This window comes from Dryas octopetala, chromosome 6 (genome assembly GCF_963921425.1).
Source record: "Dryas octopetala chromosome 6, drDryOcto1.1, whole genome shotgun sequence".
NCBI classification, from domain to species: Eukaryota; Viridiplantae; Streptophyta; class Magnoliopsida; order Rosales; family Rosaceae; genus Dryas; species Dryas octopetala.
The window spans coordinates 9613688-9756470 of NC_141371.1; the positions used below are offsets into that span (position 1 = coordinate 9613688).

Below are 142783 nucleotides of genomic sequence, written 5' to 3' on the forward strand. Positions count from 1 at the left end.
CTAAACTACCTAATTGGTTTAATCTGCACTAACTAACCATGCATATATATAAATCTCCAATATTTAATTATCATTGCATATTAATCCATGTCATTACATTCACTGACGGATCCAGGATCCACACCTTGGGGGGTCATGGTGTAAATGTGGTGGTGGGCAGTTCACGGGCGACGGCAACAGTGGGCAGGGACGAGCAGCGGCAAATTGTTGTTGGGTGTTGGTTTGGGGTTGGGTATTGAGAATTTTGGGGTTTGGTCATTGGTTTGTTAAAGTCTTAAAGATTCACTTGAGGTTCTGCAATTTGGGGACTAGAAAAATGGGGGGCTCGAGTAGAGGTTCTAATGTGTTTTTTTTATTTTTTATTTTCTAAATCCTGACTCAAAACGGCGGGATACTTAAAAAAAAATATTAAGTATGTCTCAAAACAACGTTGTTTTGGTAGGCAAACTAGAAAAAAAAAAAAAAAAAAAAATTGCAGCAGCAGAAGGCTGCTCACCTGCTCCTGCTCTACTCAAGGGGACAATTCTTCAAGTAGGTGGTGGGCATTTCATCAACTTGGGGTCCTGGGGGGTCGCCGTCTTGAGCTTCGGGGGGTCACCATGTCGACGTCCACAACTTCGGGTGCTTCATGCTTCGGCCTTTGGGGGGTCGCCCGACCCCCTACCAATGAACGTGCGTATGTCCCTGATTACATTACAGGATGTTGCTGCTGTTGCTGCTGCAAAAAAAAAAAAAGTACTTTAATTAGAAATCCAAAATGAGAAAAAAAAAAAATTTAACTCAAACTCCATCAATCGGATACAAAAAATTTTGTTTGGCTAGATTTCCAGTTAAATGTTTTTCAAAAACTGAATTTAAGAGTAATTTATTTATTTATTTAAAAAAGTCAATTAATTTGACCCTAAGTATAATTAATCTAGGCAAAAACATCATGGACTCAACAAAAGTAAGATTGTCTTTGTTGAAGTCATTAAAAAACAAGTGATAGAGATTGATTGTCACAAGATGTGTGCATACTGCATAGTTTTTTGACACAGAGGATGCTAATTGGTGAGATCTTATATATAGGAAGCCTTGGAGATCAATATATGTGAGTTGAAAGAATGTATGGATAACATTTCAACCAAAAAAAAAGATTATATGGATAACATTGAGGCAAGTTTGGTAGTTAAAGATGCTTGACCCAACTTCTTATATATCTTGATCTTTTCTTATATATAAAGAAAAAAAAAAATCACCAGGTTTCCTCTTGATCGAGTTGTTTGACTATGTAAAGTCAAGGCAGAGCTGGGCTGGAACAGGCCCGGGTTCTCGGAACCTAACTGGATAGACTTTTATTGATCCCAGAAGCACTCATTGTTGCTTTTCTTTCTCCTTCCTTTTAGGCCCATCAGCAAGGCTTAATGGGCTTCCTTACAGCAAATCTGAGTGATGGTAGACCAAAACGTGGGCTTCATCCTTTGCTACTTCTTTTTCTAAATTAATTTCATCCTTGCTACTTAACTACAAAATATAATGTAATGGTAATTCCTTTTTTGTTCATTTTCTTGTATCAAACATTTTTGTTTTGATTTATTCATGAAATTAGACTTTTTTTCTTGTCAATAAAGCTTTATAGATGGGAAACGAAAAGCATATAGAACAAAGACAATACAAGACCAACCTTATAAAGGATTCAGTGGAAATGGACCAGACAGGCCCAGCATTATCAACCTCACAAAAAAGGAACAGACCTAAAAACATAACCACTAAACAAAAACAAGCCCAGCTGGCTCTGTTTGGTTACTTTGGTATCCTACTCAATTTTTTTATATTTTTTTTCAAAAATTAAGATTTTTTTTTTAAATGTTAGTTTTCAAAATTAATTTTTAAAATTTGAAAACTTGTTTAGTATGAAATTTGAAAACAATTTTTAAATTTTAAAAATGATGGCAGCTAAGGAAGAAGGAAACATAAAAAACAAAAAATGAGAAAAATAAGGCCTGTTTTAGATTTTTTTTTCTATAAATTATTTTTGAAAATGGTTTGCCAAACATGTTTTCTTAACTAAAATACGTTTTCTTGTTTTTGAAAAAAAAAAATTTTAATAGGATACCACTAAACACAAACAGAACATAGCGTAACGGTCCAAATCAAAACCTCATCCCAGATTACAAAACTCAGCCCAAAATCAGGCCTGCTGAGCAGGCCCAGTCCATATAACTCGACTCGTACAGCATATTCAACTCTCAACCCACTCTCATTACTCCCACCTCATAATTAACTATAGCATTTTCATCACACAAGTCTAGTATTATTGTAAATATATATGATACATTAATTTATTAACTTAATTAGTAAGATTTTATATTCAGCCTCTGTAATATGGAAAAAGCTAACATATATATGGACGCACATAATATGCGAACATGTTTTGATTCTTGAATTTCATTAATTCATTCTTTTTTCATATTAGAATATAAATTTCGAGTCATTCCATGTGTCTGCATCTCATGGAATATCCAGCTCATGTAATGTACTAATATACTACTAAATGATCTCGTAAAAGAATATTGACGATGTTCATTTTTCTGTTAAAATATTAGACAAACCACGTAGCATGATTTTAATATTATATCATAATTTCATAAATGTCATAGAGAAACACAACATGCAGAAGATCGAGTGACTGAAAGGACAGTGAAGTATACTACGTGTTGGGCTCGGGATTGCCCATATATACTTTTCGGAAACACCCAATTAGCAATTTAGCACCCAATTTAAAAAAGATTATTAATAAATCAATAATTTTAGCATTCCCATTAATTTAACAATGTGGTCTAGTACATGGCCCAAAAAAGACAATGTGCAGTGGTAGTACCATATGGTGCTAGACGCCTAGAATACATGCAACAACAACAAAATTAATCTCAGACAAAAACAAAAAACAAATTAATCTTTATAGGAGCTTGTTAGGTTTGGATTACAAATTTACAATTGTAATAGGATTCTTGTCAACTTTGTGGACCTTGAGATGCATCGATATCTGCAACTAAATCTAGTGTCATCTAGAAAGATCCAACAGTACTATAACATGTGGGGAGGGCCCTTCTAATAAGAGATTCCTTATTTAGTGTTAAATGAGAGATCACCCTGTGTGGCCCACACGGGTCATTTTGTGTTAATCCGAACCGTCCATTTTTTACATCTTCATTGATAGATCATCCATGCAAAAAATCAATCAAATCGGAAATTGTTTACCCTTTCGTTTAAGCGGTCAAAGTTTAAAACAAATGGACGAACAACAAATTCCTCTATAAACACCTAAACTTTGACCGCTTAATCGAACGGGTAAACGATTTCCGATTTGGCTGATTTTTTGCAGAGATGATTTATCAATGAAGATATAAAAAATGAACGATTCGGATTAACAAAAAACGACTCGTGTGGGCCCCATAAGGTGATCCCTCATTTAACACTAAATGAGGGATCCCTTATTGGAAGGGCCCTCAACATGTGGGATTGCTTAAACAAAAGTAAGATAACTTGTGGGAATGCTTGCATGCATAATAGTGATTAAAGGGTGCAAGAAAATACCACTAGTTGTTGAAAGGGGGCAAGTTATTCCAAGGATTACATGTTTTAATTTGCTTAATTGACGACTTTTCAAAGATAACTTTGGAGGAGATTTTCCAAAAATCTATACCTATTATATCACTTAAATGAATAAAACTGTTTATAGTATCTCAACTAACTATTTTGTGATCTTTCATAGAGATAAAATGTATATTTGTACTTGTGATCTCTTTAATATATAGGGATAAAACCCATTTCTGTGCGACACATATGTGTGGAATCAAATTATGTACGTGAGTCTAACATCTATTAAAGAGAAATCATACAAAATGGCCGGTAAATTGATATGTATAAATAGCTAGCCTTAGTCTTCTTAAATTAATTAATCATTTAGAAGGAAGACACACTAGAAATATAAAGGACCGTTCGTGTCTCTTATATCATTGACCAACTATAGAGAAGAAAGAGATCTGTCGTAAAGAACACAAACACATGGTTAAAAAACAATATTTGCCTGCAAGCTAGATAATTGTTTTTTAGGTTATATATATATTATAATTATTAGTGTCGTAGCATTGCTATTGTTGTTTTATTTATAATAGCCTCTTAATTAGTGCCTTCTATCGTTTCACATTAAATTAATAATGACTTTTTCTACTCAAAGCTTTACCTAGCTATATGCATGTATAGCATCTCCCGGCCATGTCGCAATCCAATCTCTTTAGAACATAGTGATTAATTGATCTTTACATGATATCTGCACATCTCTTTCTCTAGTGTGTGCATAAGTATTATGGAAATTAATATCAAAATCATTGTTTGCGTAAAGTATTATATATGAACCTCAACAAGAAGATATAGTTTGGCAAGTCCAGATTACTTAATAAAATGTTTAAAGGACTGATCTAGAAGAAGAGGTCAATATTTTTAGCGGCAAAAGATGGAGGAGACAAAGTGAAGATTATACTACCTACTTGTTACTGTTGACGCTTGCTTGCTATCTAGCTATATCGACATGTCTATCACCATTCAGGAGTACCTAACAAATCAGTTGTTGGTAGTCCCTTGGATGTAGAAAGGCCACGTTGTGTTACAAAGACTTGCTTTCACAATTAATTAATCATAGTATTAATTATATGCATACGATATTGTTGCAGTTGTAGAAAGGAACTACATCTATAAATAATTGCAAAATAAAATTTTTATTTTTCTTTGTTACTTGCTGTTTTGGGTTACTAATTGGAAGATTCAAGTAGAGAATTGACAGGTGTCCCAATTAATGTGACGAAAACTAAGAGTTCCTATTTTTGTGAAAGCTAAAAAACTATGCATAAAAATATAAAATTATATTTTTTTTCCAGGGGGATATTGCCCCCATTTTGCATAGGCTAGGTATGCCTATGACTACAACTACTCCAACTCAATTATTATCTAAGAAAATTGTTGCTTTGAATTTTCAAATCTTTGAATGAAGTCAAGCATGTACATATAATTAAACTCTTTAATGAGCTATGACCGGAGTGAAATTTTGTCAAGTTAATGTCTACATGTGCATGACTTCTGCTTATTACTTTATATGAAAGAGAAAAGTAGACATAATGGTCACGTCTCTCTTTTGATTTTCATTTTCAATTAATTATTAGTTTAATCATATTTCTTTTTACTATATTGAGTAAGGTCTTAAGTTCAAATTTCCTTTTTATAGAAAAAAAAAATTATTTTTGAAATTCTAATTAACGCTAATTGTTATTTTTAAGATATGATGTGATGAGATTTATATGTCTAATCCACCAAGTAATTAATTAACCTCAAAGTTGAAGGCATGATTTAAAGTAGGGAGCCCCTCAAAGAGTCCATTGACTTTAATATGTTGGGTCATATTAATTGGTGAGGAGGCAAGAGGACCTAACTTAACTACACACACTTTTTCGATCTTTTCTTTTCTTTTCTTTCTTTTATTGTATCATTGTATGCGTGCCTAATGGGTGGCCTGCCTGGCTCCAAGCACTAGTAATACATAACATAGGTAATGGCCTAATGGGTGGTCCATGCTCTATCTGGCCTCGCTGTGCTATACACAAAATTGGACTCTGGCCAGACCAGCATGGGCAGTGGCCACTTTGAACTTCTAGGTTTGTAGCTACCATCCTTTTGAGCTATATATGCTGCTTATTAGCTCAAAAATCCACTACTAGCTAGTAGTCGGAATTTGGTTCAAGGTTTTGACCTAGAGCAACTAACATAAGTAGTACGTCTTGCCAACCAAATAACAGGTTTTTGGGGAATCAATATAGTATATATACATAGAACTTTTCTTATTGGGAGATTCTATATTGTTTAATCAACCACATGACTAATCGTATAGCATGCATTATCTTAAAATTTAAGAAATAAAACGTAAGTAATCAACTCTAAATGGATCGACATGTTTTGGCAAATTTTGAAGCGTCATTTGAATGGCTAAAACCATTATTCCAATGCCATACAATTTAATGTGAAATTCGGACGTTAAGCTAGAGGTGCTCTTTGTGTTCAGTGTAGAATTGCTTAGGTGAGCAACTAGGTTTGATTGAGCACATGTGCATATGTTAACCAACCGCTTAATTAATTTAACACTCATAGTTGAGCAAAAAATAGTTAGTAATCAAGTTTCAATGTATATTATTAGTTTCAATGTCATTTCTTTAACAAATAATTAATACGAGGTGAGAGTTCAACAACCTACACCATTAGATACCAAATTAAAGGTCTCCTTAATTTGATTGAGGGAGAGATATTAGCTACCCATATATACTAGAAAAGCCAACAATAACATTAAGATTTGATTTTAAATGCTCTTGCATTAACAAAATGTTGTTTAATTACCCATTGGAAAATACATAGATGATATATAAGATGTTCACAAGTGAGATCCTTTGTAATTCTGTGGGCTTATTAGTCACACATCATGAAAAGTATGCTTTTTATGGTGCACTTGAGGTTTCTCCTTTGTAAACCCTACTCATTCCTCCACCTGCTGTACAAGTTAATGATTTCTTTACTTGGTAAAAAAAAGATTCACAACAAAATGGGACTTTTTCTGTAGGGCTAGTCCTACTTTTATATGGTGTCCCTATGAGTCAATCAAACTCCTTTGGAGTGCTTTCACTATTCATCCTGCTTCTCTCCAATCCCATATACCAAATGGAGAGAGGACCAGTTCTGATCTTTGCTTTCAATACAAAGGGCCACACCCGCCCTTATGTGATTTAATTAGGTGAAAGTTTTTAGTTGTGGTCTCCGACCAAATGTACCCAATTGTCCTTGTGAGTTGGAATGACTTTTCTACGGTGCACCATTCCTAACTCTTCCCCAAATTCATATGAAATGAGTGCGAAATGAAGATGGTCGATTATTAAATCTTTTTTTTTTTTAGTTGGAGGAAGAATGGTTGAAATTAAGTGTATTGTGAGTAATTCATCGTCTTTTTAACTGAATTATTCAATATTAATCATTTCAGTTAAACCACTACAATTATTAATATGTAGACTTCTTATACCATAAATGTAATTATTATTCTTAAATATGATTATAATGCATTATAATTTAAAAATGATTTATAACACCATATGATATTACCGTTCCGAATAATCAGCAAGTGCTTTAAATGTCCTGTTATGAGTATAACACAGGTGAGTGGTGAGTGGTGAGTGGTGAGTGAGGGCTGAATCAATGATCATTCAAATCGGAGATGATATGACTGTCGACATTTTTGTCCTCTTTAGAAATGCGGGAAGTATCTGCGTACGGCTGACGTCACCATCCAATCCCATCCTTACACGCAAACCTACCGAATAATCACCTACGTACCATCCCCACACACTCCTCCAAAAACTCCACAATCATCAAAATCCCCCAAATGGTCCGTACACTTTTCCCTTTCACTCTTCACATCTTCTATGATTCTAGCCAACAGTGACCAAGTGAAGCTAATGTACACGGGAGTGACACGGAGAGAAAGGGGAGGGGCAAAAGCGTCATTTTCAAAGGAGAGGAGAGGGGGCAGATGGTCACGTGCGATCACAGGGCGACACGTGTTCAATCATTCTAGCCGACAACGACAAGCTGGGAGATATATCCGAAATTAAAGAAAAAGGCAGTTGCGTTGCGGAGCGACCCAGCTCTCCTTCCCATTCGCTGCTTTCTTGACTTATCATCCACGTGGGCCCCTCCAATTCGTGGAATTACACGCCCCCCCGGAGAGAGGGTTGGGCCGTGGGGCCCAGTTCGCGCGAATCTTCGTTAAAGCTCCCAAAGGCGCCAAAAAGGCAAGTAGGGGAGAGTAGGGTAGGCGTGCTGTTCGTTTGACGCGTGTACAGTGATGTGGGGGGGTTCCTCCGTGGGGACCACCTCGTGTGTCCGCGAAAGCCAAAAAGTCCAACCCCAACCCTCAACCGAATTAAAAAAAAAAAAAAATTAAGATTTTCGAAAAGGTTAGAGAACTAGCACGTGGGATCCACGCGTTTGGGGACTGGGACCCGCTTCTGTGCCTAACTCTTGCATTTAAGTGGCTCTCGGTGACGTGCTGCTCTCTCCACCCGTCGCCTCTTTTTTATTTTTTATTTTTGTCGCTTATTGGAAAAATTGTTTGGGGTGATACGGTAACTCACGCTGTCGTATTGGGAAGGTTATTTGAAACAAACACTATTCATCCGAGGAATACATGTTGTGATGTTCACAAATCTGTAAGACAATGAATATATCACGTATATTTCATAAATATAATGTTAGGTTTATATGCAACTTGATTGTGCACATAAGCCTATGTGGAATCTCAAGCATGACTTAGCACCACAAATTTTTAACTACAATGGATCTTAATGTAGTTAAAATAGTTATTGAAGCGTTTCAACACATTCGTTATAATCATTTGAGCATTCTGGGGCTTTTTAACTCCAACAAGCTCAACATTCTGATGAAAGTAAAATATGAGAATTTATATTCATACCTCGCAATTTACTCTTCATATTCCCTTTCTTTTTTTACTTTTTCTAAAACCAAAAGTTGCCTTTAAACTAAAATTCTCATCACCTTCCATATAACATTTCCACCTAACCTAACCTCACCCCACCACCACAGGCTGCTAGCCACCCTCCTCCTGATTCATATGACGCCACCGCCGCCACCACCCTTCTCAAAAATCAGTGTAGGCCAACTACTAAATTTGATCTTACATAAATAATGTTTCCCATTAATTTAGGTCCAACATAGGATGGGAAAAAAATTCAATAGACACGCTATAAGATTTTATCTCAAAAAACATCAGTATTATTAGTAGTGAATCACCCAACTTATATTGTAAATTTGTGTGTAACATTTTCAATGTGAGATTAATTCTATCCCCACTTTTGAGTTGTATTAAGCCACACAATCACAACATAATTGTTATTTATTAGCTAACTTTACTGGACTGTCACTACTTTAGGGGCATGAAGCCCGATCGGTTGCCATGACTTCATCCTTTGAGGTAGTTGTTGCGACCATTGTGCTTGATTTGGCAATCAAAACTAATCTGTCAATTCCCGGCCGCAATCTTCAATTGAATTTTATAATTTGATAAGTTGAAGAGATCGAAAAGATAAATCTAAGTTTGCAATCCAACATATACATTAAAAAAAAAAAAAAAAAAGGAAATTTTTTTTGGAGAATTCCATGAGGTGCGAAGATGCCTCAACTTGTCAATCCAACTCTTTAATTAGCTTAAAATAATGAAAGGTAAAAAGTGAAAAGCAATAAAATAAATAAAACACAATGATGGAAATCCCTATAGTGATAGTAATTCAATGAACTTGACATGGATGCCATAATTTGAAATGCTTCTTTGATTAGACAAAAGCCGAATACGCACAAGGTATGAAAGGGAAGATTAAGCAATTCTTAATTAAAGAATTAAAACTACAATATACGAAAAATGATAAGTTTCATCAATGTCAACTTTAAATTTTTAAGGATGTTAATAAGACGAACTATTTTTTTTTATATATGCTAGCAATGATCCGCTCACACTGATATATATGTTTGTGAGAGAAAGGGTTGCATGCATTCTTGGAACTTATATATATGTGTGAATTTTTCTTTTTGAATTTTTACTATAATTATTCTTAGAGTCCGTTAATATATAGGTATTGACATCTAATTTTATTAATTAAAACCACCTAAAGCCTCATTATTCATTTGCGGACCAACTACCACAAACTCATTCTTCATTTGCGGACACCACACCACCACTAGATCCCAAAATACCATGCAGACACTACAACACCACCATTAGATCCCAAAATACCATCTGAAAATAGACATAACAAAAACATAACATGCAGACATCTTTCAAAATACCAGCATCAGCGCATCACCAAAAAAAGGAAACTGAAATTGCAAGTCCGCAACTCCAATAAACTGCAGTTAGTAACTACAATTACAAGTCTGCAACTCCAATAAACTGCAGTTTCAGTTCATTTGCAGTTCCAGAAACTGCAGTTTCAGTTCACTTGCAGTTCCAGAAACTGAACTAAAAAAAAAAAAAAATCAAGAACCTACTACTGAAAAGGAAGCTGCAGTTTCAGTTCATTTGCAGTTCCAGAAATTACAGTTTCTGCAGTTTCAGTTCACTTGCAGTTACATAAACTGAACTAAAAAAAAAAAATCAAGAACCTACTACTGATAAGGAAGTTGCAGTTTCAGTTTATTTGCAGTTCAAAAAATTACAGTTTCTGCAGTTTCAGTTCACTTGCAGTTCCAGAAACTGAACTAAACAAAAAAAATCAAGAATCTACTACTGATAAAGAAGGCACGAGAGTGGAGTTGGCTTCCCCAATAACTTTCTAGGCGTTGTTATAGTGAGGAACTTGGCTTGTTCTTCGGCAACGTTGCGACAAGGCCGAGATCAGAGTCAACATCGGGGCTTCGATCGGGTCTTCGATTGGGTCTGGGGGTTGCTGGGCGTTCCGAGCTCATAGAGATGAAAAGGGAAGCTAGAGAGAGGAACTCAGGGGTGGTTTTCTCGTCGCCATTCATGGCAAGATGCATACAAAAGCCGTCGAGGAAAGTTGCAGCGAAGGAGAGCAAGAGAAAACATAGAGAGAGTGCTTGGGAAGAGAGAAAACGTAAAACTAACATTCTAACTAACCCAGCTGGCAAGCGCATCACATGTTGCCTGAAGTGGAGTCACATGCTCAATTACCTGATTCTTAATAGACTAACCTAATTCTTACATTATATAAATAATGGTAGTAGAGGTTACAAACAATAACTAATATGTAGTTTATAGTAATTAATTCTTATTCTTATCTATTAATCGAAGTTTTAAAGGCATCATTTTTTACTTATTAGTTGACAAAGTATAGGTTCTCCTGATTATAATATTATAGCTTCATACAAAGAAGTTTACGTAAGTGCCCCATACAATATTTTCTTTAGCGAAGCAGGATACTACTTATAGGCTTATAGCATAAATTTTGTTTAAAATTAACAAAAATAAAAATTATATTGATGAGGAAAGGATAAAAATTCGGGTCATTTTCATAGGTGGCCAAATCAAAGGTCACAAAGGCCAAATGCCTCAAACGGAAGAAAGTATTCCAGCAGGTTTAGTTTCAAGTTCTCGACTAATTAACTCGGTAATAATAAGCTACTATAAGTGTCACTTGGCTTACAATATTTGTAAATCTTACTCACTCACATTCAACAATCATGTTAACATGATAGTTTTACCAAATATCATTTTATTACATATTATCTGTTTTAATGTGATAGTTAGATGTCATTTTACTACATATTGTTTGTGGAAAAGTATTGAGGCAGTCATCTCAAAAATTTAGTCAATTTCATCGCATGACCAAAAATCAAACCTTCTTTCACCTTCGGATCAAAGGAGAGAGACACAAATGAATAGTGGAGAGGTTGTAGAGGGAGACAAAAATTAAAGATACCACAATGTCACATATGAGAGAGGTCTGATGTTTTTGGTTCTTTTATTTATGAAAAAAAAAAAAAAACTATATTGAAAAGAAAAAAGGGTCTGAATAGAGGCTTTAATAGAGTGGGGTCTTTATTCATAATTACCCTTATTGATTTTACAACAGGACCAACATGAATGTACCCATATAACTTATAAGTGAGTAATTTCCAATTATATGTGAGATAACTTTACTGTTGAAGAAAAACGTACCCAATAATGGTTTGGTTGCGTCTTCATTTGGACTGGTATTCAAAGAATCTATGTACCAGACGACTGAAAGCAGTCTGCTTTTGTAGGTAACTTAGACATGGTCCACCATTGAAAACAACCCGTTTCCCTTTTAAGAGTTGAGAGGTTTATAGCTTAGGTAAGGGAATTAAGGATTTTTTTTTTTTCTTTTCAGTGGCAAACTTTAACTACAAAATGGGTTCAATAATGGACCCTAATTAAATACATTATTTTTACATTTCCTTCTTTGTCACTTTTTCTAGTTATTATAGTTACTTGTTAGAAATAAATGAAATTTATTGTGAACTACTGAATATTCATTCTTAAAACTTAAACTATTAGGTGCAGAGACTCAATAAATATTTATGATTTTTATTAAAAATTTAACTCATTTGTTATGAGCTAATACTCAACAAATAAGACACTTCACACCAATTGGTAATCAAAATAGGAGCCAACGAGTTAAAAGTTAACCATGACAACAAAAAAAAAAAAAAAAGCTATTTTAAACCATAATCATAATATATCCAACATATAATTGCACTTATACAAAACACTTTGAGCAATTTGCATTTTGGGTACGTTGTGCCATAGTTAGGAAATATCTTGATGGTTAAGTTATTTAGAAGTGGATTTGTCATGTAGCTTATAGTTTTAGTAATAGATTATTTAGTCAAAAATCCACGCCGTGAGTTCAGGTCTTATCTTTTCCCTCTCAAACTTTAGACCTCCATTAATAAACCCAAAAATAAGTGGGTCCGCGGATTTCCTATTGATATAGCTATAGTTTCCCATCAACACTCAAATCTTGAGAAGTAGCCCCAAAGTTTTATATCCTTCACAAAATGATGGTGTTTTCAAATGACGAATATTATGTAGAGAGGAGGGAGCTGGAGGGTTCCGAATGGTTTTGATATTGATGATGCTGATGATGCTGATGATGAATTGATGATGATGCAACTGAATTTGTTTCGATGATTGAAACTTCTATGATCATGTGCTTTGTGCTTGTGTTTCCTTGCCTCTTTCTGACACATACAATACATAAGGAATTATTTAAGTATGAAATCCAAAGCTTTTTAAATGTTTTCTTCGTTTGTAGTCATTTTCTAATGAAAAGAAATTTCGATCTCTTAAGGAAGAGACAAGCAGCAAGAGGCAAGAGGCTCATAATAACTATATTGAAATGGATAGACCAAACACAAGGGACCGTACCCACTTACATATTATAATATGTAATCTATTAAGATATATTATTATATATTTGGAGAGAAGGACAGCTAGCTAGCTAGTACTATACACTAAGGTGGCACCGTGGCAGAGAAGTTTCGGATTTGGGTTACTTTTGGGATGTGATATGTGCATGCCACTTGTATGTTAAAGCTAATTAGTAATACCATTTAGGGGACATTTGGTACCGCCATGTACTAGGAATTAAAAGCTAAGTTTATAAATTAACAATAAACTAACAATGATGGTGATTTAGGAATTGCATGCATGTTTCATGATGGCTAATAGTCTAATACCAACAATAAGGTTTGAGTTCAGAGAATCAGATTCTTTGCTTATCTTTCATGTGTTGGTGTGACTGCGGCTGTAAAATTCCTAAAATCCTTAAAAGTTCCAAAATTATTTTTGAATTTGTTTTCTAAATTTTGGCTAATTTTGGGGAGTGGTTGGATCTATGAAGAAGAGAAGATGTTGTGGTTGTTGCATGCAATAGTAAATTAGCAAGAGCGTTACGGTTGGATCGGGCTGACATGCGGAGGTCGATCCGCACATTCGCACGTGTCTTATACTTTTGGATTTGACAAATTCATTTTCTTAATTTTATCGAGAGTTTAATTTTTTGAGAGATTTATTTTTGATTATCATGGTAAATGAGTGATACGTTTTATCTGACCACCTTTTTGTAATACGTGTTATTTATCTAACATAATGATAATGCTAAGCAAAAATAGACTCTTTTTTGAGTTGTTGGATTGATTTGTGTTACAATTAAACTGTTTTTGTTAAGATTAAGGAAGAATTTAGTAGATATATGGTGGGTATACAATATATCCTGTTGCGTAATTTTCTTTAACCCACTGGACTGTTTTGTCTGCAACTTGATTGACTGAGCCTTTTTCCATAGCGTATATGTTGTCATACGTGAAGGACATGACCAATTAGGTAGTACTTCATGAATGAGATAGCTAAGCACACTTTATGTAAGGGGGCTTTTGTTTGAGCAGAGATAGAAAATAAACAATTAATTGGTGTCATGCACTCATGCATGCTGCAGATTCATGGATTTGAAAGTTTGCTATTAGTTATGGCCAAAAAAAAAGTTTGGTATTTATTTTTATGATTCAATCATAGATTCATAGGAATAAGTAGGGAAAAATTAATACCACTCTCATTGATATTGATTTTGGTAGATGACAATTGATCACAAAAAAAAAAAAAAAAAAGCCTGTTACTTTCACTATGCAAAGACCTATATATTTATATATTCATAGCTGCCCACATCACATTGTTTTCCTGATTGTGAACATGAATGCCGATGTTTTTTTCATTAGAAAAAAAAAAAAGAGGAAAGGAAAGGGGGGCTGTCCTATTAACATCAGGAACTTTAAAGTTTGTCGCAGTTCATTCTGATACCGGCCATCATTGTTACAGATGGTGATGGAAAACTTCTTCATGAAATTAAGGCTTGTGAAATCTAAAATAAGGTTTTTTGGTCAGAATAATTAATTAATCAGTTGTTTTCTGTCCTTTCAGGGTGTACTGCCTTCTTATTGAGTGAAAGGCCGGGTAATTAATTATTTAAACTAATTTAATTGCTATTATTTTTGTACCCTTATTATTATTAATAATTTTTTTTATAGGGTTTGTTTGGTCAACTTCATTTACTCTCTTTTGAATATATGCATGCCGCCATTCATTTTTTATTTTTTTTGCTAAACCACCATACGATCATTCTAGTTCATATTGTAACGAATTTTTAATGAGCAATTAAGGAGCCTTTGAAGCTCCCTTAAGAGGCAGTTCAACAAAGAAAGCAGGGATTTTTATTCTATTTTATTTTTTAAAAAGAGAAAAAAAAAGTGGTAAAACAAAATACTTTTACCTCTTATTCAGATAAAAAATAATACCTTTTATTTTATTTTATAAAACGGGTTAATTCCCCATACAATGCTTTTAGAATGTTCAATCATATATATGTATATATGTATAGTATCAAAAATGCTCTAGAACTAACCACTTAGTAAGATAATATGGCGCTAACCAACCATTTAAGCCTATTACACAATGTGATCTTATAATCCAAATTATTCAATTTTTAGATCCTCATTCAAAGATCAACTATGCAAAAAATTAACCAAATTGAAAATTATTAGCTGTTTGATTGTCATCCCAATCATTTCAATGTTTTATCAAAAAAGTGTGTTCATCCATTTTTTTAGTACAATTAGCATACTAATAGTTTGATTAAATGATTTCCGATTTAGTTGATTTTTTATAGGGTTGATTATTGAATGAGGATCTAAAAATTGAATGGTTCGGATTATGAAATCACGTTGTATTGTGGGCCCAAAAAAGGTGGTTAGGGTCGTATTATCTTACTAACTGGTTAGCTTTAGAGGCTCCTTTGTATAGTATATATACATAAATGATCATTCGCTCACCATAGAGCGGGAAATTCCACGCTCACCTAACTATCTAGCTAGCAACCACAGAGCGGGAAGTTTAATGATCGGGACTATCCATTTCTTAGGTCCCTTCTTAAAGGTTGTCCCTGTAAAAAATAGCCAAATCCGTAATTGTTTGGTCATCCAAACTGTGCAGAAAAATATAGTTCGCAAGATAAATGGGTAAATGATGTTGACAGTAATATATTAGCTAAATAATTTCTGATTTGACTAATTTTTTTATAAGAGTGATATTTGAATGTTGCCCTAAAATATGAACAGTTCCGATCATTGAAATTAATCGATGAGTGTTTAGTTGAGTATGAAATTTCTTGCTTTACGGTGAGCGAGTGATCGATCATTACTGCATATATATGCACACTCTTGAGTGAGTTAGTGGTGGGTTGGATAAAATATTTTCTTTTGATACGAAATGACTGAAATATAGAATTGTGGCACTAGTAGAGACTAGGATACAACCAAGATGAAGCCTTCTCCATCTAAACCAAAGTATAAGCGATAGAGAATGAAAATTGAGTGAGTTCATGAGCCACACATCTCTCCAAAAAAAAAAAAAAAAAAAGAACAACTTGATCCACTTAATTTTGAAGTGTTGGGATAAATTTCATCTAATGTTTGAGCGCTTATCGTAAGTGTTTGACACAAGCTAGTGTTCGAATCCACATCAATGTAATTGTTAATTAATTATGTTTGGAAATTACGTCAAAAAGATATATAGGTCATGTGAATGAATTTTTTGTTATAGGTTACTTGTAGAATGTTAGTAGACACATATATACACGAAATTAACACATGCATACAATTAGTTAAAAAAACCTTAAAAGTCCAAAAATATGATTGTAATTGACAATCTATAAGTCTATAACACATAATGCATGTTAGTGATTGGAGCATTCGAACCCTCAAGATAATTTTTTTTTCTTTTCAATTATGAAGCATGCATATATAGAATTTTTTTAACATTAATTAATTTTTATAGGAAAGAATTATGGATTAATAGCCAACTTTTCAAGCTTCCACTACTCATGCATGTATAGGATAATATGTATGTATATGCTCCCATACATATACTTTATATGTGGGGCAAATAATAAAGACAAACACATATTAACTTCATAAGCATTAAAGTTGGTGTTATGGTGGTTGGTCCTGTGTTCCTTACCAATTTAATTGCTTTATCTTCAAACTCTGGAATCCAACCACAAAAAATATCAAAAAGAAAAAATATGATAAAATAGTTAATTATAATATGAAAAAGACAAGCAGATATTTAATATTGAATTGAAGAATAGGACCCTCCACAGTCCACACACCCCTCTTCTTCATCGTCTTCCTTCTCTCACCTTTTTTTATTAAGCCTTGGTGGGAAGGAGACGTTTCCTCGTTTTTCAGCTGTTTGTATGCTTCTGACAAACTTTGAAATAAATTTATTATACACATATAATTTTTGTTAACACAGACCCATTTCCATCTATCCATCTATCTATCTATCTATATCTCTCTCTCTCTCTCTCTCTCTCTCTCTCTCTCTCTCTGAAAAAGTTCTTTGTTTCTCATCAAAGGGGTGCCTTGCTTGGCTGCATCAAATGATTTGAAAAGGGAGCTAGGGTCAAATCAAATCACAAGTTCTCTCCTGTTTTTGATCTATTCGCAGGTACTTCACCCCAAAAAGCCATAAAAGAGATAAGGTAGAAAATTGAAAACTAATTAAGAACAATTATATGTATCTCAGAAGTAAATTTTAATATTTGTTGATGAAGAAAATTGAAAAAAAAAATATATATGGTGGTAATAATAAATGTGTGGATAATGAGGTGAATAAAGATGGGTATCTTTTTCTCAGCCTTTTTAACTCTTTAGTACTCTCCTTTTCTTTTTCCTTTTGAGTGGGGGTGGGTTGCAGAGAGTTGGAGTCTGACAGAGAGGGGCTTTCCTATATTACATGTGAAGGGAAGGGAGTTTAGGAGTGAGTGAATAAAATCATAATATCATCCCATAGCTATAGATAGATATACAGATCATATGCATATATTGACAGGTGGGTGTGTTTGGTGCTTAATTCTCTTTTTATGTATGTATGGCCCTTCTCTCTAGCTAGCTCCCCATGTATTTTAGCTATAACTGTTAATTGGTTGCTCATTTCTCTCTCTCTTTCTTAATTCTCTGTCTTTCTCTCTCCCAAATTTTGATGGGTTTTGTGTCATTGTTAGTGAAATTCTTCTTTCCTTTGCAGTGCAGAGATGATCATGAAGCACGTGCAGACTCATCAGATTTCCATCACACCAGCAGCAGCAACAGCAGCAGGTACCAATATTATTAACTAATACTATAATCAATTCCTTTCATCACTCTCTCTCTCTCTCTTTCTCAATCACTGTACATCTCTCTCTCTCTCTTTCCATATCTCCTTATCTCTATATAAAGCCAACATAGTCCCATATCCTACTCTCTCTCCCTTTCTAGCTTTTTTACTTCTCTAAGCAGTAAAATCTAAGCTGCTTGATATAAGATATGAGGAAAAAACCCAGAAAGTCAATCTTCTTCTAAACTTTGGATTTGACTGTGTCAATCAATTTTCGTCAGTTTTTGCTCATGGGTTTTTTTTCGTTGCTAGCTTTTGATATTAGTTGTTGAATATTCATCTTCCCAAACTTTTTGTAAGAAATTAAGACCATATACAATCAGTCACTCTGAATTTCCTACCTATCCAATCACTTCCTCAATTATTGGACATTGATCACATAATTCAGACAAATAGTTACATATTTGCATGGTAGAAAGAGAGAGAGAGAGAGAGAGAGAGTGGCGTGTTGATGTCGGTGTGTACTGTGTTTGTTTCTATGGAGTGTTGGTGTGTATGATGTGAAGGCTGAAAGGCTTTATACTAACGTAGTCTGTTTTCAGTGAAGTAACCCTCAGACTCAGACTCATCAGCAAATATAATTTCAATTTCTCACAATCGATCCATCGATGGCGACGTATTTTCATGGCAACTCCGAAATCCAATCACCTGACGGCTTACAGACTCTCGTACTCATGAACCCCGGCGGCTACGTCCAATACTCCGACACTCCACCGCCGCAACAACAACCCTCCGCCGCTACCAACCTCATCTTCCTCAACTCCGCCTCCAATTCGTTCACCCATCATCCCACCAACCTCTCCCACGCGCCGCCCTCCCACACCCAACAATTTGTCGGCATCCCCCTGCCGACAGCTGTGTCCGGCCAAGACCCCAACAATTCGCAGTCCATGCATCATCCACACCACGACATCTCCTCCCTGCATGCCTTCATGCCACGCATTCAGACTCAGTACACGCTATGGAACTCGATCGACTCTACGGCGGCGCGTGACACCCCACGCGCCCAGCAGGGCCTATCCCTGAGCCTGTCCTCTCAGCAGCCGGGGTTTGGGTCCTTCCGTGGGGCCGAGCGGGAAGTCCCGTCGTCAGGAGAAGACATACGGGTTTCGAGCGGGTCCACTTCGTCGGCTTCTGGTGTAACCAATGGGGTTTCGGGTATGCAGAGCGTGCTGCTGAGCTCCAAGTACTTGAAGGCTGCGCAGGAGCTTCTGGACGAGGTTGTGAACGTGGGGAATGGGATCAGGACTGAGCTTCCCAAGAAGGGTAATGGGCAGCAGAGCAAAGGGATGGCTGAGTCGTCCATGGCGGCGGCAGCCACCGGAGATGGTTCCTTAGGCGCCACTGAAGCCAGTGGGAATAAGCGTGCTGCAGAGCTAAGCACAGCAGAGAGGCAGGAAATTCAAATGAAGAAGGGAAAGCTCATCACCATGCTTGAAGAGGTATGTATATATAATTGTATATCATGTGTACGTTGTTGGGTAGTTGTTTGTTAATTTGCTCAAGTTTCATGAATATAGGATGTGAAACATGGTTTCGTTTCTCAATTGAATTGGAGTGTGATTTCTTGGGTAAACTTTCTCATCAGATATCACTTTCAATAAGTAAAATTGATAATCTCAAAACATAACATGACATGCTATTTGACAAAGACTTAGATTGAGTTTTTCTACGAACAAAGATGTTGAGAAATCAAATTAATTGACAGAAATGTGCTTCAATGCCTCACATGCTAGGAACAGAGGGCTCCGAGATAATTCAATTCATTTTTGTTTATCTATTTGTTAGGTGGATCAAAGGTATAGACAGTACCACCGGCAGATGCAAATGGTGATTTCATCTTTCGAGCAAGCAGCTGGAATTGGTTCGGCTAGAACATACACTGCTCTTGCACTCCAAACAATCTCCAAGCAATTCAGGTGCTTGAAAGATGCAATCACGAACCAAATTCGAGCTGCAAACAAGAGCTTAGGAGACGAAGACTGCGCCGGAGGCAAGATTGAAGGCTCAAGGCTCAAATATGTGGACCATCAGCTTCGGCAGCAACGAGCTCTCCAACAGTTGGGAATGATCCAGCACAATGCTTGGAGACCCCAGAGAGGATTGCCCGAAAGATCTGTTTCTGTTCTTCGCGCTTGGCTTTTCGAGCACTTCCTCCACCCGTAAGCATTGCCATAATTTTCAGAATCCCATTTGTATTGTTGGGTTCATGTTTCAATGTTGAAGAAATTTCTCACTTTATGCTAAGAATTTGATTGAATTTTTGGTTTCAGTTATCCCAAGGATTCAGACAAGCAAATGCTTGCAAAACAAACTGGGCTTACTAGGAGTCAGGTACTCAAGTCTTCACACTTTTCCCATATCTTTTTTAGAATTTTGGTCAACAAATGATGTGGCAAATAACGCAACATATCAATTAAGATTGGGAAATTTGGGAGTACTGATTTTGGTGTCTCTAACATAACGCATTCTGCATTCGTTGGTGTACTCCCTTGTGGACATTATTGTGTTGATAAGTTTGAGTGTTGATTATGCAGGTTTCGAATTGGTTTATAAATGCTCGAGTTCGGCTGTGGAAGCCAATGGTGGAGGAAATGTACAATGAGGAAATCAAGGAGCAAGAACAGAATGGATCATCTGACAAAATGAGCAAGAGCAATGAGGATTCTGCATCAAAGTCCACAGCTCCTCAACAAGAGAGGAGTCCTGCTACTGAGAATAATCAAACCACAAGTAATTTCAATTCAAAACAAGACAATTCAAATGCTCCACCAGCAATGTCAATGTCCACAGCATCAACATCTCCGACAAACATTGTCCGGAACCAGTCCGGATTCAGCCTCATTGGGTCATCGGAATTGGATGGTATCACACAGGGTAGTCCCAAGAAGCATAGGAACACTGACATTATGCAGTCCCCCAATAATAGTACTACTGTCCCATGTATGAATATGGATGTCAAGACTCAAGAGGTAAACAATCATGAGCAACTTTCTATGAAATTTGGGGATGAGAGGCAGGGCAGAGATGGGTACTCATTCATGGGAAGCCAGACCAACTTCATTGGAAACTTTGGGCAATACCCAATTGCTGAAATTGGCAGGTTTGATGCAGACCAATTCACACCAAGGTTCTCAGGCAATGGGGTCTCTCTCACTCTTGGCCTTCCTCACTGTGAAAACCTCTCCTTATCTGCAGCCCATCATCATCAAAATTTTCTCCCCAACCAAAACATTCAACTGGGGAGAAGACTAGACATTGGAGAAGCAAATGACCAATTTGGTGCAATAAACACTCCAGCTCCCCACTCTTCTGCAGCTGCATTTGAGAGCATTGACATTCAGAACCGAAAGAGGTTCGTAGCACAATTGTTGCCAGACTTTGTGGCCTGATATTGATGCAAATAATGAAGAAGATCGACCTTGAAGAAAGGGTGACATGGATCATAGACGTACATTAATTGTCATGAATTGTGCTTCAGGGGTCTTCTTCTTCCCAATATTTCTTTCTATGCCCTCTAAATAGTAGGGATAATCCACAAGGGATTAATGCATATGGTAGTGTAAAGAAAGAAGAATTTACTTAGTATAGGTATATACTTCTGCATAGAACCATTTCAGATCTTAGACTACAGCTTAGGATTTGAGAGCATATGGTTGAGATTGTATATTATTTTGTAAGTTTTGAAGATGGATAGATGGATTGGTGTAAACTTTAGTTTAATTGGCATGGGTATACCAATATATATTGATATTAAGTAATTGGGAATATGTCAATGTGTACTTCATTTATTTATTTATTTGTCAATAATAGATTTATGGTGATAGGTATCAACTCAACTAAAATAATAAAAACTTGCATGTGGGCATGAGTCCATGACTATTTGGTAAAATGTATATTACGTGCATGCATGTCAACTTAATCAGCAAAATTATACAATGAAAAGGAATATGTGCATACTAATTCAATTCAATTCCTCAGCTTCCAAGAATTAGAGAAACCAAGAAAACGTATGCATATTGATTCGCAATAAATCAATTAAAAGATTTTGTTTCTTTTTCTGAAAACCGAAAAGAATGAATTTACCTTTTCTATGATTTTTTCTAAAGAAATTGCACTTGGTGAGAATAGAACCTACATCATGAAAATTAATATATATATATATATATATATCAAGAATGCTCTAAAACTAACTTGTTAGTAAGTTAATATAAAACTAACTACTATATTGGGCCCACTGCACAATGTAATCTTAAAATCTGCATCGTCTATCTTTTAGGCCCTACTTCAAAGATCATTCCTGTAAAAAAATCTCCAAAATCGGAAGTCATTTAGTCATTTGATTATAAAAACAATTATTTCTATGCTTTTATTGAAAACATTGATCGTCTATTTATTTGATCTGAATTAGATTACTACATAATTTTCAATTTAGTTAATTTTTTGCAATGATGATCTTTGAAGTATGACCTAAATAATTGACGGTTCGGATTATGAGATTAGTTATGTGGTGGTCCCAAAAGCATAGTTAGCTTCGTATTAATTTACTAATCAGTTAGTTTTAGAACACTCCTATATATATGTATGTATTTAGAAGAACAATAAAAACTAATTTGACAATAATGACGTTTATGATGAGGCAACGCCATTAATTGTAGAATCCATCTTTAAGAATTGGAGGACCACTCCGAAATATAATCCAATTGAGATAATTCTAAAAGGATTCCAGAAAAAATAATAATTCACATTATTAGGCCACATTAAAGAAAAATAAAAGAGACTAACATGTTAGGCATACCAATTAAAAACAAGGGTGACCAATGTGTTTATCTTTTTCATTACACGTGATGAGAGAAATGTATCTGATAAGAGAAATAAAAAAAACAATATATATATATACATCGATCCATCGCTTGAAAGTTCTCCACGCCAACATACTGAGAGTAAAACCCTAATCGAAGGCCATATAGCCCAAGAGTCAAAATCCAATAACACATCGAAGGCCATATAGCCCAAGAGTCGAAATCCAATAACACAAACAGATGAGAAACCTAGAACAAAACAAATTAAACAAAAAATTTCTCCAAATTTTTGAGAAAATCCCTATGAAGCGGGAAATTTTTTAAAACAATCTTGGATTAATACAATAGTTTTAACTACTAGATATTTAAATGAATTCAGCCCTTAGATGTATTATCCTTCACTTGTATATGAAATTAAGTCACTTAGGTGAGTATTTATGTTATTTATGATACCCATAATGCCACTTCTATAAAAGAAAAAAGAAGTAAATTTTATTTATGATTAACTATGTGATTAAGAAAAATGAAAGAATCAGGTATACTATTAATTGAAAGGAAATGTTAGAAAATATTGATTACAAAAACTTTTTTTTTTGCTATATTGATTGCAAAAACTTAATTGGTGATTTTCTTCATAACAGTCATATCAAAAGTAGGAGAATTTTTTTAATGTAACCGATACACCGTCATGTGGTGTAACCAATTTAACGTGTAAGGGTATTATTAGATGATATGTTTATATTAGTAGGATATAGTATTAATAACATTCGCTCATATTATAACACATATTCTGATTACACCATATAGTGGTGTATCGATTATACCGAAAAATCTCTCCAAAAGCAGGATGAATAATTTCTAAATAAAAATGTTTGGTAACATAAAAAGTGAATTGATGTTATCTATATGAAATATTAAAATATGTATAAAGATGCCAACACACACAAAAGTTTTATTTATATTTTTTCTCCATAACAACCAATTTGTATACGTAACATCATTTAAAAACCATAGACTTGGAAAGCAAGTCTATTAAAGAATAAGTCTTACAGTATGACAGTGCATATCCCATTCAAATAAGGAAAAGTATAAAATACAGTTAGCAATATTTTAATTTTATGAAATTCTATATTACATTAACAGGAATTGACGTGGCCGGAGACCTCTTAGAGGTCCTCTGCTTATGGAATGTGGGAAAAAGTGTCTTCTAGTTTGAGAAAGAGAGTCTACAAGCATAAGACAAAAAACAAGAATAGCAAATCTATGTGTTGCAAGTCTATTTGGAAGCAATACATTGTTTCTTTAAGATAACATACAATAACCTTAAAAGAACCCATTTGCTTTTCCTTTTGTTCTTTTAAGATTTCTTCTCTGTCAAGGATACCAATATCAATAAGATTTCCTCAAGTTTGTTAGGTGAGTTGCATTGCATAAAAGTTTTTTATGTGTTTTGAGAAGAGCACAAAGTTACACTAATAAACTTCAACTTTGAATTGGTAAATCTATTCCCTCTCATAAATTTCAATCAAATATCCTTCAGATGTGCTTTAGGACCTCATGTGCACCCACCAGAGCATAACACAGCACAACACATTCCACCAGAGCAAAATGAAGAAAGTTCTCACTCATATCTATACTCAAATAAGGTATTCATACTTACAAATCTAAACCGAACCCAGGGGATACATGATCGCTCACCTTGATTTCAGTTACCTGTGACATTAAGAACTCCAACAATTACTATTTTTTACAATTAAAACAGGAGTTTACAATTAAAACAGGAGTTACAGGATCATAAATCACATGGCATATGACATCCTAGAATCAAAATTTACATGGAACAAGTTCAAAATAGGCTCTACTAACTTAAACATGGTGTCTACTTTTCTCCTCAGATTTTTGCAAATGCATTGGTTTAAGGAAAGGGTGTTCAAAAATTTTGGTAGCTTACTAATAACGTTTAAAAAGGTTAATGACTCAACGTGTATTGATCTTGTCATGGTTCACCGCGATAACTGATAGTCTTCTTTTGGCAACCTTGGATCTGTAACACCACAACTCAAATGCTTCAGTCAGGTCAGGATATTGAATATGCTCATTTCCCAACCATTCAGTCAATATTTCTGCCTGCTCTGCTGATGGCAGTGCAAGAATTATGGAAACAAATGTGGATTCCAAGGACTGCAACAGCTCACTATCCATTTTTAGCGTGGGAGCATCATCACCAGTAGTTGTGACAGAATCAATCAGAGGTTTTGTAACCCTCACAAAAGGAAGCCACACCTTCACCATATGAAGCCGTTTTTCAGTTGGCAAAATGACGGTGCCATAACCTATTGCCTCTAGAATCTTTGCCGCCACCTCAATAACCTTGAGCTTTGTCTCAATTAATTCAGCCGTTGGACTCGCTTGCTTTACGACCTTAACTATTTTATCTGATGCATCCATCCAATTGCAGACAAATTCCCTCATAATTTCCAACTTAGTTAATATCTGACATGCCCATGACAAATCTGATAAAAGCGATTGAAATGATTGCATCTTCCCTCCATTAGGAGATAATTCCATTTCACATAACAAAGCTTCTAATAGATTATTAAATCTTTCAAATAGTCTCTTCATACAATCTTTCACCTCCGATTTTATCTCATCATCAACTGTTAAGAGAGGCACATCATCATCTTCAGTTAGCATGTACTCAAGCTGCTCCTGGGCTGAAGTCTTGAGATCATTCATGATTGGAGGAGGGGATGATGTGGCAAATCGGATGGTTGAGAAAAAAATTCCTATGATGGCTGATTGATTGACTGGTTGGAGACGGGCAAGAACTGGCTCTGCTAGCGATCCCATGGGTGGTATGATTTTTAGAATCTCCTCCTCCTCAGATTCTTCCCAGGGGACTGCTTCCAAGTAGTTTACGCAAGCAGTGATGATTTGTGGGCATCCAAGCTTGACAGCCACCTGGAGAATGCCAACGGAATTTTTTACACCATGCCAGATGTCATCAATTGAGCCATCTATTAAGACGTAGAGCAGGCGGAGAACACTGACATGGTAGTCAAAGTCTGTTTCTTGGCAGTAAACCTCAACACAGTTGCGCGAGTCAAGAATCTGACATGTCGGCCAATTTTCAGAGAGGCGGTCAGAAAAATACTTGCTCTTTTCCATGAGTATGTGGGAGTGACAATATAACCTATCATCCCGGCCATCCTGTGTTCGTATCCTCACAACAACATCACTGGTTGATCGGTCCCCAATCCTGCTAGGAGTCCTTGTTTCAGAACCCTGAAAGAAAAGAAACATTAAGGAATAGAAGAATAATAGGATACTGAAAAAGGAAAACAATAAAGCAAAAACGTTTTGAACATATGACATGACATTTCTCGATTTTCTCTATATACCATGTCCTTAATTAACAAACTATTGATGCTCAAAAGAATCAAATGTGTTACTGGACAAACACTGATGGAATTAAATCACAGTTATGTGGTCCAGTTACATTGTCATTGCAGGTATCAAACTCAAAAGGAAGAACAGCAGAGAAAGGAAATCTTACTGCTCTATGTCTCAACTATGGAAACAGAAACTGACATAATAATTAAGATTGGCAAAGAAAAGAAGATTTAGAACATAAAATGAAAAGCTTGGGGAAACTTACAAGAGACTCCATTGAAGCATTACACACTAATGAACATTTCTTGTACACATCATAGCATCTGCCGATAAACATGATTAGCAAAAGTGTTAGCATCAATAGATTGCCATACATACTGGATATTGTACCAATTAGTTCTATTGTTTCCTTTTTGGCTTGGAAATAGTAATAATAATCTACATACATTGACGTAACTGTTGCAAATTGGGTCACAAAATAAATGAAATCACACCTCACGAGAAACATGGAGTGACCAGCAGATTTCTGTTATTCTAAGAAACTTTTTCTACAATGGTCAATCCTTTGCATTATTGATATGTGCAACAAAACAGTCACCACATGTGAGTTCTGGTTACATTTTAACTACATATCGGTACAAACAATAGAAAAGCACTAATAACCAGCTTAAATCTTAACTAGCTGGTGTAAGTACTTTTATCTTTTTTCTCTAACAAAATTGTTAGGAAGAACTTGGGCGCTCTTACCATATAGAAGTATATACTCCCATATCCAAAGTAAGATCTGCAATCTCCTAAGCCAATTATAGTCTAAAAATCAAAATCTCCAAACACATTTAACTAATAAGAAGAAAACAATTAAAGTTTCACCTTAGAACAATCATTTTTTGAGGGATAATCATTGAAGCATAGTTTCATTGCTTGTCCATACAACCAACTTTGTTTCAAAATCAAACATATACAAGCATATAGTCTAAACTAAAGATATACAAGGGGCAAAAACAAGTTAACAGAAAATGAAGACCAGGCACATTCTGAACCTCATTTGTAAAACCCACATTTTTAATCATCTTCTTAGCGCCTCTTTCACCTATTGTTCCCAAAATTCACTTCATTAAAGAGAACTTTTGAGGAAAATAATTAAAGTGATTATATCTTGGTCCAAGAAAAAGAAGATTTTGTACACATAAGAGAGAAATCCCGATACAGTTTTTTGTGGGCAAGAAGAGATTAATGCATAAAGAGTGAAAACCAAAAAAAATCCAAGTTCAGAGTGCAGCCCAAGGGAAAAAGAAAAGTAAATTGCTGATAACCAAAATAAGTAGAAAAAAAAAAAAAAAGATAAATAGTGAGTGATAAAGTACAAATACATAGCCAATATTGCAAGAGAGAAAAATGAAATTGAGGATTTATACCCTCTCTTCTCACCAACTACTTGGTCCCTGGAGGTTTTGATTTCGCATCAGCAAGCAACAGGGTAATGCTCAAGCTCGCTCTGTTTGTCTTGGCCTTGGCTTTCTCTCTCTCTCTCTCTGGAATGGTCAAGTGGGTAATGTGGGTTTGAGGACCAAAACTCTATTACAAAAATGAGGTCCTGGACCGAATTTGCTCAAGCCCAAATGTCCCTCTAAGATAAAAAAGAGTGACATTACCCACATATTGGGTCGGATGAACCGACCAATTTATGACCCAAAAAATAAAAAACCGACCAATCTGAATTCGACGCAAATATTTTTCGACCGAAAAAAATAAATAATTCAACGCAAATATTTGACTATTGAGCAACTCAATGGAAAATTTGACATGTTTAGTAAATGCAAAAATAATTTATCACAAGTTTTCGGTAAACTTAAAATCGAAAAAATTAAACTCTAAGCCCTAAGCAGGTGGATTGACAAAAATAACAAGGAGATCTCTCGATCCGCTTGAGTGAATTGACTTCTACATTGTGTATATTCGCTCTTGGATTGGGCATCTCAAATCATTCAGTAATCATTTTATTATTATCATTTTGATTTATGTATTTATATAAATTGTATTTGTTTATTTATTTGACAACAATTATATGACTAAAGGATTTCATATTTGGCTAATAATTTATAAAGATAATCTTTAAAAAGAGATCTGAACAATTTGAATCATGAGATTATATTGCATGATAAGTCTCATGACGATCCTTACTTTTCTTAAAATAAAAACATCATCGTTAGAGAATTATTTTTAATATATATTTATATTATGTTGTTATTTGCACTCTTTTAAAAATTGGAAGAAATTTTTTAGAGAGTACAAATAGTATATCGATCCCTATTTTTGTTCATACGATTTTGCTCTCTTATTTTAAATCATTTAGTAGTGATATATATGATGACTTCCAAAGTCCACCCTAGAAGAACTTTTCAAAGTTATATTGGTAAAATGCAATGTCTAATAAATTTAAATGAAAACTAGAATTATAAAAAAAATTAATTAATTTTTCAATTTCAATTTAATTCGTTGTCCAAACTATAGTTAGGAATTTCTTTAATTATCAATCATTTATTACGTACGGCCATAATTTATTGGATCAAAACTAATATTTCCACCCTCTCACCCCGGCCTATAATTAAATCCCTGTAAAAGAAATTGCTTGCAGTGCAAATTACAATATGAGATTTATGAATGACAAAATCCAAACTTCCTGCACTTGTAGTTATTATTCTCCAATCCATGCAGGGTGACACTTAATTATAGGCCCAAAAAGAAATTTGCTTTTTCTAATAATTGTCATCACTGTTAATTATTGGTAAGTAGTATTCTTCTATCTTCAGTTCAATATTGAATGTTGATCCTTTGAAAAGTCACATGTTTCCAGAAGCACTTTTCTCATCTGAGCTAGTGTACCATCACATGCAAATCACATCTCATCTGAATAATAGTGGACTTTATTTGAACCCATGACTTGACTCTAAAATTCACTCCACTCTTCTCTTACAACCTGAGCTAGCCAATGGCTGGCTTAATGAAGTTCCTTTAGACCAATGGCTTTAGTTTGTTTGTTTTTTTATGTAGCAATTTGCTTGTCTTGTAATAAGGTGGCTCATAACTCATAAGTTACCCCGATATAGTTTGATTGTGAACATTCTTTCTTTAATTTGGATGGACGGGCCTAATTGGATTCAGTCTGCTCTCGATCATCATATTTTTGTTTGAAAAATTGTACGTTTTATAATATATGAAGCAATTAACATGGTTCTTTATAGTTTTTAAGTTAATAGTGAGAACTAACGTACGGTTTAGATATATGCATCAATAGAGCGTTCCAGATTAGAAAAAGCATAGCAAGACACAAAATCAAACAAAAAACAATGACTTAGAATCACCTTTATTAATAAAAGGGATTCCACAGCCAGCCGAAATTGTTGGCCAAGAATGCTGAAGGCAAGTCAACAAAAAAAAAAAACTAAAATATGAAAGAGCCTGTATATCTCAATAGAAGGAAGCTATATATATATATTTGAACGCTATAAAAATATAATATTGATATTCTCAGGCGATATGGTATAATTTTTTTTTTTTCAACTAAGTTTGAATAATTATGTTATCAGATTGTTAATTAAAATTATAGACAAAATAAATTGCAAAATTATATGTCTACATGTAAAGTTTCTATTAACAGTATGATAATACAAAACATGTTGCTTGATAAAATATGTACAAATTTTTTCTATACGCATGCTACCGGATGCAAGCGCGGATCAATTCTGTCATTAAAAGTTTTGTTTTTTCAGATCAATCGACACACGTTCATGGCTTATAGTGTTTAGGTAGTGTTTAGGTTTTAAATTTCGATTTACACCTTAACGTAAGTAACTATGTTAGAGAAGAGGAAAAAAAAAAAAAATAGTAATCAAAATTGACTGCCAATCGAAGCAAGAAGCTTATGGCAGTGGCCGGATTTATGTACTGATGGCTGATTGATTAGCGCTTAATCCGTAATTTAAAAAATTTCGGACATCCCACCTGAAAATTATATATTTTGTGTGTGTATTTAGCGGTTCTGAATTTTATTGGAAAATAATTAATTATATATTTATGTCGATTGCAATTGAGCAGCCACTATTATATTGGAATATGGATTGACTTGACTTAGTGACGTAGGTAAATGAAAGGCGACCAAATCCAATCGTGTAACTACATCTACATGCATTGACTCAATTTACCAAATAAGAAAAATCAGTTGGTTTCTCATGCTTTGACTGACTAGTATCAAGACGCTTTCTTAACAGTTTTTGGGCATATGCTCTAAATTGTTGGCAGTCAAATTGTTGAATAATAATTAATGAATGTTCATGTATATTCTATTGTTTCGCTTTTCTCTCTCTTTTTTTTGTAATTTTTTTAATAATTCTGTTTAAGCCAACCGAAAGAAGACCAAAAGTAAAAAGGAAATTCATCATTAACCCTTTCCTGAAAATTTTCTATTATTTTCCACCAAATTTATTATTATTATTTATAAAAAAGCTTGTTATTCAATGCCTTAAGTTGGTGGCTTTCATAAGCTAGGAGAGGAATGACATTTTTTTTTTTTTTGCAACGTTTTTGGCTTTTTATTTTAGCTTCAAGCAAACGAAAAGTCCAACATCAATACCGGTTCAGCATTATAGTACAATATTCCTTTAGTTTATAAAGAAATTCCTTTTTCTTTTGCAATAAACGAAACCATAAAAATTTAAAGATGACAAATAAAAAGTGCTATAAACAAAAAAAGACAAATAAATGTGGGAGGTGAGGGTTATTTTCAGTCTATTATGAGAGTACATTTTTGCAAGAAAAAAGCGCATATGCGTATTCCCTCAGTTCATTGTTTGCTAGATCATTTAAAGCAGAATTGTCCTTTTTTACTCGGATGATTGATTTTGAGTCTTTAGGAAGTTTCCTCTTTGTTTTCATGCATGTAATCGCCACACACCATAACATTATCCAGATAGTTATGTTGACCTACCTGCCTCTAAATACAACAAGAATCAAATCTCAAATGATTAAGGGAAATCTAATTAAAAAGGTCCTTGATAAAAAAAATTACTCAAAAAAATATATTAATTATTGCTAATTAATTGAGTACATGCATAAACCATATAGTAATATATTCTCTAGTCGGACTTGCATCATACGATCATTGTATATATATATATATTTTTTTTTTTTTTTTGAGAGAAGAGCATTGTATATTTGTATATATGAGATATTAATAACTCAACAAATTAAGCATATTCAACGGTTGAAATTCTAGGCGTTCATAAGTAATTAAAAGTAACAAGCTAATTTGTAAGTTAATTTAAAAGTGGGATATAATATCTAGCTGGATTGGTTTTTCATATTATTGACTCGAATAAAAAAGGAATGTGTATTGAAAGGGGTCCCAATCCAATTGCTCTAGACAGTAGACACTATTATTCCGTCTTCTTTTTTAATTTTGAGTTAATTTGAGGCCCTTTTGGCCTTTGAGCATTGGCCACGTCCAACTTTCCTGCTTTGAGATCTTTGACCACCGAAGGCTACCTTGGAATAAATTGGATTAGTATTACACATACACGTACTTGGTAATATATATATATATATATATATTTGTCCCATGAAACTGCATGTATGACTTCCAAAAAATTCAAGATCTCTCTCTCACTCACTCTGGTCAATATATTAGCCGCATACTCTTACCACCCACAACCCCAAAACTTCCACCTTCCACACTCAAAACCAATTTCTTCAATATTATTAATTCCATTCCCACATTTCGAGCTTCCTTAGCAGACCCTCCACCAAATTTTTGTCATTTATTAGTCATCATATTCATATCCACCACTTTTTTCATGGATGATATTGAAATCCCTGAATATTTCATCTGCCCAATATCCCTTCAGATCATGCAAGACCCTGTGACAGCCATAACAGGCATCACATACGACCGAGACAGCATCGAGCACTGGCTATTCCAAACGAAGAACACCACCTGCCCTGTCACCAAACAGCCTCTCCCGAAAGACTCCGAATTAACCCCGAACCACACCCTCCGCCGCCTGATCCAGGCATGGTGCACTGACAACGCCTCTCATGGCATTGATCGGATCCCAACCCCAAAACCGCCTCTCGACAAGGCCCAAGTCCTCAAGCTTCTCAAGGACTTTTGGCACCCACAATTCCAATTGAAAATCGTGAAAACATTGGAGCTTCTCGCTACTGAAAACGAAGGGAATCGAAAGTACATGGTGGAAGCCGGTGTCGCCAAGGCCATTTTGTTGTTCGTTGCAACTACGTGTTACCAAAATAATCGAGTGGATGGTCTCGAAGAAGCTCTTACTCTGCTTAACCTCCTTCGGATTCCTCCCCAAGAACTAAATCATCTGTTAATGGAAAACAATCGAATCATCGATTCGCTGACGTGGGTTTTCAGCTGTGAAGCCGAAAACCACACGGCAGTCAACACCCATGCGGTGTTGGTACTGAAATGGATCGCCCAAAATGCCAATTCGAACCTGCTCGAAACCCTAAACCCTGATTTCTTCAAGAGAATTGTAGGGGTTCTGAGAATAAAAGGGCTCACATCACAAGGGACGAACGCAGCGTTGCATGTCATGATGGACACGTGTCCCTGGGGAAGGAACCGACTAAAATGGGTTGAAGTCGGGGCTGTGCACGAGCTCGTTGAGCTCGAACTGGGTGCACCGGAAAAGCGTACTACCGAGCTTGTTTTAGGTGTCTTGTTGCACCTGTGTTCTTGTGCAGATGGGAGGGCTCAGTTTCTGAGTCACAAAGGCGGCGTCTTCGTCGTGTCGAATAGGATTTTGAGGGTTACGCCGGCGGCGGATGATCTAGCCATTATGATTCTTTCCTTGATATGCAAGTATTCGGGAACCAATTTGGTGCTTCAGGAAATGGTGGAGGTTGGGGCTGTGTCCAAGCTTTGTACTTTGCTACAAGTTGATTGTGCTCTGGATTTGAAAGAAAAGGCAAGGAAAATGCTTAGATCGCATTCTGGGGAGTGGAAGAACTGGCATAATTGTCTTGGTGTTTATCTCTACCCCATGTGAAATACAGTCAATAATATTTTTACCATATAATTTAGACAAATTAAATTATTTGTTAAAGAAGGACAATGCAAAGTGTGTCAAATTGAATCCATTTTTTCCAATAATATACGGTACACTTCCGATTGGCTTTCTCACCATAAAATTACAATTCTTTTGTTTAATGTTAACTCATAATAACATTTTATTGTTTTAACTTAAATTATTTATTTAATATCTCTCTAACTTATCTATTTGTAGTAATACATATATTGTTTAGTTAATTTTTTGTCTTTGGGCTTCTGTTATAACGTGGTTAGAGTGAGAGTAGTGGGTTAGTGCTTTAATTTATTTTTTAATTTAAATTTTGTTAAATTATTGGTTTACCATTTTGCCCTTACTTTATTTGATAGATAATGACTATTTTGCACATTTACCATCCAAACTTTGCACCATGTCCGCAAATATCACCTATAAATTTGTTTTTAGCCATTTGTCACCTATACTTTGCAAATGGTGCTAATCTAGCACATGTCGTTACATTACATCCAATTTTCTGTTAAATCATAATTTGTTTTGGCGTTTTTGCACATTTTAGCATGAGTGATGCTGTGAGTAGACGAATTCTACAAGAAATTTGATTATTTATGACTTGAAGCGTGCAAAGTTGGCATGCCTTAAGTACTAATTATGCTTACGCACGAGAATTAAGTCTAAATAATCTATATGAAGAGTCGATGATCCAATTTTAATTTTGTGGTTCGCCTTGGGTCCAAATATTTCATTTTCAGCCTTCACTAGCTTATGGGTTAGAATTTTGGGTATATAATATAATTTTTTAAGGTAAAGTGTGAATACATTAGCATAAGATTATGCTATTGTTGTTTATATATGTTCAGATCAATATATATCTCACATCGAGAAAGTAAAGAGAAAGTAAAGTATTGCATAGTAGTTTATACAATGGGCTTCTTCATCATTGCCCATTAATTTTTAGTTGAATATTTCAATTTCTTCAATTTATAGGCAATTAAATATTAATTTTAACCCAATTACTTTTTTTGTATTTTTGTTGACTGCTGAGTGCTTAGTACTTATTTGTAACCACTTATTTGTAACCACTTGCCATAAATAGAATAAAGCTATGTGAAAATCAGTCTTTGGACCCATGTGGAAATCGTTATAAACATTAATTTGTGGACCTTTTTGGCTAGGTGGAAGTCATTAAAAACATTATCTGTACCCAATCCAAGTGTGAAAATGGAAATTACGTTACTTTCCTACAGAATTGTCCTCACAACTATGGATTTGCTTTCTCCCATATATGTAATGTGCAATTCACATCAAGTATGTCCAATATTCTAATTTAAAGTAAGATAAACAAAATTCTAATTTGAAGGAATTGTATATCCGAAGTGAAAAGCATTATTTTTTGAAAAAGAAATTGCGTTAATGGATGGGCTATTGAGAGATAAGACTAAGTGAGGGATCATGTACAAAGTAGGCGAATGTTATGAGAAGAGAATAACTGATTCACTTTAAGTGTCTTGATGAATTTGCGTTCAGGTTACATATATATGATGGTTATGTCAAAATAATAGTCACTTACATGATTTTTGTTATATATTACTTGTAGAATATATATTAATACATTTGTATACAAGAAATTAATACACACAAATTCAGAAAAAACAAAAATTACCTTACAAAAAAAGGTTGATTGTAATTTTCAGTCAGTAATATGATGTTACTAACTGAAAATTACAAGAGTAGATTATAAAAGGTGAACCAAAATTAATTAAATTCAATGTGTGAAAAACAGGCCGATCTAGTTAGCCCAATTTATTGGAAGATGTGGATTGGGCTAAAGCTTGGCAAGCCTTTTGATAATGTTTTTTTTTGGCCACTTCAGCCTTTTGATAATGTTTAACTTATGAGAGACAATGTATATGGATGAGGAAACGATAAGAGCATGAGCATGGCCGACCCAATAACAATGAAAGTGAGAGTGGGCTAATGGCTATGCATATGCAGTAGATTAGCCCAAACCCAATGTCTAAGGACATCTCAAGAAACGGTTTGAAAAATCAGATGTTAAAAGCTGGGGAACAACATTTTTACATTAATTGTTCGAAGATTCATACAATTCAATAAGTACTTATATTTATTAATTATCATATTTTTCCATCCCTCCTGCAGAATGAAGGTGTTAGATTGGTAGTTTGATAAATATTGTTCACCAAAATTTTTAGTAACTTAAATTTTTGGGATTCAATGATCGTGTAATGAAAAGCCAAATCAGCCAGGAACTGGATATGCATGCTATATCGGAAAGCTTTGTTGTTTCATCCAGCAGAAGTAAAGTTCTGCAACCACAGGAATACAATAACTGTACTACAAGTTGATTTCTTCAAATTATAAGTATAGATCCAGCAATTTGAACTTAGGATATATTCTTTTTTCGAGAAGAAATGTGACTATGAAAATCCCACAAAAGAAATTCTACCATTCCTATTGGGAAAAAGTCTAAAAGAAAATAACTTTAGTTTTTCCTGGTAAAATGAAAGCACTTTACACTTGAGTCCAATTGTACCTTTATTTTAATAGTGCGCAATGAATAATTCTCTCCTTTCATGCAGTAATTTGTTTGATTTTGTCCATATATTCTAGGGTCTTAAAGTTTTATAATTTATTAGTGGCCAAAAACAAAAAAAAGTTTTATAATTTATTAATTGTTGATTTAAATTTGTAATTTGACTAATGCCTTAATTACCCCGCTATATATGCTTTGACCATTTACAATACTATTCGTATTGTGAGACTTACCAGTATTGACTCTTGAACCACAGTTTAATATACCATGTATTGATTTGTTTTGCTAACTTTCTTTTCGTTCAGGTGATCTATTTCTATCATTATTTCTTATTCAATAATTATATTAAGTCATACATTATGCATAAGTTTTTTGGTGAATTTGGGGCGGGGCGGGGATACTATTAATACGTAGAACTTTCATTCATCTGAAAAGTCAACTTCTATACAATACTAGCCAAAGAGGATTTCAATTCGCCATGTGGATGTTATGTGAATTTCAGGTCTTCGAAAAGGCAATTTCTTTTCTTTTGGCCAAAAAAAGAAAAAGAAAAGGCAATTTCTTAACTAAAAGATTAGGCACAAAGTCATATATAGCTAATATTTACAACTTTTTTCTTTTAATGAAATTTACCAACTATATATATAGCTAGTCTTACATTAGCAATTTAATATTACTTTCAGTTTTGTAACACGTGGAGCCAAAGTGGGAGTGGAGCTGTCTAAATGGTTTTTTTGTATGTGGTGCGGACTTGAAAGCCATTCACTTTTTAGTTGAACCAGCAAAATAGGCAAGGAGCATATTTAAAGCGTAGCTGCATTTACATTGATGGAAAAGAATAATGATATAAATCTTAAATTTGTATCTCAAATTTTAATTTTAAATGATGTGGCAATACTTTTTTAATGGAGAAGGATCCGTGGCATCTTATTTTTAACACAAATTTTGACACAATATTTAAATGGAGCTTACTCCATATAAGATTTCAACGATCCGAATTGTCTATTTTTTATTTAAAAAATTGTATGCAAAAATCTTGAGTACGAAGTTTCTTGAACAACTCCTAAACCTAGGCATTGATCGAGTCCGAAATCTAGAACAAGCCCCATAAATAAAACCCGAGCCACGAGCAATGGTCCCTAGACCAAGTACAAGATTCCAAAACGAGATCTCAAAACCTAGGACTTGAGCCCCAATTATGGGCACTTGAACATCGGACCCTAGACCATGACATCATGACTCGACCTCTAACTAAGAAACAAAATCAAACAAGATGTGTTTCTACTTTCTAGCAGTGAGGACGTCATCTTTATATATAGCAAAGTTATATTGTTTGAATAAATCTGGACTACACATTACACATTTAATTAAGAGTCAATCGTATTATTGATATGAATTTATAGTATGCATGGCTTCACTCACACATATATATAGTCCCTTATGCAGTTGATCTCATCGATCAATTACTATGTTAAAATTAGTTATGTGTAATTTTCAAGCACAATTTAATCGGATATTAGATACATAAGATCTAAATTAACAACGATTGTACACTCTAAAATAACCAATTGTGTTAGAAATGAGATCGAAAAATATAAGGAAGAAAATGATAAAAGTTGGTTGCTGATTTAAGTTGGATGCTTTAAGTATTCAAACTTAGCATGTATTAGAGGGAATATGCTATTTGACCCGACCATTCTTTCTCAATTTAATTACATGACATTTATATATTAGACTCTAGAAAGAAAAATAAAAAACTAAGAAATAAAATGGTAAATCCTATCGAATAAATTGTTGCTAGAGAAAAAATAGTTGGGTGGGCAATAAGCATTTCTTGTATTTGAGAGTTTTTTTTTTTCTTTTTTTATTAGGGTATTGGAGAGATTGTATATATAATAGTTATTTTTTTCGATCGTTTTTTTCTTTTTTGCAGATATCAAGTGTTAAACGCTCAGCAATAATGTCAATAATTTAGCCCTCCACCATTTTTTATCCCATTTCATGGGCTTATCTTAATATGGTGTAAAATTCATTGTAGACGTTTGATGATAGGTTTTAACTTTGCAATTTTTGGCCCAAAATAACAGAGTTAAAACCTAACTTAAAATGAAAAAAAAAAAATTTAATCGCTATGGTTAAATTTACAATGCTAATTAATCGCTATGGTTAACTGCATATATATAATTTAACAATTAATTATACAAAATTCCTTATTTTAAATCCTTATTAGAAAGTGTATATATATATGAGGTTTCACCCTGCATGTCATTGTTAATTGAACACAATTTATACTTTTATAGTATCTAGTGCATTGTCTGGTTGAAAGATTCACAAATCATTGGAACTGAAATATGAATTTGTGAAAGAAAATATGTACCCATATATTATAATTTTGGTGAACAAAATTAGTGATTTTAACATTATTAATTTTTATCCAACTAATTATTAATTTAATTGTTTTTTTTTTTTTTTTTTTTGCAATGTTAGCAATGTTTCAAGTTGGAATCTTCTTACTTAAATAAAATATATATTTTATTTTATTTGTCAATACAAAGATGCTCCGAATCAGATCAAAACCATTAAAATTGAGATAATGAGCTTTTCAAAAGGCACTTTTTTTTTTTTTTGGTACAATGGGTCGAAGCCAAAAAAAAAAAAAAAACACAAAAAGGTAGACTTTTCGTAAAGATCATAGCATGCAACTATATACAGCATAACAATAATGCAGATAAACTGTAATGTAATGTATCATCACAATTGGCCCTTTACTTTCTTAGTCGGTGTTAGACCCAAAAATCTTCAAAGAATATAATCTGGCCTACAGATCATATGGAACTTGGGAATCGGACTCAGAATCGAAGTAGATTGAGTCTGCGCTTGTTGTCTAATCTTGAGTTGGTCTTCAACGGTGGGTGGGATACTTGCATAAAATACTTCGATGATCATGTTAGTGTTTGAGTTTGAGTTATCGTCTATTCAGGATATATAGATTGGGTATCTTTCTCAATGACTTTGGTTTCGTATTTCTAGTCAATGATTCTTTGAGAATAAAGTTTACGGAGTGACGCGCAAATAACTCTTTTTATACGTCTTTTATTCCGACATTTTTGTAATGTTACTTGCGTTTCACGCCCACATTCTTTATTTCATTCAATCACAGAGATAAAAACAACTTCATCTTAGGCTTTTCAACAAAATGACTTCACATAACCTGAACCTAATTAAATTACTCCAATTGACTCAGCCTAAATTTCGTTTGACCAATTGGGCTTCAGATTTTAAAACTAAAAATGGGTCAAGGAAAATAAGTTCCCCCACAGTCGGCGATGATTAATTGTGTTGAAAACTTGAAAGTTCAAAGTCTTCTCCCTTGATGTGATCTACGTACTTACTCCCGATTTAAGTGAAATCAAACACTGGATATATACATCTATTTTCTTTATTCATAAGAAAATAAATAAATAAATAAATAAATTCAATTATTCATGTTTGATTGAATACCTTATATGACCGCTGACATATTTGTGGCGGTCGGTTATACGGTTGACTTTCAAGTAAATTCAAGCTCCTAGCTTAGCAAACAACCAGCTCCAAAGAAAATTAAGAAATAAATATATAGATAAATAAATAGGGGTCTGACAAAGTGACAAGTTAAGTTGTACATATACATATATATGATACGACACGATACAGTAAAAAATACAAATACAAATACAAAAAAATTACATTAATCAAAATAATATATATACTTAAACAATAATTTAAATAACAAATAAAACAAAAAACATAACATCATTTTCTTTCTTTTTCTTCTCTTCTTATCTTTCCATTTCAATCAAAACCTCAAATGCAATAGGAATTAAGGTAGAAGGCAGATTTAAACAACTTTTTACATTTAAAATTTGATATGTATTTTCTTTTAAAAAAATTGTGATCAGACCTTTTTTTTTTAAATTTTAAATATTTTCCAAATGTGTTCTCACCATATTTTGATCGTATATTCCTGTCGTATCCAAATGTCAAATTTGTCAAAAGCTAATAAATTATTAAATTCTACAAATGACATATCCATCATGTATATATCAATTGATATTGAAGCCATATCAAGACAGTATTCGATTTTCAAATTTGTATAAGATAATTCAAATTCCAAAATTTTGGGAATAGTACGTTTGGCTTATGACTTAGTACGAGGAATAACACATTTATTGATTAGATATAGCATTCATTTGTTTTTTCCTTGTTATTGGAATTAAGTACTAGCATTATTAGTGAATTTTGGAGTATCCCGTGGAACATATATAGCTGACGAGATGGAAGATTTTACATGAGGCATGCAGTGTGGTGAATCCAAGTTGAACACGGGTGTTGCTGCAAGTGTGCAACACGAGTGCCCACAGCCACATACCACTCGATCTGCATTTGGATAGATGGATAAGTTGCTGACTTGGCTGGCGGCCTTCACGCTATGTGCACACGTTTGCCACTACGTACGTACTACTTCCTCCACTCTCCTGTCACCACTATTAATGTTGTGGATGGCCACTAGTTTTGTTTGTTTCTTTTTTGTTTTTTCGGAAAGTTGTGGATCACCACTCTTAAATAGTAGTATTTTAGGCCACCTCAGACAATTTAATCATGCATACGTGCCTGACATCTACAAGGAAGTCATCATTACTACAATCCAACGTATAACACTGCATTTCGACGGGTTCGATATATCAATTCAATATGGACTTTTCCAAGTACTATGAGTTTGTGTGTGTTGTGTTGAGGAGGTTGGCGTAGTGATCGAGTTATGCATAAAGATGCTTCTTTGGTCATCTATTATATATTAGCTCTCTCTTTTTTTGTCGATATATATATTATGAGAAAGTTTCAAGTAAATATATTTTTATTTAAGAAAAATGAAGGTATTTTATTTTGGGTATATACTTTAATGATCGGAATCATTAACACTCTTAATTTTATATGACGATCTGTGTTTGTAAATACAGTTTAGATCACCAAACAATTATTGATTTGATTAATTTTTTAAATGAACGATTTTTTAAGAAGAGACTTAAAAAATAGATGGTTTTGATTATTAGAGGCTTATTCGCGAAAATTCTCCTGAAACTAATTTTTATTCTCACTTTGTCTCCTTAAAATTAATTCTTCCCACTTTGCCACCCGAACTTTACAAATGACTCACATTAGACAAGTTTTGTCAACTTCATCCATTAGTCCGTTAAAACATCTGACATGACGCCTACGTGGATGAACATTTTGGTAATTTACTAGCCTAAAGATGTGAGTGGGACTAACAACACGCCAAATGGGCGCCAAGTCAGACTTCAGTAAGTCCCATTTGGCATTACTAAAGCACTGAAGTCTGACTTGGTGCCCATTTGGCGTGTTGTACGCAGTCCCACTCACATCTTTAGGCTAGTAAATTACCAAAATGTCCATCCATGTAGGCACCACGTCAGATGTTTTAACGGACTAATGGATGGAGTTGACGAAACTTGTCTAATGAGAGTCATTTGTAAAGTTTATGGGGCAAAGTAGGAAGAATTAACTTTATAAGGATAAAGTGAGAATAAAAGTTAGTTTCAGGGGGTACTTTCGCGAATAAGCCATTATTAAACTACATTGTTAAGTGGTCCTTTAAAAAGGATGTTCTCATTTTTCTAAAAGTGAGGACATTCTCACTTGAAAATTGTCAATGATGATATATATAACCTATTTTCCTTGGTCGAAAATTGCTAGAACATTTATGTTCTTAATGTGATTTCAAGTATAATAATTTTTTTACTAATATATATATATATACTTGTCTGATTTATCTCTTTCAACTTATTGATTCATGAGGTTGGCCTTGAAAAATAAATAAGATGTTAAGAACACCCTTTTAATTCGGTTATTGATAATATTGCAATGAATTCTATGTAAAATAAACAAGGCATTAAGAGCATTATAAGAACAGTCAATAATATAATGTATGAGTTATTTTTTACGTGGGACATGACTACCGCATTTTTGACATAACCATGTAGGGCATGACTCGGAATTTGGGGGGTGGGTGACCCAAGTACTGTCCTATGCTAATCATAATTGTGGATATGTAGCTAGCTAGCAAACACTTGTATATATTAATTAGCAGAACTGTCCTATGCTAATCACAATTGTGGATATGTAGCTAGCTAGCAAACACTTGTATATATTAATTAGCAGAATATAAGAATCCTATAATTGGTGGGGACTGGGGACTTAAAATTAATGTTGCTTGCTGAAACAAATCTAGTTATGTCAAATAATTTAAAGAAATTCTAGCTATTGGCAAAAAAAAGAAAGAAAAAAAAAAAAGAAATTCTAGCCATTGATGTCGGCACAATTGAATATATATAAATTCTAGCTATTGGTATACTCCATAAGATTACGCGTTAGAAAATGTAATTGTTTATATATAATCCAATATGCATATATAATACACAAAACTAATATATGAAGTATTGAATGAGGAGAGAGTAGCCTCGAACTCTTACTATAAATGTTGAGTAAGTATTGTATTACTACAATTATAAAATCTCACAACAGTACAAAAATATTAATTAGAGAAAATTTTTGCTAAAAGACTCCAATTATACCTCATGTCTCTATTCAGGACATGAATTTCACTTTGTGTCAACTGAGAACTGAAACTTTCATTTTGTGTCAATTAAGGACCCTATTTTTTTTTTTTTTTCAGTTTTTATCTCAACTTTAGCTCGACATTGGACCTATCAAACCTTCACCAAATTCAGCAAACTTATACTGGGTTTAAAGCTATGCATCTGCTCTTTACAACCATATAAAGATCACCCAAATTGGACCTCTACAACTCCATATAATCGGCCCCAAAGTAGGGTACCTGAAACTGTCTAATTTTTAAATATTTTCTTAGAGGTCCGATTTGATAGTTTCTGGTACCCTACTTTGGGACCGATTATCTGAAGTTGTAAATATCTAATTTGAGTGATCTTTATATAATTGTAAAGATGAGATGCATAGCTTTAAACTAAGTATAAGTTTGCTGAATTTGGTAGAGGTTTGACGGGTCTAATGTCGGGTCAAAGTTGAGATAAAAACTGAAAAATACAGGGTCCTTAATTGACACAAAATGAAAGTTTCAGCTCTCAGTTAACACAAAGTAAAATTCATGTCCTGAATAGAAATATAGAGTATAGTTGGAGTCCTTTAGCTAAAATTTTCTCTATTAATTAATATACTTTTAACATCTAATTAAACATTTGCAATATATCATATGTAACTTCTTAGTCAATCAAACATTCACACAACTTATACAGAATATATTAATTTTCACCTATAAAATAGATGGATAAGCAGAAGATTCAGCATTATTAAGAATGTCACGTGTTCGGATGAAGAGGATTGTAATTAATGGACAAAATTCTCACATCGGATAAAAATGAGTTTGTCCGAATTTTATAAAAGTGGATAGACAACATTAACAACATTACCAAACATGGCAAGTGTGGAATATGTGACATACTTATTGTATTTGCACCCGTATCTAGTATAATCAAATTAATTGATTAACACTTTAACCTTTGTCATAAATTTTTTGGGAAAATGATTTTTTTTTCTATTATTTTTAAGTTAAGAACTATAATTAACAAAAAAAAGGAATCTAGCCGTTATCAGTTACCTGGCTAATTGGAGCTTTTACCATCTCCAGCAATGAAGGCAAATCATTGTGAACGAAAGTACGAAACCCACCACTAATCAGTAATCACCAACCTCCCTTTGCTGGTTCACTTTGCATAGTGAATTCCACAACATTTTAATTACTTTCCATAAATCAGATAATATTAGTATATACCTCCCGATGACATTGACTTATGCAGCATCACATCACATCCAGCTATCTCATCACCCAAACGATCAAGAGGCCCAAATTTCCTCCACGTGCCAAAATTAAAACCAAAGACTATTGTGCATATTTGTGTTGGTCAAGGGGTTTTAATTGTGGCAAGTGACAACAACCAAAATCAAATGTGGCCTCTGGCCAAAAAAAAAAAAAATTCAAATGTGGCCTAATAGACCCATGGAGCTATAGTGAGTGAAGGCATTAGCAGCAGCCTACACAGTAGAAAGTGCACTTGGGCCATATAACCCATTACCTTTTGTCGGCATCAAATGCAGACAAACAAAGCAGAATTTAAATAGCACGAGTAATAGAAAAGTTAAAAAAGATAAAGAAAAAGAAAAAGAAATTATTGCTATGTTTCTACATAGAGAAAGTCAAAGGGGTGTAATATATGCAATTATGCATGTGCGTTTCAACTTGTGATGCATGCACTTTAATTTTAACCGCAACCCCACCACCCCATGAAGTATGCAATGAATTGAATGACCTGGTAAAGTTCATCAATCTTGAGCCTTTCAATTACTTGGAATTGGAAAAGTCATCCTTTCCCTCTCTACATACTCTCTCTCTACTCTCTCTCAACGCTCATATATTTCCCGTGTTTTGACTTTTTCATTTTGAATATCTCACTTGGTCTTCCCCCATCCTATAAATATAATACTCAACCCCCTCTATCCCCTAAACACTTCTTCAAAGTTCAAACCAATTCTCCTTTCGCTCAACTGCTTCTCAATCCGGCCATTTTCATCACCCAAGCCTTGTCCCTCTTCATTTACACCACTATTTCCCATCTGGGTTTCGAATTTTCGGTCAATTACGTTCAAATGGATCAAGAAATCGATGTTCCTCCCTATTTTCTCTGCCCAATTTCTCTACAAATCATGAAGGATCCAGTCACAATCTCCACGGGGATAACCTACGACCGGGACAGCATCGAGAAGTGGCTATTCTCGAGCAAGAACAACACTTGCCCCGTCACCAAACAAGTGGTTTCCGATTCCGACTTGACCCCAAACCACACTCTCCGCCGGCTGCTCCAAGCCTGGTGCACCATGAACGCCTCCCACGGCGTCGAAAGAATACCAACTCCAAAGCCCCCAATCAGCAAAGTCCAGATTTCTAAGCTCCTCAAAGACGCCGCCAAATCTCCACAATCCCTCTCAAAATGCCTTCGCAGTCTCCGCTCTATTGCGGCGGAGAGTGAAGCCAACAAACGATGCATGGAAGCCGCCGGAGCAGTCGAGTTCTTATCTTCAATCATAGTCAATAACATACATAACAATAACAACAACAACACCAATGAAAATTCCGATGACGGGTTATTCGATTTCACGAGAGTAAGCGAGGAGGCCTTGGGCATTCTCTACAATCTACAAGTCTCTGAGAGTGCACTAAAACATCTTATATGCAAAGAGGGTGAGCTTATAGAGTCCTTGGTAAAGCTCATGCAACATGGCGGCTACGAGTCTCGAGCGTACGCAGTAATGCTATTGAGATCCATGTTTGAGGTGGCCGACCCAATGAAGATGTACAACTTAAGATCCCTAGTCTTCTTCGCAGTGGTTCAAGTCCTGCGCGACCAGATCTCACAGCAGGCCTCCAAGGCCACATTGCAACTGCTCATAAATCTCTGCCCTTGGGGCCGAAACCGGATCAAGGCCGTTGAAGCCGGCGCAGTCCCAGTTCTGATCGAGCTTCTTCTCGATGCTTCCTCCGATAGGAGGACCTATGAGATGACACTGATGGTGCTGGACATGGTTTGTAGCTCAGCAGAGGGCCGAGCTGAGCTGCTGAACCACGGCGCGGGGCTCGCCGTCGTGTCCAAGAAGATAATGAGGGTTTCCAAGTTGGCAAGCGAACGGGCGGTGAGGATTTTGCTTTCGGTTTGTAGGTTTTCGGGGACGGCGAATGTGTTGCAGGAAATGCTGCAGCTGGGTGTTGTGGCAAAGCTTTGCTTGGTGCTTCAGGTGGATAGTGGGAGAAAGACTAAGGAGAAGGCTAGAGAGATCTTGATGTTGCATGCAAGGGTGTGGAGAAACTCTACTTGTATACCAAACAATTTGGTTTCTTTTTATCCATCTTGATGATCGAGCTAGAGAAAGAGTTAAATTAATGTCACTCTCTTTTTTAGTATTTTTTTCCCCATTTTGTGTACATAATTTGATTGGTTGATGATAAAAGATCTTATACAAATAGATATGAATTATTGTAGAAATATTCTCTTATCACACAATTTTGCCTAAATTATATATAATCTTCGAATATGTGAGGATGTATCCAATTTTGTTTCTGCCTAGCTTATTGGGAAATGATCGATAAATTAGTAATAACATCACATTGTCCCGTCTTAAGCATTGAGGGCAAATTTATTAATCTGAAATTGAAGAGAAAATAAATTAGAATGAATGGGGGAGGGAAGGAATTAGAGTGGAAGGAGTTTTCAATTGGTATCTTGCATTAATTTCACATTAATCACGTAAAACTCATCTTGTTATAGAGACTTGTCGCTATTATCAAGTACTACTGGATTGATTACTTAATTTCTCGAGAAGAAGTAATAAAAGGAAGTTAGATTTAACTTTATAAGCTTTTAGGGGCATAGCTTCAATATTTGCGGGAACGTACGCATGAAACATGATATAGGATCAGGTTCCTTTGGAAAGGTCTGATCAAGTTCTTGCAGCGAAGGAGACAAAAAAACAGCAATATATAGATTCAAAGGTCATGAATACCCTTAGGGTATGCCTGAACAAAATTAATGCCTTTCAAACTTTTTTTTTTCTTAAGCCCACAGTTTTAAATTTTTAATTACCAGTTCTGGGTTTGTTGATGCAAATTGATATATTGAGAACTGGTCCAACACAACAGAAGGTCCAGCACCTCCTGAAAAAGAAGGGATTAGGTAATTAAAAAGGAGTTTCTAGCAAGCTAGACTTCCTAAAAAGCCTGCAGCGCGCCAGCAGCCAGAGAAATTTGTCTTCTTCTTGCAAGTGCATTATACAATTATTTTGCCCCTCATTGTGGACTGAATATATACTAATATTATATAGTTTTCTATATTCCTGCAGTGAATTAATGTTATGAGTAATGACCTGCAATTGCAATTTCTAGTAGCTGGGATTATTTATTTATTTATATCAGTTGCACCTTCCTTCCTTGGCAAGACAAAGTACAACTTCTTGTGCTTGACCTCGCATTACGAGAATAAAAAAATTAAACATATTGTTAATTAGTTTTTATGTAATCTCCTTTCAATGGGTCTTGACATCATTAATAATGTCTGAGTCTTGTGACTCGATATAAGTTATGAGTGTAGATAAAGTTAATTTCATATTAAAAATGTGACACCTCAATTTACAATGTATAAGTTGGATCAGATCTTATATATGATTTAATATAATATATAACTTATTTTTTATATTTATTAAATAATTTTATACATTAAATTATGTGAATAAATTTTTGAGTCAAATATGATCAAATTATTTCTCTTATCGAATAAATGGATCATATTATATGATCCATTTATAGGTCTACAAAGTACAAACAAGTGGTATCAAAGCTGACTGAGTTCTATTGAGTCTTACAGGTTTCCTAGCTACCTAAATGGAGGGGACTCAAGAAAGTCCTAGCTAGCACCGAAGCATTTTGAGGTGAAACTTCACACCTAGACATATAGGTCCATGGCTATATTTTCGTGTTCCTGAGTGGTTAAGGGCCATTTTGTTATTGCTATGAAGTAAAATAATTATGACCAAAAGGTGATGTGAAGTAAAGTAACCCCTCACCTACTTATTTTGGGACCTGGATTCTCTGTCAGGCAAAATATACCAGACTGGTACCCAATTTTTAATCTCAGCCCTTGATTCAAGTTTGATGGCTGAGATTTTGCCATATCAAAATCGTCTTTTTTCATAAAATAATAGGCCAAAATAATATTGAAAAGATTTATAAAAAAAAACAAACCACCATCAGCCCACCGCGCCCACCGCACTCACCGCACCACCCACTCCTATGGCTTTCCCAACCACCCTCCTACCATTTTTTTCTCTATCTCTATTCTTTTCTCTCCCTCTGCACTCTCTTTCCTTCTCTCTCTCTTCCCTCCAGATCGGAGTCCCGAAGTCCGACGCAGAGGCAATGGTGCAGGCGGCTAGGGCTTCTTTCTTGTTGAAGTTCACCATCACACCATGCCCACAAAAATTCAGGATGTGATTCAAGAAGGTGAGTATGAGAAGAAGTGAGTTTCAGACTTGGAGGCTTTGCTTACACCACCGTCATCATGCCGAGAGAGTTAAGAGAGAGAAGGGAAGAGGGAAAAAATGGGAGGAGGTGGGGAATTCGGGACTGTGGAGGGTGGTCGAGAGCGCAGGCGAGGAGGGTGGTGCGGTGGGAAAGGAGGGTGGTCCGATGGTGACGTGGAATGGGAGAGGAGGTGGGGAGGGTGGTTGGGAGGAAAGGAGGGGAGGGAGGTGGCCGTGGGGTGGGTCTGGGGCCTCTGGGCAGTGTACTAATGCTTTTCTTTATTTTTTTTACTTTTAAGTTTTTAATATTAATTTGGGGAAAATAAAAGGTTTGGTGATGTGGCAACATCTCAGCTATTGAAGAAAATTGAAGGGGTTGGATTAAAAGCCTGGTATCAGTCTGGTATATTTTGGCTGGCAGAGGATCCTGGTCCTTTATTTTGAACCTTAAAAAAAAACTTATTTTGATTTCAATTTTGAAAATAAGCAACTTTTAATTTTTTTAGTGCCTAATTTTAAACACCCTACTCATCAAAAAAATTTGTCTAAACCCCCACCTATCTAGAAACTCTTTCAAAACCCCCTAAAACTTATAATCCTAAATTACCCTTCTGATGCATGCTGACGCGCGCTGACGCATGCTGACACATGCTGACGTTACTGTAACTGTATTTTGGTGAAACTGTTTTTTTTTTTTTTTTTTGGAATTGAAGTTTTTGCTAAAACTCAATATTTCACTAAAACTAAAATCAACACTGAAATTGAATTTCATTACACTAAAACTGAATTTCAAAAATTCAGTTACACTGAAACTGAATTTCAAGAATTCAATTACACTGAAACTGAATTTTAGAAATTCAGTTACACTAAATTGAAGAATTCAGTTATGAATTCACTTACTGAAACTGAATTAAGTGATGAAACAATTACACCTCGACTAAAATGCAATTACACCTTAATTAAAAAACAATTACACATTTACTAAAACAATTACACTTCACTAAAACAGTTACACCTTTACTGAATTCCGTTTCACTAAAAAGAACACAGCAACCTTATAAAAAAAAAAACAATAACAATACAATAAGGCATTGAGATGAGAGGAGTAGCCAACAATACAACGTCGTCCGATCATCTCACGCGCGACGAGTACACGACAGTCGCCACTGCCTCGATCTGTTTCTACCTGCAAATTTGATTCATCATATTTCAGAACCATAATTTCATTCAAAATTCATTTAAAACTCATGTTTCACGAGCTGAAACTGTTTCATGAGCTGAAACTGTTTCACGAGCTGAAACTGTTTCACGAACTGAAACTGTTTCACGAACTGAAACTGTTTAATCAATAAATGTAGGCTTAAAGTTCCCTATACACAGTTACAACAACACACAATGAGGTTCGATTTGGGGTTTTTTGATTCATCAGCAATTGGTCCAATTCAAACACATAGCATTGAAGAGTACAATGAGGAGAAGAATATTAGTACCTGACTCGACGGAAATGGCTGCCGGAAAAGCCAAATCGCCGGCGAAGAAGCCGCGGCCTTTGTGGCTTCGATCTGCCGCCGTGGCTGATCAGATGGAAAATCCGAGCACACCATCGTGCTCAGGACGTCGAGAGGAAGAAGGCTTGGGTGGTTTGGCATTCCAACTCCGCCGAAAAAGGCAGATCGCCGGCGGAGAAGCCGCGGCCTTTGTGGCATCGATCTGCCGCCGTGGCTGATCGGATGGAGAATCCGAGCATACCATCGTGCTCAGGACGTCGAGAGGAAGAAGACTTGGGTGGTCCGGCATTCTAACTCCGTCGAAAAAGGCAGATCGCCGGCGAGCACCACCGATCGTAGTGGCGGCGATCTGGGCTGTTTGGGCTTGATTCGGGGCGAGTGATGACAGAGGGAGAAAGAGGAGAGAAAGACGAAGCTGATGGTGGTGGTCTTGCTGGCAACCGTTGCCGGACGACACCACACGCGCCGACGACAGCCGCGCGCGGAGGAGAGAGAACAGAGAAGGTGCAGGAATGAGAGAGAGAGAGAGAGAGAGAGAGAGAGAGAGCGTGAGGATGAGGATGAGAGAAATTAAAAAAAAAAAACTGATTTGAATAACAGGGTTATAATAGGAATATTTAAAAAAATGTGGGTCAAACATAAGTGGATGTTAGTTGACCAGGGGATTTTGGGAGAGTTTAAATGACTAATAGGGGGTTTTGAATTATTTTTAATAAGGGTGGAGGTTTTGAAATAACTAAACTCTAATTAGGGGGTTTTGAATAGTTTACATTAATTTTTTTACCAAATACCTTTGGATTGAAATTTTTTAAAATAAGCTACTTATTTTGGCCACATCTTTATGATCTCAAACTAGGCGTAGGTTAGAGACAATATGATACTCAATCAAATTTAGTAATTGGCTTACACTAGTCGATCCGTACTCAACGTATTACTTTTATACGTATAAGTAACCTCCTCCACCTTGTCCACATAGTATACGTAACATGAAACCAAATAGTGAAATACGAGACATATCACATCACGAGTACAAACTTAATTATAGTAATATAGCATTACACATGATATAATGTTGGGGCTAATGTATGCCTGCACTCCTGCCCAAAAGTGCATGGCTCTATTGCGTAAAGGGTCCGGGAATCTATGGCATAAATACGACAACACAATCTGATTAATAAGGCACTTTGCGGGAGTGGCCACATCGATCCGCTTGACATAGTTAATTTAGACGCATAGTTCAAGGGTATAGACATTATTAACCCCTATTTTTATCCCATTAATTAAATCTTTTATTAGACATGGTTTAGTGTGTACACATTTACATTCTTATGAATGAACCAATACATTTCTATTTCTGTCAAAATTTCAAGTACGTTGTTAATTTACTGTACAAAACAACATGGTAATTACATACCCTTGTATGCCATGTTATATGTACTAACCCTAGGGTGATTAAATTGTATACATGTTATATATCACTTCTTAACAATAAATGAAATTCTAAGTGAATTAATAATAAAACACTCTCCCGGGCCAAAAAAATACTCTCTGCAAGCATATACTCTCACTTATTTTTCGGTTATAATGAGATCTGGAGTGTGGACCATAATTCCATGATATATGGAAAAAGTTACCCAAGATTTTTGACTAATATATCATGAGATATACACCTGCATGTCTTGTGGAAATAAGTGGTTGTTTTGTACTTTCTGCTGAGTTGTAAAGCATACATATATATCTGGCCCCAACTCCAAAAAAATAAGAATATCAATAAAAATAAAACACACACATTTATACGTGAGAAAGATATATACGAAGAATTGTGTTGAAATGTGGCCTATTTTTTGAGTTACGACTTACGAGGGAGTAATTAATTATGTATAATGTAATACGGTTATGTTGTATTATCATTTATGTATTATAATATAGATGAACGATATATTTATATTTATAGAATATAATATTAATAATAATTATACTATATAAACATGATACAATTATACAAAATAATTACTTAATAGGTAAGGTTACTACAAATCCCTTCCAATCTTCAGCCCACACCGACACGCGTATAAATACAGCTTGCACATGGTAAGACTACACCTGGCTGGCTGGCCTGTGTATATATCATTCATATATAATATCATCAAAATTCGTCGTCCAATATTTTTACGTGGTTGGATGGACAACCATGCATCACATTCATGTATCTCTCTCTCTCTCTCTCTCTCTCTCTCTCTCTCTCTCTCTCTCTCTCTCTCTCTCTCTCTCTCTCTCTCTCTCTATATATATATATATATATATGTATATTCATCTTTTTTTTTTCCTTGTCATCAAAAGTGCGATATATCCACTCAATTAGTCATACAAATCCCTTAGCAGTCAGCAATTACAACTTATAATTGCATCCATGGAAATAAGTCATACATGATAGCATTGATACCGTACCAGATGAGCAATCTATATATCTAATTAACTACTCGATCTATATATACTAAAGTATTAAGTCCACATGAAATCTAATATTATTATACTAAGCACCATCCCTAGCTTTGACTGTATCATTTAAATTTTTGCCATAAATAAATGAAAACTAAAATTAGTTTATGTTTAGATAAATTAAATATCATCAACAAATTTAATGAATGCAACAGTACTTTTTATTAAAGAGTTTTACTTTTTTTTTTTAGTCCATTAATATATAGGTACTCATTTCTAATTTTATTAACCAAAACTACCTAAAGCCTCATTCTTCCTTTGCGGACCAACTACCACAAACTCATTCTTCATTTGCGGACACCAAAAATATAACATGCAGATATCTTCCAAAAATACCAGCATCAACGCATCACCAAAAAACAGAAACAGAAACTGCAAGTCTGCAACTCCAATAAACTGTAGTTTCAACTCCAATAAACTGGAGTTTATGTTCACTTATAGTTCCAGAAACTGCAGTTTCGGTTCACTTGCAGTTCCAGAAACTGCAGTTTCAGTTCACTTACAGTTTCAGAAACTGAACTAAACAAAAAAAATCAAGAACCTACTACTGATGTAGAGGTTGGGATTTGGGAGGAGTTGAAGATGTGGAAGTTGGGATATGAGAGGAGCTAAAGATGTGGAGGAAGAGAGGAAGGGCTGGGTTTTGGTGGGTTTTGGCGGCAGGGGGCGATGGTAGGGGGCGAAAGCAGGGAGAAAGAGAGAGAGAGAGAGAGAGAGAGAGAGAGAGAGAGAGAGAGAGAGAGAGAGAGAGAGAGAGAGAGGGTGGGTTGGTGGTCAACGCAGGTGGGGGATGAAGTTACTGATGGAGGAAATGAGAGAAAGGAAGAAGAAGAAAAAAAAAAAGAGAAAGGAGAAGGAAAAAAGAAGAAGAAAGAGAAACGGAGGAGAGAGAAGAGAGAATGAGATCAGGGTGGGTAGTGGGAAGTGTGGGTTGAGTGCATTGATAATGTGGAGAGATAAATCAAATGCAGTGACCTAATTCTTAATAAAGTGGCCTAATTGCTACATTTTAATGATCATCGTATTACAGATTAAAAACAATAACTAGTATGTAGCTTAGGGTAATTAATTCTTTTTTTTTTTTTGGGTTCCAAATATAAAGGAGTTTTGCTAGCCACTCTAGTATATATAATGAACCATTGATTGGTGAGTCCACATTGTACGTGGGACAGTAGGACCCACTCTCACATTATACATTGGCCATGCATTAAGCTAAGGCTAACATTTTAATGTGTGGCACGTCAATTAATTACCCTGACACTCGCTCATGTGCACGTAGAGAATTGAGATAGCTAGTATTTTTCATTAACTAATTAAGTAAAGTTATAATTGTGGCAAAAAAAAGTTATTTGAAGGGGAATATATGCTATTCGATCCCCTTCTCCAATGACATTTATTTATTTATTTATATTTCATAGTGTATTTTCATGATCGAAACCGTTCATTTTTTAGATAATTATTTGAAGATCATCTCTGTAAAAAATAAATTAAATCAAAAATCGTTTGATTATGTAATCGTTATCAAATAAACAAAAGGTGAATCAAATTATTACCAAAACCTTCTGTTTATTTGATTACAATTACATAACCAAACGATTTTTGATTTGGTTGATTTTTTACAGAAATGATTTTTATAGTTAAATCTAAAAAAAGAATGATTCCGATTATGAATTTACACTGCGGAATGAGACTAATAAAAGAGAAGGTCGGTGGAGAATGTGGATTGGAAAAGATGTATAACATTCCTCATATATGAATATGCAAACTGTGTAGTACAAGAGTAGTAATCTTTTTATTATTAATGAATAATGATATATGTGATTTGATGAAACTTTGTAGGGCGGCCCTTTATACAAGAGGATTGTCGAGTGGAATTGAAGAGGATTGTCGAGTGGAATTGAAGATGATTGTGGAAGTTAGTTATTCTTGGATCATGGACGTTTCTGGGATCATGTGTTGCACTAAGTTTCATGTAATCTCCCAATTTATAAAATCAATTATTCAAATTAATTAAGCTAACCTTCAATATATTACAATATTATGTTGGGAGCACTCATTCCAATTTCCAAGTTCCAATTAATTACCAATCTAACTTCTGGAAAAATAAATAAAAATTGATTAATCAATCAAGCAAGCTGTTTTCCATAAGTTTTTCAAACCTGAGCATGGTTTTCATGGCTACGCACTTACAAGTTACAACATGTGCTTACCATAAATTTGAAGGTTTCAATTTTCTTTTTCATCCAAATGACAATGATCGATCACTACAAATTGTCATCGTGGAACCACTCAATTAACATAATTATATGATCAAAATGGGCAGAGGCACCACTTGGACTATATCAACCAACCTAGGGTCCTTGATCGATCTTGACCAATTAATTTTCACTATTAAAGGGTTTTGAGACTAATTATACTTGACGGAATTGCAATTAGTAGTTGAGTTTTATGGTAGTAGGAGATACAACTAAACAGTCTAAATTATAGAATCTTCGAGAAAGACCAAGAAAATTCTTGAAGAATTCAGTGAGAGAATTTCTATCATTCATGCTTTTATATCTCTGTTACATTAATAATGAATATGGATCGATACAAAGTCTATACATAAGCCTTAAGCAGCAACCAGAAGCTTCTATAAGCTTCTAGTAGTTAGTTTCTAAATTCTTCACTGATATATTATAGATAACAATTCTAACCTACTCTTTGACAGACTCGATCACCAATATCATACAACAAATTAAACTGTACGGTAGGTTTCAATATGTGTTTTTTGAGTATGAAATTAATTAAGAGGGGATTAGAAGGCAAACCATGGCAGAAATATTATCATCATATCATGCACTAAATATTCTGCCTCAGTTGAAGACCTTACAATGCTTACTTTCTTTTGGCGTCCCATGCCAATTAATATGATTAGAACCAAGAAAAATAATAAAGTATGCAGACTATGCAGTAAAAAATTTCCTGTTGTTTGGATCGCCGGCCCAATTTGCATCAGTGTATGCATGCAAATACATTAAGAGGAATAAGACCAGCAGACTTATACAAAGCACCAACTATTAAGTCTATTATTGTGTATAAACTAATCTGCATTATGCAGTGTCACAAAAATGGATGGATCGAGGAATTGGTGGTTCGCCGGGGTTTTGAATGAAACACGCAGACATTTAATAATTAGTACCACTTTGCAAATGGAATAAACAAAAATTACAATATATATAGATCTGCTTATTTACCCAGGAAATTAAACGAGGTCATTAATAAATAGGAGCATCATATTTATAGATTATTCTCAATTTCCATTCCATTCTCTTCTATACATAATAATTGATTATATTCATATATAGTATACGAAAACAAGAAAATTAAACTAACAATGGACATCACATTTCTTCGATATCCATCATGATGTCCTAGAGAAAGCTTCATCGCATGGCAAATCGAACGGACTCCAACTACCAGCAATCAACAGGTTCGGATCATGAGCTTGATCAGCTGGTACTCCAAGCAGAGGTGTAGCAGCTTGCATTGTATGATGATGATGATGACTAGCCATAGACATTTGAGAAGTTGATGACCACAATGCCTCTTGGCCTGGCAATGGTGGCAACCCAAAATCGCTAATTGCATCATGATCATGACTCAATGCATATTGTACGTGATGATCATGATCATGAGTACTACTTCTTTGTTCTTGATGATGATGATGCTGCTTCTGATTGAATATTGGGTCTAATCCACTGAAGTACATGTGGTCATTGGTGCTACAATTTTCAATGGACAAGTCAGATAGAGTGTGGCATATTCCAAGTGACCCAACAACCCCATTTTCTTCCATCAACTGAATACTAGTACTACTGGTGCCTCCAATAATATTCATGTTTGCTATGCTCGAAAAATCTAAACCCAGGTCGAACTCACTAGGCAATTCTGGCAATTCATCCGACCCAGTTTTGGATTCTGGCTTTTGATTCAAGAAATTTGCATAAACAAGTGCAAGATCAATTCGTGACCCATCTTGGGTCACTGAGGAGCTAGTGGAATTATCTGCACCCAATGATGAATTAATTCCATATGAATTGTGCCCAGTTGTGCCACTATGACCACCCCCATAACCCAAACTCTTAGAATGAATTGCACCTTCTGTAGTGGTGGTGGAGAGCCTTAAGGACTTGCCTCTTCTGTTCTTCCGGCAGCCGCCTCCAACGGGCACGTTCCTGAGGGACCCACCTTTAGTCCAGTACCTCCTGCAGCCCTTGCAGAAGTACCTCGGTTGAGTCAAGCTGTAGTTGTTGTAGTAACAAAACTTGGTGTTGGAACAACCACAGCGGGGGCAATTTGGAGTTATCTGATGATGATGATCATCGTTCGGCTTCCACCCTCTCTCCATTAATGACCCAAATCCGCATAGGCTTCATCAAACCCTAAACCCTCTCTTCCAGAGTTAGAGAGAGAGGGGGGTGAGTTGGGTTACATGTAGTAGTACTAGGTGTGTATAGGCTTTGCTTATATGGGGTCAACTACCACTACCACTACCACAAGCCATATATGCATAGAGACTAGTGTTAGCGTAGAGGTGAAGTAATTAATAAATAGTAATTTGTGGTGGAAATTAGCATGTTGTTGTTTAATTATGGAGGGCGTGCACATGATGAGTGTGTATTGGGCAATTGACTGGGTTTCGGTGCCGTTAAGGACGAATTGAAAACAGTGAGGGTGGTGTGTGTGTGTCACTGCAGCCCCCGTAGGCTGATAGATAGTGTCGGTGTTTGGCGCAAGTAACACAACGGTATCGGTGCCACTGAGGGTGATGAAGGAAGCAAAACCCTCGATATGCTCATTTCAGGTTCCTTTCAGGAGCAGACAGCTGCCTTGCTAGCTACATTTGATTAAAATAATTAAATAACTTCACTACTGAATCCCTCAATATATGAATTCCAATATCCTTGTCATGCTATGTGCTCCATTCCATGCAATTGTAAAGCCCCTCGCCATTGTTCAGACTGGTCAGTTTTTTCTAAATACTGCTATTTATTTTGAAGTTTTGACGGTCACTTTTTCATTGAAGGTAACAAGGAAAACCCCAATTGACTTCTTGATTTAAGTACATGGTTTTCAAGTAACTGGGTGTTTTTGCATCCGTGATCATTCGATCTAGGATGTTTGAGTCTACAGTTTGTCTCATGTCCACCCTTTTACTACTGGACCACTGGTGCGAGTTGGAGTTTTAAGTGTGAAGGCACATTGGTGTTGTCCTCTCATTTGGGATGTAGTTGACGAAGCTTATAGATTTTTCATTATACTCAAAATGGTCGCCAATTAGGCAACTCTTGTATAGTTGTACGCTCAAGAAAACATCTACAATACAACCACTGTATAGCATGCAATCATATTTAATAGTAGAAAATTAATGAGAAATGCTAGTTGCCTTCTCTTTGTGCCTGCTTCTTTCTCTTGTCAATTCCGCAATGCAATTTATTAATTAAAATTATTTATTTTTTAGATCACTCTTTAAAGATCGAAAATCAATCAAATCGAAAAATTTTAGTCAAATAATGTCAATTCCCTTCTTGTCTTCATTCTTTGTAAAAAATTAATCAAGTCAAAATTTTTTAAGTTATCTAATTATTATCAAGTAAATAAACGATATGTGGAGAGGAGAAGAGAAGACATAAAAAAAAAAGGCATAAAGATAAGGCAGCTAGAAAAAGTGAACCCGTCAATATCTAGTGGTCAATCAGCAATGAATGTAAACTAGTCTAGGTTGTACTTGGTATCCCTGGCATCTGTTCGATCTCCACTATATAATCCTAAACACAGTTCTTGTTATTGTTCTCCAGTCCTGATCTTTTGGTATTACAGCACATAAACCAAGAATATAGTTAGAGGGGATCTCTCGGATCTGTAGCTTGTGAATTTTATATATATTAGTCCTTCTGGATATACGATATTGATCATGTATAATTGTGAGAATGTCAATTGGGAAGGCAACCAATACAAAACTTGTCAACCATTTTAGCGACTGCTAAAGCAAATCCTCCTGGATGAGTAACCCACTCCCACAAAAACACAGTGAAGCGCTAAAACCTAAAGATTGGCAAACAAAAAAGAAACAATATTTTTAAACTGAGAGAAAAAAAGGAAAAAAACTATTAAAACAGCAAACAAACTTAAAATCCCCTCCATGATCACTAAAATTTAATTTGTTTTGAAAGGTCTGCCCTAATTATTTTCTAAGGGTAATTCACTAATTCTTATAATGAAAAGTAAAAGGCATTACACACTAAAACGAGTCTCCTTAATCAATAATTCAGATTCACAGTTGTTTGAGAAGAGGTCAATTTCCCATTGACATATAGAAAGCCCAATTCTGCAGAATTAGCAGTAAAGCACTACAAATCCACCAAGTCTTAGAGCCACAAACCCTTAACCCTACAGCACAGCAGTTTGGTAATTGGTAGTCAATTCCCTGAAGACATTCCCAAATAAACCCTAAACGGAATCTTCTTTCGAGAAACTATAATATTGCTGTCAAAATACAACCAACTAAACCAACTAAAAGTGTAGCAGAGCCTTCTTACCCAGAAGAACATGTAAACATACGGCTGGCACACTAAGGGCCAGTTTGATATTGCTGTGAGAAAAAACAGTTGTGAAGTAAAGTCAACTGTAAAGTAAAATAGTTGAGTGTTTGGTAAACTATGTTTTCAAAAGTGTTGTGAGTGCAAAAAAACAGTATTAAAGTATTTGGTAAATGTTAATATAAAAATGTTGTGACTGTGTATAATCAAGGAGTAAAATTTCGTTTTTTAGGGGTATGAAAATTTTAACACCATACCAAATTAATTTCGAAAAATTTCGCCGAAATTTTCTGAAATCCTCGAAATTTCGGCGAAATTTTCGATGTAGAGACCGGAGAGAGAGAGGGGAGGCTGAGACCGGAGGGAAAGAGGCAGAGCCGCCGCCGTCGCTGTCGAAGGAGGGAGAGAAGAGATTCGGGGAGGGAGACAGAGAGGGAGATCGGGAAAGGGGAGGGAGAGGGAGCAGAGAGAAGAGAACATGGAGGAGGAGGGAGTGAGGGACCAGGAGAGAGAAAGAGAAGATGAGAACTGAAGAAGGAAAGAAAAAAAAAAGGAAGAGGTGAGGTCAAACTGGTTAGTCACGGGCAGGGGAGGAAGAACTGAAGAAGGAAAGAAGAAGAAAAAGAAAAAGAAAGAGAGAGGGAGGAGAGAGAAGATAGAGAATGAGTGTGTAGTAGGGGGTAGGCGTGAATCACGGGGGAAAAAGAGGAAAAGGAAAGAAAAACAAGAAGAGAAAAGAAAAAAAAAAAAGGAAAGAAATTTTTTTATTTTTTTATTTTTTTTTAAGGTAGATTGAGATTTGGAGTCTTTAGGCAATTGGAAAAAAAAAAAAAAAAGTTTGAGATTTTATTTGGGGTTTGATTTGGTCATTTTGGTGTTTCGTTTAGTTGTAAACATAAATTATGAAAAAGAAATTTATCCCCTTATCATGAAGTTTCATGTCCTTAATGTTTGGTTTTTCAATTATGATAATTTGTAAAATTGAAATTTTAAGTAAACCGTTGTCGCCACTGCTGCTATCGGATTGGTTCTATTTTAACTCAATTCGGCTTAATTTAACTATCGAAGACCATTTTTAAGTCCCTTTGAGTAAGCTTGCTACTTTCCGTTGCCAGATTGGTGATTTATTCGTGTAATTTTATTATGTAATTATTAATTAGTGAAGTATTTTTTTAACAGTATTGTCTCCGGCGCACATTATATTCATCATATATCACATAAAATCTACTATATTATTGATTTCTTCAATGTTTTTTATCAATGTAGTAGATAATATGTTAAATAAACATATGGCCAAGTTTCATTCAAAATTTCCATATTTTAATAGCAATTTTCGTCGTTTTTGTCCAATTTTATCGAAATCGAAATTTCCGCGAAAATTTCCTCGAAACCGAAATTTTACTTCTTGTGTATAATTACTAAAATGGATATGATTCTGAAAGTGCATTTCACTTATTTGTTTGGTAAAAATAAAATATTTTTTTTACTTGTTTTTGAAATTTTTGACTACAAATTTTTATTAGCATTAATTTTTCTAAGAACAACATTATTAAATAAGTATGCTTATTATTTTTTTAGGTATATTATAATTTTAATCGTATAAATAAAATTAAATAATTAATGATCACAATATAAAATATAACTAACAATGGACATATTTTTTAATTTAAAATAAAAAAATAAAAATTATAGAAATCAATGAGGGTATTATGGGTAAAATAAAATATTCATTGTTGCTGTGAGTCACTGCAGCTTTCAAAAGCACTTAGAAATCTGTTTTCTATTTTTGCTGTGGGGAGTTGAGAATTGTGAGAAAAAGCAGTTTTTTTTTTTACCAAACACCATAACTGCTGTAGGTGATTGAAAATTGTCATCCACAGCAGCTTTTGAGTTCTCCATCACAATCTCAAACGGGGCCTAAGTGTGAGATTCACTATTTTTTGTATTGGTTGCACCAAAAAATTCAAAACAATAGGCATAAATTCAATTTAAATATATAACTATATAAGCTATTTCAACATGGTCCATGAACTTTAAAATATTTCAAATATACACCCAATCTATTATCTAAATTGAAAAATGAATTTCTGTCAATTGATTCGTTAAGAGATCAGTTAAATGACAGCTTGGCTTTTGCTGATCGGGATTACTTAGCGATGTGGCGCTATCTCAGCAAACATTTTTCGCCAAATGAGCGACACAGGTCCACAATTTAATAATAATAGAGAGAAAGAGTTTGTGGGCCCATGTCAGGGGTTAGATGGACCCGTGTCGTTCATTCCCCGCCAAATGAGCGACACGGGTCCACCTAACCCCTGACACAAGTCCACAAACTCATCATCTTTTTCTCGCTCGTTGAACACAAGTGAGAGATTTATATTCGAATTTGGGAGAAAACGTGATGTTTTTAGGAGACTAAATGGTCATGAGAGCGTTTGACGAGCGGGAAAGAGGTGATGGGTGTGTGGACCCGTGTCAAGTGGACATGTGTTGCTCATTTGGCGGGAAATGTATACTGAGTTGGTGCCACGTCGCCAATTAATCTCCATTAGCAAAAGCCAAGCTGACATTTAACTGATTTTTCAATAAATTGATGGACAAAATTTCATTTTTCAATTTACATAATAAATCAAGTATATATTTGAAATATTTAAAAGTTCGTGGACCCCATTAAAATAACATATATAGTTATATGTCTAAATTGAATTTATACCAAAACAATACACAAGAAACCAGAGTACGGATACGAGAAAGAATTGGGAGCATTATAAAACTTGTAGAAATTCCAAAAACTCGGATTAAAGTACGCAAATATCGTGCACCAGAAAAACATCTTTTTGATAGATGCAAAATTTGAAACATGACACTACAAACGGTCAAACACGCCTCAGGTGTATGTATGTTGTATAATTATTCTGGACTGCTTCACAACAATATGGGCACAAGTATAACAATGAGTTAAATCCTAGCCTTCACCAGACCATGCTTGACATGCCGTCAGCCAACCACACAAACTATGGACGGCTTTTCAACTAACCAACAAGGCAACCATAGAAAAAACTCAACCACCATACAAGATCCGAGCACAAAAGGCCTCATGAAAACTTTTAATTTTATGGTATGTTTCTGTTGCAGCAACAAATAATAGCATCTACATATAAAAGGAAAATCCAATTTATATACATTATGTGAATTCTTCACCTTTTAGCTTGCGTGAAGGCAATATTTTCTGTGGCCAAAAAAAAAAAAAAGAAGGCAATATTTTCTAGAATAAATACACTTGCGAACTACAGACCAAAACACATTTGGGGCTAATCAGACAGGCCAGAAATTACCTTGGAAAGAAAACCATATAACAACATCTAGATGGGAATATATAATATACACGTTTATAGTACATTATTAATACAAAATTTCAGTGGACAGAAAAAATTAAATGATTGATCAAAGGCTGACTCCTGCAAACATAGGCATTGGGGGATGCACACTTTGATCATACTTTATAGGTCCAAGAATACCCTAAAGAAAGCATGAGAGACTCCATTTGATTCTTCATCATTCTTCTATATCTGGCCCAACTTCTCCTGATAAACCACAACCACCAACCAAATCTAGTGGGTTAGAACAGCATAGTATGTGATATTATATTGCAAATATTTCTAAATCTTGCAACAAGGCCAGTTCTTGAATCTGGACAACCCAAGCCCCAAGGCACAGGCCATGTAGAAGGGGGGTGGCCAAGCCCCACATGCGATTAATAGTGTGAATATGGACCGGCCCTTTCCATGTTGACCAGAACTTGAGAGGAGCCAAATCCACAAGGGAACAGAAATATCAGAAAATATAAAAAGCAAACCAAAAAGGATACTGGGAAGAGTCCCTCAGCATGATTATCAGAATTGGAAAGATATGTACAGGCCAACCAAAGACAACACATTATGTTTAAATTATAAATAGAATTTCTGACGAAATCCAGAGGTAATAAACTTAGAATGCAAAATTGAGAACATGAGAACCAAACACAAAATAAAAATAAAAATCAGACAAAAAACATAAGCATAATGAACTAAGGGCCCGTTTGGGAGAAGTGATTTCAATTCTAGGGATTTAGTTAATATTGATTGCTTGGTTGGACATTAAAATCTACATATACCAAGATTTGAATTAGAAAAAAACAATAGTCTTATTGTCAAATCCAAATCATTTCTTTTAAATCATTTCATCCAACTGGAACCTAAAGCACACATTTTGTGTTCATTATGTATTCTCCATTATTCCATATTATATAACCAATACCATTGAGAATTGGATAAAAGAACTGGCATGCTGATACACGGGACCAACACGTAAAAGATTACCTGAAGCATCTGCATTAACTTTGGATGCTGCTCCAAAAGCTGACAAAGTTTATCTCGGTCATTCACCAAAGACTGCCATGAAAGGAAGTAATAATTAGAATGGACCAAGGCCATACCGGTCAAACACATCTGAAATTTTTGGCAGATAGTACAAGGGTCCACATGGAGGAGCTTCTCCAAAAGAATCTTTTGCATAGTTAGTTTTCTTGAAAGGTCTATTTGGAAAAGCTTTAGGTTTTTCCCAGATGTATTTTTGCCTCTTAGATGGCACAAAGGATCTCTTAAAAATTGAAGCCAAACCCAAAAATCATAAAAAGGTCTTTCGCTTTGCAAAAGAATTTTTTTTGTCTCTCCATAAGCAGTTTTTAAACAGATCCTAAGAAACAAATACCTGAATAGCTTCTGGAGACTTGAAGTATTCATGTAATGACATTCCTGGATCTTGTTGCTGTTGGGATGTAGCATCCCCTGATTGATGCAAAACTTGAGATTGAGAATGGTCAACTTGCTGTTGTTGCTGTACATGAGCAAATTCTTGTTGTTGGGACTGATAATAGGCTTGCATAGGTGAAACTTGTGGCTGTTGCAGCATCTGCAGTGAATGCATTTGAGCTGGGCTCTGCAAAGATACACCTTGCTCCAACTGCTGTGAAGCTTGTATAGGTGGCCTAAGATGTTGGGGTGGTTGCGGAGGGCGTGGAAGCTGTGGGGGCTGCAGTGGCTGCAACTGAGCAAGGGAATGAATTGACTGCATGGAAGACTGAGAGATAGAGAGATTCTGCAAAATACTTGGGTTGTCGCCTTGCAGCTGTGTTGGGATATTTCCATAAAGACTCATGGGATTAGAACCTGGCCTACTGTAAACCATGTGTGGCACTAGGGGAGGTGGAGAATAGGTATTTACTCTGGCCCCTGAAGCAGAAAGACCACCAAACCGAGCATCATTAGAAGATGCAGTAGAGCTCTGAGGAACTTCAGTTGTTCCAACACTTGTCTGGTTATATACTGAAGACTGGGAAATAGAAGTTCTATTGGACGTTAAATTATATGGACTAGATGAAAAAGGAGGTGGTGTTGGAGGAAGCGGTGGAGGTGGCCTAGCAACCCCACTAGGAGAAGAGATGGAAGTTCTTGAATACTTAGAATCTGGAATGGGAAGGGAAGATGCTAATGATGTAGAACCATTATTATATGCAGAAAGATAATCCGAACGAATCTGCCAAGAAGAACAAGCAAGAGATTACATAAATGCAGATAAACCAGCAAGAGACGGTTGAATCAGAAATGTGAAGAAAAATGTCTAATGCACTTACCTGGAAGGCTGTGGGATGTGGCTGCTGCACATCAGTCATAGAGTTCACAAATGGAGATGACTGACTTGGAACTGCATCAGAGGTCTGAGATAACATAGCTGCGACAGTTGAGGGAGGTGGCATTGGAGGCAGAGGAGGTTGATTTGGAAGAAATCTCTGGTCATAAAATCCTGGAGGTCCTGCAGTTGCAGGCACATTACCAGTATGTTGGGGACTGTTCTTTGGAAAGAAATTTTGTGGAGTCATCCTAGAATCAACTGGTAACTGTGCAGAAGATGCTGATGCATTGTTATAAGGAAAAACAGGGAATCTAGGACTATTTGCTGCTGTTGCCGACTCAAAACCACTAGAGGTCCTGACTAGTGTTGCATTCTTTGGCTCATCAGAATGCTCAAAGTACTTCTTATCTGAAGAAACACTTGGTTCTCGAGTCAATGGCATTTCAGGACGTGAAACTGACATCCTAGAAGAAAATTCACTTTGTGTGTTCTCATCAATATTAGATGGTGTGGCCAAGTCATGAGCATCACTCCCTGTCTCTTCAACAATCGAGTGAGGAGAACTTTGCTCAACAATGACAGGAGCAGGCTGCTGCAGATTATCATCCGGCTGAGGAAAGGTCAATTTGTCATCAGGCTCAGACTCTTCACCATCAAAAACTATGTCAATTCCCTGAAGATCATCATCAAGATCCGCTTTCAATTGTTTAGGTTTGTTGAACTTCTCCATAGCTGTCTCATTCACAGGAGTTGCACTCTTCACCTGTACTGCTGCATCCCCAACTACCGATGACACTGGATTCTGGCGTTCCCTTTGCCTGGCCATAAATTCATCCACGTGAATTGACGGGGGTCGCCCTCCAGTAGATCCCACTCGCTGGACTGCTATTACATTAGAATTAGAAGCACCATCAACATTTCTTTCCCTTGCAACATAGTCATCAACATGCATGGAAGGAGGCCTGCTAGTATTTGGTTTGCGCTGCCGAAAGGTATCCCTACGAGTAGGACCAGACGAGCCAGTAGTTGAACCCAATCCTCGTGAAAACACATTTTGAGTTGTGATCTCAGCCGGGGAATTTTCTCCCCTGGCCCGCCTATTTGGGCCATCAAGTGATGACATTTTCCTCTTAACAGAAAGATTCGATTGTGACAATCTATCTGGTAACGTTTCGGGACACTCCCACTGAAACTTGTCTCCAAGTGGTCCTTGGTAAAGATAATCGTCAGCCATTTCAGCACCACCATCTGACATTAGATGAATCTTTGAAGAAACTAGGACATTTGGTGGCACAGGAACACAATCACTAGAAAAGACATCATCCACCTTTAATGAAGAACTAGGCTTTTGCAACAATAGCATTAATGACTTCGCAGATTCTAAAACCTGTACATTGATGATGACAATGCCAGATATTAAACAAACAACTTGGGAAATTTCAAAGAATGCTATGAAAGAATAAATCAAAATCAGTTATACCTGATACAAAGGGGTTTGAGTATCAGAGTCTGCTATATAGTCATCGGCCATGGTCTTCAACAAAGAGGTCAATTCATGAATGTAGTTCAAGTTTTCTTCAGGAATACCATCTGTTGCACCTATATCATCAGGAAGGCCAAAAAGGAATTTCACCGCAATAACCCTGTCTGGATTCAATCTAATAAAGAAGCAAACCGTAAGTCTAGCCAGTGAAATGACTTTTTTGAGCTTAAAAAGAAGTAGATATGAAGCAGAGAAACCAAAGCCAATATGAATAAAGACCCATGTGCACACAGAGGTCCTAGGAACCAATCAAAATTACTTCAGGTAATCAAAAAACTAACCTTGTACTATGTATATAAGGGTTCTATAAAAAGCTAGGTTTACAAAAAAAAACCCCAGCACTGAAAGTAATACTAGTCAAAGCAACTTGCACACATTTCAATTTCGTAAAGCTAGCTACAGCCAATACTCCTAATTCTAATGAATGCTCATATTGCATGACTAAACTCATTAAATTAAGTTGAATTGTAGTACACATCGCGAATTCTTTGTGAGACCCCTAAGATGGTCAGTCGAAACCTTTTCCGTTTTCATACTTAAAAACATGAAATTTTTTAATGGAAACTTCAGGAAATGTTTTGCAAACCAATAATGCATTAATTAGACATGTAAATTTATAAAACAGCATATCTTAGCCTCTTTGAACAACAAACCCCCAATACAAAAGCACTACTATCTTTAAGGAACAATTATCTTTTATAGCTCTAAAGTTTGGCTAGTATTCGAAATTGTCAGATAAATTGCAACTAATATCGAATAATTATATAAATAAAAAAGTAGAAGGAAAACAGATATAAAGTTCTAGAGTACAATACAACTAAACCTTGGTGGTATGTCTGGCAAACAAAAAATGATAATGTTGAACAAAAATATTGGTTTCGCTAAATCAATAAAAAAACAAACAACGCAAGAGAAATCACCTTTCCCCATCAAGGCAGAAGCATAAAGATCCCATAGACAATGCATTGAAAGCCTCAATTGCATTACTTGACAAAACATCTTTTGAACCAACTGATCTTAACAAGTTCTTACAGCAACATAACAAAGGGGGAAACTTTCCCCATTCAGATTCATTAGGAAGACAATAATTTCCATTGTCGTCCTTTTCATGTCCTCTCTGCGATTCATTGTCCTCAACGACCGAGTGGAGATGATAAAAAGTGGCTGCTAAAGCACTTCGACCTTCACTACACAAACCTAGTTCTTTAAAAGCAGTAAGACATGCAAGTAATTCTTTTCCAGCAGGTAGAACCTGGAAAACAAGGGTACTCTCATTTAGCATCAAATAGGCAAAGAAGGAGTTCCAAATCTTTTAACCTGATAGAATATTTTACAAGGTGAAGTTAATTTAGTCACTTCCCACATTAATAATTCAGCAAAAGCTTAAAATAATCCAAAGCAAGTCCCAGAAAAAGTATTATCTTCAATGCTCAATTTTCCGGAATGTCTTGGATCGAAAGAAGGGAAAAAAAATGCCAGAATGTCATGCATTTGACTTTTTTTTTTTCAAGCGCACTTATTGGGCTAATGGACTACAAAAAGGGAGGAAGCTCTTCCCCCCCCCCCCCCCCCCCCAATGCCCAAAAAAAAAAAAATCTCCCTGGTGAAGGTGAGATTCAACCCATCGTGAATACCAACCACACTAGCAAGTACCTTCATGCTCAAGTGCATTTCATATGTACAAAAACAGCTTCTGGAGAAATATCAGAGATAGATTAATCAACTTAAACTAAAGCATATCGAACTTCAGTTACAACGTAGGAAGGAGCAAGTTACCTGACAAAACGCAAGGACATATTTTAAAATGACTGCAAAATCTTCAGCACTCAAGATTTCAAAATTGTGCCTATTAAACCAGCGAAGCATTTTAGCATATACACGGTTAAACTGTATGATCTTAAATAATTAAAAAAATTAAGAATATAAATGTGCATATTATCTACTCACAAATCATGTCCCCCAGCACGGTGTAGAGATGCTTGAGAAATAAAAATCAGTGAGAAGGACTTGAATACAGGGAGGCACCAATTAAGCAGAGGAAATCCATATTTAGCAGAACTTCTACCACCTAGAATCTGTAATCCATCTGCATCAGTGGCACCTAAACACCTATCCAGCACTCTAGTTAGCATCTGTATAGCACCCTCCTTTAACAATAGTGCCTGATAAAGGAAAAACCAATATTAAGTAAAATCTGTTGCTTCTTTACTAAATAAAAAGGAGGGGAACAAAATAAATCAGAAAAAATTGGAAACCTTGGCACGTGGATGCTCCAATAAGCTGGCAAGGAAATCAAGATATCTATAAACCTGAAAAGTGAGAGAACATTAGTAAATCAAATTAGAATAATGTTATAACTGTAACAGTGTCAAGAAACTTGCCTTATAAGCATCCATATCTGATGGAGAAGACAAGTCATAAGCACGATCACGAATCCATGAGAATATGGGTCGTAGAAGTATAGAACAACTTTCGGTTTTTTGGCAAGCGATGCGGATAATAAAGACTCGAAGCATGTCTTGAATGACCACCAGTTCCTGTTTAAAGTGATATCATTAGGCATGCAAGATGACACAAGCTGCAAGTATTTATTAAGAAAGCCCACACCGCGCACCCTTTTCTCTCAAAAGGTTCTAGCAAGAATATAAAAAAGTAAAATATGACTTCATCAGAAAAACATCACCTACAGATATAGCATAATGTTGGATAATCTGTGCAATTTTGTCAAGATGCAGCGTCAATTGGCTAAGCAGCTTCTCCAGGTGCACAGGATGCAGATACCAGTTCACCTCTCTCTCCTTCTGAGGACCCAAAAGAGTCCCAACAGACAATTTTCTAAGGGCACTCAACAAGGGCATCCCGTTTTTCCAAAGCCAGACCCCTTCTTCAGGAAATAAATCATTCTTGCAATGCCAGAAAAGGAAAAAATTACACAAGGAAAAAGTTTAAAATATGTTAGATATAGCAGCCCACAAAGGTTTCAATTCGGACATATCCAATGATTCAGGCAAAAGTATGTCACATTTAACAACTTAATAAACGAAGAGAATCAGAAAAGATAACTACAAGTGGTCAACAATCGTTGATGATATGAAAATAGCAAATTAGACAAGCAGTTCTTGAACCAAAAACATTAAATATGGTCCAAGTTTACAAAATGAATAATGATGCTCCATAAAAGGTTAATGCATTCAATATCTTTGGTGCAGCAGGTGCACAGTAAACAGGAACCTAGAATGGAGGTAGCAGTACAGATACATGAGTCAACCGTCCACCGCTTACTGAAACTTATATGAACTAGACAAAAAGCTTGTTAAAGTGCCCATGTAGAACTAGAATGGCTAAGCATGCTACATCAATGTTTTCTTGAATGGTGTCTACTAGGAAAAGCTTAGCAAGCTCATTGTGAAATGTACCTTTTAACCTTTTTTCAGCTCATGTATGAAGACAGTTCTACATGATTATCCAATAAACCGAAAAAAAAAAACAAAACAAAAACAAAAAAAGAGAGAAGAGAGAAGAAATCTAGCATACCAGAAGACACAGCAAACTGCACGTTTCCTTTGGACCCAAGGCCAGCAAGGAAGTAACTTGAACACTAGCAAGGAGGGTGTGGAAAAGGCCAGGAGTCCAACCATAGGCTGGCCAACAAGCAAGTGCTGACACAATAAGATGGCAGATAGCTCCAAAACCAAGCGCAGAATCAGGATAAGGAGAGGATAAGTCTGCTGCACATGCAGCTAGTTTCGGGCTACAATTCAATGAATTCAGTTAAATTATATACAAAAAAATTAACGCATCTAAGGAAGAGGAAAAGGATGATGACCCAGTTACCTTACTTCTCGGTGCAATCGTAGAAGGGCATTCAATAATTTAGTATTTCTGTGCTGCTCTTGTACTTCCTATAAATATAGCAGTCAAAAAACCACAATTGTCAGACAACCAATGGAAGCATACATTGTAAATACAGTCAGTACTAAAGTCCCAAATGAACTCAAAGATGGTCAGGTGTCATATTCTTGCAATCCCCACATCTCAAAACAGAAGGATGGCTGAAAAATCAAACTTTACCTCTTTTCTACAACTCCTGGGTAGGATGAAATAAAAATTCCATTTAACAGTTTCTTAATTTTGATTATCTACATACGAGGATTCTAGTCCTAGCATCCTTTCTGAACATTTGTAAGATTCATGGCCAATACCTAGGCATATCCTACAGCTATCACATAATCAAAACCATTGCTTGTAATGTCTTTATCCAAACAAAACTATCCTATGTCCTACATAGAAGTGTAGTGAATTAACACCCCCTGTGATCTTGTCCTTGATGTATTCTAGAGTTAAAACAGATATAGCAAACAACACACACTATGGCAGCAAAAGTAAACACAAAGAACACCAAGATTTGTTATCGAAGTTCGGCGAACTTTGCCTACGTCCCCGTGTGATCCTTAGAGAATCACAGCTGCACTATGTATAGAATAAGAGTACAAGAACTTATTGAAACCCTAGACTACCCAACTCGCAGCCGCTCTTTTCTCTCTTGCACAAATAGCTCTCTTGTGTTTTTCCCTCTTGAAAAAAAAACCCTTCCCTTGAAGTCACTCACCCTTGAGTCTCTAACCCGAGTCTCCCTTTGAGTTTCTTCCCTAGAAGTCTCTAGCTATACTTATATTTTTATGAGACTTGCAGCAGCCTATTTATAGAGCATAGACTTACCAATTACAATATGGATTCCTAATCCTAATAGAATTAGGTAATCTACCTATTAGCTAATTCTATTCCCTTGTACACAAGGAAAACCCTTTAGAACTCCTTCCCACACTAGGAAAGTCTTGCGCAAGTCCTATTTGTCTTCCAAAATCGTACCCCACTAGGAAAACACTAAACTACCCCACTGCCCAGTCTCCCTACTGCTCTCGGCCAGACCTGTAGCTTCATCCAGAAATTTCCAACGAGACAAAAAACACAACAAGAAGGTGGTCTCCTACATTGAGATTATCAACATTTCAGAATCCTCAATATGGATTTTGAGAACATCAAGATTAGATTATAATCATTTTAAAACACAACTTTGCTACAATATCAAATGATACTTCTCTCATTCAAACCAAACTTCCCATGAAAAAACTCAATCATATAGAGGCTACGAACTAATGAAGCAAACCTGCAATTTCTGCAATAAATTGATTAACAACACAAGCGTAGGGACCACAAGATCAACTAAACTCTGCTCACGATTGCGTTCCAACAGTAGATCTGATGTAGAATTGCATTCTGTGCCCTCATCAACAAGGTAATCTGTTCAAGACAAAATAAAAGCACATTTTACCAAGCTTAGAAAACAAATGGACCTCCTGGCCAAAAAAAAGAAAAAGAAAAGAAATGGACCTTATAAAATATCAGAATATTGTACAAACAAGTTCTTAAAACTGTACACAGTAGTAGTGACAAACAAGTGTGCACGATGACATGCCACCTACTAGTTATAATGGCAAAGACAGTTGAACTTCACATATTTATGGAAGATGTACTGAGCACAAGCAGACCTGATAAAGTATACTAATAATCATAGCATATAGGCACTACACAGGTTTTGTTCAGAGTGACCAGTATATAAGAAAACGGAATAAAGAATTAAATGAATAGATAACAATAACGTGCAAATAAAATTTATAGAATGCTTAACATAGAAATGAAGTTTAAGTCGCTTTGGATTCTACTCCTGCGTCTATGTTTTTGGTGCAGAATCCTTTGGATTATGATGGGACTAGTTTGGTGAAAATTGTATGGTGACAACAAAATTTGTGGGTTTTTAACTTTTTATGCATACAGATCAAACTATGAAAGCAACTATTTCCAAATAACATACCATAACTGTTCGAGGACCTCTCAAGCATAAACCTACAGTTGACCAGAACTGCATAGATTATTGCAATAGCACCTTCATCATACAGAGTTGCAGCAACAGTCTACATCAACAAAATAACAATGAGCCAGATGAAAATCCATTATCATAATAAATCAGGAGAACAGAAAATCACATACTGAGTTCTCTGAAATGAATGCTAAAATGCGAAATGCTGTTGTCAACTGTGCTACAGAAGAGTCGCGAAGAGTCACACCATCAAAAGTCTTTTCAGAGATAAACTTTCCAAGATTCTCCATAACATTAACATCTGAACCACCAGAAGAATCTCCAATAACATTCTCAACATCTGTCAAATCTGACACTAGTGGGATGGTCGATGTCAAGTGGGCATCTCCTCCAGAAGCTAAGACAGCAGCATACCGTATAAGTCCTGAAACCCCATTTTTATGATATACTACCCCAGCATCTATCCATTCCAACAGCCGTGTGGGGGCATCTTTCCTATTTGACCCTGGAGAAGAGGAATGTAAAGCCCTATGGAGCTCCATAACATGTCCAATCCAAGATCCAAGAGAAGATGCAATTGAATCAGAAACAATAACTTCAAAAATCTCAGCAGCTGAGTGAAATATCGCAATATTTAGCGGCGAGGCTCCTGAAAATCCAGAATTTCAACTAAGTAAATGAATAACTAAAATTGCGTAGTTGCAAATTTCAGACTTAGACATAGGGCAAGTGGATAACCGCTATTTTTAGCAACCGGCTCTGGTTCCTTGGCAGAATGTAATGCTTCAATCAAAATTTTAACAGCCTACAAAAAGGATATTTATTCATTTATCAATAAACTGAAGCATGTATCTACAAAGGATTATCTAACAATGGGAATATCAAGAACATACAGAAGCATTGCTCATATACCACAGATAGCATATTATTAGCAGTTAGAACTAGCTGCTTGTAAAGGCACCATACAGATCTGCATCAGTGATTATAAGTCTATGCTAAAATAAATCACATTACTTTAATGCTGGCTAGCTTAGGTGGTAAACCCTCTTTGGCATGGTACCAGAGGCTTAAGTTCAAAAACTGTCTTTGTGCCAACCCATGAACCTCTAACCATACAAGTCAACAATAAAATAGAACAAAACTTCAAAATTAAGAACTTGGCAACCAAGATACATACGAGAATTAGAATAAATATATGAACTTGGCAAATCAGTTACCAAATAGTAAATTACTAATATATAAGAAATGGTTACCAACCACTAAAATCACTTAAGTTGTATATGGATGCAAAAAGGTTCTATTTGGATGCAAGGATTTAGAGAAGAGACTTGGATTTCAAGATTAAGTTTAAACCAAATGGCTAGATAGGCATATTATTAGTAAATCCAACATTAAGTGATTTTGTTGGATCAAAAAATTATTTTTCTTCAATTTCTTCCCATACAAACCAAACATATATGTTTGGTTAATATTCCATTCAAGAAATTTTTGTATAAAGTACAAACCAAAATCCCCAGAATTGAAGTCCAAATGCATCTCAAGTATGAAACATAAACTACTTCTACATTTCTGCATTAGATATTATTTATGGTTTCAGATAGAATATTCATCAGTACCTCAGGAAAATATCCCAGAGCCAACAATGCCTGGCGTCCACAATCAGACCTGCAAATCATAAAACAAAAGTGATTAAGATCATTAATATTGTATTAGCAGTCCACACATTAGTATCGTATTAGTGTTGTTTTGTTAATATCATATTAGTGTTGTTGTGTTGGTATTGATGTGTACTTCTTGTCCACAGATTGTAAAGTTCATCAAAAAAAAAAAAAAGAGTCCACAACAAACATAATAAGTTCAGTTCCACCTTGCAAGAGCACATAGTTCCCACAACACCCACAAAAATTCTTCTGAGTTTGGAGCAGCAGTAAGTAAACGATCTATGGCATTAACCTGCACCAAGGAATTAGAGAGTTGCTATCTTAGCTGAAAGTATGTAATGGAGATAAAAGAACAAAAAAACAAAAACAAAAGGAGCAAAAGGAACTAACCACCCTCAAATGCATCTCAACAATCATTCCAACTTCCTGTGGAACACAAAAGAATCCTTTGGATATTGAAACAGATGCATATCGAAGAGGAAGACACGCATCCTTATCCACATCATCAGCACCTCTTAGGGCATGTATTATTGTTGCAGAAAGCTCAGGGTGATGTAGCAGGAAAATAAGGCCTGAGTGAGTAAACATGAAATGTGATTAACAATTATCTGGATTTGATTAAATATAATGACGTTGATAATAACACAGCATAAGAGAGACCTGAGCGACAAAAAAGAAGGGAAAGAATTATGGCCTCAATAGATGATGCAATATCCACAAATATGTCCATAGCACGCCCCACTTCTGAACGTAAAATGGATGATGACAATAGTGCAACTGATAGAGGTAGAAATCCCCTCTCCTGCTACCAAGAAATTTTAAATATTAAGCACAAAAAAAAGGGTAAAATATGGATTGCAACCCAAATTCCTTTGCATAGAAGTAAACAAGAACTAGCAAACAATTTACAAACTCTGAAGCAAAACCCAATGTAAGTAACAAAGAGAAAGAGAGAACTGAAGGGAGAATGATAGAAAAGATGAAAATAAAATAACATAATGGATTTGATTGAGAAATTTGATTTAATTTATGGAATTGGGCTGATTACGAATTTTAATTTGCGTTGATTCTGGATAGGGAGTTAGGGATTTGATCAGGGAGTTGATTAAGAGATTTGATTTTGATGTAATCCCTAAAAATAGGTCATGATGTAACACTTATGATATAGACTTGAATGATAAAATATTGAAACCCTAACTGCCCCTCATGTTCTTCTTCTTCCTTCCCTCTCTTTCTTCTATCTTTCTCCCTCCCTCTTCTACTACTCCCTATTGGTTCTGCATCAAACTCTCTCATCATCTGCACCATTAAAGTGAAAACATTTGAGCTGTGCTCTTCCTCAGCACCCCACGGAGATCCTAGTCTTATGTAATTTACAGGTTTCTCTTGTGCGTGCTTGAGGACCCTTATGTTCATGAACATATAGTACATAGACCACTAAACTCAACTAAGCCTTGGGGAGTTGGGTTCTTAAACATGGACTCCCCTATGCCCCACAGATCTAACCCATCCTCTCTCCCGCATCCCTGATAAAACATCCTTAGTTTCCTTGCTACTTCTACCTATATATTTTGGTCTACCCATGTTGTGCCAAGCATGGTTTTCTAATTTTAACAAACAAGGGTTGCAAAAAGTTGACAGCCAGCATAAAATTTTATCACATCCCATTAATGAGTCCTTTGGAGATACATAGACTCACTCTTTTACAAATAATAACAATAATTAAAAAAGGCATGGTAATTTAGAATTATAGTAATAATTGACCAGTAATAGGACAAACATCAAAGAATTTATATAAATATAATGAAAACTCAATATATGCATACACATATATATGCATTATAAATTAACCATATCCCAGATATGCAGGAGGATGCTGAAAGAACAAAGAGGGGAATTTACCTTGAGAAGAGCCAGCAAATGCAAGTCAATATCCCAATTTGAGAAACAACAATTTGATGAAGCAATCAAGCTATTGGATGCTTTATATGACAACAAACCTTCTGTTTGACCAAGAATCAATGATCTGGTTGCGCGGGCAACTGGAGAAGGATCTTCAATTGGACCACGTGAATTTATCAATTTCTGCAGTAATACTTGTCAATAAACATGAACTGAGAACAAAAATTACAAATTTCTGTGGCATCTAAAGTGGAACTAACATGTACACAGGCTCCAGATACAACCGAAAACGAAAGGAAAAAAATTACAACTGACCAAGAGCTTTTTAAGTTGCGATTTCGCACAGATAAGCATGTCCAAAGTATCACTTGTGACCCTACCCACATTAGAGAGACCTCCCAATATGGACAAAACTGCACACTGCAAAGAACGGAATTACCATAAGAAACCACTTAACTTAGGTAGCACATAAACATATGAAAACATAAGCAGCCTCACCAAGTTGAAAGTATACCTCGAATCTTGAAGCAACTTCATAAAATCTTAAGCGATGAAGGACATAAGTTGCACAAGAGGCAACATCATGACGCTGTTTTTGTAATAACAGATTCAACAATCTACTATAACCATCACTGACACCAGATCTGATGTTTTCATCTTCACGAGGCCACCAACCTAAAAATCCTTCACACCCAAAAGAATACTGAGTAGCCTTCTCAACAACTCCAAGTAGCAGCAAAGTAGTAGCGGTAGAATTCTGCTTGTCACCACAAAAAACATGTACAAGCTGCTCCATTCCCCCACCACTGACAAAGTGAAAGCAGCTCTCTCTTCCAGAGCACAAAAGAAGAGCCACACTCAACCCCAGCATGACATTTGTATTCTGCAAATCAAGATACCAGATCAGAAAGGGAGAAAGGAGGGAGGGAGAGAGGAGAGAGATAGACAGACAGACAGAACATGTCTTTGTTTCTATCAGTTGTATTTTGAATATGTGAAATACAAGTGAAGGAAATTATGATTTAATAACCTGTGGAAGTTGGTGATGTCCAACACTCAAGATGTCCTTATTAAAACAAAAGCACTGACTTAAAACATCCACCAACTGTTTGGAAGTTACTAAATCAGACTCAGACTCAACAAATTCGCAGTCTGCCAACGATTCAGCTGATGCATTCCCAGACTCTTGTTTAAACTCTTTATAGAGCTCAAGAAGATCTGTTCTGGCCTCGCTAAGAACATTGTGCAACTCTTCACAATCTCTAGATCCGCCCCAAGAACAGGTGACATAAGAAGTGGCAGCTGACACTACAGTGCTGACAATTTTATGCAATGCATTCCCTAGATTGGGCAACTCACAAACCTTCACCATCAGCTGTAACAATTGCTTAGCCTCAATAGATATATCGGATGCCACGACAGGTAGAGTTAAAGTATTCAGAGCTGATATGGATTCCTCAATTGTCAGATTAGTTGAATGTAAAGCCAGAGGGAGGTCCTCAAGCTTTCCCTCAGCAGAGCTAACAAGATTCGTTATGGAGCTATCATCAAATTCAATGTTGAATTGCCCCAGATCTTCAGCCGTGTTTCCATATATGACCAAACTCAGGCTACGGTAGCTGCCCCTTACAACCAGATGATTAGTTACAACAGCCTGCAGATAAGTAATGACACCTGTGAGAGAGACTACAGCATAATCAACAGAACAAATAAACAGTGTGTGTAAATATATATAAATATAGGAGAATTCTCTAATGGGGATGTTCTTTTAAAAATGTAGGGTCCAATGATTTCAATCTCTCCCTCTCTCCCCCCCCCCCCCCTCTCTCTCCATTTCAAATGTTCCAGTTCCCCAGAAAGTTAATATTTTCAACAGCATAATGAAGTTTTTTTTATAAGAGACAAATTTTATTGACTCAAATAGTGCAGACAATATGTTGATAAGATGTCTACTGCATCAATTCAGTTGCTGCCATGTTGAAAGTCAAATCTACTATCTAGTATAATATAGCCAAACCCTTTCCTAACACTGATCACCACAATATCTATGCACAGCAGCTTTCCAATCTATAGAAGAGAAAGAAATCTCCCTAAATTCTACAGCAACCAAAGCCCAAATTGCTGACCAAAATCTGATTCGCTCCCAAAGTTCTTCCACTCCCAACCCACTTAGTCTTCAAACATTCTTCTATTTCATTCCATCCAAATAACCCACCAGCACTTTTTCTTCCCCATACCCAAAACCTTATACTGCAGACTAAGCAAATCGTAACAGTTCCTTGGAATAGCCCAACCTGCATTACATCCCCAAATAATTTCCACCACAATTGTAATATAAAAGGGCAATGGAGAAATAAATGATTGACGCTTTCCTCCCCATTCTTGCATAGGATACACTAATATCAATAAAAGAATAAATACAGCCTTCACTTTTGGACTTGATCACAGGTGTTGATCATCCCATCAGCCACTAACCATGCCAGAATTTTAACTTTGGGAGTACCTTAGCTTTCCAGATCTGATTCAATGGGTGAAAAAATGAAAATCTGGTTTGTCGCAGATGAAACTACTATATGATTTACTCAAAAGGGCCCCAACCTTCTAGTCTCCAAGCCATAAACCCTCACTTGAATTCTAAAACAGTCCATGTCTACGTGCATTAATGCCTTCACCTTAAACTGGCTAATACCATGTACAATTGACCCAGCTAGTTACTTTTGAAAGGAAAATATCCAATCAATTCAACCATAGAAAAACTCAACAAAACTAATAAGGAGCATACTCATCGGCTCAAAGTTGATAGTCCGCCGCCATCAGAAGATACTCGAATAAGGAGCAGAAATTAGTAGCATTCATCAGAAAATATAATCATGTATAATATAATAATTACCTCTACTTCTAGCACATTTGATGATGAAGGAGAATACAGGAAAGGCTGACAGAGGCGCCTGAATCTCGACTCCCCCTCACATTGAACAAATACCTCCAAAGCAAATGAAGGAGGTGAAGTAGCCCTGTAAAGAACATTAGCACTTCAGAATATCGATACTAATGCAACATCTATAAAGCATCATCTGACATTAGCACCAAAAGAAATTAGTACCAAGCTTCTAAAATTCAATTCTCAGATAATGCCCCAGATGGGAGATTACACTTATTTAACAGAAGAAGATTCACTAACTCAGCTGTGGATATAACCACTCCACACACTCTGCATGGATTGCTTGCGCCCAACCCAATTCATGGGCTGAAGCTAAGATATAGTATTTATAATAGGCTTAAGAGAATGCTGAATATAATGGCCTGCATGGGGATGTTTGGGGCTAAGCTCGACGATCCTATCACAATATTCTAAAATTCACAATCAAACATGAATGTTGAAAAAGTTGCATAAATTAGTAGCGCCACTTACCCGACAAGTGGTACTGCTTGAGAAGCAAACGACACGTTCTGTTCAAGAAACTCGCAAGCAGTGATAACAATGGGTTCAGCAAATAATACCTAACAGCAGTAATCCACTTCCAATTAGTAAACATTCAACTAGTAGTTGTAAACAAACATAAATTCAAGAAATTTAACAATCTATGCATATGGTGCAGTTGGATTTATGCAATATAACTAGCACAGAATTCCAAGAAAACAAGATTTAACATATGAAAATTAATCAACACTCGTAACTTAATTAGAAAACAGGCATTAAATTAAGCACGCAGATAATTGAAAATTTACAAACGGTGAGAGAGTAACCTCGTCGACGTATTCGTCCAGATGGGGGTGAACGAAGGTCTGGGCGAACAACACGCAAGGCTCGGGTCGACCCATTCCGTGATACTCGGATCCTAGTACCGGGTTCGTCAAGAAAACATGGACTTTAAGTCTCTTCAATTTGAATTCTAGGGTTTTGGAGGTTCTCTGTAAATAGAAGTGAACGTTTTAGGGTGGTTTTTCAGGTTTGTCACAGTGTCGCCAACTTTGAAAGAATGAGAAAATAAGGAGGGAGGGGTTTTATGACTTTTCCCACGTTTTTTAATTTATATACAAATAGAGAGCTACTATTTGCACACCTTTTTTTTTCTTTTTGCACACTTTTTTTCTCTTTTTTTCTCCTACACACCCTCACACACTTACCTCAAATTCAAAATCTCTCAACACACACCCACCCCATTACCAAAATACCCTCATTTCATTACACACCCTCCCTTTTTTCCCTCTCCTTTTTCTCTCGTTCACACCCCCCTTCCCCTGTTTTTTTTTTTTCTTCTTCTTCTTCTCCAACCTTCCCCCAGCCAGCCCCTCCACCCAACCCACCCAGCCCCTCAACCCCATCCCTCTCCGACCAACCTCCTCGCATGCAGCACCGGCCACCCTCCTCAATCCCTCTCTCTCCTCTCCGCATGCAGCTGCACCACCTCACTCCCTCCCCCCGTTTCACCCGACCCACCCAGCCCATCTCCCCCTCACCCGACCACCACCTTCCCTCCCGCACCCTCCCTGCACCACTTTCCTCCCTCTCTCTTTCTCTCTCTTCCCCGGCAGCACCACCTCCCCGTCACATTCTCTCTCCTAGCTCCCTTTCTCTCTCTCGCGACTCCACCTCCCCGCAACATCACCTCTCCTGCAAGCTCCGCGAAGCTCAACTGCCGACTCCAACTCTTTCCAGCCACCTTGTGCAGCACTGAGCTCAAACACCCGCCCGCCCAACTGCCTGGTCGCATCGTCGATGGAGCAGCTGGGCACTTCTCCGGGGTGGAAGCTCGACGGTGCGACGCGGGAGCGCTGGCAGCAGCTTGGCTCTGTTAGAGACAAGACAGAGAAATGGAGAGAGGAGAGAAAATGAGGAGGTGACCGGTGGTGGTCTCACCTCTCGCCCAAGCAGACAAAAAAAAAAAAAAAAAAGGGTGGCAGGTGGTTCGGCACTGGTCTGCCGAACCACCTGCCACCCTTTTTTTTTTTTTGCTATTTGCTTGGGTGAGAGAGAGAGAGAGAGAGAGACTGGGGGGGTCGGTGCAGGGGCTAGGTGAGTTGGGTGGAGGGGGGAAGTCAGAGGGGGAGGGAGGGAGGGAGGGAAGGGTGGGTCGGGTGAGAGGGTTGAGGGGCTAGGTGGCTTGGGTGGAGGGGCTGGCTGAGGGAGGGTTGGAGAAGAAGAAGAAAAAAAAAACAGGGGAAGGGGGGTGTGAACGAGAGAAAAAAAGAGAGGAAAAGAAGAGAGGGAGTGTATTGTCTTTTTTTTTTTGGCTTTTTTTTTTTAATAGGGGTGTGCAAAAAGAAAAAAAAGGGTGTGCAAATAGTAGCTCTCTACAAATATTGGAGTCTATAAAAAGAGAAATTCTATTCGTACTGTGTACCCAACAATTTGCTCTCCCTATCTTATATAATTTTTTAGCATAAATTCAATATAGACACATAACTATATAAGCTATTTCAACGGAGTCCATGAACTTTAAAATATTTCAAATATACACCCGATTTATTATCTAAATTGAAAAATGAATTTCTGTCCATTGATTCGTTGAGAGATCAGTTAAATGACAGCTTGATTTTTGCTGACCGGGATTACTTGGTGACGTGGCGCTATATCAGCAAATATTTCCCCCCAAATGAGCGACACGGGTCCACAATTTAATAATAATATAGAAAGAGAGAGTTTGTGGGCCCGTGTCAGGGGTTAGGTGGACCCATGTCGCTCATTTCCCGCCAAATGAGCAATACAGGTCCACCTAACCCCTGACACGGGTGCACAAACTCATCATCTCTTTCTCGCTCGTTGAACACAAGTGAGGGATTTATATTCAAATTTGGGGGAAAACGTGATGTTTTTTGGAGACTAAATGGTCATGAGAGCGTTCGATGAGCGGGAAAGAGGTGATGGGTGTGTGGGCCCGTGGCAAGTGGACATGTGTTGCTCATTTGGCGGGAAATGTATGCTGAGTTGGTGCCACGTCGCCAATTAATCCCCGTTAGTAAAAGCCAAGCTGACATTTAACTGATCTCTCAATAAATTGATGGACGAAATTTTATTTTTCAATTTACATAATAAATCAGGTGTATATTTGAAATATTTGAAAGTTCGTGGACCCCGTTGAAATAGCATATATAGTTATGTGTCTAAATTAAATTTATGCCTAATTTTTTTAGTGTGTTGTTATTTGCACACTCAATTTCCTCTCATCATACATCCCCTCACTTAATTTGTGAATTGACTTAATTGACACAAAGTGAAAAGAATCTAAAGGATAACTCATATCGTTTGAAAAAAAAAAAAAAAAAAAAAAAAAAAAAAAACTCTTTTTACATACCTCAAACCCAACACACTCCTAAACCCCAACTCCAACTTTTGAAGCACACTCACTCCTCTTATAACCTCATTTTTTCATTTCATCCACTAACTCTGAACCTTCTCTCTTTAATCTATATAGGTAATAATATTATAGAAAAGTATATTAGTTTTGATGAATGGAGCATCCATTCGTCTTTTATTCGTCTTCATATAGATATGATAGTAAATTATGAGTTTTTTTTTTTTTTTTGGTTCTTTCATTTCTGGTCACGATTCGTTTGGCGAACCAGGCCAAATGGTTCTAAAAGTCTCGACAGGTACCTGCCGAACCACTTTGTATTGGTTCGGCATACCAATGTCGAACGACCCATGAAAATGTTCACCCCCAACACGAAATTTCAATCTTAAATCTTAAACACCCACAATCCAAATCATCTAAAAAAAAGTGTTGGAATGGATTAAACAATTGAAATTAGATAGAAAGATCTTAGATTTACATTTGAATAAAAAAAATTTAAAGCGTGTGTTGACAGTGACAAAATAATAGCAAAGCGTGTGTTGCTGGTAGCAGTTTGGTAGTATTGAGGGGGTGGGGTGTGTGGTGTTTGTAAGTGTTGGGGGAGGGTTGTGTAGTGTTTGGAAGTGTTAGATGAGTGTGTAGTGAGAAATTTGGTGAGATGAATTAAATAAGAGTATTTTAATAATGTGAAAGGTATGCTATGAGAAATTAGAAATTTTGTAAAATTGGAAGGGTGTGTAGTGAGAGAAAATAAGATGTACAAATAGCAGCACTCAATTTTAATATGAACAAATCACATTATATTCCATTAGGGACAAATTATATTTCAAACAAAAAAAATAATTTTAGAAGTGATTTTGTTTATAATTTTTTCGATTAATCTTCTATTTATTTCCCACCTATCTCAATCTATGCCTTCTAAATTAAAGCTCGGGGAAATAGTTGATTTTAAATTTAATACATAGTGCTTTTGTATCCTACTAAAAAACTATTTTTCAAAAATATTTTGAGAATTTGTAAAATGCACATCTTAATTCTTTTTCACAATATCTTCTAATACAATTTGAGTGCTGCTATTTACACACCTAATTTCCTCTCACTACACACCCTCTTACTTAATTTGTGAATTGACCTAATTGACACAAAGTGAAAAAACCCTAAAGGACAACCCATATTGTTTTAAAAAAAAAAACTCTTTTTACACACCTCAAACCCAACACTCCTAAACCCTAACCTTTGAGGCACACCCCTTCCTCTCATAACCCTATTTTTTCATCTTTCATCCACTAAACCCTAAACATTCTCTTTTCTATATAGATAATAATATTGTAGAAAAGTATATTAGTTTTAATGAATGGAGTCTTCACTAATCCCTTATTCGTCTTCAAATGAGATATGATAGTAAATTTTTTAGTTTATTTTAAATTTTTTTGTGTTTTTTCATTTCTGGTCATGATTCGTTCGGCGAACTAAGGTCGAATGGTTCTAAAATTTTGGTAGGTACCTACTGAACCACTTTGTATTGGTTTGGCAGACTAATGCACCCCCAACACTCCCATATTCTAGCAAGGCGTGTGTTGTTGTGTTGGTGGTAGCAGTTTGGTAGTGTTGAGGGGGTGGGGTGTGTGGTGTTTAGAAGTGTTGGATGTGGGGTGTGTAGTGTTTGGAAGTGTTGGAGGTGGGGGGTGTAATGAGAAATTTGGTGAGATGAATGAAATAGAGATATTTTGGTAATGTGAGGGGTGTGTTATGAGAAATTAGAAATTTTAAAAAGTTGGAAGGGTATGTAGTAATAGGAAATGGCTGAGGTGTGCAAATACCAGCACTTTATAATTTTTATACAAAATTCCAACAGTAACCTCAAAGATAATTAAAAATAAAAAATTTCATGTCTTACCTGTACCCATCCAACCACCCTATCATTGATGGCCCACCACTAGTTGGTTGTATCTTCTCCTATCTTTCCCTATCTTTCTTTATTTTTCTCTTTCTTTCTTTCTCCCTTTTCTCTTTACTTCCCACTCTTTCTTTGGCCCACTTCATTATAGGGCTGGATTCAGTACGGTTACCGAACCGCTAGCCCTCAACCGACGATCGATCGACACCCTATCAGAATGACCAATTCCTAACCGCCACTGCTGCTGACAATGTCGGTATACAGACGAGTAGTTTCGATTGTTTTTAGTCGCTATCGGTGGTGGCTGAGATGGTGGTGGCTGTGGAGGCTTCAGGATGGTGGTAGTGGTGGATGGTGGTTCCTAGTGGTGGCTATGAGATGGTGGTGGTGGTGGTGGTGGATGGTGGTTCACTAGTTCTTGGTGGATGTGGGATGCTCACGAGGAGAAGAGAAGAACAAGAAGAAGAAACCAGAGCATAAGAAGAATAAACCATAGAAGAAGAAAAAACCAAAATACCCCTCACGATCAAACACCCGTAGCTTTTAAACCGTAATTCCGATTCACAAACCATTTGTGTCTATACCCTAGTGAACTCGAGACCTTTCCAATGAGACCACACTTAAGCTCAATTCCCATTATTTAAAATAGTCAACTTTTGGTCAACCCAAATTATAAAATTAACATTTTCACAAATCATAATTTTCCAACAAATTTATTGCACACTTAGCACATTTAGGCTGAAAGAATTTCTCTTATTATTAAATTTCATAAAAAGAAATCCTATACATTATATGGCAAGTATATTGTCACACCAAAATATTTAACTACTTCCACACTAATCTAATTCTTCAAGAAATATTTTGAATTGTCACTATCGAAAATTCAAGAGGGCGTTATGTAATTTTTTCAAAATTTTGAAAGAAAAGTCTTTTTTTTTTTTTTTTTTTTGGGTTACAAGGAAGCCCAAAGGGAAGAAGGACTTGAATTTTAACCTTAGGTGTAGGGATATTCTTAACCACTAAAACTATAAGAATCTTTTTGGAACATATATTTCATGGAGTGGATTTAGATTTAGGGAGCTCAAATCCAAATCCACAAGTTTGGATTTAAATTAAAGAGCAGATTTGGATCTAATACCATTTACTGCCCAAGATTTAATCTCTTTTTAATTTGTAAACATGAATAGAAAGGATATAGAGAACAAACAAACAGATTACAATAAACTGGAAAATACAAACATAAAATACAAGGAAATCAAACATTACAACTTACAAATCCATTTGGAACAGGGGACCTCCAAATTGGTAATAGCAAAAGAACTTTAAAACTTCAAACACTCTTCACACAAATACTCAGAAAAAAGAGAGGCATAGTTTCTAACTCTTGTCTCTTAACTAAAACTCAAACTTGAAATTCTAACTCAGAACTTGTGATGCCTTGGAAGCGAGAGGGGGCCTTCCTTTTATAAGGAGAAAAGCAGATTCCCTCTTATCTTTAAGACGCACTATCATTAAGTGGAAGACAGCTGGTGACGTGGTGAAAGGAATAGTGACCCGCACTGAGGTGAACAGCGGAAACTTTTTGAAAAGTGAAATGGCCGACGCCTTATCTGTCAAGGTTGGGAAAGATTCCCTCACAGTCATCTTCATTATTTAGATGTGTGTTGTCTTCTTCTTCTGGTTCAGATGTTGACATTTTATCTACTTCATCAAGGGCCTCCAATAGATGCTGCCTAATGTCAGCTTGAGATAAGAATGGTCAGCTGATTTAGCTGCCTTAATTTGGGATAAAAGTCCTTTAAGGACAGGAACAAACTCCTTTTGAGATTGAGATGAAGAGGCTTCTTTTACCCTTATGAGAACTTCATTTACAGATTTTATTTTAAATCTGGGGAAAACGAGATGAAGAATTTGATATTTATCCCACCATTTTATGAACAACTGCCTTTTAAGGTGAGGAAGACAGATGAAATCATCTTCCTCTGGTGGGGAAATCTCGTAAACCCATTTAAGAATCCAAATCATATTATAAAGATAGAAAAACCAAATAAGAGCTTCCCAATAGCCTGCCAAATCAAAATTAGAAGTTCTAAATTTTTGAAAAGAATCTTTTACTTCTAAAGGCAGAAGATCCATAGAAGGACCCCAAATGAGAAAGCAGGCTTTAAACCAATTTGGAAGGGGTTTTTTATCTCTGATTTGAAAATTGAAAAACCAGGAATGTGAGAAAATATCATTTTGGAGGCACAAAGCATTTTCCCAAGCATGCTGGTAATCAAAGTAACTAAAATAATTTGGATAAATTTTTGGGTTTCTAAAACGTCTTTTAGACATTGGGTTAGGACCCCAATCTTCCCAAGACAATACCTTTAAGATATACATCTGAGAGAATCCAATAACTCTTTTATAGTCATTTCTATAATTATGAGTTATTTTAACCGATCCAGTTTCTATAAGAATTGCTTCATAGAAAAACTGGTTTTTCCCTTCAAATTTAGGGTGTAAATGCCCTATTAAGTATAACTTGGCTACTTCAGCTGGGTTCCTTTCTGTGTGAATGTCTTCAATGGGTCCGATTGACAGGGCTATAGTTTTTGCAGAAAAATTCCCTGACGAAATTAAGGACAAAACTCAACTGTAAAGGTTTCTAGGGAGTATGAACTATATTGCAGATTTCTTTCAAGACCTTGCTAAAGAAAGTAAGGTGCTATACCAAAGGTTAAAAAAGAACCCTCCTGCATGGACTAGAGAACATACTGAAGCAGTAAAAAGGCTAAAAGCCAAGGTAAAAGAACTACCCTGTCTCTCTATTCCTATCCCTGAGACCTTTAAAATAGTAGAAACTGACGCCTCAGAACATGGATATGGTGGGATCTTAAAACAAATGATCCAAGGTAAGGAACAATTGGTAAGATTTACTTCAGGAAGCTGGAAACCAGCTCAACAAAATTATTCAACTATAAAAAAAGAAATCCTTGCTATTGTTCTTTGTGTCACTAAATTTGAGAGTGATTTATTAAATCAGACTTTATTAATAAGGGTAGATTGTAAAGCGGCTAAAGATGTTTTAACTAAAGATGTGAAAAACATAGCTTCTAAACAAATATTTGCTAGATGGCAAGCTATACTCTCTGCTTTTGACTTTCAAATTGATTATATTAAAGGGGAAAATAATTCTCTCCCTGATTTTCTAACCAGAGAATTCTTACAGGGGAGGAATTTGCAGGACCAACAAACTGAACCAGAAACTAGAAAGGGACCTAAAAGGCCCCATGGAAGGAAAGAATAAACAAAAAATACAGCAAGAGGAACCTAAAAGGTCTCCTTATATACCCTCAATGGAAATCCCTCTCGGACCCATTGAAGACATTCACACAGAAAAGAACCCAGCTGAAGTAGCTAAGTTATACTTAATAGGGCATTTACACCCTAAATTTGAAGGGAAAAACCAGTTTTTATATGAAGCAATTCTTATAGAAACTGGATCGGTTAAAATAACCCATAATTATAGAAATGACTATAAAAGAGTTATTGGATTCTCTCAGATGTATATCTTAAAGGTATTGTCTTGGGAAGATTGGGGTCCTAACCCAATGTCTAAAAGACGTTTTAGAAACCCAAAAATTTATCCAAATTATTTTAGTTACTTTGATTACCAACATGCTTGGGAAAATGCTTTGTGCCTCCAAAATGATATTTTCTCACATTCCTGGTTTTTCAATTTTCAAATCAGAGATAAAAAACCCCTTCCAAATTGGTTTAAAGCCTGCTTTCTCATTTGGGGTCCTTCTATGGATCTTCTGCCTTTAGAAGTAAAAGATTCTTTTCAAAAATTTAGAACTTCTAATTTTGATTTGGCAGGCTATTGGGAAGCTTTTATTTGGTTTTTCTATCTTTATGATATGATTTGGATTCTTAAATGGATTTACGAGATTTCCTCACCAGAGGAAGACAGATGAAAAGACAGTTGTTCATAAAATGGTGGGATAAATATCAAATTCTTCATCTCGTTTTCCCCAGATTTAAAATAAAATCTGTAAATGAAGTTCTCATAAGGGTAAAAGAAGCCTCTTCATCTCAATTTCAAAAGGAGTTTGTTCCTGTCCTTAAAGGACTTTTATCCCAAATTAAGGCAGCTAAATCAGCTGACCCTTCTTATCTCAAGCTGACATCAGGCAGCATCTATTGGAAGCCCTTGATGAAGTAGATAAAATGTCAACATCTGAACCAGAAGAAGAAGACAACACACATCTAAATAATGAAGATGACTGTGAGGGAATCTTTCCCAACCTTTACAGATAAGGCGTCGGCCATTTCACTTTTCAAAAAGTTTCCGCTGTTCACCTCAGTGCGGGTCACTATTCCTTTCACCACGTCACCAGCTGTCTTCCACTTAATGATAGTGCGTCTTAAAGATAAGAGGGAATCTGCTTTTCTCCCTATAAAAGGAAGGCCCCCTCTCGCTTCCAAGGCATCACAAGTTCTGATTTAGAATTTCAAGTTTGAGTTTTAGTTAAGAGACAAGAGTTAGAAACTATGCCTCTATTTTTTCTAAGTATTTGTGTGAAGAGTGTTTGAAGTTTTAAAGTTCCTTTGCTATTACCAATTTGGAGGTCCCCTGTTCCAAATGGATTTATAAGTTGTAATGTTTGATTTCCTTGTATTTTATGTCTGTATTTTCCAGTTTATTGTAATCTGTTTGTTTGTTCTCTATATGCTTTCTATTTCTGTTTACAAATTAAAAAGAGAGATACCATTTACTTCTATGGTTTTCTGCTGGTGGGTGTGTAGAGCTAACTGTCTTTTCTTTTTTAGTTAGGTAGTTCTTGAAATGGCTTCCTAAGGTATTAATTACCTGGTTGTATTCTTCTAGGTTATTTCTTCTTGCAAATCCCTCAAACTAGACAAAAAAAGCGATATGCCTTCTGAATCTTGTTATGTTGGCATTGAAAGCTCTATGAAGAATTTCTTTTTGTTCTGGACCAAAAGTTTTTTCAAACCATTCCCTTTTTTCTCTATTTTTCTCACTCATGAATTCTTGTTTTAAGAGTTCATGGTCTATGTCAAAGGGTCTTTCTTCTTCTAACATATTGATAAAAAGTTCTCCTTCTAAATCTGAGAAAGTTGGTGATTGTGGTTTTCTTACTTGAGTTGGCCTTGCTCCGCTTGCTTCTATGTTGGGTGTTTCCACCTTGTACCAAGGTTGACTAACTTGGTTGTCAGTCTGCATTAATCCTCCCATGATGATTTTATCATGTTCTGATTCTGCTACAAAAAAGCTTCTAGCACTTGGAATTCTAGAACTCTCTCCCCTTCAACTCGTACTTGTCCTGACGATTCTTGCCGATCTGTTTGTGGAAAACCTTATTTCCACATCTCCATCTTGGTGTTCAATGATTTGATCTACTTCTTGGTTCTCTAAAGGCTTAGCAAGAACCTGGTTCTGGAGAGTCAATCTTTTAGGAAGGGTTATATCATTCCACATAATAGTTTTTGGGACCACTACATTAGCTGTTCCCAAATTTGCTTGGAAAAGAGTAGTCTTACCTTTAGCTTCTAAATTGTGCGCTTCTGGCACAAAGTATTCATGGCCTTATAATAGATTCTATAAACGACAGCCATCTTTTGTGAACCTGGAATCATATCAAACCCTTGTGTTTGAAGATTCAAGGTTAAAGCCTTTAAGGCCCCTTCGTCTGCAAGTGAGATTGAAAAGTTAGAAAAACAATTGAAGAATACTGATCCATTACAGAGTGATGACTCTACTATTCCCATAAGAGAATCTGAAAAGATATTGTGCCTGCAATCTCGCCACCTATTCGACAACTTTTTCGACTAATATATATTTATCATATATTGGTAAATATATGAAAATTAAAATCATATTTCATATTTTTTATTATTAATCAAATGTTAAAATTTTTAAATTGAAATCCTCACTTTTAAATTTTATATCCAAAAGTGGCCAAAAAAAAATAAATAAATTTTATATCCAAACAATAGAATTTTAAATCTAGGATTTTATATACATGAATTTTAAATACATAGATTTGAAATCCAAATTTAAGGATCCAAACGGCCAGTCTCGACAATTGTGAAAGGAAGTTATGTGGGCGTACAATTGTTCAAGCATTATTTCAAGAACGTGGTCTAAGTCACGACATTGAAAATACACATTGATCAAGGTAAGTTGTATTGAAAGGCCCAGATTATTCCGACCATATTAAATTGCTGAGTTGACCACCTTATTTTTAAATTTCAATTTTACCTTAAAAATAAAAAATTCTAATTTTATTCATCGGGTCATTCGACACTTATTTGTCGGAATGTTTGTGATTATTCAGCACCTAACTGCCGAATATTAGCGAAATTTTCGGTAAGTAACCACTGAATGGAAATGAAAAAGGCATTCGGCAGTATTCTTTTGAACATTATCATTATATTCGGTTATAAACTGTCAAACTCTTTAGTATATTTCGGTGGCATGCTGCTGAATGAGTCTGATTCCATAATTTTTTACAAGAAAAGAAAAAATAGAAAAAATTTATTCAAAATATGTTAGAATGATTAACTTAGCAATAGAGGGCGGTCGGAATAGCCTCCGCGGCATTGAAAATGAAGCAATACACATTGATTATGTTAAGAGTAAGGCTATGCAGACCACCCTTAGTTGCTGAGTTGACCACCCTAATATATTTTTTTCAACTTTTTTTTTATTTTACCCTTTATTGCAAAAACATGATGAAATCACCCAGATCTATTAGCGGAATTTTCGGTAAGTAACCACCGAATGGAAATGAAAAAGGCATTCGGTAGTATTCTTTTGAACATTATCATTATATTTGGTTATAAGCTGTCGAACTCCTTAGTATATTTTGGTGGCATGCTGCCGAATGAGTCTGATTCCATAATTTTTTACAAGAAAAGATAAAATAGAAAAAATTTAGTCAAAATATGTTAGAATGATTAACTTAGCAATAGAGGGCGGTCGGAATAGCCTCCGCGACATTGAAAATGAAGCAATACACATTGATTATGTTAAGAGTGAGGCTATGCAGACCACCCTTAGTTGCTGAGTTGACCATTATAATATATTTTTTTCAACTTTTTTCCTATTTTACCCTTTATTGCAAAAACATGATGAAATCACCTAGATCCATTCGGTGGTCATCTACCGAAACATCCACCAATGTTCGGCATATAAGTGTCGAATAAATACAAATATTTCGACAGATAACTGTCGAATGCCTTTTTCATTTCCATTCGGTAGTTATCCACCGAATAATTCACCAATGTTCAGCAGATAACTGTCGAATAACCATAAATATTTCGGTAGATAACTGTCGAATGATCCGACGAACAAAATTGAAATTTTTTATTTTAATGGTAAAGTTGAAATTTTGAAATAGGGTAGTCAACTCAGCAATTTAGGGTGGTCGAAATATGACTACCCTTATGTTAATGCGACCCAAACCAATTCCACAATGGGCTTTTCACCGACAAACCCGACAAGCCAAGACTACACGACCCGAATCCGAAAAATAAAAAAACCAGCTCGCAACAGTCTATACAACAAACGAAGTCATACAATCGTACATACATTTGCAAGTAGCTTTCGTTCTCGCTCTCATTTATCAATCCTCCATTGACGCCCGGGATCTGAGCGAGCCAGACCCCGCGTGACTCACCCGCATCGACCCAGTGAGTGGCTCAGTGCCGTCATTGAGCCCGAGTGGAGAGGGGGTCTTGTCGTCACTAATCAGGGCCTTCAGAGAAGAAGAAGAAAGCAGCAAAATGGTGGATCCGGCGAATACGCCACTTGGAAGAATGCTATTGGAGGAGATCACTCCCGTTGTCATGGTGCTCCGTACGCCTCTCGTTGAAGAAGCTTGCATCAAGAACGGCATGTCCTTCGTTCAAATGCTTAGGCCCTTCTGTGCCTTCAACAACATCGACGGTGAACACACAACTCTCACTATCTCACTGATATATATGTATATATATATTTGTGTAATTATATGTTAGGGTTTCTGAATGTGAAATCAGAGTGGAAATTGAGACTGTTGTGTTTGGTTTTGGTGCAGTGCCTGTTCGGACAGCGAGTGACCAACCCTACAGGCTTCAGAAGTTCGGGTTACGCTTGTTTTATGAGTCGGATGTTCGGAAACCAAACTTGGAGGTAAACTTTTTATTGTGCTGCTGAGAAAATGTGAAAACTGATTTTCATTGAAACTTGGAAACCAGGAACCTGCACTTCAGTTGGACTATAATTGTGTGGTTTAGTTGAAAATCCTATAATGTATGCCGAAGCATTTAAGTTAATTTCCCTCAAGTTTTCTGGGCTACCAAATTTGGCTAATGAAATTTAGTGGGTTGTTTCTATAAACATTTAACGTGAAAGCACAAACATTTATGACAGATGGAAAAAGGACAAAAAAAAAAAAAAAGAGAAGAAAAGACATTGTAATTGAGTTTAGGCTCTGCTTGAAACGATCACGAATTCAAAATGTTAAATGTTATATGTCTCTCAGTGCTTCATTCAATCTATCATGTGCACCATGTTGCTGTCCATCATGATATGTTTTCTGCCTTGAAACAAAGGACAAAAAAAGAAGTATCCTGTTGAGGTTTAGGTGGGTTTTGGTATTTGCATAGCAGCTATTGCACATTTGTTGTTTTATGGCTCAGATTAATTTTCTCTTGAAATCTCAACTGTCGGAGCATGAGATATTTTGTTTAACTTCACCTAGGTAGCAAAAGAGCGGTTGAAGCAAGTCATAACCCAGGCTGGGGAGAAAGATCTTTCTGAATTGTGCTCGGATCTGCCTCAAATCAATAGTGCACTGTCCAGTAAGTAATCTTCCTTATGTAGATTCGTGAAAACAGTTTCTGGCTTGAAGTATTATTGAGTGGTCATACCATTGTTGAGCTCCTCCATGTCGGTGCAGCTAGTATCGGTTGACATTCTGCTCTCAAGGGAGTTGTGTTGTGTCTACATTTTTTTTCTTAAAAGATGCATTCAGCATGATATTATCTTTCGAACCTATCCTTTGCAACTGTATTTACTTGTATAATTAATATTCAGATGAATTGTTGTAATTTTGCCAGATCTGCAGTTATAATAGTGATACATGACTTCCTTTGCAGGATCTGAATCTGAAATACTACCACCATGGTTTCAGTTTTTCAATAAAGAGCTTGTACATACTGTGTCTTTTTCAGACCATGAAGCTTTTGATCATCCTGTGGCATGTAAGGTGTTTAAACTTGAAGTACCTATTATTTTGCCTATTTAATAAACAACTCTGGGCTCAACAAATCTGGTCCATGCTATAAGTCATAGTTCTTAAAATGCTAATGTTTTATTTGATATATTAATTGGGATTCAGTTGTAACTTTCTTTGATTTTACTTGCAGGTCTTTTGGTAGTTTCTTCAAAGGATGATCAGCCTATCAACAGATTTGTTGACCTCTTTAACACCAACAAGTTGCCCTCCCTCCTTAACAGTGGCGCAATGGACCCAAAGATTTTGAAGCATTATTTACTGGTGCATGATAATCAAGATGGATCTTCAGAGAAGTATGCATCTTTCCTTGCTTTCTAATCATGTTAGAAATTGCATAAATAATCTGCATCGCAATAAATTGCTTTAGTTAAGGCCAGAACTTAGTAAAGCATTAATTTTTGTGTACATATTTAACAGAATTTAGTAAATATATGGAGGTAAGAAATAGGGAAATTTTTTCAAAAAGGACGCATACTTTGGGGTCAATCCTATTTTAGGACACACGTTTGGGTTTGTATTAGTGTAGGACACATATTTAGGGTTTGTGTTATTGTGGTACAATCCGTCAACTCTGTTAAGTATTCCGTTAAAAATAGACCATGTGCCACACACGTGACCAATTTTTATGGGGCAAAATTGATGATTCACCTATATATTTTTAAAACAAATAAAAATAAAAAAATAAGAAAAAAACAAAAACTGAAAAATGAAAAAAAACCCAGCACCCCCCTTACCCCCCAAGCCCCGACCACCAGCCCCCTCCCCCAAACCCAGCCCTCCACACCCTTTCCCTCCACCCAACCCGCTCCACCACCTCCCCCTTCCTCACCTAGTCCGCTCCACCACCCAACCCCCCTACCCAGCCCCGTCCCCGTCGCAACCCCCCTCCCATCCAACCCCAAACCCAAACTCGTCGCACCCACCCAGCGACAGAGAGAGGAATAGATAGAGAGAGAGAGCCGTCACCGTCGTGTAGGGCTGTTGCCGTAGGTGGGTTTGCTGGGTGAAGAGGGTGCAATCTAGATCGATCTCCCTCTTCTTTATGGTTTTTTTTTTTAAAGTTTAATCCTTTTTTTTTTTTCAATTTTAATCTTTTTTGTTTTTTATTTTTATTTGAATATTTCAGTTTAATGTTGTTTAATTTTAATGTTGTTTAGTTTTAATCTTTTGTAATTCTAAAAAAATTAGTTTTAAATATTTTGATTTATTTTTAGTATTAATCTTTTTAGTTTTTTATTTTTTATACTTATTAAGTTAGAAATTGAATTAAAATTTTATTTAGGCAAACTACATTTTAGTACCTCAAGTTTGTCTCAAATTGCAAGTTAGTACCCCCAGTTTAAATTTCAACGGTCCCATACCATCTTCATTTTTTTTGGCAAATACCTACCTCCGTTAAACCCTTCGTCCAAAACCCCGTTAAGTGATGACGTGGTGATGATGTGGCGCACGTGTGGTGTACAATTGGCGTTGAGTTAACTTTTTTAAAAATGGACACGTATATTCATAATGCCACATAGATAAATAAATAATAAATAATTTAAATAAAATAGTAAAAAAGTAAAAATAAATAAAAAAACAAAGAAGAATCGAACAAATCCTTCTTTTTTCTCCTTTTCCTTTCTTTTTCTTTCTTTCTTTCTCTTTTTCCTTTCTTCTTATTTTCCATTTTTCTTCTTCTTTTGTCTGCAACTCTCCCATAAATTAAAAAAACAAAAAATCAACACAAAAAAATTTTAATTTTAATTGAACCACCTGCCCTTTCCTTTTTTTTCTTCTTTTCTTTTCTTCTTCTTCCTCACCTCTTTTGCAGATCTCCCCTACCCCCACTCCCACCCCTACCCCACACCCCACACCCCACACCCTCCTTCTCTTTCCTCTTCTTCTTAAAAAAATCCAATAAAAAACAACCATTGAAAATCTAATATCTAGACACCCATGGCTACATGGACACCCGTGGCTCTACCCAATTCGTCAACTTCAACTCTTTGAAACCCATACTCAACCCCTCACATCCCAAAAACTTGAAGATCAAATAAATTTAATAATGAACAAAATTACTATTTACATATACAACACTAACAACGAGTTCCTTCAAAGAACCTCAATTAAGCAAATTGAGGGGTCAGGAACGGTCAGATTGAGCATCTGAGCAGTACCCACTTGGGGTTTTAGCTGGGGTTTGGGAGTTGGAGCTCAGGAAGCTTCCGTTTTCCTTGGGCTTACGAGTAAGCCCACCCACCATTAAAGCCAGTGATCTGACCAAGCCCTTGAAAATCTTTTGCCAAACCCAGAAAAACAAATTGTAATGACAAGTAGATCCGATTTAGAGGTCGGTGGTGATGTGCAGAATTGACAGTGCATACCACAATAGCACAAACCCTAAATATGTGTCCTACACTAATACAAACCTAAACGTGTGTCCTAAAATAGAATTGACCCCAAAATATGTCTTTTTTGAAAAATTTTCCCTAAGAAATAAGGGGTATTTTCAAATCAAGGTACATGAAGTTGAGACAAGATAACATTGATAATTTAGGTAGTCTTCTTAATTCTTGTAAATTTAAATAGGATTATCGAGTTTTTGGGTTGGTTCAGGCCTCAGAATAAACATGTCCAAGAGTGTTATGGTGGGTATTCATATCGAGGATAGGGTCCTTCAGTCCTTGGATAGGGGTGTGAGGTGTGAAATCGGTGAGTGGCCTTTGAATTATTTGGGGCTCCCTTTGGGAGTACTCTATGCTTTTGAGCTTTTGGGATCCTGTAGTGGAAAAATTCAGGAAGCGTTTGGATGGATGGAGGGAGAAAGGATAATTTAATCAATTGGACTCTAGCGGAGAATCTTGAACAAGAAGCGGGGTTTAGCAATTAGAAATCTTCTGCTTAGGAACATGGCTCTTTTAGGTAAATGGTTGTGGAGATTTTCTCTTGAGTAGAATTGATTGTGGTGTTTTGTTGTGCAAAGTAAGTTTTGGTTTGCAGTCTAATGAGTGGGATTCTAGGATTGTGGAGCAAGGTTAGTTTGTTTTGCTTTGAAATCCATCTTTTAACACTTGTGATCTACTCCCAAAAAGAAGACCAAGTACCTGCTTATTGCCTCATTGGTGCTCTTTGGGCTTTAGAGATGCTAAGAGTATTGATCATATCTTTTTGGCGGATGGTCCTGTGGGAGATAGTTTAAATAAGAAAGCCAGTACTTTGTGGTGTTGTGCAGTTTTGGCAATTTTGTGGACAGTTTGGATGGAAAGAAACTATAGGATTTTTGGAGATAAAGGGAGGATTGTGGAATTCCTGTGGAGGTGGAGCAGAATTTTGGCATTCTTGTGGGATTCTTCGTCAAAGCAATTTAGGAACATTCCCTTTTCTTTTGATCTATCTTGATTGGGGAAAGTAATGTGTTGGTTGTGGTGTTTTTAATGTTAGTTGGTTGTGTCCTCTTTCCTAGAATGGACATTTTGTCTGTCTTTCCTCGTACTTTTTCTTCTCTTAATAAAAGTTTTGTTTCTAATAAAAAGAAGAAAAACTACTTGTACATTTTCTGTTTGACGAGCTAAAGCAGTTGATGAAATCGACAGAGATCAAAGAGAATAGGAATTTAGAAAATCAAAGGTAACAGTCATGGAAAATTGATAGTGTTTGAGTCTTATTTATTTTTGCAGGGCAACTAAAATTTTAACTGAAATGAGGAGCACCTTTGGCTCTGACTGTCAACTATTATGCATTAATTCTTCTCAAGATGGTGTGATTGAACATCAAGATAATCCTTGGTTGCATTATGTAAGTTATTCTTAAGGCTTAACTTTTTCCTTGTTTTTGACTGCTCTTCTATGGATTGATATTGCCTGATGCTATTGCTATTTAAAATTATTAGATAAAGTAATGCTAAGGCTGTAGGCTTGTGTATTTTCTTCACAGAGATCTGATGATTTACCTAGTCAACCTCTTCGTTGCTTCCTTAACGTCGACGATTTTAATGAGGTAAGGTGCTTTCCGTCATCTTTAGCTAATATTCTTATAATCCTGCATAGGGTTGATTCAAATTTTTTGCTTACGTCAGAATTTTGACCATGATATCCAATTTGTACAAACTGGGAACAGATAAAAGATCTCATGCAAGATTTATCATCTAAACACATTATTCCTTACATGGAGCAAAATATACGTGTGCTCAATCAGCAGGTATGTATCACCATATATCATTTCTAGTCATGAAAATATTTTATTTTCTGGTGTACAATTGGTCTAAACCTTTCTTATATTTGTATATACGTATTTAATTGTATCATGTCTAATCTAATGTTTCCAGGTTTCTGCAACTAGGAAAGGTTTTAGGAACCAAATAAAAAATTTATGGTGGAGAAAAGGGAAAGAAGAAGTGGTGGATTCTCCCAATGGCCCGACGTATGCTATGCAACATTATATTTCATTGTTACTGTGTTCTTTATTCTGTCTCTTTATTTCTTCTAATATGGCTTTTATATTCTTTGTTCAAGGTATACCTTTAGCTCCATTGAATCTCAGATTAGAGTCTTGGGTGATTACGCCTTCATGCTAGGTGATTACGAACTTGCATTATCAAACTATCGCCTAATATCCACAGATTACAAGCTTGATAAAGCCTGGAAACGCTATGCTGGCATACAGGTTGGTTTTATGGCTTCTGGATTTTTTTTTTTCAAATGTATATTTTCTTTCTAAATTTTGATTTTACCCATCTGCTTACATTTCCTTGCATTTGATCTCTCTATTGTGGCAGAAAAGTCTATATTTTGTTGTGTGAATGGTCTCATGGTGTAACAAATCTGACTTTTGTTTGTTCTTGCAGGAAATGATGGGGCTTGCATACTTCATGTTAGACCAGTCAAGAAAGGATGCAGAGTATTGCATGGAAAATGCATTTAATACCTATTTAGTATGTACATTTGTTTTTCCTTTGTTCTACTGATTAACCAATAACCAATTGCTTTCATTGAGGTTTGAGACTAAGTATGTGTGCTCCACCACGTTATCTGGAAGAAATTTTTATGTGTTTTGACTACATGTAACATGAGTCCCAAAATAGAAGATCCATGTATCACCCTGAAAAAAAGAAAAGAAATTGAGTCTTGTAGTTAGCCTCAACCAGATGAAAGCCCAAGGTCCATGAAACTAATTTTTGAATTTCTTATCTAGAGCCTATCTCCACATATTTAGAAAATCTAGTCATATTGGATATTGTTTGCCAGTTAAACCCCTTAAAACATCTTCATTATTTTTTTCAACTAAAAGACTTATTTAAAATACATTTTACAACATAAGTTTATAGTTTAAACATTACATATAAGAAACATCTAAAAAATATTTACAAATGAAATGAACAATATAGCCTAAGAAAAAAAATAAAATAAAACACTGATTTCTTATGGGTCTAACGGGTCACTAATGGGTTTCATGTGTTAATGCGGAAATGACCTGTTTCTAACGGGTCTCTAATGGGTCGACCCGTAGTCAACATGACTTTATAAGGCTCAACCTGAACAGTGAATTTTTCGTCCGTGTTTGTGTTGTGTTGTTGAGTCGTGCGTGTTCCAGGTCTACTCAGAAGTCCTCTTATTTCTTTTCTTCAATGGAATGAGATTGTAGTTGGATTGGTTGGTGTGCTTCTTAATCAGTTGTTGTCTTGTGAATCACATTAGGAAAATTCTAACATACTAGATACTCCGCATGTGGGATCCAATATAATATTTATCTAGTAAAGAATTGGGTACTCTTAAGTTCAAAAACAAAGTCAGTTAAGCTATATTCAACTTAAATTAGTGAGATCCATCTCTTTTCTGCTTTACTTCTTTTTGGTTGGACTCTGCCAAATTCGTTTGAAACACATTTTATTGGTATTCATTCAGAAAGTAGCACCATCTAGTCAGCAAAATGCAACACGGTGTGGTCTTTGGTGGGTGGAGATGTTGAAGGCAAGATATCAGTATAAAGAGGCTGCTACTGTTTACTTTCGTGTTTGTTCTGAGGTAATGCTCGTTTTCTTAATATAATACATAATGAGGATTTTTTTCCTTGTCCCTGACTAATTCTTTCTTAGGAGCCTCTACATTCTGCTGTTATGCTTGAGCAAGCATCTTATTGCTACTTGTTGTCCAAACCACCTATGCTACACAAATATGGATTTCATCTTGTTCTTTCTGGTGATCGTTACAAGAAATGTGATCAGGTAGCTATATCTACAAGTAATGTAAAACTTAGCTTTTTAAATGTTTCATCTTCTGAAAAAAGTTTCATACCTTGTCCTCTCCAGGTCAAACATGCAATTCGCACATATAGAAGTGCCATGTCTGTTTATAAAGGAACTACGTGGAGTCATATCAAAGACCATGTTCATTTCCATATTGGACAGTAAGTTATATGGACTCAGGTGCAGCCGTAGTATGCGGGAAAATTTTTATGCCAACTTCTTGTTTACAATGTACAGAGTTTCTTGATACAATTTCGGTGATTCAGGTGGTATGCTTTTCTTGGGTTATATGATTTGGCTGCAAAACATGTGTTGGAGGTCCTGGCGTGTAGTCATCAGTCCAAGACAACACAGGAGTTATTCCTAAGGGACTTCCTTCAAATTGTTCAGGTCAGCACTCAGTACTAGTACCCTTTTTATTTTATGGTTGAGAAAGGGGAAGGTAAAAGTGCAAGGTCTTTAAAGTAACTCTTATTTGATCTTGTCAAAAAAGGTAACCTGTATTTGCCAGCTCTCTAGGTTTAGTCTGGTTTGGCATGACTTTTTAATCCCCATTGAACTTTACTGAGGATGATTTTAATGTCTGATATATTTTTAGTATTTTTTACAAAAATATATACGGCATTCTTTCTTATCCCAACCAAGGGTGGATGAAAATGTTAGGTAGATCTTAACTATTTCAGAAGGCTTTAAACATCCAAGGAGTCTGTAAAGTTAAATATGATCCTGACAGGAAACAGGAAAGAACCTCTCAGGCTAGACATCCAATAACCTGTGCAGATTAAAGACAAAAGGTCATATTACTTCTTTAGTAATAATAAATAGACTGCCCAATCCTATTTATCACTTTTATATGTTTGGCATTCTGCTTTCATTCTTTCTGAATTTAAGCAGTCTAAAATGATAACAACAATATAGTCCTTGAGCCAGCTTTGACTGGAAATTAACTGAGCTTTCTTTTGGATCATATAGAAAACAGGGAAAACATTTGAGGTATCAAAGCTTCAGTTGCCTGAGATCAATATCTCATCCCTCAAGGTCTTTTTTGAAGATCATCGAACCTATGCATCATCTGCAGCTGTAAGTTGTATTACAAATGCGCTTTTCTAATTTAGAAATGTTCTATTTAATGCCTCTCTCTCTCTCCCTCTTTCCCCCTCGTCTGTTGCAATATGTTTGGTACAACTTTTTGGTTATGAAAAGACAATCATTGGGAAAGATAGCAACCCTTGTAAGTCTTGAAGGGATTTTTAATGTTAATGCATATATACTTTGAGGCTTTCTCAAGGTGCATACAACGTTTGGACTGCCGAGTAGGGGTTACCTCTTACAAATTGTCAAGTCTGCATGCATATATCTTGTAACATACGCTCTCACTTTATGTTGCCTTCTGAGCTGATGTAGATTGGTACAGTGTACACCATAACCAAACTGCCTGAATGTGTCTTTTGACATGCTTGGCCATTTTATCTGTTTTCTTCCTGGAGTCTTGCATGATTTCAGAACACACACTCATACGCACACTTGCAACATGGTTGGGTAAATGTCTATATGATTGTTTACAAATGAATTTTTGATCTTTTTAGTGATACATATTGCATAGTTACTGCTTTATAACTTCTGTAAATTATGAACCTTTTATTTTGGCTGGAGATTATGAACTGGTATTGCATAAACTTCAACAAAAGCATTTTGAGCTGTGCTGGATAACTTATAGGATGTTCTAAATGTCGTAAACATCATAAGATTGACTGAGCATGGATTACTCATGAGATCTCATATAATTTGTGCTATGGTCATTGACACCTTTTCAATTTGATGAAGTTATATTTGGTGCTAATGAGAAAAATTTATTTTTCATGGTTTTGCTAAGGTGGTTTAGACTGTGGCTTGTAATTGATGTTATTGTGTTTTTAAAACATTCCAGGCTAGTGTCAAGGACATAATATGGGATTCTTTAGAGGAGGAAATGGTTCCATCTTCGTCTACTGCCAGAACTAATTGGCTGGAGTTACAATCAAAGCTTATCCCAAAGAAGGGCAAAGAATCTAATGTTTGTGTTGCAGGAGGTATGAAGGTGATTGAATATTATGTGAAGTTGCATGATTACTTTATATGTTAACATTGCGTTCTTTAAACTATATGCCTGTGCGGCTCATTGCAACTGTATGATCTGCTGATGTCTACAGTATTACTGTGGTGTGGTGCCTAGTGATTAAGTAATAATGTGTATTCTTCTTGCCAACTAAGCTCAGAATCCTCTCACACAATTGTGATGCCTTTCACGTTTACTTGATATAGTAGGGCACATCACTCTGCAATCGTAGGAATTGAACAATCTTTCTGATTTTCAGTTTACGTATGAACTCTTCCTGATAGTCCTAGGGGAGTAATTCATTACCTTCTTGACAAGATAATGTTAGATCAGTGGTTCTTAGAGCAAAATTTGGTCACTAATGGTCTGCTGTCAAAGATTTTGGGTGGTATAATTTGATGCAAAATGTTCATTTCAGTTTGCACTGATTTCTGGAAGACATGAACCTTAATTGAGTTTGAGGAAAGAGGTTCTTTTTATCTGATTCCTAGTGGGAAGTATCACTTATGTTTGAGGGAAACTTTATTAGCCAAGCACACTTCTTACTACCTGTTTATTAACTTAAATCCGTTCGGACAGTGTATTTGATAGGAAATAGAACAATTTTATGAAGAAAGTGGAAAGAGTACAAACGCAGTGAACCAGAGGCCCACCTAAAGGGGACTCAACGAAATGAGAGAATAACAAAACAAAAAAACATATCACACAGATAACCCCAAACAGCAACACTCCCGGCCAAAATCACCATAGGAATTTAAGTAACAGCTGCTTCCCAGTTCACATCGAACAGAAAGAAAGGGCAGTCACTAAACTTGATAGAAACTGGGCCCCACAAAGACACCCAAAAGAAACAATATTCCATAAGAAATCCACCATCTCTTCAAAATTATCCTAGAAATTTTGTTATTGCTTTCAATCCAAACCACCTAAAAGATTGCCCTTACTCAACCATCCCATAAAACTTTAGCTTTTTTCTCTCCACCATAAGCACTATAATTTTGAATGAATGGGGGATCATCCAAGACAGCCTAGCTGTCCAAAGAAGCTTATACTGCAACTTCCAGGCAATGAGACAATGAAGGAAAAGGTAGTGGCTTGGACATAATTGATATATAGGATAATAATGATGGTTTACGTAGATGAGTTAGATGTTCTTGTTGTTCCTTCAAAAACACTCTTTTTAGTGCATTAAGAATCTTCTAAGATTTATTCAGAAAAGGATGAAATTTTTCTCAGGACTTCTGTATGTGCGTCCTAATTGGATGTATGTTGGTAAAATTAAATACTGTACTGTTATGTGTTGACTAGTGTGGAAGAAAGAGAAGATGTAGTAAGGTTCCTTTACACCACTCTAATAGATATATATTTTTTGATATTTTGTTCTTCATCACCATTTGCAGAAGCGGTCAAGGTTGATATCGAATTTAAAAACCCTTTGCAAATCTCTCTTCTTCTTTCTAGTGTTTCCCTAATATGTGAGCTTTCTGAAAGCTCTGATGAAATGAAATCTGGTAATTTTCTCTCTTCTCCACTCCTGTTTCTCTGTTAAAATTGCTTATAGGTAAGTACATTCACAATGATAGGCTGATCAGTCTGTGATGATGCAGATGCAAATAGCTCATTGGTGGGGATTCAAAATGATGATGAATCTACTAAATTAAACCATAGGTGTGTATGTCATTGTTTATAATTACTTGCAGTGTGTTCAAAGGCATTGGTGAGTCACGCCTCAGGGCATTCCTTGAGTCTTTCTGCTGAGGCATATGGTTTGACAAGATGAAATTATTTTGGTATGGATTTTGCTTTTAACTTTTGAAGGGAAAAAATTGATAGACAAAACCCCAATTCTCAATCATTGAAGCCATAAATACAATTAAACAACCAAATGGCTCACCCCTGAAGTGTGCAGTGGGATGCTTGATTGTTCCTGTGCTGTGGTATCTTCATCTTTGGTTTTGCAGTTGTTAGTTTGCATTTTCGGAGTTTTTCTCCTGGTTGTTGACTGTTCTCCTCCTACTTGCTAAAGGGCTTTTGGGAACTAGAGATCAAGACCTTTAATTTAAGCTCTTAAATGTGGGTTTTCTGTAATGTTGTCCACAGTTTGTACTTCTTTTGTCATTGATCAATAATTTTTTTTATTAGAAAAAGAGCTTTTATTTAAGCTCTTAATCAAGACAATCAGTGAAGTTTGAGGAGTATGCCAGAGAGAAATCTCTAGTTTTCTCTCCTTTTCACCTTTGGCAAGACTAATATCAACCTGAAGGAAAGCTCTCCTTCAGTCATATGGCTGACTGCTTGCTTCTATATGTGTTCTCCAATTGCTCAACTGGTTTAATTTTAATATGGAGAGGTTTATTGGGATTGTATTTTGGGTTTTGGTTTTGCTAAATTTGGGCCTTAAATTGGGTTGTTTTAACATGCTAAATGAAGTGTAAATGTGGGCTTTTCAATTACGTGGTATTAATAGGTTTAGGCTGCCCCATGGACTTCTAAGGTTTTAAAGGTGTGGTATAAAAGTAAACAGGGCCATTTGGGCTTAAGCCATAGACCATGGTAAAGCGCCTCATGTCACACGTTTGCCTTTGAAAACATTGGTTACTTGTCTATATCATTATTTCTATTTGGATTCTTGTTTCGTTTGCACTTGCTAAGGTGGATTTTTTGCTTGAGTTTTGCAGGGATATGAGCCTTGAGAATTCTTTATTTTCTTTGTCTGATGTTGGCTTTTCACTTGGAGGAGGTGAAACAATTGTGGTGAGTACTTCATTTAAGTTGTTGAAGTAATGCAGAACGGAATAATGGACAGATATCTACTTTTTTTTTTTTCCTTGATAATGGACAGATAATGGAAAAGAGATATACTTTTTGCACTGATTTTGCTATCCATTATGATATTACTGCTGAATTCTAAAATTTATTTTATAAAAACAGATGATTGACATATCTTTTTATTTTTATTTTTTCCCCGCATCTAGTATCTTCTCTGTTGATATTAACTCATTGACATGTGTTTGAAGTTTTGAACATAACAAAAATGGTTGGTTTGATTGCTACTACAATTTGACATATGTTTCTACACTTTTAATTCATGACCGGATATAAAACTTTGTACTAAAAAAGAAGTGGAGTCGTTATTAGCTAATTGCATGCATATCCTCTATCATTGTCATTTCTTCTTTTTCGGATAGTTAGATACTTTACACTTTATGTTCTCTCTATCCATATTTCCTGTGTACATGGGTTGTGCCCCCTTCATTTTACTTATGAAAAGAAAGACATTATTTTCTTTTTGAGTTCCATTTTTCATTTCCATGGTCACCCTTACTGCTTGAAAAGTAGATAGTTCAATTTATTTTCCATGATGGCTTTTTATTAACCTTTCTTGTTCACAATTCATTGTTACTTCTGGAATTTTGCTTATTGTCAGCTCTTGTTACTTTCAGGTGCAACTAACAGTTACTCCCAGAGTAGAAGGAACTTTACAAATAGTTGGCGTAAAGTGGAAATTGTCAGGTTTTGTTGTTGGTTTCCATAACTTTGACACTACTCCTATGAAGAAGATAAGCGGAAAGCGAACACAGAACGCTAAGCATCCTCATAGTGCTAATTTAAAGTTTGTAGTGGTTAAGGTGCATCCCCCCCACTTTTTTAATTTTATTTTTTATAAATATTTTTTCCACCATCCGATTTTGCCATGTGACTAAGTTGGGCCATCTTTTCCTACTAACTATATTCTTTCAACGTCAGAGTGTACCCAAGCTTGAGGGTGTCATTAGTCCACTACCTAAAAGAGCATATGCAGGAGATTTACGGCATCTTGTGTTGGAGCTGAGGAACCCATCAGAATTTTCTGTGAAGGTATGGGTTTTTGCACTCAATGTTTTTAATCTGTGGTAGTTGGTCTATCCATGTTTGCTTCTGTAGGATGATCTTGCATTTGTTCCAATTTTTATGTATATGTTAGTTTTCCCCTTGATTATTTAAGAGGTTAAGTCAGCTTGGCCTTTGTTTGATCTGTTATTTTCAGTGCATTATTTCTGTGTGTATGCTGTTGCATGAACTAATGATTACATACTATCACATCCATGCTCTTGCACAACAGATATTTCCAAGCTTGCCTCTATGTCAGGCAGGGCTAACTTTGTGTATGAATGCATCCAATATGTATAATGTGCTTATATGAGCTAATGCAGTTTATGGCCTTATGCTCTCACAGAATCTGAAAATGAAGATTAGTCATCCTAGATTTCTGAGTCTTGGGAAGCGGGAAAGTTTGAATGCAGAGTTTCCTGCTTGCTTAGAAAAGACAAATTCTGAGCATCCTGGTGTACGTGCCAACTCTAATGACTTGTCTCATACCATGTTTCTATTTCCAGAGGTCAGTATCAATTTCTCCCTGTGTGTATCTTTTGATGATTTATTATGAAATTGTTACTAGCCATTTTCTGGTCTTATGGTGTTTTTCACTCTGTACTTCAGGATACAATAATTCAAGGGGAAACACCATTATTGTGGCCTCTTTGGTTTCGGGCAGCTGTTCCTGGGAACATCTCCTTGTACATAACTATATATTATGAGATGGGGGATATTTCAAGCACCATGAGATTTCGCACTTTACGCATGCATTACAATTTGCAGGTGTGTACATTAATATCTGAGATGAAAATTTCTATATTTGATTCACTTCTCTATGAAGTTGTTTTCTTATTTGTCAAGGTCTGAATTATATTGTGTAAATCAATGTTATATTGTTAAATGAGTGTCTTATCTTCAAATATATTAACTATGAACCCAATATATGATCAATTTTAAAATTCATTTTCTTAGGTATTTCCGTCATTGGATGTGAATTTCCAAATCAGTCCTTGTCCATCAAGATTGCAAGAGTTTCTTGTGCGCATGGATGTTGTCAACAAGACCAGCTCTGAGATTTTCCAAGTTCATCAGTTATCATCTGTTGGGCACCAATGGGAAATCTCATTACTACAACCTGTTGATGCCATCTTCCCTTCACAATCTTTATTGGCTCACCAAGCATTGTCATGTTTCTTCATGCTCAAGGTCAGTACAGAATTTGAAACTGTGGTGCCCTTTTTTTATAGAATTTTCTCTATATAACCTGCATTTTGTTGTTTTAAACTTTTGCATAAGTCACCTAAAAATAATTGCAGTTTGGTTAAGAAGGCCTGAAGCATTTTCTGTATTTGGTTATGTCCGATATTTGTTGTGATGTTGTTCAAGCCTCTAAGACTTGGGATTTAAACTTATAATTTTTTAATTTTCTTTTATAAATCTCCCTCATTTAAGGCTTTAGGTTTAAGAACCCCCTTGTTTGACTGACAAGTCTGAGATCTTGCATCATTGCCTGCCAGGCTGCCACAACAACATTGTCGACATATAGTGATATCTTGTGATCTTGAAATGGTTTTATCTGGTTTATATGTACACTTGTATTTTTTTTTTTTTACTTCACCAAGTTTTTATTTGATTTTCTTCCCCTTTATACTAATGAACTACTTTTTGGATTCAGAATCACAGCAAGACATCAACTTCTGAAGATGATATGTCTTCTCATTCCCCGCTTCTGGGAGGTGATGTGAGGTTGGGTACTCAGGGCAGTAATGGATCACTTTTTGATATAGCTAACTCGCCCCTGGCAGATTTTCATCACTGTGAAAGACTGCACCAGGAAATTTCACATAAGGTTGATATATTTCTTGCTATATTATTTCTGATATCCCTTTGTTCAATATCACTCGTCATAGTACCACAACAAAATATCACTTGGAGGTGGTTGTCTGACTCCGGAATCTCCTTGTCTTGTTGGATGGCAGTCAGGATTGATTATCCATAAATGGAAAAAGTATCCGAGTGTGGATATAATATTTTTTGGGCAATAATGCTAGGCTCACCAAATTTGTTCACTAAATGATGTGTCATTAGCTTACTTGTTAACAATAAATGAGGTCCAGAGTAGGGAGGCACTCTCTAATAAGCAAGAGAAAGGCGAGCATACATAAGCATGAGAAAGACGAGCCATTAGATTGCAAGATTTTAATAGGTACTTTGCAATTTAATGGCTCTCATTTCTCATGCTTGTAAGAGAATTTCTCCCAGAGTACGTCCAAATTTAAATAAATGAAACATTGCCGCATCATTTAGTATTTGTTTGAGCAGAGGATGTAAGAAAGGCAAAGGAATAATTGGTCCTTGTTGATTGTACTCAGAACATATACCATATTCGATGCATTAGATTATGCTTTTGTACATTATTGCTGCTTCCATTTTTATCGTATTGAGCCTTTTATTTTTGTATGGATTAGGGGGACACTAATACAGTTGACTTCATATTAATCTCTTGGCCTCTGAAGAATGAAATTGATCCTGTGGTTTCGGATCCACCACATCTTTTTTCTCATCATGCATGTCACTGCAGGCAAGTTTTGTTTCAATATCAAAGGTTTTGAATATGAATCTGAAATTTATTTTGTTTGTGTTCCTTTTTCTGTGTTTTGCTCTATTTTCTTTGCTGAACTTTTTTGTTTTTATTAATCATTTTCTAATTTTGGGTTACGCTGACATCTATTTTGGCGGTTGAATGGACAGTACTGAGAACACGAGTCCTATATCATGGCTAGTGGATGGACCTCGATCATTATATCATAACTTCTCTGCTTCTTTTTGTGAAATAAGTCTTAGCATGACCATATACAACTCATCAGATGTAGTTGCATCTGTACACTTACACACCTTTGACTCCACTGAAGATCATGATAATTCAAGTGATGCAACTCGAGTTCAACCTGCCACGTCTTTGAGCAACCAAGAAGGGTGGCATGATCTCTCACTAGTGAATGACATCAAAGTCTCTTCTGATGTCGTTGGATCCCGGATTGGTAAGCCAATGCCACTGGAGAGTGCTTCCCCGTTTATTTGGTCTGGGTCAAGCTCTACTAGAGTCCAACTTGAGCCTATATCAAGAATTGAAATTCCTCTTCGAGTTTGTGTATTCTCTCCCGGGACATATGATCTGTCAAACTATGTTTTGCATTGGAAACTTTTACTTTCTAATGGTCAAGAAAATCCTGATAGATCTTCTGGGACATGCCAGGGATATCCCTATTTCCTCACCGTGCTCCAGTCGGTTTAAAATTTTCTTTCATTTTTTACTTCCTCCATTCTCAAAATATAGGGAGTCGTGGATGTACTATGTTTGTATCTTTGGCCTGTAAATTATTCTGTATTTTTTTTTAAGTTTTACCACAAATAGGAATTATGAAAGGGTTAGGGAAGGTAGGAAATGAAATGAAATTGCTTTTTGTTCTTGGAATAATAAGAGCAGTGAATGTTTATTTGGTGTATTGCCAAATTCATGTACATGAATGGCCATTTGAATAGAAAAGATTTGAGTAATTATGTTGTGATTATGGTTCTTGCTGTCTCATCCGTATTTTGTTACCTGGCTGGTTGTGGTTGGTTTGTTCTAGAGAGCGGGATGTACTTATCTTCAGATTCGATCAGTTGTGAATGTGAGCATCCGTCGCCGAGTGCTTGGCAATGATTTTTTAACACAGGCAAGCGCTCGCTGTTGCAGCGCTCTCGCTGCTGCTTCCACCACCGAGTTTGAGGTAAATTTTTGTCTTTTTACCTCATTTCCTTCTAGGGTATAGAATGGGCTTGGTGAATGCGTTATGTTTATGGTTTAGCTTTGGGATTTATGGACAGTCCAAAATTTCGGAACTAAACCATAACATAAATGCCGTTGAACCAGCACTGAGCGCGCGACGTCAGGGTGCGAACGTGCGACCTGTACATATTTTTTCCCATTGAATGTAATGCCCACTTTTCAGAAGAATGTAATTTTGTTCCTCTTAAGAATAAATGTAATTAAATGGCCACCCATCCCTCTACATGGTATGGATTACAGAACTGAAACGAAGGGGAGTGCCTAATAATTTGGATCCCAAATGATGTTAAGTAAAATACTGGTATATATACTGATGCATCATTTGAGATTTAAATTTAGTATACAAATTTGGAATCCTCAGCATTATTTATAAATAAATATTGAACGAACAAACAAAGCCAGCCTTTTCCTTTTCTGCTTAGAAGTGAAAACAATAACTACTGCCTTGATAGCGAGAGAATAAAAATAAGATTACAACCTTCCCCACCAAGAAAATCTGATTTGGAAACCAAAAAAAAAAAAATGAGAATGATGTGATCTATAATTACACTCCATATGGCAACATGAAAATAGGAGTTGATGATGCAAATTGCATTGAGAAAGAGCAGAGAAGAAGACAAAGTCCCAAACTCCAAATGAGATGCGACCAAGTCTCTTTGTTTTCACTCGTTTGCCTACTTTCCAGTTTTCTTCCCCACCCCAAAAATCACAATCAAACACTCGATCACACCAAGAAGAAGTTTCCCACTTTCCTTTTTGAACGTCACGCGTTTTCCATATCCTAAAAATCCCAATGGGCCCACAGTCAAAGAGGCCCAGCCCAGTTACTGATACTAATATATAAACGAGAGAGAAAGAGATGGCTCATCTTCTATGAAACATCCTTTTTGATATTACTACAAAATCCACGACTCCATGTCCACCTCGTTGACTAATATCACCAAAAACGCCGTGTCTTCCCCATCAAAACCTCAACAAATTTTCTCTACTCGCATTTACTCCCAATTATTGATTGGATCGGAGTTGGCTTTGCATTTCTGAAATCGAATCGAATAAGAGAGAACCCAACAGCCACCGCCAGCGACAATGAACGACTTGTTCTCGGGCGGCTCCTTCTCCAGGTTCCGGAGCGAGGACGAGCACGTGATCGAGATGACGTCTTCTTCGGCGGCTCCGTCTGGCACCGGCACGGGCACCGGCGGAGTCAGCCTCGACCAGTTCTTCATCGACGTCGAGTCCGTCAAGGACGAGCTCAAGGAGCTCGACCGCCTCCACCAGAACCTCCAGGCCGCTCACGAGCAGAGCAAGACTCTCCACAACGCCAAGGCCGTCAAGGACCTCCGATCTCGCATGGACGCTGACGTCACTCTGGCTCTCAAGAAGGCCAAGGTTCTCAAGGTCCGGCTCGAGGCTTTGGACCGATCCAACGCGGCGAACCGGAGTTTACCTGGATGCGGGCCCGGTTCTTCGTCCGACCGGACCCGGACCTCCGTCGTCAGTGGCCTCCGCAAGAAGCTCAAGGACTCCATGGACGGCTTCAACGCTCTGAGACAGAAGATCTCCTCGGAGTACCGCGAGACCGTTCAGCGCAGGTACTTCACCGTCTCCGGCGAAAATCCCGACGAGAAAACGCTCGACCTCCTCATTTCCACCGGTAAGTCTTCGCTCTGACTCCGCCAGTGGCAAATCCGTCATTTCGGTTTGAGCAATTTTGCAAACTATATAGCCTTTTATCTTGTTATCATTAAATAGTTTTAGCCTATTTTTATTTCGAGTTTATGAGATATAAATTCGAGTAATGCTTGAATCAAATTCATAGTGCTTGAGCAATATACTTAATTTCATTTGGTTCCCGTTATAGAAATCTAACTTTTAAGTAATACTCGAATGGATTGGCTAGTGTAGGTTCGAGCACTTGTTGAGTATTAGATTTCTAAAATTCAAAAATGATAATAAAGGTTTAGAAATGACATAAATTCTGGGTAATTTTTCAAATTTGATCGTTTATTGTTTGCTCATTGCTATTATTATTGGTTGAGCAGGAGAGAGCGAGACGTTTCTGCAGAAGGCGATTCAGGAGCAAGGCAAAGGGCAAGTGCTGGACACGATCAACGAGATCCAGGAGCGACACGACGCCGTAAAGGATATGGAGAAGAACCTCCACGAGCTGCACCAGGTTTTCCTGGACATGGCGGTCTTGGTCCAAGCCCAGGGGGAGCAGCTGGACGACATCGAGAGCCACGTGGCGAGGGCAAATTCGTTCGTCAGGGGAGGTACACAGCAGTTGACCAAGGCCAGGTCGCACCAGAAAAACACCAGGAAATGGACTTGTTATGCCATCATACTGTTGCTCATCATTGGTTTGATTATCATCCTTAGTTTGAAGCCATGGAATTGGGGCAAAGACGATAACAAGGCCACACCATAGGATGAGGAATATTTTTGTTCATACCACAGCCATATATCCTATTTATGTTTACACACTAGTTTGAATTCATTTGAGCTATTTGTTCTTTTTTTTTTAATTGGGCTTCTTAATTTTCTCTGTAATTAGATTACAAGCTCTTAGTCTTGTGAGTTGTTTGCTTTTTTTGTATTCTTTTTTGCAATCTTCTTGGTCATTCTATGCATCTTTTTTCATCGGTGCCAAAATAATGAGACCCTTTAAGCTGAATATTCTGGACAACTGTTGTATGAATGTAGCAGCCTTGTGGTGGGTCAAGTGGGCAGAGACCAAATATTGATATGACCCATCAATACACTTGTCAATACTAAAATCAAGCAACTGCATTAGTCTACTATCAACTATATAGTCTATATATGTTCTTTCCAACCATAGGCATTTTTCTTTATGTATTCCTGCTGTGGAATCTGAGAATTGGAGAGGAGTGGTGATAATGCTATTTTACCTAAATAAATATTCTACTTCAGAAATGGTTTCGAAGACTTATCATCGGGCACCAAGAAAGCGACTTAAGCTTATAATCTAGGTTATTTTTCCAGTCATATAGTTTGTTAACGTTTGCAATAAGTTGAAAGTTAGTTAAATAATTGGCGGAAATAACACATGTATCATTTGAAAGGTTAAAATTATGGCAATCCCAAAATTCCTAATAAAATGATTATAAGAAAACTTTCCATGCTATAGAAATGTCATTTTGGCAGGGGTTTAAATTTCAAAATTTTCGAATTTCGCCAAAAATTTCGAGTTGAGGAAGGGTCGAAATCGGAGCGTATAATCGTCGATTTTTCGTGATAATTTTTCCGAAATTATCGAAATCCTCGTAATTTTGGCGAAATTTTCGGCGGGTGAGATCGAGGGAGAAATAGAAGGTGGCGGCAGGGGCGGCATAGGGGAGATGAGGGAGAAAGAGATAGAGGGAGGAAGAGATGAGAGGCTGAAAGCAATTGGTTTTCGGTGAGTTTCAATGGTAGGGAGCGGCGGCAGGGGGGAGATGAGGGAGAAAGAGATGAGGGTGAGGGTGGGGGTGGTGATGGAGATGCAGAGAGAAAAATATAGAGGAATAAAAGTGAGTGTGAGAGAGAAAGAGAAAGATAAAAAAAAAAAAAAAAAAAAGTCACACTCACAGGCAGCAGCGAAGAAGGAGAAGAAGAGAGGAAATGAAGGAAAGAGTCAACCACGGAAAAGATAAGGAAGGAAAGAGAAAAAAAGAAAAAAAAAAAAGATTTTTTTTTATTGGAGTTTGGGACTTTTGGGTAATTGGAAAAAAAAATGATTTAGGGTTTCGTTTGGCCATTTTAGGGTTTCGTTTAGTTGTTTTTAAACCCTAAAATAATAAACTTTAATACATTTTTATATAAAAAATAATTAAAAATATCTTAATGGGCCTAAACCCTAATATCTTATATTATATCTTAAACAATATAGAGTATAGATTATAAAATATATAGGGTTTAGTGTATAGATTATAAAATATATAGGGTTTAGTGTATAGATTATAAAATCTAAAGAATATATTAATTTCATTTATTCATTATACTAATTTTATTTAACAGTATTTGCCTTCAGCGCGCATTATATTCATCTTATATCACATGAAACTTATTATATAATTTGGTTTTTTCAATATTTTTTATTAATGTAGTAGATAATATGTTAAATAAACATATGGTAAAGTTTCATTCAAAATTTTCGTAATTTGATAGTATTTCCGTCATTTCTGTCTAATTTCTGTCGAAATTTAAAAATCTTTGAAATTTCTGTCGAAATTTCCATCAAAATTTTCATCGAAACCCAAAATTTTATTCCTTGCATTTTGGACCCAATTGGCAATCATTCATAAACTATATCAAAATTATATGGATGAAAGTAGAATCGGGTCTAAACTTGTACCGAAATATTATAATATAGCCTAGGTACTTTTTGTTGATGTAAAATCATCTTTATTCACTTAGCCATAAAAAACAGTTGTTGAAACTGCAATATTTGTGATAAATTTATCACACCTTTGTCAACCAAACTTGTTTGGTGGAGGTCTAATTTGTATACAAATTGGATTACTAGTTAAACATATATATATTGTTATACTAAACAGATTCTAGAAGAAAAGTGAAGTATTTGCATGAAAGAAAACATGGTAATTCTTGGCTGCTAAAGGAATGAACTCGGTACCCTATTGGATAATTAATCGCTTGCATACTCTTCAAAGTTGAAAAGTTGAAACGCGCGCGCGACTTGACCCAAAGTCAACAATGACTGCCACAACCATTCTGGGTGTATAACTTGTCCAAAGATAACCAAAATTGAATACATGGAATTAGAAACAAACTCAAAGCTACCATTAACCATTCTCTGAATTTCTTCTGTCTACAGAGCAAAGTGATCAGGTGTAGGCTAGCTGTAGCGTAGGTAGCAATGAACGACTTGTTAGCCTCGCCGGACCAGCATGTCATCGAAATGACTTCTTCTACGACGTCGTCCAACGACCTCAACAAGTTCTTCCAGGACGTGGAGTCCGTCCAGAACGAGCTCAACGAGCTTCAAAACCTCAACAAGGGTCTTCGGAGCGCGCATGAGCAGAGCAAGACTGTCCACAAGGCCAAGGAGGTCAAGGACCTCCGGACCCGCATGGACGCTGATGTCCACCTCGCCCTCAAGAACGCCAAGCAACTTAAGGTCCGCTTGGAGGCCTTGGACCGTTCCAACGCCGCCAGCCGGGGCTTGCCCGGCTGCGGCGCCGGGACGTCCTCCGATAGAACGAGAACGTCCGTGGTCAACGGGCTGAGGAAGAAGCTCAAGGATTCCATGGACAGCTTTAATGAGTTGAGGCAGAAGATCTCGTCTGAGCACAGAGAGACCGTACAACGGAGATACTTCACTGTAACTGGCGCGAATCCTGACGACAAAACTATTGATCTTCTTATCTCTACCGGTAAGACACATAAAAGTATTAGGAATAGGACCATGTTATCCACCTTATTTTTTATTATTTTATTTTGAGTTAATTATAGTTAGCATGGTTTTTTTACATAATTTTTTATTATTTTTGTCAATATGTAATAGTTTTAAAACCTCATATGGTGTATGTGTAATTATTGAAACCCCATAGGATATATGTAAAAAGATGATAAATCTCAAAGGGTGCAAGTATAATTAACTCTTTTATTTTTGTAGCATATTTTCATAAGATCGAATTCGTTATTTTTTAAATATTATTTTTGTAAAAAATTAATTAAATTAAAATTTATTTGGTCATGTAATTTTTATTAAATAACAAATGGTAAATCAAGTTGTTACAAAAATTGTTTATTTATTCAATTAAATTTACATAACCAAACGATTTTCAATTTAATTACTTTTTTACGAAAATTTTCTTCATAATGTCAAATATATAATAATCCGAGATGGGTAATAGGGAGGAAGGAGAGGGTGCATGTGCTTGTTGGGATTTTTTTTCTCTCAGTTTTTTTTAAGTTTTTGATTGAATTTATAGTCTTATAATTATTAGAAATTTTTATTCATTTTTGTGTCCAGTGGGCATTTTATAAGTAAAACATAGGCCTACAGTGGTGGTCATGTAGATGTAGGTACCACGTCATTAACTTTGACGGATTGAATAATAGAATGGATGTAATTATGTAAAAGAGTAAAGCGGGACAAACAAAACGCGGAATATATCTTCTCAATCTGCTTCAATAACAATCCGCTTAGTGTATAATTAGTGGTTAATTGTATAGATATGTACATAATTTATAATTAATTGTTAGTTTGTTACTGTAATATGCAGGTGAGAGCGAGACATTCTTGCAGAAGGCAATCCAAGAGCAAGGGAGAGGGAGAGTTCTGGACACCATATACGAGATTCAAGAGAGGCATGATGGTGTGAAAGCCATGGAGAGGAATCTGAATGAGCTGCACCAAGTGTTCATGGACATGGCAGTCCTGGTTCAAGCTCAAGGTGAGCACTTGGACGACATCCAGAGCCACATGGAGAGAGCTAATTCTTACGTCATTGCTGGAAATCAGCAGTTGCACAAGGCAAGGTTCTACCAAAAAAACACCCGCAAATGGACCTGTTACGGTATCTTAATCTTGCTCATCATCATCGGGATTATACTCGCCTCCACGCTCACTTAATAAATACTAATATCGTCCAGATTATAAGTCCAAAAATTATTGAACGTCACCGTATTTGAAATTTCTCTTATATATATGCGTGACTCATTTTTATTGATGAGATCTATGTATATATTGTGAGAAGAAGATTATATGTGATCGTTATATACAAACATTCATGTGCACGTCAAATCATCGAATAAATTTGAATGAATTAATAATAGAGGTTCGTTGATATTGAGTTTAGATTGATTTTCCTTTTATTGTAATTATTCTTCGATTTTTTTGGTTAGGTTGGTTCTATCTTGTATGTTGATGCGTGTATTCTTTTGATGGGATTTTTCTGTAATGCTTAGCATGTTTCTTTTAAAGAACATGTTTGCCCATTTATAAATTATTAATTTTCAACTATTTCAATAGTTTTTTTTTTTGTATAAAACTATTAAAATTTTGGAGAACATTTATAGTACACACACTGTTTTTGTAGTAAACAAATCTAAAAGTGGAGAATCTATACCTTAATATGAAAAAAAGTGAATCTGTGGTAAAATCATGGTCGCATCACAAAATTTTTCTAAATTTTGATGAATCTCTATTAAGGCCTCTAAGCTTGCTATTTATGAGTTGTGTATTTAAGATTCTCATGGAACAAATGGATGGATGCATTTGCATTTTGCAAGGGAAATACGTGGTTGCTTAGTTTCAAACACATTCTCATCATCGGTCTTTTTACGTAGACCAATAAAGTTATAACATGTGTTAATTTAAAAAAAAAAAAAACTGCAACAACTACAAAATTAAACATTTAGCTCTTAGAAATTCAGTATATATTCTCCACATCCAAAATTAAAGTGTAGAATCAATGTTTTAAAACTTAGGATTTAGAATTTAAATTTCGAGCTTTAGGCGTGGTCTAATTTGACGACTACACCCTAAGCACTAAATAATTAAAGAGTGAAAAATTACATGCGCGTGAAAAAAAAAAAAAAAAATTGTATTGGTAGATAGATTTATAAAGAGTACTGCTATAGAAGCTGTCTGTTTTTTTTTATGTTCATAAATAGTTCCAATGCAACCAAATGATTGAGAGATGAGTGTTAGCGAATTAGCGAGAGAGATACTGATTAGCGTTTGAGGCAGAGAAAATCGAACTCAAGACCTCTCTCTTAATATATGATAGTGAGAAATATCACTGAATTTATAACGAGTTAGTAAATAGGTACTTAATCAGAAAAAAGTGGCTAAAACATTTTTCTTCCCTTAATAGTGGTTTAAACTTTAAAGTCGTTGACACTGAACGTATAAAGTGGCAAAGAGACCTGTTACCAAAAACCAAAAACCCAAGTACCAAAAGGACCAAGCATTTACTAGTTGCAGGAGCTCTCTCTTTTCTCTGTTGCTGTCAGCTTGGCCATGGCGACAGTCCGCATGATAGGCAAGTATCTTCCAGAATCCTTTCTATCTACAATTAATCATTATTCCTTCATTCATTCTAACACGCAACTAATAATTCTCTCTCTCCCTGCGGTTTTGGTGACACCAAATACAGATATAGCCGCCAACTTCACAGGTCAGGCATTTCATCAAACACATCTTATTCCATTTTCTTTGTACTTTCAAAATCAAGCGTTATTCTTCTTAAATTAGAGTACCAGAATCTAACCCAAATGAAAAGAAAAAAACAACAGATGGAATGTTCAAAGGAATCTACAATGGGAAGCAGTGTCACGTCTCAGATATAGCCACTGTTTTGAGCAGAGCTTGGGGTGCCGGCGTCGACCGCATCATTGTAATCGTCTTTCTTTCACATATAATAGTGAACTAATTGTATTATCGTTATTGTTTAATGCACCCTGAAATTAGAATTAGGCTTATGGATGATTGCAGGTCACTGGTGGGTCACTTGAGGAATCAAAAGAAGCTCTAACAATTGCAGAAACAGATGGTTTTCTCACTTGCTCCGTTTTGTTACTATTTCTATGTTGCTGTAAATAAATATCATTGTCAACTTTTGCAAATGTTTTTTTTTTTCCTCCTGATTTCTTGCAGCAAGGCTTTTTTGCACGGTCGGTGTGCACCCCACTAGATGCAAGGTTTGCTTTTGCTTTTTAATTGTGGGGAAATAATTTATATGCATATTTGTTGTTGGGTTTTTAGTTAGAGATGCTTGTGAGTAAATGTGGCTTATTCTGTATTCCGTTCAGGAATTTGAAGAGAGCGGGGATCCAGATAAGCACTTTCAGGCGCTTTTGTCATTGGCAAAAGAGGGAATAGAGAAAGGAAAGGTATGCCCAATTCTCCATACCCTATGGCCTATTGTTTTTGTCATAAAGAAGCAATAAGGCATGCATTTTCGGGTTTGAAGTCATTTATAACTTCTTAAAATTAGTGGTCTGTTCAGATTTCATATCACGGTGATATGTATTTTATACTTTCTTATTTTGTTCTCTCTTGTGTTTGTAAGGTGGTTGCAATTGGTGAGTGTGGATTGGACTATGACAGGCTTCATTTTTGCCCACCGGAGATTCAAAAGAAGTATGTAGTTTCTGAAAAAAGTAGTTTTTCTTATTCTATATTTTCTATTGCTTGCACGTTTCTACTTTTCTTTCAATCAAATGATACATTCTGTTGTTCTCATCATTTCTCTGCATTGTAAAATCTAGGTATTTTGAGAAGCAGTTTGAATTGGCACATGCTACTAAGCTGCCCATGTTTCTGCATATGCGTGCAGCTGCTGAAGATTTCTGTCAAATTGTAGAGAGAAATAGGGAGAGGTGAGATTGCTGAGCACCACAGTTCTACAATCAAGAATATGGTGATTAAGTTGTTACTTTAAAAAAAAAAAAAAAAAAATTTCTCACCCTCTCAAATTCCCTAGTTCTAGTGCTAGACGGGAAGCAGAAAATAATACATCATGGCTCAAAAAATGGATAAGTGACATTCAACTTACGCTTGTGACAAGTGAAATACCAGCTCAACACTTTTAGTTTTCTGATGAATAAATAAATTTATTAAAGAAGAAAAAAATGGCTGCAACTTTATCCCGTTCCTTTTTTCCTTCCCTGCTTCCTAATTCATCAAATGGATTTTTTTATAGTGTCTTTCACTTTTACGTGATGGCATAGTGCTGTGCTTTTGTGAATGAACATTTCCTCTGTTATTTCACAGATTCAGTGCTGGGGTGGCCCATTCATTTACTGGCAGTGCAGAAGATTGTGATAAACTTCTTTCCGTCAGCAACATTTATATAGGTGAAAATCTGTTATAAATAGAATGTCTTCAAATATTAATCTGTCTACCCCATTCCATGCAAGTTTGAATATCTGTCTTTTTCTAACATTATATAGATTTTCTTCGAATATATTATATTAATTTGTGGTGAAATATGGAACCAAATAGATCTAATATGCCTAGAGGAATACAAAAGGATTGATGGCTAAGCACGGCTTTTGATGAGTCAGTTTCTGCATTTGTTAGTCCACCCCTATTAACCTACGAAAGAGGGGGGGAATAAATTCCACTAAAGGATAACACAACTGAGGCCCTTGTAGTGCCTAGTTTGGGCCGTATATGTTTGTGAAAAAAAAAAGGTGTTAAAGAATCTTTGGGGATTTATGAGAATAAGATGACACTAATGCATTATGAACAGGCAAAATGGGTGTCGATGCAATAACAGATGATGGTTAACATCCCCATTAATAACGACAAAAAGACATCCTTCTAGTCAAGATTGATTAATGCTGCTATTTCTTAGGATCTGGTGTTTTGTTGGCTGTACCTTGATTAGTTTGTTACCTAGTTTGTACTTGCTTTGGCTATACTCTGAAACTTACAGTTCTAGCCTGTTTTATAATCTTTGTTATAGAGTTATAGTGGAGTACTTTTTCATTCTACTTGTATTAGTTTTTTCATATCAACGTACAAGGTCTGTTGTTAACTATAAAAAGAAAAAGAGTGATTAGAGGTCGAGCAGAAAGTTAATTTTGATGTATAGAGGGGATTTTGATTTGAACATTTACTTTTCAGAGTTAGGAAAGGGTCTGTTTCTTGTTTAACCTGTCATAGAGTCCTATATACTGTTCCAATTCGCTTCCCTAGTTAACCAACACCTCTGGTTACATATTAAACTTTTAATCTTGTTTTAGATGGAGCTCATGAATATTAGTCCTTTGGTCCTGAACAGGTGTAAATGGTTGCTCTCTGAAGACAACAGAAAATCTTGATGTTGTGAGGGGTATTCCTGTTGATAGAATGATGATTGAGACAGATTCTCCATATTGTGAAATCAAGAACACTCATGCGGGGATAAGTTTTGTAAAGTCCATATGGCCTTCTAAGAAGAAAGAGAAGTATGATCAAGAGTGCATTGTTAAAGGCCGCAATGAACCTTGTTTGGTTCGGTAAGTAGAAATGTTTTTCTACCACCAATTCATATCATGAACTTCACAAAAAAAAGAACGATGAACCTGTAATGTGTATGAAGAACAAAAAATTCTTATAATATGACATTGAACTGTAATACTGTTCAGTGAATAATAGTTTCACCTAATTCGAAATCATACACCACTCTAGTAAGAAGTCCAAGTACTACATAATATTTACAATAAGATATCTAATTGCCTTAGCTACAAGGTTTCATGTAAGAAGTAAGCTGTGTGTGACATGTGTCTAGTACAGAAATTATATTTTTCAGACAAGTGTTTCTGCAATGGAAGTCTTGCTCTTGCTAAATTTTATCTGGAAGATACTATATGCAGCTTGTTATTGAGAGATGCGCATGGCAAATTCTTTGTTGGGACAACCGTAGTGTTGGGAAATGTAAATCTGTTAAATTTTTGTTTGCCTAACTTGATAGTAATACAACTTGTGAATCTCTTTTATTTTTCATAAACTTGTCATTACGGCATGGAATTTTAGTTTGACCATAGTGATTTTTACAATTCTTTGTTAACAGGTGCCCCTTGCATGTTCCTTTGAAGTGGTTTTTTCCTAATTTATGTATCTGCTTCTTCACTTGACATGGCTGTTGTTTTCAGGCAAGTCCTTGAGGTGGTAGCTGGTTGTAAAGGTATCAGTGACGTAGGTCAGCTGAGCAGGACGTTGTACCACAACACTTGCAGGTAATTTGCTGGAACTTTTCGGAGTTTCTTTGGACTTGTCTGAGTAAATTCATGGCTCTCTGCTGGACACCAAGTCATATTGCATCACTCTTTATGAGTTTTGTTAGTGCAACCTGAGCATGACCTTTCTTGTTATATTTGCCATTAGAATCTGTCACCATCGCACTTTATTCTATAGGTCCTCGCAGGTATCTGAGTTTAACTTACTATGGTACCTACGGTTGTGCAGGGTTTTCTTTCCTCAGGACTTAGATTCTGCAGCAGATTCTCTACTTGCTGGTCATGACCCTCAGTGACAAACCAAATTTCTTCCAGCCAAAAGTTATTCAGGTCCTTTATTTTTTTTGATAGCCATGTCAATGTGGCACCTTTTTTTGCTTCTGAAATGACATTCAACAAGGATGGATAGTGGCCGCATGAGTTAAGTTACATTCTGTATTTTATTTGCAAACTTTCTCCAGCTCTGGAAATCGAAATTCATTTTTTTCTTGAGTTGAGGGTATTAAATTGTTGAAGAGAATAAATTGTTTATTCTCAACTTGTATTACGTTTTAGTACAAAGTACATCATTGCAGTTGCTTTGAACAAAAGCTCTGCGAGGTACTCACATACTTGCAACAAAATTAGTTAAAAAAGAGAAACAAAACTTGATGCAGTTCCATTGTCACAAGAATTTAACTTGAAAAAAATACCACTGTACTGCAAGACCTGTTATTTAGGATGATGCATTGATACCAAAGAAGACTGAGCCTAATAGAGTTCTTGGAACAATATAATACAGTGGTAAAGAGCATCTCCTACATCCAAGGTCCTGAATTCAAATCTCTCTTCCCCAACATCGTTTCATAAAAAAAATGTCGGTTTATCACCTGCAGCTGGCCTTGTAGTGCTACGCAAAACAAATGCATGCGCATGCAGGTCTAGAACCTGTTGTTTTGCTTAATACCAATTTGGTAATTTGTACATGGCGGTGGAAAAGGAGTAGTAGTAAGAATCAATAAACAAGTACCAAGGAATGTGATATTTACTCGCACAACTCAATTGGGATTTGGGGTTCCATTGAAAAGCACATTCAAGTACCCACTCATGACTCCTCGTAAGCATTGACCTCAGAATTCATATGCTAATGCTAGAAACCAGTTCACTGCTGTCTGCGTCGTCTGCAGTTGTTTCTGATGCTGGAGGAGAAATCAATTCACTGCTATCAGCTGTGTTTTCTGTAGCTGTTTCTGATGCTGGAGGAGAAACCAATTCACTGCTGTCTGTGTCTTGTGCAGTTGTTTCTGATGGTGGAGGAGAGGCAACGACACTAGATCTCTCTCTTTCTGCAGCCATGTTTAATCGCAATGGCCGCCCTTCAACCTCCTATTTTGCAGTTTCACACACAGACAGATTATTATGAAATCACAATACACATATCAATTGCACAAGGGGAAAACTAGCTATTTTCAAATAGTGCTCGAACTATCTTCGAGTAGTGCTTGAGGGGTTCAAGCACTACTCGAGCTGTTTCAAGCAATATCTTAGAGGAATTTGAGCACTATCCTACGATTGGTTATATTTCTAAGACACTAAAGAAAAGGGTTAAATGTTCTTGTATGGTCCATTTTCATAATTTCCCCTTAACAAGCAGCTTTTCTTACCACTCCATTCATGGCAGCCACAGCAGATTCTGCAGCCTCATTTGTTTCAAAAGTGATGAATCCAAAGCCTCGGGACCTTCCAGAGCCCTTCTCATAAATTACCTTGGCACCCAATAGCCCTGGCTGGTCTTCAAAAGCATCTTTAAGACCCTGAGAAGTCAGGCCCCAACCAAGGTTTCCTGCATAGATCTTATGAGGGCTGTCTATGTACACCTTGTAGCTAGCAGTACTCCTTATCTTGGGCCCCAAGACTTCCCTTTCACCTCCTCTTGGCACTTCTGGGAAGTTCACCTTCACAGTTCTGCCACCTACTTGCTGTCCAAAACCAGAAAAAAACATAAAAAAAAGAGCTATTGTGTTCAAAAATCAACTGAAACAGCTCACAACCACATATCATTGGCACTTACAGAGCCATCAAACATCCGAATGGCCTCTCTAGCTTCTTCAACATTTGCCATTGTAACAAATGCAAATCCCCTGCTCCTATCTGTAACTCTATCATAAATAACCTGCAGAAAAGTTCAACCAAAAACACAATCACCTAGAATTCCACAAACCCATTAAAGAAAAACAGTGAAAACATAAAGATGGTCTCAATTGTCAAACCTCAGCATAAGTCACAGTACCAGCCTCACCGAAAAGCTCAGTCAATTGGGTAGAAGTCATGGAATATGGCAAGTTCCCCACATAGAGCCTCCCAGCATCACTGTTAGACCCTGATACCTTTGGCTCTTCCTCTCCTTGTTCTCGTTTTTCATGGAGTTCTGCTTCTGGGTCTTCTTGTTCTGCGTTTATACCATCATCTTCGGCTTCAAAGCCGTCGAAGGCCGCAAAAGAGCGGCGAAAATGGGGGAGAGAAGAGAGAGGAGAGAGACAAGAGAAGTTGGGGAAATGGGCTTTGAGCTTGAGGGGTTTAGGGGGTTTAATGTGAGCTGGTAAGTGGCTGAGGATTGGGGTGGGTGAGTGGGTGATTGAGAGGTTTGAGATTTTGTTGCAGAGTGAAGAAGAGCAAGAAGTACTTGTAGAAGCCATGGATATGGAAGAGGCTGACATTGTGAGAGGAATTGGAAAGATATACTTTGGGGAAAGTTTTCAAGTGGAAGACGGGGAGGGGATTCAAATTTGACTAAGCCCATGACCATGGATAAGGTTTGCTTGTCTTTTGGATTTTCTTTTGATAATATTGCCATATTGGCACTCCAAAATCAATTTCATGGGGTCCTCATGTGTGACACTGTGCATTAAGTTATTTTTTGTGTCAAAATCATCTCCATAATTTTTATCTATATTTTGTTTTCTTTTTGCGGGTTGAGGGGGGTTGGGGGTTAGAGATGGTTGGAGAACAAAATTCAAGCAGACTTCCAATTGACAAATAGAGAACTCTTTTCTTTTTATGTTGAGTGTATTGCTTTTACTCTCTTGATTTGTCATTTAAAAATTTTATTTGGCAAGAGAGATTGTCAATTTGTAATGGGGAGAGAATTCTTTTACTTGAATAATGTAGAGAAGTGATCTTCTTATTAGAAAAAAGCAAATAATCTCATGGAAATGAACAACTTCTAACACAAAAAGATTTTCCGAGCTTCATGATCAAATGAAGTAATACTTAAAAGTGCACTCCCAAGTGTTTTGAAAATGATAAAACACTAATTTTAAAAATGTAAGAATGTCATGTAAGTTAGAAAAAAAAAATTAAAAAAAAATTGACTAAACAGGCCATCCATTGTTCTAAAATATAATACATTATTCTTCCAAACGTACAGATCACAACATTTAGTTCTACATTACACCACTTCAAGAGGTCAAAAATCCAGATACTAGATATTATAATATTACACCACAATCTAACAAGTTTAGGTCAATCACAAACACATACCAGACTCTCATGAGTCATGTTCTTATTCCACTTATGGGAAGAGAGCCATATATATTATAGTTTACTTAATTAATTTTAATGTGCTTCAAGGTTTTCACTAGCCACACAAACAGCAGGATTGCATGGAATGGCAAGAGACAACCTTTCTGCACATGAGCCAAGAATGAGTTGCCTTCGATAGCAACCAAATGGTGGAAGGACAATCCTGTGAACCAAAAGCTGCTGCAAAAACCATAACAGAAACTGCAACAAAGCTTTCTCCATTTGGTGGCGGATTAGATGCGGTTGATTCAACTGAGTTAGCACCAACCCCACCTTTCCCATGCTATCAGACTTTCAGGTTGCAGCGGTTGATATCAACCATTGCAACCCATTTGGTCGGCATGACCATGCCACGGGCACTATCTATCATGTTCGACAGAGAGTGCGAGGGCCCGAGATGATTAATCGAAAAACGATCAAGATCTCCCCTGGAATACAAACTGGTCACCTCTGACCCTGATATGTTTGAACTGCTGCCATTGGTTTCCTTTGATGAGTTCAAAGTTCCACTTTCAGACTGCAGGACTTCAGAACTTTGAGAAGCAGAGTGCCTAAACAGCTGCCCATCGCCAACTTGGTTCGCTTCAGTTCCATTTTTCCCATTGTTCAAAGCCTTTGTGTTCAGGAAACGACCACCACATCCCCTTGGTCGGCGCATTGCATGAAGATGGCGTGATTCATGCATATACGGCTGTAGAAAGAAGAAAGATCATAGGTCATTTTAACTGACTATGTCTTTATATAAGAGAAAAATCTTTTCATCAGATGTGCATGAAGGTCAAACAAATCATATATGGTTGGTTTCAAATCACATATCCTACTGGAAATTTGACAGTTGTCGGTATACTAAAATCTATTATATTAAAAACTGAAGCTGGTCAAATTTTTACCTCACTTGAAAACCAAACAAATCTTAAATTAGATAACCTAACAATCACTCAAATGACTGAACATAAAGGTATACACCCATATCACACAGGCCAAGAAATTAGGTGGATGACTATCAATCCTAGACATTCCATAAGTAGCTGAACTATGCTGGGTTGTCTGTTAACAGAGAAGCCAAGAGTTTAGGTGGCCTAGACTTGTCACTTTAGATTTCATGTAATATTCAGCTTTTCCGTCCAGAACATCGAAGTAGTCAATTTTTGAAATACCTTTATACATGGCACATTATATAGATGTTTCCCTCTTACCGGTAACATAATTTTGAGATATCATACCTTACGAAGCCTAGCTGCTTTGTTCTCCATGACTGCCTTCGCACGGGATTCTCGGCGCCTGATGATTCCATGGTATTGCTTAGCATTTACATATATTGGTCCTTCATCTGTAGTCAAGTTCAGCGGCAGCATAATTCGTCCCTAATCCAGTGCAAATGGATGGGTATTTGCATCAGTAAATTTGAAAGACTTAAGGACATATCATGAATAATCTAGAGCAACAGCCAAGCAACAATAAAGACACTGCCTGAAGAATTAAGCATACTCAAATATACAAAAGCTGCATAAACCTTCTATTTCTCATAACTAAACTAAACTAATAGGATAAAACTTACACTTCAACAAGTTCTGTTTCTCATATTTCCATTTTAATATACCAGCATCGCAGCATGTAAGAGATAGAATAAGCAGGTTAAAGCAAAAAAAAAAAATTGCTCTGCAATTATAGTAGTTCCATGCATACAGTGAACTAGGAGAACTGATGGGTACATACCGAAATTTGAGGTCCATATGTTGAGAAGAGTCCATAGCATTGATCCATATATGGATATTTTGCACAAATCTACAGTTCAAGTCCAAAAATAAAGAGCCAACTTATAAGCAATAGTGACAAAACCATAATCATTGTTCCTAAAACAATATTATATAAAACCAAAATTCATTGTTTCTAAAACAACATTAATTAAAGAACAAATAAAATAATTAGAAAACAAAGACTTACCATAGGCTGGTTGAATCCCAGCTCAAAATGACCACGATATTTTGGCGATGATTGCAGAGAGATTGCTGCCTGAGGTTTTTGCCCTTCCCCTGCAAATTAACAATCACCCGAATGAGAAACTACTTGCCTGGTCAACTATGACTGAATTGAACTGCCCAGGAGTATACAGAGTTTTGATATAAATTAAAACCTCTATGCATATTTTGGGTATCAAAACTTTGTTAAATTGCTTTCTCTCAAGATCATGATATAATTAAGTCAGAAACCATTTGAGAAGGAAATCATTTTGAACAAGTTGTGAAAGAAAGATATGTGAAGTAGATGATATTTCATCCATCAGCAGAATTTCTTTTCCCCTCTTCTGGACAAGGGCTTGTGGTAATATTTATTGTGACTACTTAAAAGAAAAAAAATTTCGTTAAGGCAACCCTGTCTGTTCAAACTCTAATGCCACATAAGGTCAGGAAAACCAAGTGCAACTAATAATGCATTCTTATCAACAAATGTTTCATTGCTGAGTAAGACTGTATTGTTCATAGTAGTGCAGACTAAATCAAAAGCCTCACCAGTCACCAATCCTATAGCCCTCTCCTCCCATGGGTGGCCTTAAAGTTGTACTTCATATTTCTCCACACCCAGATTTACTAGATAATGATTACAATCTAGTAATTTCCAACATAAAAATAACATGCATTAGCATCCAATTCAAGCCCTCTAGTTGTTGCTATAATTGTTTTCCTATGCCATGTTCATTATTGAGAATTATGTAAAACATATACAGCCAATTTCATCATTTGCATATTCTTTCTCCCAGTCCACATTGGCATTTATGAGAATTGGCCATTCCACTCAGAAGAAAGGTACACTTTGAAACATCCTACATAAATTAGCAATGCATGCCTCTAGATGGGTCAACAAACTAGATCAGATCTATGGGGGAGAGAGAAGCCCCTTCTCCACTATTTCTAAACATGATGATAACTTCAAAATTTACAGGATATCTAAGAAGCATATTATTTGGAAAAGGGACTACAGTAAGAAAAAAAGTCCACCTTGTCTCAACTTCACATAAAAAATGGTGTAGTCTAAAGATACAACCAGAGATGGGTGGCCTACTTGGGATGTCCAATGGCACCATATAAACCATTTGATATAATGAACTAATACTTTTCAAGACCAAAATTTTCCAAATAACATGGTCAGTAATTAATTTCATTATGTTTGATTTATGTCAAGAAAATTTTTGCTACCAAACTGATGTGGGTGCTGTGTCCATGCAAACATTTCAACTGTCAATGCTTAATTAAATGTTCAAAGAACAGTACAATATTATCCTTTCATGACGAAAGGATTTGTTTATTTTATGATGTTTTTCTATTTCTACTTTAACAACTAAATTCTGTTTAACAGAAGTGTTTTTTTATTACTGTTCGTATACTACATAAAGACTCTTGCTTATCTTGAATAAGAACTCATAGGAAATTAAAAATACGGGTCTACTGGAAAACCAGTTTTCACCAGCAGCCTAAAACCATCAGAGCTAATACTCTGATCATTACAGCATAAGTACTTGTAATGTGGTGTCATTTGAACATGTAATGTCGCATTTAATTGATTTGTAAAGCTTCTTTCTACTATCTTAGTTCTCATCTTCAAACAAATCTTTTTAACTAGTTCTACTTAAGTGTATTTGTAGTTTGTTCATTTTTTGCAGCAGAACTGTTATCACATAAGGTATTTAAGCAAACTTTACAAGAAGCTCACACGACGCATAATTTATAACCTTGAGGCCCAGGGTGGCATAAAAAGATTCTTGTACCAGCTATAGTATCTATTAATCAGACTCTCTTCACCACATATGACTAAACCTTTACTTGGCACATGCAATTTGGCTCTGAAAGTTAATTCTTCATTCTTAAACATACTGATAAAAAAAAATTTCCTGGCCCAACATTGCAGCGTATCTCCAATCAGTCTACGGTGAAAAAGGAAACAAGGAGGGATCTTCAGGATGATATACACTATTCACACAGATAAATTGAAATGGTGATAATAAAGAAGCCGGCAACCTTTTGAAGTTGCAAACTAAAACAACCAATAAAGAAAAATCTTTTAGAAAAAGAGATGCATCAAAAGTAAAGTAGGAGTTTACCAGGAAAGATAGTGAACTGGTTTGTGTTCCCTTTATCCAGTCCTTGTTCGGTACCCCGCCCTGCTTGTCTTGTGGCAGTGAGTTGGTCCCCACTACTGGGGAGTTCCATGGTAAAAGGTTTCGATTGGCCACAAGAATCCCCATAAACCGGCTGAGATCCGAAGGCACTCCACCAAGGTCCTGATAAAACTGATGACAACTGCCCTATGGGATTAGGGACAATTCCTTCATGTTCTTTGAAATAGACAGTTTGCATAGCCATATTCTTCCTCCAAAATGAATGATCCCAGAAACGAGTCTTAATTAATTTAAACTTGAATTTCCATATAATGCCTGCAAATTCAAAGTTACAGCTTAAAACATAGCTATCTGTAGCAAAAGAAGAAACAGATAAAAAAGGAGTGAAATGTATCCTATTGGGTGAAATCCACCAAAGATCATAATTTTCGTTCATAAGTAAAATTTAGCAAAATTTATCGAGTTTATGCTCGAATACAGATGCATAAGTAAAGGGTGACTTGAAGAAATCTAATTGGAAATGAAAGAATTAAGAAGAATATCACAACTAAAAGTTCCCAGTTAACAGGAAACTATTAGAAGATGAAGTCATTATTATTATTTTTTTTCGGAAAGCATTTTAAAAAATAAGAAAAGAAAATGACAAACTACCCATATGAACTTTCTGTTAGTATAAGCTGCAAATAAGGTGAATTTGAGTATAAAAAAGAAAAGAAACAAAAAAAAAGCAGAATCAAATTGAGAGAGAGAGAGAAGAAATAAGACAGACATAAAACCAGGGTGCTAGATAACAGAAAATTATAAGCATATAGCAAAGGAAGAAATAACTCAACCAAAGGAATAGAATTGTCAGAGATTATTAGCAAGAATATAGCACCCAGAACAGAGAACAAGGATCACTGCAGAACAAACCAGAAATCACAGCCACAAAAAGCATTTAACGGCAATATTAAAAGAAAGCATGACACCAAGTCAAGCTAAAGATTCTGAACAGACCCTTTAACAGTGAGGTTGTTGAAGAAGAACCCAATTGCAGTAGTTGATAGAAGAAGTGAAAGCAGCAGCAGCTTCGAGAGTTCTAATAAGCAGAAGCAGAGAAACCCCATTTGCTAGGAGCCATGTCGGCACAATTTCAAACAAAGCTAAGGGAGTGCACGGAGAGAGGGAGAGACAGAGAGGGAGAGAGAAGGGGAGGGAAGGAGAAAAGACGGCCGAGAGAGCGATGATATATGCTCACAAGTGTAATGGAACTACACGCCAGTGGCCAATCAGCTTTGGCTTTCATGCAACACCCCTTTCTATTATGTGCCATTGTGCCATACTTATACTATAAAATTACATAACACATTTTCTCTCTCTCTAACATTATTTATTTATTTATTTAATAATAATAATATACAAAGTTTGGGGCTATTGTTTTCTCAAATATTTCCCAACTTCAAAACCAAGGGTGGTGTTGTGTTGAGATCTGTTAGTGAGAGGGTAGTGGCCATAAAAACAATGACCCCAAAACATAAAAAAGGCTTGATGGTATAAGTATAAGTTGTATAACCACCCCAATCCCCATCTACATGTTTTTTTTTTTTTTTTCTTTCTTTCTTTCTTGGTTTTTTCTGGTTAGATTTTTTCTTTTTGTTGTGGGAAGTGGTAACACTAGTCACAGTTGCCCTTTGTTTTTACTAAAACAAGTGCGTTACAGATATGTTCAAGATTAAGATGGATAGAGATAATTAAGCTAAGAATATATATATATGCCTACGACTTTACTTTAGGGGTGGTTTTCGGCCTAGGTTTGCTAACTCAACGTTTGTTACTTTTCTAGGTTGGCCCATCAAGTCATTGGATATTTGGATGGATGGGTTGGGAATTTGGGATGATATGCAGACAAAGTTTTTATTTTCATATTATTTCAACTTTCTCTCTTTGTTTTTTTTTTTAATTTATTATTCTTATAGACTTAAAAATTCTTAAAATTACTCAAAACGACACAAGTTTGATTTGTTAACTTTAAGAACATGGACAACTAAATATGGTAATAATAAGGACAATTTTGGGTGTGTCATGTGCATATGTCAATAAATCAGCATAGATACGGATCACTCCGCAATGTAGCGCAACTATAACTGTAGCACAATTGTAGTAGCTTTAGTTATCGATTGATTTTTTTTCTTTATTTTTTACTTGAATTTTAATATTTATGGGGTTGATTATGATTTTTTTTATAATGTGTTTAAGTATGTTTGAGGAGATTTATTGGTTAAGATTTAAAGGCAGTGTTTTTTATTGAAGATATAAAGTGTAACTACAATGTAAAATCTATAGTTGCAGTTGGGATCGATGTGATCTACCAATTGATCAGTACGGTTGCTCAATTAATGCTAATTTTTGTTCTAAAAATAAAGTCATAAGCACATATCCTTTTGATTAACAAAATATGTGAATTGTCACTTATAATTAACGGACATTTTTTATTTTTTATTTTACATATCAAAATGTGAATAAATTACAACTAGTGTGGACTGTCATAAATGTGAGTATAGTAAATGTGCATACATTTAAATGATAATAAGAACTTCAAATTTTAACCTTCAATATAAGGGTAAACATTCTCTACCACTCAAGTTACAAATTCCTATTAATCAAAAATAAAAAAGTTACAAACTCCTACATTTTCAATTTTTTTTAACAAATGCAGAGGACAGAAAAATGTTGCAATTTTGATTAAATAATTTTGAACTACTTTCAATTGTGTGATTTTGTCATGGTTACCCTTAAAGAGAGTTAAGTGAGATAACCGTCTCGGACCCTTTAATTTTTTGTATTTTAAATGAACTCCAATTCAACTCCAACTCTATATTATTTAGACGAAAAAAAAGTATGTTTATTTAATTTCAAATAAAGTTCCCAAAAAGGCTTAATTTTTAGAACTAAATCAATCACCCAAATGCTCAATAATACTAAGTAGTACCACATAACAACTTGTGTGACAATGTTTCATTAATTTCTTCTTATTTGGACTCACACCTGATTTATTTTTAAGTAACAAAAATTTGGAAAAAAAAAAAAAAACTATTTGTGCCACTTTTTTTATACTACATTAATATTAGCCGAACTGCCATATTTGTTAAAGAGATGGTATCAATATATGAAGTATAAAAGAAAAAAAATATAGTATATCCAACATTACTCATTTGGAATATGTCAACTAGAGTGAAAATATATACTCATATAGCATTATTTTTTTATACTTCACCTGCAAGTTTTGACAATCATAACTATTGCTCATATCTTAGTTACTCTTAGGAGGTTACCAAATCATATTTAACGCGAGTCCCTCTCTTCCCCTCCTATTGCTCACTAGCATATCTCTTAAAGCTGTCATAGATGCTTAACCTCATTCTAAATTTATGGTTGACTTGAAAATCTTTGTTCACTTGATCAAATTGTCCCTTGGCCCTAATTGAAATGGGAAGGGATAAGTTGATATCACCAAAATTACGTATTACCACTACAAGAAATTTGAGTAAAGCACACCCTTTATTGGTGGCACAAAATGAGGTGGCAATTGGGAACTTTAGTCCCTATTGCCCAATTAACATCAATTTTTGTTAAAATCGAGGTACTTCAATCTCTATTGCCCAATTGTCACTCTATTCTATATCACCAATGAGGGTGAACTTTGCTTACATTTCTTGTAATGTACCTTTTTTCCCTATAAAAAAAAAAAAAGATTTATCACGTTAGTTTTAACAAGACAATATCCTCTTTTTAGACAGTATGCCAAACTATTATCTAAGACAATTGATCAATTTTTACAGCATAAGAAAATCTTATAATATGCGTATGCATGTATATAAAGATTAATTTGCTTTTGCTAGACAATCATGTTGTCAATATATAAGACCACTAAATATGTTAAAAATATAGTCTAAATAATTCAACAATATAACATACTATATACTATTCAGTACTCTACTATACTGTGTGATAAGATCATCATTCCTCTACATAGTGATTCATGAAGAGGTTAGCACTTGAAATTGCTAATGACAGTCAGAAGTGTCATTGTTGGCCAATCAACACATGCCACGTCAGGTTACTCGTCTGTTTCATTTTCTATGGGATTGAGGTTGTATGTTCCGTAACAAGCATACTTGATGAGAGTCGTGAGTGTCACCATCATATGTACAACGTTTGTACACACTTAACCCTACTCAGTGTCTAAAAGTTAACTTCACATTTTAAACTCTCAATTTATATTGTATCTTGACCTTAACTCATGCAGCAAGAGGTAAGACAGAGTTGGCACAAGTTTTAGGGTCAAGTTCCACACAATTCCTCTCTTTTTTCTTTTTCTTTTTTGAAATATTAGATATAAAATTTAGGCTTAATTATCGATTTACCACCTAAAACTGTAACTCATTCCCACTTTGCCACCTGAAAGTTTTTTTGTCCCAAATTACCACCTGTAACTTACATCCGTGTCCCATTTTACTTTGTTCCGTCAACAATTCCGTTAAAATTGATGACCTGACCGTTAATGCTGACGTGGCGCGCTGGATGTGCGCCACGTGTCACATCTTTGCTTTTATTTTCAGATTTTTTTTATTTTTTATTTTTATAAACTTTAAAAATTAATTAAAAATAGCTCCGAACTCAGAAAAATACACGGAAAATTCCTACGGACTCGTCTTGACTAGCACTAATTTACTATCAGGTTAAATTACCAATTTGCTCTCTAAAAATTTCCAAAAAAATTAGAAAGTCCAAATTTATTTCTAAAAAATTAAAATAAATTTCCCTCTATTAAATAAATTCTAGAATTTTCGTAAACTCTTGGACAAATTCTCAAAAAAATTTTTGAAATTACCAAAAGCCTGTTTTAGATAATTATTTCGAGACTTTACAAAAATTCTAGAATTTTTATAGAATTTATTTTATAGGGAAATTTATTTTCCTCTAAGACCGAGAGGTCTTTTGGGTAGCAAGTGTTCACGAGAAATGTATTGTTAGTTTTTAGAAGACTAACGGTGCGACCTCATATTGTTTGGAGTTCGGGAGATTATCCTATGAATTTCTAAAGAGTCTAGAGTATTTTAATTTTCTAGAAATAAATTGGACTTTCCAAATTTTCTGGAAATTTTTAGAGGGCAAATTGACATTTTGACCCCATAGTAAATTAGTATAAGTCAAGACAAGTCAAAAGAAATTTTTCGTATATTTTTTTAAGTTCGGAGCTATTTTTAATTAATTTTCAAAGTTTATAAAAATAGGAAAATCAAAAACATCAAAAAATACAAGAAAAGATGTGACACGTGGCGCACATCAGCATTAACGGCCAGTTCATCAATTTTAACAGAATTGTTGACGGAACATGGTAAAATGGGACATGAATGTAAGTTACAGGTGATAATCTGGGACAAAAAAACTTTCAGGTGGTAAAGTGAGAATGAGTTACAGTTTTGGATAGTAAATCGATAATTAAGCCTAAAATTTAAAGGTGATAGATTAAGATTAGAAAGTCACAGCCCAAAACGCAACATGTGTCATTTTTTCCCCATGACAATTAAGGTTGATAGTTCTGACCCATAAAAGAAAGTATATATGATAGAATTTCTATTTACTTGTCCGGCCACTTACCTAGTTCTTAACTCTTTTTAAAATATGATATTACTTGAATATTTTTATTATATATTTGTTCAAGATATATATAAACAAAAAATGCAAAATGAAGATAGAAATTTAGTATTTACAACCAAGTCAAAACCAAAACTCTCGATAAGTTTCCCCTTTTTCAATGTATACAAGCAAGCAATATAATTTACAAACTATTAGTTTAGTGATATTTCTCTCTATAATATTAAAGAGGTTCAAGTTGGAAACCCCCTCCTCTCAAATTTAAAAAAAAAAAAAAAAAACAAGTATTCTAATTTGCAAAAATTGTGTTCTCAATCTTGTTGTAAACCCTTTATCTTAGAAAATATTGGTTTTGTTTTTGTTGAGGTCCCAAATTCAAAACCCCCTCCTAAGTCCAAAGCTTTAAAACTGTCTATTTTAAAGACAAAAATTCGACTTGGCGCGCATATGTTTGGCTTGTGCATGAGCATTTTGGATGTTTTTATCTTGAATGGATGGTTTGGGATAACGTGTGTGCCACGTCGAATTTTGTCTTCAAAATAAATGAGGTTAACATTTTAGACTTGATTGCAATCTTTATAAACATACAAGACTAAATTGAAATTATAGGACTAAAGTGAAAAATTATTAAAACTATAAAGACCAAAAATACATGATTAATTGATTTTTCTATTGAATACTCCAATTTTTATGTCCCCTGACACTATCGTCTATATTGATTTAAGTCACTCTGTTTAACTAGGGCATGATTGACATTGAATCGAAATTATCATAGTAGATTCTCTTGTTTAGAGTAGTATTTCATATTTTGATGTGAAATACTGCTCTAATGTTTCTTTCCTACTTATGTTTTAATGTTTGGTGTTGATGGATGCTTTTGTTTTTGCTCATGTGGCTTATCTGGTTTGTTTAATGGAAGTGCTTCAATTCATTCCCCGGCCAAAAAAAGAATAGTATTTCATATTGAAGAAATAATGTCCCGCATAACAAAATATATATAAGGTCTTGGACTTCTTCAATTATTACCAATAATTGTTGAGAGTAGATGCTCCAATTTTTACATATGGTATCAAAGCACACGTATTGACACACAAAAAGTTGTTCATGTGTTTGGCTTGAGTGACAAAATATATAAGTGTGTCGAGAATGATATACCACATCAAGAAAATAATGTCTTGCATAATAGAATATAAAGTATTGCTGGAAAGTTATAATTGGGAAATGGGATTGAAGAATGAAAGTTTAAGCAAGAAATCAACGTCTGATTATCAGATAATCAATCAGGTTTGTTTATAATTAGTTTTATATTTTACAATTTATTTTTGAAAATGTGTATTTTTAGGTTAAAAAATGTGATTTTTTAATTACCATATATGGCCTACTTGGAAAATTTGTCATTTTGTCTTTCTTATGTATACGTATCATGTCATTTTCGCGTGATGTTTCATACTCATAATTGATCATATAGTTAAGTCATATACTTGTGTGCATTGCACAATTCATGCCCAATGAAATGAATAGAAGAGGAAAAATAGGCCGGGTATGCATATTTAAAAATATACAATGGCATGTTTTTTGCATATTGTAAATTGATGATGGAATCATGCACATGTGGAAATGACAAGAGAAAAAAAAATGCAGTAGTTTTTTTTTTTTGGGAGTTTGTATTTTTCTTTTCTATAAAGTACTAGAGGGTTTTGGAATATGAGAGAATTTATGCTCAATTCAAATTGATAGAAAAGCAAAAAAAGCAAAAAATGGTATAGTATACATATGTTTAAAACTAGATAATAACTTACATATCCCGCCATGTAATACCACATAATATCTCCCCCTCTTTTATTGGCTCTCTCTTCTCTCACTCTATTTCTCTCATCTCTTGTCTCTATTTCTTTCTTTAAGGAATGTCACATCACGACAATATAAAAATAAATAAGTTATTTTCTTAAAAGTATATATACAACTAGAGGAATGCTCTTGGCATATTGTAAAATGAGATGGAACGTGTACCCTGGATTGCCCGTGGCCGGAAATGACCAAGAAAAAATGCATATTAGTTTTTTATTTATATTTTTCTGCTGGGTGAATTAAAAAAATTCCTACTTGCCAAATAAAAATGATTCTTAGTCAACTAGTTAATACGAAACGCAATTTTTTGGGGTTCAAATGTAAGAAAAGCAATTTTGAAACCCAAATAGCGATGGTTGACTGCAAGAGAATCCCCTATTCGTTTTTTTTTTTTTTGGTCTGACCTTTATTCTCTTACATTAGAAGGGCAACATAATGATTGGCCAATTCAACAACATTGAGTCATTGCAGTTTATATGCCTCCAGGCTTTGAGTTTGGGCTCAATAGGAAGCCGGCCATGTCCCCAAAAATGTTAGAATAAAGTTGATAGGGACTTTAGAAATGGGAAGTGACCTTTCCCATCCATTGAAATTGTGCATGCTTATATGGTGTATGACTAATTGACTATATGGCATACGTTTAATTTTGGCTGTGTTCTTGGCCGGCAATTTGCGGCGAATGTTTAACAATTTGGGGTAAGAATAATGATAGAGTTACTACATTTATTCATCAATATTAAGCGTCGTAATTGTTAACACGATACGAATCCAACACGAAATTAGCGGGTTAGAATTAACAATTTATTAACACGACACACTAAACATGAATAATAAACGAGTCGAGTTAGTGTCAAACATGTGTAACACGATTGTCACACAATAAACATTATTAATTAGTATTATATGAAGAAAATAAGTAACTTTTTTTTTTTAAATATGTATTATATGAGCCATTTTATAATTAAAAGTGATTTTTTTTTTATGATTGTGTTATTATCATGATTAAATAGATTTTTAGTTTTATATGTAATGCATAAGTGATAGATTTAGTTTTGAAAAAAAAAAATATGTTTAAGTTTTTAGATCACAAGATATACGGATTAACCTAAACATGACAGGATTGTAAACATATTAGGTTAGGGTTGAATAGTCATTCAACACGATTAATTAAACGAGTTGGGTTAGAGTACGTTGAGACATATATTCGACACGATTAATTAAACTGGTCGGATTATAATTGACTAATATTTAATATAAATACGAAATAACACAACACGAACACGACTCACCAACACGAATTGCCTTTAATATTAAAAATTGTTAAGTACATATATCAATATCTTACCTATTAGCTAGAAGCAAATAGAGAGGCCGAGTTTAGAGTTAATTAGAATAAGAATAAAACTATTAAGATAATCTAAATTGAGCATCTTTTATATCATTTCTTTAATAGAGATAGGACACCATGCACAAATGAATTTCACTTCTCTTATATGGTATATAAGATGGTCAGTTGATGAGATGGTTAAGATGGTAGTACTCTTGAAATAAATTAGGCACTTTCAAATAATTTGGTGAACAAAATTTAATAAAAATTTGATGAGTGTGCCAATACTCTTATAGAAATTAGAGCATTAAACTAAAAAACCAAATTGCAATGAGTGAAGAACTCCATGACATTATATTTTGTAACGCAACGTATGACTTTAACCAAATACGTGAACAATACATACATTAAGCGACAAAAAGTGCGTGTGACCATTAGATCTGACATGTTAGATTGCCTGCTATGCTACCATCCTTAAGATCTATCCTTAAACTTGGGTTAAGAGATTCAGTCAGTATATAAAGTCTTATTAAATAATTAATTCATCTCACGTGTGAGTCACTAATATATATTCAAAAATCCTTTGGTTGATTAGGAAGTGCCCCGTGGTTTGCTTACCTTTGCTTAGAGGGAAAGCTTAATTATTCATGTGACATCATCAGTATAATATAGTGCCCGTTTCAATTTCAATTCTCCCTTTAATATGCAGGAACTGTAAACATCAATCATTAACATACCTTCTCTTCTCACCCAAAAAAAAAAAAAAAAGCATACCGGCCGGCCTTCTCATCCTTTTACACTCCAGCAAAGCAATCAAAGGTCGATCGAATTTAATAAAGTTCAAATAATTAATAAGGGAAATTAGGACCACAAGAAATTGATGATGGTAGGACTAGTTGTCGCTGATCATCAAAACTATATATTTTGGCCAAGATATCATCTGCAGATTCTGCACAGTCCTTGTCTTGGTAGCTTTTGAGTTCTTGTGAACATTGACATATACAAGGATACTAATAATTGTCATATATGCTATTGCTAGCTAGCTACATATATTATATATAATATATTTATTTTTCTTTATGATAACTAGTCAAATAAGACTCAAATTTCAAGCTGTTTTATTCATTATATTCAAGAAATTAGGCCAAGACTCAAGTATGTGATCCTAAATCAACAAATTGGGTTGCCCAAAACTATCTACAGAGTATATATTTATGCATGCCGGCTAGCAGTCCAACAGCTTTTGCTGGTTTTTGTAAGTTCATTAATTAATAATAACAGTACTTATTATTTTTTTAATTTACTTAAGGTCTGGTCAGGCCAAAAATGAAAAACGAATAACGTACTGGTCTAGGTCTGATTTCTGAAGGGATCCGAATAGAAGGCCTTTGGCAAATTTTCAATTTTTTTCTTTTGAATTTCAAAATACATACAATAAATTCTTGGAACAAGATTTAAGAATTCCCAAAATTTTGAATTTTAAGGAAATTTTAGAATTTTTAATATTTAGAATTTTTAGACAATCATTGGAATGTTTCTAGAATTTTTGAAACTTTAAACTACTATCACAAGAACATCAATAATACACCATCAAATTATAATAAAAAGAAAAATATTAGGAAGACTATCTCTTTGTATCATCTAGTGTACTATTTTTTTAATAGAGGTGAGCTCCACTTGTATCGGTGGATTCTACTTCTATTAGAGAGATGGTACAAAGAGATTGTCTCCCTAGCACTACCCTAATAAAAATGAACGAAACAACTCAAATATCATAATACTGTATAAACATACAAATCATAACAAAATCACAATATATAAGTAGCTTGCATTTCTTACTGCCTTGTCAAACGATCAACCCAACACATGATGCTAAAACAATATTCTATATATACAAATTGGCAAACATATACATAAGATTAAGAACAAAACTATATATTGTACACAAATATTTCCTAAGTCAGAAATTTTTGGATTGGTTTCGATCACAAAGTCAGAATATCCAATTTAATTTACCTCTAGTTTGGTCTTTGGTAGGAATTGTCTATGAATGTATTGTTTCTCAAATTCTAAAGGTGTAAGATTTATTTTTAAAATGTTTTAAACCTCAGAAAGTGTCCGCCTAATTTACCCCAAGTATAAAAATACAAGCATATGCAAGACATGAATATCCATCCTAAAAGCTTAGATTATTTAACGAAGAAAAGCAATAGTTATTTATGACCTTATTAGAGGCTTAGCTCATTCGATATGGGACAAATACTCAAGGTACAAAAATAACTTTTTAGAATTGTGAATAAAATACAATTGGTACACATCAAATAAGTGGGATATGTGCCTAAATTGCACGAGGCCTTTTGAGTTAAAATCACAAATTTGTTGTCCTTATGGAGTTGTAGGTGAATAAGTTAAAGACTATATTGATACAATTTGAGAGGTCAAAGATCGTGACAATAACAAATTTCCATAACAATAAAAGAACAAAAAATGATTCCACTTGCTAGTTTTTTCCTTTTCCCCTCATATTACCACTCTACTTAAAATTATGGGGTTTATATTTAATATTAAAACACACATTTGGCCCTAATGTATACAGTGAAAAGCAAGAAATATGGAAACTAAAAAAGTAATTAAGACTCCTTTTTTTGGTTTTTGGTTTTGTTTTTTTTACTTTAGAAAAATTGATAAAATCGAATTCTAGTAATAAAAGTAAAAAAGATAAATGAAAATACTGGTATTTGATTAATGAAAACCCTTGGTCCAGACTTCTTGCTGGGTAGGCCTAGGGAAAGGGCTTTATTCAAGTGAAAGAGTAAGCTCATCCCTGGTGGCCATGATTAATGTCCTAAATAGGTCCACATCATTCATGTTCCTTTCTTTCCTTAACCTTTTGCTTTACTTTTCACTTTTGTCCCATGTGGGCTGTGTAGGTCAAGATTTGGATTAAACCCATGATTTGACAGATGAGACAAAGTCCGTTGTCCTTGCTAGCCTTTCCAACCTGGAATAACCGAGAAGCTTTGTGCCTTGGACTGGTCATCAAAGTTAATCATTTGTTTGGTTTCTACTTTCTAGAATGCACCGTATTTTTGTTCAATGGTGACAAACTGACAATGAGTGACCAACGCGTCTGAGTCTTTTGAGAGGATGGCTGGTAAGTAAGACAGGAAGCAACATATTAATTCAAGCTTTCAAAGGTCTACTGTCTACATACTAATTAGCTGCTTTTTTTTTTTTTTTTTGGCCAAACATACTAATTAGCTTTAATTAAAAGTTATTAGGGTTAATTATACTTTAGGTCCCCTAAGTTTGATTCGTTTTTCTTTTTACAATATACACCTCAAAATTAGATTCTGTCTTTTAATTATACTCTTCATTAGTTTGACTATAATTTGAAGCGTTATTTACTTATGTGGAAGCTATGCATTTTCTTACGTGGCATGTGACAAGTCGTTTACTCTGATTTTTGTTAAGGGCATTTTGGTAAAATCAAATATCTTTTTCTTGCACAAATTATCTACACCTACCATCTCACATGGCACATGCCCAAACAAAACCAAAGTAGATTCTTCGTTACTTGCCATATAAAAAAACTTAGGTCCCATAACTTCTACATAAGTAAATAATGTCTCAAAAGAGTAGAAAAATATGATCAAATTAACAAAGTGTATAAATTAAAATACGGATCTAACTTTTTTTTATTTGAGGGAGAGGGAGATTCCAACTTAAAACATCTTCTATCATTGGAAAGGAAAATGCTACTAAACTAGCTAATAGTTAGTTTGTAAAAACAGATTTAATGTTAGAACGTACATTGTAGACTTTTAAAAATTATAAAATAGCTGAATCTTAAAGGGTATAAAATGTATATAACCCTACATATAATATCACGTATGCTGTTTTGAAAGTAAACACAATATCAACAAAGAAAATATATATACATCGTGATATCTCATTTCAATAACAACAATATTCTCCATTTTAGGATTACTTTTCTTATAAAGGGTTACAGGTTACTTTCTTATAATTTGAAGAAGAATCTAGTCTGCTACCCAAATAATTGGAACTTCAACTTTATTGTTAAGCAAACAGGCAAACACATGCACATTACATATTGTCAAGGAATTAAATTTCGGATTTCGAAGAAATTTCGATAAAAATTTTGATGGATATTTTGAAAATTTTTAAATTTCGACAAAAATTAGATGGAAACGACGGAAATTACTATCAAATATGAAAATTTTTAATAAAACTTTACCATATGTTTATTTAACATATTATCTACTAAATTGATAAAAAACACTGAAGAAATCAAATTATATAGTAGGTTTCATGTGATATAAGGTGAATATAATGCGCGCTTGAGCAAATACTGTTAAATAAAATTAATATAATGAATAAACAAAATTAGTATATTCTTTATACTGTATAATTTAATTATACACTAAAATCTAAACCTTAATACTCTATATATTCTACATACCATAATACTCTTTATACTTTATAATCTATACATTAAACTCTATACACTCTATATTCTTTAGGATATTAGGTTTTAGACCCTTTTGGATACTTTTAATTATTTTTTTATATAGAAATGTATTAAAGTTTAAGGTTTAAAATAACTAAACGAAATCTCAAACCTTTTTTTTTATTTCCAATTGCCCAAAGGCCCCAACCCCCCCTCTTTTTTTTCCTTACTGTTTTTCTTCGTTTCTCTCTCTTCAGTCTTTATTTTTTTTAATCTTTCCTTCCTTTTTTCTCGTGCCTCTCACCTAGCCAAGTTTTGTCTTCACTAAGTGTAACAACCCAAATTTTGACTTATGGTAATTTTCACTACAAGAAAAATGTCGATAGATATCAGTCGTGGACTGATATCTATTTGGGTAGCCGTCTGATATAGGGCGTCGTGATATCTAATGTATGGTATTTTAGATATCAGTTTTAAACTGATATGTAAACATTGTTTATTATATCATTTTTCTTTTTCAACCTGATATCCTAAATACAAAATGGATACCAATTTGATATTATTTCTGATATCTATAAAATCCAAGTACCAACAGAATTGGTCAATAGATATCGTATTGGATACTAATACTGACATATAACTCGATATCAATATCAGGTTTGAGGTAGAATATGATATAAAATTATAGTATCAATATCAGGTCTATAGTAGAATCTGATATATATAATCTTGATATCAATATCAGGTATGGAATAGGTTCTGATATCTAAATATTGTTTTTATATCAGATCTGAGAAAGAACCTGATATCAAAGCGTTATAAAATATCAATTATTAGTCCAAAACTGATATCAAAACATCCTTTAGACCAGTTGTTATGTACATTATATATCAGTTTTTTTTCACCTAAAAAGGATATCAATACATAAATTTGAGCCAGTAAATTGAAATGGCCAGAAATTTATGCAGACACAAAATCTTTCATTCTCATTCCATATATATATTTCAATAATTACCAATAACAATATTCAAAGCTGCCCCAAAAGGTTTACAGTACAAATATCTAATAAGATAACCAAAACATGCTTGTGAAGACCTTTACAAAACCAAAACACAAGTTGTAATATACCAAATTAAAGCTGCCCACATGTACAAAATATTAGCATGGCAGCACCTAGGCTAATTAATCTGCAAATCAGCACTATGTCTCTAGCTAGTTCTAACTTTTGCCACCATTTACAAAATATTGGCATGGCAGCATGTATTCTAATTAAAAGCACCAATCTTCAATCTTCTTCCATGCTTTGCAAAATATGAACATGCTCGACAGCAAATTCTATCCACAAAAAAGGCAAACGTACACCCTTTATTTCCCTTAAGCTTAAGCAAAAAGGAAAAAAAGCAGAGAAATGAATATCAACATAGAGTTATAGTTATACAATATTAACATAGTATGCTATAGTTATACAAAAAGAAAATGATAGTAGAAATAAGCACAAATATGTTTGCTAAAAGAGAAAAAAAAAAGGAAGAAAAAAATAGAGTTATTCATATACAAATAATAGAGGAAAAAGGTTGT

General features: G+C 35.5%; 13 protein-coding genes across 40 annotated transcripts in view; 7 read left to right on the plus strand and 6 right to left on the minus strand.

The window, feature by feature from the left end:
- Positions 1–16816: 16816 nt before the first annotated feature.
- Positions 16817–21606, plus strand: BLH1 (BEL1-like homeodomain 1). 11 transcript variants are annotated; one of them, XM_086246739.1, is made up of 7 exons: positions 16817–16872; positions 17037–17128; positions 17708–17778; positions 18379–19278; positions 19625–19998; positions 20110–20170; positions 20374–21606. In XM_086246739.1, the coding sequence occupies exons 4-7, from the start codon at positions 18445–18447 to the stop codon at positions 21226–21228; spliced, it is 2124 nt and encodes a 707-aa protein (XP_086102865.1). In that variant the 5' UTR covers positions 16817–16872; positions 17037–17128; positions 17708–17778; positions 18379–18444; the 3' UTR covers positions 21229–21606. The 11 variants fall into 11 exon arrangements, with proteins under 11 accessions (XP_086102865.1, XP_086102873.1, XP_086102867.1 ...); XM_086246747.1 differs by lacking the exon at positions 16817–16872 and having other exon boundaries at positions 16922–17162; positions 18368–19278; XM_086246741.1 differs by lacking the exon at positions 16817–16872 and having other exon boundaries at positions 16922–17162.
- Positions 21607–23881: 2275 nt separating this feature from the next.
- Positions 23882–27581, minus strand: LOC147282177 (BTB/POZ domain-containing protein). 4 transcript variants are annotated; one of them, XM_086248006.1, is made up of 4 exons: positions 27447–27581; positions 26297–26354; positions 24621–25923; positions 23882–24351 (listed from the first exon to the last, which is right to left on the minus strand). In XM_086248006.1, exons 2-4 carry the CDS (start codon positions 26306–26308, stop codon positions 24344–24346), a joined length of 1323 nt encoding a protein of 440 aa, XP_086104132.1. In that variant the 5' UTR covers positions 26309–26354; positions 27447–27581; the 3' UTR covers positions 23882–24343. The 4 variants fall into 4 exon arrangements, with proteins under 4 accessions (XP_086104132.1, XP_086104133.1, XP_086104131.1 ...); XM_086248007.1 differs by having other exon boundaries at positions 27460–27546; XM_086248005.1 differs by lacking the exon at positions 27447–27581 and having other exon boundaries at positions 23882–24219; positions 24299–24351; positions 26297–26368.
- Positions 27582–31747: 4166 nt separating this feature from the next.
- LOC147282178 (E3 ubiquitin-protein ligase PUB24-like) lies at positions 31748–33098 on the plus strand. The gene has a single exon (XM_086248183.1). It carries the CDS (start codon positions 31881–31883, stop codon positions 33096–33098), a length of 1218 nt encoding a protein of 405 aa, XP_086104309.1. The 5' UTR covers positions 31748–31880.
- An 11168-nt stretch (positions 33099–44266) lies between these two features.
- On the plus strand, positions 44267–45794 carry PUB22 (plant U-box 22). Its single transcript, XM_086248859.1, has one exon. The coding sequence runs from the start codon at positions 44404–44406 to the stop codon at positions 45661–45663; it is 1260 nt and encodes a 419-aa protein (XP_086104985.1). The 5' UTR covers positions 44267–44403; the 3' UTR covers positions 45664–45794.
- Positions 45795–55233: 9439 nt separating this feature from the next.
- Positions 55234–56220, minus strand: LOC147282180 (Dof-type zinc finger DNA-binding family protein). The gene has a single exon (XM_086249186.1). It carries the CDS (start codon positions 56218–56220, stop codon positions 55234–55236), a length of 987 nt encoding a protein of 328 aa, XP_086105312.1.
- A 5527-nt stretch (positions 56221–61747) lies between these two features.
- On the minus strand, positions 61748–79026 carry EMB2016 (mRNA methyltransferase EMB2016). The gene is made up of 28 exons (XM_086246783.1): positions 78813–79026; positions 78478–78566; positions 77956–78079; positions 76096–76719; positions 75580–75948; positions 75381–75485; positions 75066–75248; positions 73824–73965; positions 73554–73735; positions 73370–73455; positions 73119–73167; positions 72241–72307; positions 71673–72151; positions 71497–71596; positions 70792–70925; positions 69459–69526; positions 69159–69375; positions 68312–68527; positions 68006–68161; positions 67880–67933; positions 67572–67786; positions 67401–67470; positions 66545–66876; positions 65562–65739; positions 64083–65468; positions 63161–63985; positions 62770–62841; positions 61748–61995 (listed from the first exon to the last, which is right to left on the minus strand). The coding sequence occupies exons 1-28, from the start codon at positions 78885–78887 to the stop codon at positions 61975–61977; spliced, it is 6618 nt and encodes a 2205-aa protein (XP_086102909.1). The 5' UTR covers positions 78888–79026; the 3' UTR covers positions 61748–61974.
- Positions 79027–90871: 11845 nt separating this feature from the next.
- Positions 90872–108290, plus strand: LOC147282182 (Tetratricopeptide repeat (TPR)-like superfamily protein). Its single transcript, XM_086247135.1, has 28 exons — positions 90872–91215; positions 91343–91437; positions 92009–92108; positions 92406–92510; positions 92676–92838; positions 96205–96322; positions 96461–96523; positions 96644–96724; positions 96852–96946; positions 97039–97189; positions 97371–97457; positions 98428–98547; positions 98619–98747; positions 98832–98929; positions 99035–99158; positions 99741–99848; positions 100696–100837; positions 102264–102374; positions 102471–102531; positions 103542–103617; positions 104307–104492; positions 104611–104721; positions 105080–105241; positions 105343–105501; positions 105691–105924; positions 106394–106567; positions 107187–107299; positions 107470–108290. Exons 1-28 carry the CDS (start codon positions 91053–91055, stop codon positions 108011–108013), a joined length of 3873 nt encoding a protein of 1290 aa, XP_086103261.1. The 5' UTR covers positions 90872–91052; the 3' UTR covers positions 108014–108290.
- A 1160-nt stretch (positions 108291–109450) lies between these two features.
- Positions 109451–111224, plus strand: LOC147282183 (syntaxin-121-like). Its single transcript, XM_086248794.1, has 2 exons — positions 109451–110204; positions 110593–111224. The coding sequence occupies exons 1-2, from the start codon at positions 109637–109639 to the stop codon at positions 110976–110978; spliced, it is 954 nt and encodes a 317-aa protein (XP_086104920.1). The 5' UTR covers positions 109451–109636; the 3' UTR covers positions 110979–111224.
- A 2082-nt stretch (positions 111225–113306) lies between these two features.
- LOC147282184 (syntaxin-121-like) lies at positions 113307–115538 on the plus strand. The gene is made up of 2 exons (XM_086247038.1): positions 113307–113943; positions 114799–115538. The coding sequence occupies exons 1-2, from the start codon at positions 113427–113429 to the stop codon at positions 115146–115148; spliced, it is 867 nt and encodes a 288-aa protein (XP_086103164.1). The 5' UTR covers positions 113307–113426; the 3' UTR covers positions 115149–115538.
- Positions 115539–116391: 853 nt separating this feature from the next.
- LOC147282185 (TatD related DNase) lies at positions 116392–120736 on the plus strand. The gene is made up of 12 exons (XM_086247113.1): positions 116392–116562; positions 116677–116697; positions 116816–116916; positions 117015–117072; positions 117177–117220; positions 117332–117412; positions 117592–117662; positions 117791–117901; positions 118296–118378; positions 119311–119527; positions 120164–120247; positions 120477–120736. Exons 1-12 carry the CDS (start codon positions 116541–116543, stop codon positions 120541–120543), a joined length of 960 nt encoding a protein of 319 aa, XP_086103239.1. The 5' UTR covers positions 116392–116540; the 3' UTR covers positions 120544–120736.
- Positions 120737–120944: 208 nt separating this feature from the next.
- CP33 (chloroplast RNA-binding protein 33) lies at positions 120945–123005 on the minus strand. The gene is made up of 4 exons (XM_086247112.1): positions 122497–123005; positions 122298–122399; positions 121891–122205; positions 120945–121612 (listed from the first exon to the last, which is right to left on the minus strand). The coding sequence occupies exons 1-4, from the start codon at positions 122941–122943 to the stop codon at positions 121364–121366; spliced, it is 1113 nt and encodes a 370-aa protein (XP_086103238.1). The 5' UTR covers positions 122944–123005; the 3' UTR covers positions 120945–121363.
- Positions 123006–123587: 582 nt separating this feature from the next.
- LOC147282187 (nuclear transcription factor Y subunit A-10-like) lies at positions 123588–129155 on the minus strand. Its single transcript, XM_086247389.1, has 6 exons — positions 128919–129155; positions 127905–128237; positions 125753–125841; positions 125525–125593; positions 125032–125172; positions 123588–124499 (listed from the first exon to the last, which is right to left on the minus strand). Exons 2-6 carry the CDS (start codon positions 128164–128166, stop codon positions 124095–124097), a joined length of 966 nt encoding a protein of 321 aa, XP_086103515.1. The 5' UTR covers positions 128167–128237; positions 128919–129155; the 3' UTR covers positions 123588–124094.
- A 13091-nt stretch (positions 129156–142246) lies between these two features.
- LOC147282188 (RNA polymerase II C-terminal domain phosphatase-like 4) overlaps positions 142247–142783 on the minus strand; it is a 4296-nt gene continuing 3759 nt past the window's right edge. For 12 of the 15 annotated variants that reach the window (XM_086247902.1, XM_086247911.1, XM_086247912.1 and 9 more), the window contains one exon: positions 142247–142584. The gene's annotated coding sequence lies outside the window, so the exon portion shown is untranslated. The remainder of the gene's footprint in view (positions 142585–142783) is intronic. The other 3 variants (XM_086247901.1, XM_086247908.1, XM_086247899.1) reach the window with 2 other exon arrangements.

What these genes read in the sequence shown, in the direction of transcription:
- BLH1 (XM_086246739.1), top strand. Translation starts at nt 18,445, where the DNA reads ATGGCGACGTATTTTCATGGCAACTCCGAAATCCAATCACCTGACGGC. An exon ending in TCATCACCATGCTTGAAGAG is followed by an intron (nt 19,279 to 19,624) that starts GTATGTATATAT and finishes TCTATTTGTTAG; the next exon opens with GTGGATCAAAGGTATAGACA. An exon ending in TTCGAGCACTTCCTCCACCC is followed by an intron (nt 19,999 to 20,109) that starts GTAAGCATTGCC and finishes TTTTGGTTTCAG; the next exon opens with TTATCCCAAGGATTCAGACA.
- LOC147282177 (XM_086248005.1), bottom strand. Translation starts at nt 26,368, where the DNA reads ATGTTTATCGGCAGATGCTATGATGTGTACAAGAAATGTTCATTAGTG. An exon ending in ATGCTTCAATGGAGTCTCTT is followed by an intron (nt 25,924 to 26,296) that starts GTAAGTTTCCCC and finishes CTTTTCTTTCAG; the next exon opens with GGTTCTGAAACAAGGACTCC.
- LOC147282178 (XM_086248183.1), top strand. Translation starts at nt 31,881, where the DNA reads ATGGATGATATTGAAATCCCTGAATATTTCATCTGCCCAATATCCCTT.
- PUB22 (XM_086248859.1), top strand. Translation starts at nt 44,404, where the DNA reads ATGGATCAAGAAATCGATGTTCCTCCCTATTTTCTCTGCCCAATTTCT.
- LOC147282180 (XM_086249186.1), bottom strand. Translation starts at nt 56,220, where the DNA reads ATGGAGAGAGGGTGGAAGCCGAACGATGATCATCATCATCAGATAACT.
- EMB2016 (XM_086246783.1), bottom strand. Translation starts at nt 78,887, where the DNA reads ATGGGTCGACCCGAGCCTTGCGTGTTGTTCGCCCAGACCTTCGTTCAC. An exon ending in AAGTTGCTTCAAGATTCGAG is followed by an intron (nt 75,486 to 75,579) that starts GTATACTTTCAA and finishes CGTTCTTTGCAG; the next exon opens with TGTGCAGTTTTGTCCATATT. An exon ending in TGGAGCATCCACGTGCCAAG is followed by an intron (nt 67,787 to 67,879) that starts GTTTCCAATTTT and finishes TTCCTTTATCAG; the next exon opens with GCACTATTGTTAAAGGAGGG.
- LOC147282182 (XM_086247135.1), top strand. Translation starts at nt 91,053, where the DNA reads ATGGTGGATCCGGCGAATACGCCACTTGGAAGAATGCTATTGGAGGAG. An exon ending in TCTACTAAATTAAACCATAG is followed by an intron (nt 102,532 to 103,541) that starts GTGTGTATGTCA and finishes TGAGTTTTGCAG; the next exon opens with GGATATGAGCCTTGAGAATT. An exon ending in GCATGCATTACAATTTGCAG is followed by an intron (nt 105,502 to 105,690) that starts GTGTGTACATTA and finishes TCATTTTCTTAG; the next exon opens with GTATTTCCGTCATTGGATGT.
- LOC147282183 (XM_086248794.1), top strand. Translation starts at nt 109,637, where the DNA reads ATGAACGACTTGTTCTCGGGCGGCTCCTTCTCCAGGTTCCGGAGCGAG. An exon ending in CGACCTCCTCATTTCCACCG is followed by an intron (nt 110,205 to 110,592) that starts GTAAGTCTTCGC and finishes TTGGTTGAGCAG; the next exon opens with GAGAGAGCGAGACGTTTCTG.
- LOC147282184 (XM_086247038.1), top strand. Translation starts at nt 113,427, where the DNA reads ATGAACGACTTGTTAGCCTCGCCGGACCAGCATGTCATCGAAATGACT. An exon ending in TGATCTTCTTATCTCTACCG is followed by an intron (nt 113,944 to 114,798) that starts GTAAGACACATA and finishes TGTAATATGCAG; the next exon opens with GTGAGAGCGAGACATTCTTG.
- LOC147282185 (XM_086247113.1), top strand. Translation starts at nt 116,541, where the DNA reads ATGGCGACAGTCCGCATGATAG. An exon ending in AGGGAATAGAGAAAGGAAAG is followed by an intron (nt 117,413 to 117,591) that starts GTATGCCCAATT and finishes TGTGTTTGTAAG; the next exon opens with GTGGTTGCAATTGGTGAGTG. An exon ending in CGTCAGCAACATTTATATAG is followed by an intron (nt 118,379 to 119,310) that starts GTGAAAATCTGT and finishes GGTCCTGAACAG; the next exon opens with GTGTAAATGGTTGCTCTCTG.
- CP33 (XM_086247112.1), bottom strand. Translation starts at nt 122,943, where the DNA reads ATGTCAGCCTCTTCCATATCCATGGCTTCTACAAGTACTTCTTGCTCT. An exon ending in GTACTGTGACTTATGCTGAG is followed by an intron (nt 122,400 to 122,496) that starts GTTTGACAATTG and finishes ACTTTTCTGCAG; the next exon opens with GTTATTTATGATAGAGTTAC. An exon ending in TGGCTGCCATGAATGGAGTG is followed by an intron (nt 121,613 to 121,890) that starts GTAAGAAAAGCT and finishes ACTGCAAAATAG; the next exon opens with GAGGTTGAAGGGCGGCCATT.
- LOC147282187 (XM_086247389.1), bottom strand. Translation starts at nt 128,166, where the DNA reads ATGGCTATGCAAACTGTCTATTTCAAAGAACATGAAGGAATTGTCCCT. An exon ending in CCAGTTCACTATCTTTCCTG is followed by an intron (nt 125,842 to 127,904) that starts GTAAACTCCTAC and finishes GTTAATTTGCAG; the next exon opens with GGGAAGGGCAAAAACCTCAG. An exon ending in CATATGGACCTCAAATTTCG is followed by an intron (nt 125,173 to 125,524) that starts GTATGTACCCAT and finishes GCACTGGATTAG; the next exon opens with GGACGAATTATGCTGCCGCT.